At 45.3% G+C, this 121,896-nt stretch overlaps 1 protein-coding gene across 1 annotated transcript; it reads right to left on the bottom strand.

The window, feature by feature from the left end:
• Positions 1-1,001: 1,001 nt before the first annotated feature.
• Positions 1,002-74,342, bottom strand: SPMIP2 (sperm microtubule inner protein 2). The gene is given in 6 exon segments (XM_088475341.1): positions 1,002-1,198; positions 1,200-1,207; positions 2,818-2,980; positions 23,481-23,539; positions 66,659-66,888; positions 74,258-74,342. Coding segments are annotated over 6 exon segments (648 nt in total). The 3' UTR covers positions 1,002-1,095.
• Between the last annotated feature and the right edge of the window lie 47,554 nt (positions 74,343-121,896).

The raw sequence follows: 121,896 nt of genomic DNA, 5'->3' as shown, positions 1-121,896 counted from the left end.
AAGGTCTCCTCAGTAAGTTCAGAAAATGACAGGATTGATAAGAGTAGAAGAAACATTTAACTTTTGACATACATGGCAAAGTCAGCTGGCGAAACAGTGACTTGAAGGCACCACAGAAATGTTAGGATTGGTCAACTTTTCATATGGTTGAGGCACGATGTTTAGGAGGAAAAGCTACATTTTTAGTGAAGGATTTCAGCTTTGAATCAAAATTTCCTCCAGTAGTGCTCAGTCGTGAGTAAGAACTGTCTCTAGTAGCGCATCTGTCTGGTGTACCAGCACTGGGTTTCTGATTGTCTGAGTGTGGTGGCTGGAGCTACCTTGTATAGGGCGGAGGTGAAAGCTGCATTGAAAGAAGCTACCAATTTTTGTACAGTTGTAATCTCCTTTGCACTTGGAATTAATGAACAGATATACTGGATAATTACCCTAGAGTATTCAATTCCTCGCACTGTTGCCCTTTACTTTAACAGATTTTAAATTCAGTATTGTTCATGAAACTAGCAAATTGAGCTTTTGATCACTGAAGTTCCTGCCAAACACACCCCAACACTCCTCCCACTAAGGTCTCTTGCAGCCATACTGGGATGTTTTTGACTTGGGGTGATTCAGCTTCGGACGTAATTGCAAAGCTGCACGCAGGCAGCTTTGCAATTCCGTCCCTGCTAATATGCAATGCACAGAATGGGTCCTGCACACATGTAGATTCCTGATAATCGGGAATCTGCGTTCAGCATTGCACTTGCGTGCAATGCTGAATCAGCCCCTTAATTAACACATGCTATATCAGTGTGTATCTTGCTTTCAATATGCTTAATGACCTCTTGTTAGATACTGAAGGCGTTTACGTTTTACTCCATTATGTAACTCATACATAGATATCCTAATTTACTAAAGATGTGAACTCTAGCCATGTCCTGTCCCCCTCCCCCTCATGTGCCAAGTGCGATATTGGTTCATAGATACATATGAATCATTCATTAGACATAGAGGTAGTTAAGAGATGGTTTATTAGAGAATGCAGCTGGGATAAAATCCCACCTTGAGTATAAGGGAGAAGCCAGTCTCCCCTCTTGTCATTTTGTCCGGAGTGGGCTACCATAATGATAAAGATGAGCGCACTTGCCTACAGAAAGCTGTAATGATGTTTTGTCTGCTCCCAGAGAGACCATGCCACACTTCAGAGTTAACAATCTTCGTTTTCACCCTAGGAAATAGACTAATATAGTTTTAAAGACATTGCACACAATAATATTACAAGGCAGTGAGTGGGAGGGAAACTTGATCTCCCTGGAGTTGTGGGGAATACCTTAAATTGTTTAATAATCTGGCGAGTTTCAGAGAGTAGACAACTATGGTGTAAGTGTGTAATATATACATGCATACTATTTCCTATTTAATGGCATTTATATACATTACAAATCAAAAAGTGTGATTAAAGTGGAAACGAGAGAGGTTGACAACCAAAAACAAGTACTGCACAGCTCGACTGTGTCACCTATCCAGGTCTTTGTAGTATTGCAAACTTGCATATACATTCTTGATTGCAATTAGTACTTTTATGTAAGGCAATTTGCACTTTTTAGTTGTGTTTTTTGCATGTGCATCACACACTTGCATAGAACAAATAAGAATTTGGCGGCAGATAAAAAAAAACCTCTTGGCCCATCTAGTCTGCCCCATTTTTAACCTTTTGGTAACCTCAACTCTATATGATCTTAAGTTTTTTGTAAGGATTTTCTTATGCCTATCCAAAGCATGTTTAAAGTGCTATACTTCTCTTCCTTTAAAGAATGTTTCCCTCTTGTACCTTGTTAGAAACTTTCAAATATATAAAGGGTTTTATCATGTCCTTCTTTTCCCTTCTCTGCTCCACTTCATTTACAAAAAGAAACATGCATAGAATCACAGTAGATACAAAGTTGTTACTGACATACTGTATATCTGAATATTGTTCTGGTCATTACGTAGTTGAGAATTATGTTAGCTACTGGTATTACTGGAAACTCTTCCATGCAAGTTAACAGAATGTTCATGAATAATATAGGCTGGTCATGACAGTGATACGTTTGTGGTATAAAAGATAGACAGTTAAAAGGTCGACAATGTCTAAATAGATGTTAGACAGGCAATAGGTCGACACAGTTAAGGTCAACATGGAAGAAGGTCAACGGGTACAAATGGTTGATCAAAAAGTTGACATGAAAATGGTCGACACTGTTTTTTTTTTTTACTTCACCCTATACCTCCCCTTAGTGCATAACCCTAACCCTTCTTCCTGGTGCCTAACTCTAAAGGTGCATACACACACTATTTTTTGAACGATTATTGATAACGATATCGTTGAAAAAATCGTTCACTTTCTGAGTTAAAATTAACGATTATCTTTCATGCGCGTTCACGTTTGTAGTTCAGTCAGACTGACCAACTGAACGAATTTCATTAAGAGAATATGCAAAAATCGTTTGTAGTTCATAAAAATCGTTCATTACACTTTAAAAAATCTGACAGATAATCTGACAGATAATCGTTCAGAAAATCGTTGGTAACAAAATCGTTGTGTGTGTGTATGCAGCTTAACTGTTAGTGTAGGTGCCTGAACCTAACACTCCGGTAAGTGTCTAACCCTCCCACCTGGTGTCTAATCCTAACAAAACAACAACAAAAAAGTGTTGACCATTTGTGTGTCAGCCTTCGCTGTTGACCCTTTTTTTGCCTGTCTAACATCTGGTGTCTAAACATTGTCGACCTTTTAACTGTCTAACTACAGTCCGGATACCAAGTGATACAATATCATGTGGTCATTAGTCTGTATACCTTTGGTGGGAACGATCGTATTGGACTGGGTGTACTGTCTCGCTCCAGCAGTGATGTCCAGCGCCCTTTAGTATAGAAGTAATCATCATATCTGTCTTGAGTCCATGCTAGTGACGCCCGCGATCCAAATCCCTGTGCATCAAGAATGTGTGGCAGGGGGTGCCTACATTGAATAAAGATTGTACATATACATTTAGAACAAGTACTAAAAAAAAAAAAGAAATATTACAGTAATAACAATGTACCAACAACAAAAATGGAATGGATAGCAATGAAGTGAAATGCCTATGGAAATTGCTTGTATTTAGGTGTCCATCACTCCAAGCGGTGTCAGACAGGCACATCGTGGTGTAATAAAGCATTTATCTCTTCTTTCAAATTTCACACATCCTGCTACTGTGAGTGAAGAGAACCTAGGCTATAGAACAGAGGTTCCCCAACAGTTCAGGTTTTAGATATATCCATGGTTGAGCACAGGTGAGTTAATTAATACCTCAGTCAATTTGATTTAACCAACTGTGCTCAACCATGGATATCTCTAAAACCTGACCTGTTAGAGAGCCTTGAGGACAGTGTTTGGGAACCTCTGCTATAGAGGTTGGGGAGTGCAAGGGCTGGTAATTTAATAGTGAGGGTTACGGCTAGACTTTTAACAGTATGATGTGCTAATCTATTGATGGGAGAGCTATTTAATAAAAAATAAAAAAATAGTACCTATTAATTAAAGATAATGTGATGGGACTATTTTCTTTTTAAATTTTGGGGTGGTTTTTGGAGGAGAGCTATTATGTCCACGGGATGCGTTTAATAAATGTGAACGTTATTAATTTTGTGTGTGAGCTAGATGCAGCGAGAAGGCTTAAAGGGTTCACTTATTGCTAGGTTTTCCACATTATCCAAACTGGGCCCAGACATTCCAGTATCCAGACAGCATCAACTGTTAGTAAAATCTGCAAGACCAGCTGCCAACTGTCCTGATTCTGGTTTACCAATGTTGGGGTACTGCCTCGCTCAGCGAGAGCCTTGTCCCCCATTGCAAGGACAGTTGGAGGTACAGTCAGGTGCATAAATATTGGGACATTGACAGAATTTTCATATTTTGGCCTCTATTCACCACCACAATGGCTTTGAAATGAAACAAACAAGATGTGCTTTAACTGCAGACTTTCAGATTTAATTTGAGGGTGATTACATCCAAATCAGGTGAACGGTGTAGGAATTACAACGGTTTCTATATGTGCCTCCCACTTTTTAAGGGGCCAAAAGTAATGGGACTATCAACTCAAAAGCTATTTCATGGACAGGTGTCGGCTATTCCCTCGTTATTTCATTATCAATTAAGCAGGTAAAAGGTCTGGAGTTGATTCTAGGTGTGACATTTGCATTTGGAATCAGTTGCTGTCGACTCTCAATATGAGATCCAAAGAGCTGTCATCATCAGTGAAGCAAGCCATCATTAGGCTGAAAAATCAAAACAAACCCACCAGAGAGATAGCAAAAACATTAGGTGTTTGCCAAATCAACTGTTTGGAACATTCTTAAAAAGAGAGAACGCATCGGAGAGCTCAGCAACAAGAAAAGACCCGGAAGACCACGGAAAACGACTGTGGTGAAGAAAAACCCCTTCACACCAGTTGGCCAAATCAAGAACACTCTCCAGGAGGTAGGTGTATATGTGTCAAAGTCAACAATCAAGAGAAGACTTCACAAGAGTGAATATAGAGGGTTCACCACAAGATGTAAACCATTGGTGAGCCACAAAAGCAGGAAGACCATATTAGAGTTTGCCAAACAACATCTAAAAAAAGCCATTACAGTTCTGGAACAATATCCTATGGACAGATGAGACAAAGATCAACTTGTACCAGAGTGATGGGAAGTGAAGAGTATGGAGAAGGAAAGGAACTGCTTATGATCCAAAACATACAACCTCATCAGTGAAGCATGGTGGTGGTAGTGTCATGGCGTGGGCATGTATGGCTGCCAATGGAACTGGTTCCCTTGTATTTATTGATGATGTGACTGCTGACAAAAGCAGCAGAATGAATTCTGAAGTGTTTCGGGCAATATTATATGCTCATATTCAGTCAAATGCTTCAGAACTCATTGGACGGCGCTTCACAGTGCAGATGGACAATGACCCGAAGAATACTGCAAAAGCAACCAAAGAGTTTTTTAAGGCTAAAAAGTTGAATGTTATGCAGTGGCCAAGTCAATCCCCTGACCTGAATCCGATTGAGCAGGCATTTCACTTGATGAAGACAAAACTGAAGGGAAAATGCCCCAAGAACAAGCAGGAACTGAAGACATTTGCAGTAGAGGCCTGGCAGAGCATCACCAGGGATGAAACCCAGCGTCTGGTGATGTCTATGCTTTCCAGACTTCAGGCTGTAATTGCCTGCAAAGGATTTGCAACAAAGTATTGAAAAGTGAAAGTTAGATTTAGGATTGTTTAGTTTGTCCCATTACTTTTGGCCCCTTAAAAAGAGGGAGGCACATATAGAAACCGTTGTAATTCCTACACCGTTCACCTGATTTGGATGTAATTACCCTCAAATTAAATCTGAAAGTCTGCAGTTAAATCACATCTTGTTTGTTTCATTTCAAAGCCATTGTGGTGGTGAATAGAGGCCAAAATATGAAAATTCTGTCAATGTCCCAATATTTATGCACCTGACCGTATGTAATGCTTCACACTACACGATCTAAAGGTGAATGCGCAGCCACTACTGCATTAGAGCCAGCCTCTGAATCAGCCCCACAGTCCCCTGTGGGTGCTTCCTGCTGCATCACAACTAGAGCACCATTTCTACATTTGTTTCCTACACGCCTCCATTGGGTTGAGAATGAAAATTGCTGATGTTAGCGGCAATGAGGTTCTGGCCTTTGCAGACATGGTCTGGAATTTAATTTCCCTCTAAGATTAAAACATTTAGTGATGTAAATGTATATTGGAAAAGTTAGTGTAAAATCATGCTATAAAATTGGGTGTTCTTTGTAAATATATATATATTTCCAGGGAGGTAGAATTGTATACGTGCAGAATATACAGTGGATTAATACATTGTTGTTTTATTTATTTATTACCAGTAATTTATATAGTGCACACATCATCCACAGCACTTTACAGAGCATAGGTGTGCCCGGGTGCCCCTTCAGCACTTCACCCGTTGCCTGGTCATAGACTACCCCGCCCCCCTCCCTCTGGGACATACACGTCTCACTTGGACTCACCTGCCCATCCAGGTGAGTAGTCTATGTCCTGTTGGGCGGTGTGGGCAGGGGTTCCCATAACCCTGCGGAGGGGGAAGTGCCAAAGTGGCACCTCCTGTGCCGGCATCTGCGCACGCCTATGTTACAGAGGATATTTCAGTCAGTCACATCAGTCCTTGCCACAGTGGAGGTTACACTCTGTTTTTCCTATCGCATGTGCACACACATATAAACTAGGATTTTTATTTTTTTTCAGGAGACAATTAAGTTTGGATTGTGGGAGGAAACCCACACAAGCACAGGGACCTTGAACCCAGAACCTCAGGCAGTAATGCTAACCATTACACCATCCGTGCTGCCCATGGATGTTATATAGTCACCTGTATGAATAGAGAAGACATGGGACTCCTAGGGCCAAATGTAATAGGGTGAGAGGTTAGAAAATGAGAGAGTTTAGCAGTAAACTCTCACATTATTTAAACTCGCCCAATGTAATAGAGCCTGAGAACATACAAACTCACATGTTTTTAGACTCAAAAACGCTAAAGATTTAAACTCTCATTCAGATGTTTTCCCATTTTGAAGATAAAACTCGACTGGCCCCTTATCTGTAAACAGCTCTCACATTCACATCAGCAAGGAGCCGGACAAAGCACATGGCTCTGTTTTTACTTTGCTTTTTATTATTATTATTATTATTATTTCTTAGTTTTCGTCTTTGTTTTATTTTCCAACATAAAAACAAAGGAAAGGCTACTAACACACATCTCTTTATGTACATTTTTGTAGAAAAGATAGATATTTACGTGGTATAAATGATAAATTTCTATGGAGGAAAGAACAGAAAGTGAGCATGGACACATTCCTTTACATTATGCTACTGAACTACAGTAAAATTAACATTTGTATGATTATGCTAGTTACAACTGCTATAGCGCTAACAGGTGCGCACGGAGGGGGGTTTCTGAGTACCCAGAAACCCCCCTGCTCCCCGATCGCTAAGTGTAGTGCAGACTGCAGTGAGTGCGGCCCGCATTACACACTAAGAAACACACCTCCACTGGTACCGGGTAGTACGCTTGTACTACCCGGCGGTGGTGTGTTTATTTTAGCAGCCAGTGAGAGTTAGGCAGACTCTCATTGGCAACTGCGTCCACAGAGGGAGCTGGCTGAAGCTCACTCGTGAGCTCCGCCTTCCGGCTCCCGCCGCAGCGGGTGACGGGAGAGACGTCATGACGTCTCTCCCATAGTGCAGAGTGTGTAAGTGGTACAGGCACTGATACTGGTACTGCATGGGGGGGGGGCGTACAGGGGCACTGTATAGAGGGGGTCGCTACTGGGGACACTGAATAGGGGGGTGGCCCGTTCTGGGGTCACTGCATAGGGGGACTACTACTGGGGGCACTGCATAGTGGGGACTACTACTGGGGGCAATATATTAGGGGCACTGCAAACGGGGGGGAATACTACTGGGGGCACTATATAAAGGGTACTGCATAGGGGGACTACTACTGCACTATATAAGGGGTACTACTGGGGCCACTGCATAAGTGGGCCTACTACTAGGGGCCACTGCAAAGGGGGGACCACTACTGGGGGGAGGGGTGTCTTTAATAAATCATGCTGGCTGTATTTATTTGCCTGCTGCATTCATGTTTTTTAGTGATAGGGGTGTGTGTGTGTACCCTGTCATAGGCTGAGTGGTATATTTTACTGCAGTGGTTCGAAATCCTGTGTAAGCTGTAAGTATGTATCTGTCTGTCTGTCTTTTTATTTGTGGCTAGATGTCTTTTCATTGGTTTGGTAACCAAGGATTTGGAAACCCCCCTTTCAAGATCCTGCTTTTGCCACTGTCTAAGCTTCATTTAGTTCAGTGCATATTTAGAGTATTCATTCCTAAATTACTTTAAATCTGATTTTTGTTTTTCATTAGACATTTCTACAATTAACAGCAGAGGGCGCTAAAGCACTAACATGTGGAGGATTTCTCCATGCCTGCTAACACCATCATAGGCACTCTCCTAATAGATCCCATCTGCGCTCTGATCCTCACAGACAAGTTAAATTAAACATAAATATTTTTCTTCCACACAAGAGCATTCCATTTATTCCAAGTCACAAAAAAAGGTGAAATACAAACTCTTTTGCAAACTAATTCCTTATATACTGTATGTGCAAGTTTTGCGTAGAACATTAGTCATCAATTTCAGTTTCAACACTACCAATTTGGTGAAGGGACCATTAATTTTATTCTGCGTAAGCCGTGGCAATGCTATAAAGCTCAGAAGAAACTGCTGGATCAGTTACTTATCTTAATGCAATTAATGCCACAATTGATTTGTTTGGTACAGTACTTCTGCTTTTACTAAACACATTAATGTGACACATTTTAATACAGATAACAGGTCAGAGGGCTGTGAGGATATGCACAAGATACTTTTTTTTTTACTTCTTGTAGAACTAAACTGAAAACACATGTACTAGATGTATGGTATTCATAGTAGGAAATGGATATTTTATACTGAATTAAATCTATTTTGCTATCCCGGATTTTGGTGACAAGGAGCGTTTTTTTTTTTTTTTGGTGTGTTCTCCTGGACGCTCGCATAGCTGTGGGTTACCACCCACAGCTTATGCGAGCGTCCATGATGATGGTAGCGATGGTCAAGACCAACGCGACCATCGGGCTTGCGACGAGACCCTGCGGTAGGGTCTCGCTGCCGCAAGCCCTGGAGTGATTTTGGCTCTATCAGAGCCAAAATCACTCCCACTGACATCACTAGTGATGTCAGTGGGGCCGGACCCAGACGGTAGGCGTTCCCATGGGGACGCCTCCGTCTGGGCAGCCTCGCCCCGACACGGCCACCAAAGGGGGCGTGCTGTCACTCACCATCGACAGTACGCCCTCTTTGGTGCAAGACCCCGAGCGACGGCTTCCCCGGCGCTCGCAGGGTCTCGCGCATGCGCATGACGGAGCAGCCTCCATCGTGCGCATGCGCATTTGGGTACCATCGACCCGCTTGCGAGCGTCCTCTAGGACCCAGGAGCAGCCAACTGTGAGCAACACTGCTCAGCTCAGAAAATGTGAAACCAGGATAGGGATGGACATCGGAAGCCCGGCATCAAATGGTTCGAATGGTACGGAACGATTTTATGTTGACCCCTTAACATATAATTGTGCCAACACCCTTGTCACCCGCCCATAGCAACCAATCAGAGCAGCGGTGTGTGCTCACCCCTCACAGCCAGCCATCAGATTGGGAATCGGAAAGCTGCATCCGATGGCTGGCAACCATCATATTCCTGGTATTCGATGGAAAAAATACTTCAATCGAATCGGAAACATCGATGATGGCTAATCATCGGATTCCGCTGTCCATCACTAAACCAGGAGAAGGAAGTAGGTGTCTGCTGCATGACAGGAGCTGTGGAGTGTGCTGCATTGAAAACTTACAACCCTGTGTCACCAGTGCCAACTTCCAGATAGGGTTTTGAGAGAATGAGGCAAGAGCCTAGTGCTGCAGACACACATAAAGCAGGAGCAGTTGTGACCACTATTCAGAGAGAGAGAGATTGAGCTATGCTGCCAGCACATGTGGAAGCCAGTCCAGACAGCTCCATTTAGAAGGAGGAAAAGCTATACTGTATATACAGTGCTTGCATAGTGAGAAAGGCAGCCAGCTGTGTCACGAACTGCAGTACATCTATGGTGAACTCTGAATTCCCAGCACACTACACCCTTCCCAGGCAGTACTCATTTACAACCTAGGCTATTGGTGCATACACAAACTACCTCCTATTACTCAGAAGCAGACAGATATGTACAATATGCCTATGTGTTGAGAGATTGTCAGAGAGTCCCCTCCCCAAGCAGTCCTGGGAAAAGTTGAAAAGTCTAGTACTGAAAGCCTTATTGCAGTGACAATCCACACTCAGGACAGGACTAATTACAGACTGAGGGCCTGATTAATTACAGATCGCTATTGCGATCACAGCTCCGTAATAGCACGAAAATATGCTAATGAATGCTATCACAATGCCAGCATAGAGACTCCCACTACTGCCGAAGCACATGCGGGAGCTATACTAGTTTCAGGGAACAAGAACTTATTTACCTAGTTTTGCAGGAAAAGGAACTAACAGCCTTGGAGATCAGCTACAGTGCACTGTTATACCCCTTTTCCACCTAAATTCCGGGTCTGACCCGGAATTTTGCCGGCGCCGACTCGGGATATTCCCGAGTCAGCGCCGCTCACACCGCAGTCGGGTCTGCATAGACCCGGCTTTTGCGGAGTGAAAGTGGTCGCTTGGAGATGACGTCATCTCCAAGCGCCACTGAAGCCGGACCAATCGGCCGGCTAGCAGCGCACTCCAGGTCATCGTGACCCGGAGTGCGCTGTTCTCACAGCAGGGTTTCACGGGCTACGCCTGTGTTAAACCCTGCTAGTTACCTGGGTTGGATTGCCGGGTCACTCGACCCAGTGATCCAACTCTCTCCCCTTTTACACCAGGGAGCTGCCCGGGTTAACCCTTCAAAAACCCGGGTTTTAGCTCCGGTGTAAAAGGGGTATCATTAATCCAATGAAAATGTTACGAATATGAGGAGTACCTACTAACCAGGTCCACCATCTGGCCAACCGCAGCTGAACTATATTATATTCTAGTGTTCCAAGGTACCTTTGGGAACTGTACATATTTGATTTCTCATAACGTCATAGGGTATACACTTCCATAGAAATAGGTAATTTCATGTGCTTAATAAGGTTGATTAGAATTGTGATTGCATAATGTTGTGTATCACTGTCTCTATTTTGATGGTAACTGTAGAAATGTTATATTGTTAGGTTGTGTGATTTACTAAGAGTGCTCAATACATATGATGAGTAGAAACATGTATTATTTAAATGTACTATGTATTGTAAAGTACCACTCATTGGGGCCTATTCATCATACTTAAAATTTCTCTGGAGGTAATTAGGTAGAACTCATATGGAGTTCTACCTAATTACCGGAGGAATTCATCATTCCTCCTCCCCATAACTATCTATTTCAAAAAGCTGTCATTTTTGTAATAACAGCTTTTCGGGAAATAGATAGTTTTCCCTTCCTGCTCTAACTTGGAATCTGTGCTGCGCATGCGCTGTTACATCTGTAAAACCAGCTCATAAGCAGCACTACCTACAGGTGCAGTAATTTTGTGTGTTCCTCTCCCAACCCCTCCTTTGCCCGTCCCCGCACTTACCTGCCCGCTGCAGCGCCTCCGGCCCTGGTGGCTGTGCTGTCACGTGTTCTCTCAGCAGCACACAGTACAGTTTAGAAAAAAAAAAAGAAACGTTTTTTTTTTCTAAACTTTATTGTGTGCTGCTGGGAGAACACGTCTCAGAACAGCAACTGGAGCCAGAGGACAGAGCAGAGCGCCGGAGGGAGACGCCGGGGGACCTGCACACGCTGACACAGGTAAGTGTTACCTGCTATTCGCCACCTCACAGTGGCGAGTAGTAACTCCATCAAATTCCGAAAATACATAATTTTCGGAATTTGATGAATACCATAATTTCCACATACCCATACTAATGTATGGGAAGTGTGGAAATTAATGCAGGGGGACTTAACCAGGAGATATCGGTAATATCTCCTGTGTTAAGTCTCTTCATGAATACTAAAATAACGTTAATTAAGGAAAATGTCCTTAAAAACATTATTTTAGTGTTGATGAATAGGCCCACTTGCCTGTTCTTAACAAGTTTGTGCAGCTTGATTTCCTCTTTACTGCTTAAACATATTGAGCAAGGAGAAACATGTTCTTAAGTGAGAAATTATCAGCCTCCTTGGGTGAGCCCGTCCTCCTTATTTCTCTGAAGAGATCTGGAAGAACCTGCAAAGTGGGCGGAGACTTCAAACACCAGGTAAAAGAGAACACCATTACAGGAGTTTACCAACTTACCTGCACACCCGCCTGATACCACTCTAATAATTTTGAAATGGGTATAACACATAAACAAACACTTAACAATAGTCAAATAAACAGTTATACAGATAGCGTAAACTGGTAAAGTGTGTGCCCGGCCAAACCTAACGTCTGAACTGTATACCTATACTTGCCTACGCTGAATGTCAGGGAGACACCCTGAAACGGAGGTGATCTCCCTTACCCATTGAAGAGACTAGCAATTTCCCTGACAGTGACACGATGCCAGCAATAGCACATGTACCTCCAAACGGCCACCTATCACATTTGCACCTTACACCCATTATCTGGCTGTGATACAACTGGGAAAATAAAGAAACATCACAGCTGTATATATACAGTATGTAAATCCAAGATGGAAAAAAATGATTTAGAAATATGCAGCATAAGTAACAGCCCAGCTTCCGTTTCAATCATGTTGATTTTCGTCAGGTGCAACAGACAGGTTATACTTACGGATTCCTTTATGGATCTTGGGGGTCATTCAGACCCACTCGCGAGCGGTAGTACGCTCGCAAGTGGGTCGATGTTCCCCACTGCGCATGCGCACGACGGAGGGAGCTCCGTCGTGAGCATGCGCGAGATCCGGCGAGCGAAGGACTTTCCTTCGCTCGGAGTGTCTCATCAAAGGGGGCGTGCTGTCGATGGTGACTGACAGCACCCCCTTTGGGGGGCGTGCCGGGGGCGTGCCTGCCAGACGGAGGCGTTCCCAAGGGAACGCCTACCGTCTGAAGCCGGCCCCACTGACATCACTAGTGATGTCAGTGGGAGTGATTTTGGCTCTGATAGAGCCAAAATCACTCCTGGCCTTGCGGTTGGGAAACCCAACCGCAGGCTTTCACTCGCAGTTCCGATGGTCGCGATGGTCAAGACCATCGCGACCATCTTTTTGCACGCTCGTATATGCTGTGGATGGTGACCCACAGCTATACGAGCGTCCAGGAGGACGCTCCATTTTAATGGAGGTGGGCCCTGATTCAGAGCGAGCTCTCTGGTCAGAGCGTCCGGCTCTGAATCAGGGCCCTTGTACCATGGCTTACTGTATATCGTTTGGATTTTTTTGCATCTCATCTACAGACACCCTCTACATTTTTACTGTGGGATAGGCTTCTGCTGCAATGCAACTCCCCTGAGTGCTCCAGCTGATATGCTGCTGAGACAGGAATTGAAATGAACACACTTCCTGTGAGCCTGGGTTGTGGGGCTGTCTGACTTCTCCTTGAAACGCAGAAAAAAAAGAAAAAAGTTTCCCTCCAGCAAAATGGCTTTAATACTACATTATAATAGAAATCCAGAGGTCTTTGTTACATATAATTGCAAATATATGGTTAAGTGCCAGGCTCCGTCAAGGCTCCTCTATATCAGCGTTCCTAAAGCTACATAATAGCATACTGTTGTGCCACATAATGACAGCACATACATAAATATATTTAAGTTGAAAGCCAACTCACCTAGGTACCCCAGAAACCTCCAAATAGCACTGCAGGAACCAGCACTCACTACCAAAGCTGGTCCCATCCATACCTCTCAGAACAGCAATACAAAATCATGGTTGTTCATATCAGCCTAATGGTTTTTCACAGGTCCTTGTAAAGGGAGAGGTTTAGTCTGAATTACAGAAAGAAGAAAACAGTTTCTCTCGAGCACACTGCAAAAAAAACAGTGAAGTGAACACACTTCCTTTGAGCACGGGTTGTGGGGTTGTCTGACTTCCTTTTGGATCACCCGGATAGTAATTTGAAGAGTCAGATTAATCTCATCATGCTGTTCGGGTGTGCCACTGGGCTGGCCAATGTTTCCCTGTCTTAAACTGCATACACACTTAACGATTTGCTAAATGAACGATTTTAGCAAATGATTTTCGTTCATTTTTTCAAGGGAAAAATGAACTAAAATCGTTCATTTACCAAATGTAATGAACGATTTTTACAAACTACAAACGAATTTAGATACTTACCTTAATGAAAATCGTTCAGTTGGACAGTCAGAATGAACGATGAACTACAAACGTGAACGCGCATGAACGATTATGCATTTTTATTGTCTATGGTCCTGATTCAGAGGCGCTCGCTATTTGCGAGCGCACGCTCTGAATCAGGGCGGATTTTTTTTTTAAAAATCCGCCTCCAGGCCGCTCGCATAGCTGTGGGTGACCACCCACAGCTTGTGTGGGTGGCCTGGCGATGGTCTCGATTATCGCGACCATTGGGCTTGCGACAAGACCCTTGTGGTAGGGTCTCGTCCACCGCAAGCCCCAGTGAACTTGCTCTAATAGAGGGCCGCCAACAAACGGTAGGTGTTCCTTCGGGAACGCCTCCGTTTGTTCCGCCACCCCCCTACCCGCCTACAAAACGGGGCGAGCTGTCGATCAACATCGACAGCCGCCTCGTTTTGCTGCGTGCCCCGACCGTGTGAAGTTCTCGCAGTTGGTCTGAATCAGGCCCTATGTTTTTATTGCTGGCTAATTAGAGCCTAATCTTGGAATGAATTGTTCATATTTGCACTATAGATAGTGCTAATGCTAATGTCTATTTGCTATTGGCTAATTAGAGCCTAATTATTGAACAAATTCAACATATTTTTTGCATATAGGGGGGTATCCAATTAGCTCCGAAAAATTTTCGCCCAAAAAAACCAGGATTTTATCGCCGATGTTTGGGTCTTTTTCGATGATTTTTTTTCATGCTATCCAATTAAATCCCATTTTCTTTGCCTGAAGATGTTCTGTTTTTCTCACGAAAAGACATAGGATCCGCGAATAGTGCGTACCTATGTATTTTCACTGCCGCGATCGGGAGAAAAACAGCCTCTTACCAGGGATTTCCCTGATAAGTGCAAGTCCCTGATAAGTGCAAAATCCCTGATAAGTGCAAGTATCGGTGCTAATTGGATAGCCCGGGCGAGGTAATTAGCCGCGGTAATTTACAGCAGCTAATTGGATACCCCCCATAGTGTCAACAATTGTATTTTGGGACAGTCCCTTGAGAGAGGAATGGAACCTGAAAGCATGTGATCTTGCTGTGAAAGTCTATAGCTAATCTTTATTATTGGTTGTAGCCATTTTGTCCTTAGTTTCCATTTTATTTCACTTATTATCAAGAATGTATTAGCGTAATTGTTGTAGCCTGTCCAGAGGCAAGAGGAGGGAACTTTCAAAAAGATACATTTACTGCAACGTCTAAAACTAGTCCTTATTGGGAGACTGTAGTATTTTATAGCGGGTCATAATAAAAAAAGAACTAGCATAAAGATGTAAAATAGGTTACATGTACTACAGGTAAAGAGAAATCCCTTTGCAGTCATGCCATGCCCATCAACACTGTTAAAATGTTCACTTGGGGATAGTATTGTGTGTGCCACCACAATGTGACTATTTGTTGTGTTGATGGGTCTGTCCCCTGGCATCCCAGGACCTCCTGTAACTGTTATTCCTCCTGCAGGCTGCATAAAGTGGTCTTGCAGGCCTCATGCAGATCACAATCTGCATTTTTGTGTATCAGTGGTCTAAAACATAGCATACTTCCCGACATTCAGATCCCTTCTTGCGGAGGGCATGGCCGGACGATGATGACGGTGATTACATCATTGTGGCCCCGCCCCCTCTTCACACTGTCGAGCTTAATGGCATTGCAAAGCAGGAGGGGGGCCACAATGCCCCCGTCGCCGTTGCCGGCCATCCCCGCTGCGGAGGAGGTCCGGGGGCATGTAGGGGGGTTGCAGGGGGGTGATGGCGGACGGGAGATTTGCCTATTTTTCCGAGGGGGGGGGGTTTGTTCGGTAGCGCAACCCGATAATCGGGAGACTCCCAGCCATCCCGGGAGAGTAGGCATGTATTTTCTTTGACTGTGCAAATTTAGTGTATATAAAAATATACTGGTTGACTTTTCCGTGACATTATAGTGCCTGTACAGTATAGTAGAGCTGGACTGGATGCAAGGACTGTTGTGAGTAATTGAACATTCTCTGTACAGTGCTGTGTAAAAGGTTGGTGCAATGTAAATAAACATTCATAATAATAAAAGTGGGGAACAGTCAATCTGTTGCCAGGGATTTAAGAGTCGATTTCGATTAATTTTGTGCTCCTGATCATGAATATGCCATCCTTATTTTTCAATTGGCTCTATTTTTTGAGATATGCATAGGTCTTTAATATTTATGACAAATTAAATTAAACAATGTTAAAAAGAGTTAAAAAGATATTTTTTTTATTCTGATTAAATTTGAATTGTAAAATGTTACAAAAAGACACAGGATAATTACATACATATGCGTTAGGAAGCTATGAGAACCGTTTTTTGTAGGATTTTCTTTTGTATTCTTGTTGCGGTCAGTCCCTCTGCAGACTCCAACAGTAATCGGCCATCGTGTGACGATCCCACCTTCCTTGATATCTTTCTTCCATTACCTGAATATCCTGGTGGAACTATTTACCCTGTTCTTCACTTACATCTCCTAGATTGGACGGGAAGTGATCTAAATGGCTGTACAAAAAATTTACTTTAATACTCATGTTGGCAGTGGCACCTACTTTCTCAAAACATTTTAGCATGTTGTGGACTAATTCATGATAGTTGTCTGCCTTGTGATTGCCTAACATTTTTTGAATGACAGACACATAACTCAGCCATGCTTCAGATTTGGTTTCAGTCATAGATGTGGTAAAATTTGGATCCTTCACCAGGTTCCGTATCTGTAGGACGTCAAAAACTCCTGCCTTTTTAATTTTTCAATACTAAGAGATGTAAATGTTCGATAAATATGCGTGAAACAATCGCCTGACTTGTCCAATGCTTTTACAAAATGAATCATTAATCCCAGTTTGATATGGAGAGGCGGCAGTATGATTTTTTTTTCCTGTCAATTAAGGGCTCATGAATGATGTTGGCTTCTCCTACAGTTATAACTTCTCATGGAGGCCATACGGTTTGCTGCAAGTGCTTTTGTTTTGCACGACTATCCCATAAACATATGTGACAAGGATACTTAGTATATCCACTTTGCTGCCCAAGAAGAAAGTTTACCATTTTTAAATCGACACAAACAGACCACTGATGCTGAGAATAAGCTATTTTTTCTAAGACTAACTTGATATTTTCATACTGTTCTTTACGTTTTGTTGAATGACCGATAAGAATCAACGCAAATTTATTCCCATTGTGCAGTAGTACGCATTTTAAGCTCCTTTTAGAACTATCCAAAAGGAGCCGGCAGTCTTCTGCTCGATATTCTGGTAAGCCCATCATCTGGAGAAGATCCGGACTATTGTTGCAATACACAAGATTGTTATCTTGGCTAAAGAACGGCAGTATGGCGTGCTCTCTATTTTTATATGACGTTATAGTAACATCCGGCTCAAGACAGAGCTTTTCTTGCAGTTTGGAAGCTAAAAGCTCAGCTCCTTTTTTCAATAACTTCAAGTTACAAATTAAATAGTTTAGTTCCTTTTGAGAATATTTGTTTGGAGTAGAGGAACTTTCTTCAAACTCACTTTCATCTGTGTTGTCACTTGCATTGGATGAAATTAACATTTCCACATCATCACATTCAACTTCGCACAAAGAACTGAATGATGGTATAGGTACATCTTCACTATGTGATATTGGTTGTTTTGCAGAATTCATACATGGGTATTCCCATTTGTGTTTCTTAAATTGATTCATACCCTTCACATTTACAGCACAAAAATAGCAGTCACTCAAGTGATCTTTTGGCTCACACAACATCATAGGTATGCCGAAATGAAGTCGTTTTCTATCACCTTTAGTCCAATTGTGGAGTGATTCCACACAGGTTTTACAAACTTTGTGAGGCACCCAAATCTTGTCTTGCTGGCTTATGCGACATCCAAAATAAGCCTGATATGCTTGTTTTACGAATACAGTTATATTTTTTATCTCTTTTGCAACACTATATTTGCCACAAATATAACAAAAAACATCAGGGTTGTTAGAACACCGTCTGCGGGAAGAACTAATTTTTACGGTGAAAAAGTTTTGTTTCGCACATTCAGTGCTAACTCCCAACAAAAGCCGAGGATGTACTGAATAAAACAAGCCCAAACGGCGGGAAATTGGTTGTGGTGGAACAGAGAGAGGGCCGAACAAAGGAACTGGAGGTGTGCTAACTGCGTCACTCGGTCATCTCCATTACTCCTCTCTATATGCTGGGAGGAGGCGTGGCTGTGGGCTGAGGATGTCCCAGCAGGCTCAGCAGTGCACTGGCCACGCCTCCTCCCAGCGTTATTGAGGAGATTTGAATGTGTTATATGTCTCAAACATGACCACCAGCTACGTTATCACAAATAAAACAAATATTCTTGTTATTGTTGAAAGAGGGTAGTTGTTAAAAAAGCAAAACTAAGTTAATTCTGTTAAGTAAAGCTGGCCTAGACTAGTATTGTACTTCAAATGGAGAAAATAATTGAATTTTATAATTTTTCAATAATTTGAAAACTGGAGCCAATGCAGCCGTAGCAAAGATCTAATGCAAAAATAGGACCTGCGAGTACTCTCAATCCTTGGCAAGAAAAAAAAATATTTTTTTCTTCCCCAGTGTAATATAAAGTTCCTGTATCCTGCTTCTGTGTAAATATACTATCAACTCAAAAATATTTTAGGATCAGTATTATTTTAATAATATATCTTTCTGAGTATCAATCAGTTCAACAACATTGTTAATGTAATGTTAAGTAAACAAGGTGGAGTTAAACCCACAATGCAATATCAGCTCTTCAGTCAACTGTTGAGTGTCTGAAGAGTACTGATGTGATAATTATACTATTACTGCTATGTAAAGTAATGATGAGACCATGTGAATTGAGATCAAGTGCTTGTGAAAGCAAATACAGCCATGGCCAAAAGTTTTGAGAATGACACAAGTATTGGTTTTCACAAAGTTTGCTGCTTCAATGTTTTTAGACCTTTTTGTCAGATGTTACTATGGTATACTGATGTAAAATTACAAGCATTTCATAAGTGGCAAAGGCTTTTATTGACAATTACATTAAGTTTATGCAAAGAGTCAATATTTGCAGCGTTGACCCTTCTTTTTCAAGACCTCTGCAATTTGCCCTGGCATGCTGTCAATCAACTTCTGGGCCACATACTGACTGATGGCCGTCCATTCTTGCCTAATCAATGCTTGGAGTATGTACGAATTTGTGGGTTTTTGTTTGTCCACCCGCCTCTTGAGGATTGACCATAAGTTCTCAATGGGATTAAGGTCTGGGGAGTTTCCTGGCCAAGAACTCAAAATTTTGATGTTTTGTTCCCCGAGCCACTTAGGCTCTGAATACACCTTCATCTAGCTAGACACTAAAATGTGCCTACCTAAGATAGAGGCTATTTCCTGCCTTATGGAACAGGTGGCTGCAAAAGTAGATACAAGGTAGAAGCTAATTTGTGGCCCACCCAAAGCTACATTACTGGTCAACCTCACCACAATCTTGTCACAAACCGGTCCAGCCTTCCCTTCTGCTGGGTCACTTACCGCTCCTGCCGCACTGTGATTCACATTATATCTGCGTCCTCTGTCCTCTCCAGGACTCTTAGATCACATCTCCATCATTATCCCCAGGTCTCTAGGCCGCAATCCACACCAGAGCTGGAGCCTGAGTGTCGCCATGACAGTCCCAGTCAGCTGACCACGATCCAGCCAATCACTAGCCGGACTGAGCCATCCTGAACCACCTGACTTTGCTCAGCCTACCCCAGCCAACCCAGGGGTATAAATCCCAGTCACTGACTCTCAGTAATTGCCAGTACAATGTCTAGCCCAGTCACAACTGGGTGAAGCTAAGCTGTGCTCCTGCTGTACTTTACATTCATATTCTGATGGTGCAGTTTTGCTGTTAACTGCTGTACAGACTACTGAACCAGTCTATATCCTGTGCAAACCATACCTGAGGTTGCACAGTCAGTTCCAGTCCGTTCCTGATTCCTGGACCTGTTCCAGAACTGCTAATTGGTACCATCCTTACCAGTGTTCTGTCCATTCCGAGGGACCTGCTGTCGATCTGAGTGCTTCCAGTTCCTGGATGACAGTGACAACCCAGTACAAGCCTGGTCAATACATTGCCAAGTTCTGCCACTCCAGTATTCCGGATCACAGACATCTAAGGAGTATTCCATTCATCATCTGCAGTATAACCCAGTATTTAGCCTGGAATATCTACTGTCATTATCTCCTCTGTCTGTTTATTCCACTCTGTTACCAACACCGTTTCCCTGGTGGTCTAGTGGTCAGGATTCAGTGCTATAAGCCAAGTTTGAGCAAACCCAAGTGAAGTTAATGATTGGGGCTGAGGCAATCTCCAGCAGAAAGCCTGTGTTCAAATTATGTCACATTACCTAGACGACAGCTGGGATATGTATGAGAAACCCAAATGATCCAGACCTAGAACCTACTGACATAACATTCAAGCTCACATAGTAAAAGAACCAGAGCAAGTTTTCAAGGCATATGATCTTAAACCAGCCACAATGCCAACTCGGCTGAGAGGAAAGTATCGTCAAGCCTGGCATTATCTACCTGCAAACCCCAATGGTGTTGGAGATACTGAAGTGTTGTAGATTCCATGTGGAATCCCTACCTATAATTAGGTGTTATCTTTGAGTCAGGTTGAAAACGTGATGTGGAATATTGTGTTGCACCATTGGGATCTCCACTAACATGCACAGCACCCCCAGTGTTAATATTTGATAAAGTATGTGTCCATTTATATAATTGGGTGAGGGAAGAAGAGACTGACCCTCTCCTTAATTAGATCACTCCTATTAGGCAGCACCAAGTATCTATGGCCTCAGCAACAAGAGGTCACAAACTCATCACAGCTACAGGAGAGAAGTGAAATATACAGGAAGACTGCAATAATATTTACATCCTGTCATTTGTGCCAGAGTTTCCCAAACTCTGCCATTACAGTCCAGGTTTAAGGATATCCATGCTTTAGCCCAGATGAATAAATCAAATTGACCGAGGCACTAATTAAGTCACCTGTGCTCAAGCATTAATATCCTTAAAACCTGGACTGTAATAGTGGAGTGGAGTTTGGAAACATCTGATCTATGAGAAGTAACACAGCCGCTGTTTGAGGACAACCCTGGATATGCTAAATCATTTGCTCTCACTGGCTGTTATGCAGGAAGATCTACATGGCTAACTATCCCCTTGCATCTTCAGTGACTGAATTGGTTTTGTATTATGTACAAGTGTTTTCCTGGCAATCACAATCTTGATCGATGTGCAAAGATAGGAGCCTGAAACAGATGAGGACCCATATGTAATAGTCTTTGAGTTGCTGGAACCGGTGCATTTATAGCGATTTAGCTTATAGATTTAAAGCAGGAATAACGTAAAAGGCAAAACCATCCATATTTTTCACTTTCAATTGTTGGTGCTTTAAATCTATAGTTAAATTGCCTGAATTGCACCAGTTTCTGCAACTCGCAGGCTATTACATATGGGCTCTCTTCAGTGGCGTCACAAGGGGGGTGCGGGCCACATTCCGGGTGTCACCCGCCGAGGGGTGACACCAAGGTGCAGACTGACACTCCCCCACAGTGACAGGATCCGGGTGCTGCACTGTAGTATTAAGTGCAGCACCTGGCTTCTGACACTGTGAGGGAGCCGGCACTGCAACACAATGCAGTCAGCACCCCCTGCAGCGCCTTTTAATAATATTAAAAAAGGGGGACGAGAGGGATCGGGCAACGAGGCCATGCACCCATCCTGCGAGGCCCGCCCCTTCACACGAGACCACTCCCCCTTTTTGGGGCATGCGCGGCTGTGCCACGCTCACAACGTCCCTCCCCACACCGGGTGACACCGCGGGGAGGGATGCCACTGGCTCTCTTCTAGACTAATCTGTGGCTCAGCTTACTGAAAAATGTCATGGTCTGCTGCTATTGGTGGCAGTAAAAATGTCACAACAAGCTTAAATCTTTCTTAGCCCCTGCATCAGAGGTACACAATGTTTGCGCAGTTAATCGATTATTTGCTTCTGCCTAAGTGCCAAATATTCTGAAAATCCCTACGGCACATACATTAACCCGTGTGTAAGCACAAATGCGCTGTTGCTTACGGGACCACTGGCATTGGTAACGGTGAGGCAAAACTATGGGCGTTCCTGGGTGGTGACTGGAAGGTGGCCTGAAGTGTGTGCACAAAAAGGTAATCTCAGGGGCGTGTTATGGGAGTGTCAGAGGCGTATTAGTGAACGCAGCTGCATCTCAGACACAGAGCAGCAGCTACAGATTCGATGTTTAGACCGAGTTCAGGAAGAGACACTGCACTTACCATAGGCTGGTGCAAGTGCACGCGATGATGCGCAGATGGTGGAGCATTCAGAACCACAGCCAGAGTTGTAGCGTCCACCTCTGAATTAGGCCCTAAATCTTCATGACCACTGGGTTCATTATTTTAACCTCTTATGTTTAGTCCTAAAATACTGCTCTGTTTATTGTAAATTAAATGTATAATTCATCATTAAATGCATCTTCTCCACCCCTATATCTTAATTAATTCAGTTCTACAACTGCAGGTTGGGTCTCACAATCTGTACCCAGCTGCCGGACCCCTCCAATACGTGCCATCTTGTCCAACAATTCATACATTTCCCAGTAGAACTGGATGCTCCTGTACAAAGCATCTCCTTTCTGTCACAATTGAGCATCTGTATTGTGGTTTTACATTTTTTATGTAAATTATCTTATTATGTTATCACTCTGCCAGTGATCTTCTAATGTCTTCCTCATCCCATGTATAATCTCATTCCATCTTTGCTGGAAGACTCTTCCTTAGCAGCTTCCTATCTATGGAACTCACTATCCCACCAGCTGAGACTTTCTTCAACTTTTAAAGTTCCAGAAGACTCACTTCTTAAAAGAAATATATTTTCCTTTTGTATGGTCCCTGATTTTCACCAATTCCCTCTAACTAGTTACTCATACCTTCCACACCTACAATTATTATTCATACAACTTTAAGCGATCCCCACAACTCTTAAGCTGCATGCACACACAACGATTTTTTGAACGATTATCGTTAAACGATATCGTTTAACGATAATCGTTAGAAAAAATCGTTCACTTTCTGAGTCAAACGATGAACGATTATCGTTCATGCGTGTTCATGTTTGTAGTTTGTAGTTCAGTCATACTTGTCAACTGAACGATTTTCATTAAGGGAATATGCAAAAATTGTTTGTAGTTCAAAAAAAATCGTTCATTACACTTCAAAAAATATGATAGATAATCTGACAGAAAATTGTTCAGAAAATCGTTGGTAACAAAATTGTTGTGTGTGCATGCAGCTTCAGATTTACCCCATGAACATCTGCCAGTTTCACATTGAACGTAATTTAATCTTCTTGATTTTCACATTTGTTTAAAATGTAATTAATTATAAAGACAGACTTTTAATAACAGTAATAATAACATCCTTAACACAAACATCATCAATATTCTAGACACAAAGCACTTACCAGGGATTTTGATATTGGTGCGTTATTTTATCTGCAGAGGCTTGGCGAAAGTCCCCAATCTGAGGATGAAGAATAAAAATATGACACAGATGTAAACATCGCAGACAGCTTCAGCCAATATGAAAGCTTCATTAACAAACCAATTGCCAGCAAAATCGATAAATTATATAGCATTTATAACAAATAGTAATAGACATGTCATATTTCAATAAACCCCTGCATTTGTAGTGGGTTAGTGAGAATGGACTAAGCACCATTTTATTAAATAAGTCTAATGGTCTGCAATGCTCACAAATATACTGTAACCATCGGACCACCGGACGATTTACCTGGCCCCAATGACCAAGCATGACCTGCTCATCCCCTATCTGCTTCCCTGGTAACCTATAGCAGGCAATCAGATATTTGTTTTCTCCTACAGTGTGATGCATAGTTGAGTGTGGCACAGTCTCACCACGACAATGGTAAGATCTATCCTGTTTTCACATTGTCTTATTCAAATCAACTCCCTCTTTTTTGGTTGTAGAGGAGCCCACATTAGCCCCATAAAGCACCTGTAGTCCAAACCAGCCAGCAAGTTGTTGATTGTCTACTTCAGATAAGGGGCCTGATTCAGTACGGATCGCAACTGTGATTGCGGCTGCGATTACGCACGCAGTCTCACTGCGATGATATGCTAATCCACTGCAATCGTTATGCAGTCGCAGCCTAACATAAGGACACCCACCTTACCTTACACACATCCATAATACTTAGCAAGACTGCAAAACCATCTGTAACATCGAGTACAATTGCAGCCTCATGCACACTTGCACAAGCTCTGACCTTACTCTGGAATTGTAAAAGAGAAAAAGAAGAACTACCATTTCATCTACCATATTGAACATTTCCTATTGATAATTCCATATAAGAGGAACTATCACTTCATCCACTATATTGAACATTTCCTATTGACAGTAAGATAATTCAATAGTGTCATTGTATTTTGTATTCCAATGGAGTGCGCAGAGTAACAGGTTTGTCCATTTTTCTATTTTGTCTTACTCTGCAATTGCTAACCTCATCGCACGCAGTGAGCACACAAGCTGTGTATAGCATTGCAGTGGCTAATCACACCATGCGACACAGTTGAAACGCACTGGCACGCCTGCATTTTGTCAACCACCACCCCCCCCCAGTCACCACCCCCAAACAGTACTTCCTGTCAATCACTCTGCGATGGGTCTGCTCAGTGACTGCGATCGCAGTCCCAATCATAGTGGAGTCTACGTGCACTGCGGTGCTTATGCATGCGCAGTACGCAACAATCATCCGATTGCTTGAGTAATCTCAGTTGCGATCCTTGCTGAATCAGGACCTAGGTGTGCTAGACACACTGGGCCTGATTCAGAGCCGGCTCTGTCGTGCGCATGCGCGAGACCCGGATAGCGACGGGCAATCCCTCGCTCCGGGTCTCACACCAAAGGGGGCGTGCTGTCGATGTTGAGTGACAGCATGCCCCCTTTGGTGGGTGGCCCGGGGGGGTGGCTACCCAGATGGAGGCGTTCCCATGAGAACGCCTACCGTTTGGGAGCGGCCCCACTGACATTACAAGTGATGTCAGTGGGAGAGCTTTCGGCTCTGTTTGAACCGAAAGCTCTCTGGGGCTTGCGGCTACAAGACCTTACCACAAGGGTCTCGTCGCAAGCCCAATGGTCGTGATGGTCTTGACCATCGCGACCATCATCCTGGCCGCACACATTAGCTGTGGGTGGCAACCCACAGCAATGCAAGCGGCCAGGAGGCCGCTCCGTAAAAAAAAAAAAAAACGCCCTAATTCAGAGCGAGCGCTCTGTCAGAGCGTCCGGCTCTGAATCAGGGCCACTATTCTTTTAAAAAAGAAAGTTCACAAAGTTGGCCATATACTTTAAGAGGTCAGACTATAGGCCATATCCAATTAGCTAATTAGCTCGCCCGGGGCTCGCTTGAGGCTATCCAATTAGCCCCGTAGTCGGCCTGACGACGGCACTTATAGGGTTTTTTTTTTCGGGACCTGATGTGTCCGGAAAAAGAATCCACGATAAGTGCAATTTTTTTGCCCCAAAAAAGGCGAGAACACATATGGCCGCGAGCTTATTGCAGCACCTATGTCTTAACGGACAAACTATCCTATTAATTCGCCTGAATTAATAGGATAGGGAGAAAAAAAATCTCGCCGAAAATCAGGGATCTCACAGCTTATCTCAGTTGTATTGCTCATTTAAACAAAATGGTCTTGTCTGCCGCTTAGTATTTTGTTGTTTGGATCGCTCCTCCCCCCCCCCCCCCCTACCTTTTTTCTTTACCTTTTTTGGTACAGGTTGAGTCTCCCATATCCAAATATTCCGGAATACACAAAATTTTTTTAGCATGAATGAGATAGTGAAATCTTTGCTTTCTGATGGTTCAATGTACACAAACTTGTTTAAGGCACGAAATTATAAAAAATATTGTATATAATTACCTTCAGGCTGTGTGTATAAGGTGTATATGAAACATAAATTAATTTAATGTATGTACACATGCTTTGTTTCAGTCACAAAATTATTGAATATATTGTATAAAATGACCTGCAAGCTGTGTGTGTATAAGATGTATATAACACATAAATGCATTCTGTGTTTAGATTTGGGTCCCATTCCCAAGATCTCATTATGGTATGCAAATATTCCATAATACGGAATATTCCGATATCCAAAATACCCCTGGTCCCAAGTATTTTGGTTATGGGAGACTCAACCTGTACTGCTATTCTTATTGTATAGAATATATTAGTGAATACTTTTCAGTTTCTTTGTCCAGTATTTTCCAGATATCACTTTTATTATTTCTAGGCAGTGTCTACTTTTGCATCCCAACAATATTACGGTTTTATTATATTGTAACAGACAGCAGCTTCAATAATTTCTTGCAGCATTATCTATCCATATTGACTAGTTGAACCAAATAACTAATATTGGGCCTGATTCAGAGCCACTCGTAAGCGGCAGCTCGTTCGCTCCGAGCGATGTTTGCCAAACTGCGCATGCGCACGGATCGTTATACGCATGCGCGACCCAGTCAGTGCGGCCGAAATTCATGTGCTTGCAAAATAGCGAATGCCTGATAATTTGAGTGACAGGATGAGGCGTATGTGGGTGGTAACAGGGGAAGGTGCTTGAAAACGGGGAGTGGAGATCCGATCGCAGGTGTGCTTAAAGGTCAAAACGGGCGTTTTATGGGTGTGCATATTTAAAACAACAGCGTCATTGACCACGTCACTGGGTTTTTTTTTAGCCAGAACTGCTCACAAAATTGTGGTAGCAAAAACCAACCACAAGAATAGCGACCAGCTCATACCCTGGTCGATGTACTCGATTAATCTAATAAATAGCGGACATGACGTAGGATGCGAGCGGCCAGGGGGCGTTTTTATCAAATAAACGAGCGCATGTTTTGTTCGCTTGTTCAGACATGGAGGTGGCAACAGACCGCAAGGAGCGTACAGTTCATTTGAATAGCCACCCCCTTTTTCTGAACGAGCGAGCGCTAATTGCGAGCGGCTCTGAATGAGGGCCATTGACTCTTGTTAGTAGCTTTTCATATATATATTTAATAATGTTTAGTGCAAGGTTTTAAGGGATGGAGACTGCTTCCCAGCAGTTGCTTCCCATCTTTTTTTTTTGGTTGAACAAAAATGAGAAATAGTAGTGGTGAGGCTGAGCGGTAAGTGCAGTCATTATTTTGTAGATTTTGTATTTTTCTCAAGCGGACTTCCTTATTGTATCTAACAATATGTTTTCTTTTTCTCATGTATGGTTTTTATTATATGACCTGTTACTACATTGTATTATTGTAATTAATATACCCATATCAATCTGTTACATATGTAGTATCTACTATTTGTAGTGTCTGTAACTGATGCTTATGCCTCAACAAAAATATTTAGAAAAAAAAAAAATTGGTTTCAATTAGCAAAGCCCATCCCACCCCATTTATGTAATCCCAGGAGTTGTACATTGGTCCCCAATTGAAAAAAAAACAAAACACACACATTGGCTCCTATAGGAGAAAAATAAAACACACACATTGGCCCCATAGGAGAAAAATAAAACCCAAATTCAGTGGCCCCACAGGATAACACATTGGCCCCACAGGAAAAAAACACATCTATGATTCATTGCCCTAGACCCCCACTGAAGAATGACCCTAACCTCACCTGCCAGACGTCTTGCTGTATCACTCAGTCTAGTCACTTGCAGAGCCAGAGATGTCACGTAGTGTGGAAGAAGTAAAGAGTGGAGCTCCCTCTCCCAGTACCTCCCTTGCCTGCCTATCACTTCATTACTGTACTGCAGTGCACTGTGTGAGCTGGCCAGTGACTGATGGTGTATGGCTGCATGACCTATGATGCCACGCCCCCACATTGCCATTTATAGGTAATGGCATGTCCCGTGTCTGAGCCGCAAGAAGAGCCCAGCACTGTCCAGGCCAGACCAATTTAGCAACACAGTGGCTGTATGTTTACCTAATCCCGAATTCCTGTGATTGAAACCTCCAATCCTGGAATACAAATCCCAGACTTTGAGGCTAAATCACGGCATCCTGTGATCGGGGTCCCGGGATTGGCTTCCCTAGTTTCAATAACTCTTTATTTTTCAAAAAAAGAGTAACTAGGTTTAGAAGCTGCATGAGTGTGAGGAGAAGGAAACAGCAGGTAAGTACGGGAGGACTCACTGCTGGGTAACTACTGGACATTTCTGTAACAGCTGCTGATATTACTGAGCACTACTACTACACCTGACATCATTATATTATTGCTTGTGGCATATTACTGGTAATTGAGCTGTGCTGGAGATGCCACTTCAGCAGAGATCTTATCAGCAATAACAGCAACCACTATTTAAAGGAAAAATAATCAGAGTCTAATAGGAATAGACTCACTTCACAAATATTGGAAAATGCAGTCTGAAGAGCGGGCAGTTTCCCTGTGAAACGCGTCACTAGAGTTTATGTGTATCCTATCATAAGGCTCTTCAATTGTTAGAATCTGAACCTTAAAGACTTATTACAAGTGGACTTTCTTAAAGGAGTCCTTGGTTTCCTCTATATTTTGGGCATCAAACACTAACAATTGATTGAACTGTTGCCTCAGTGAGTGGGCACGAATCACCCCCTTCCATATTACTGGGAAATGCTAATACAGCTGGCATCACTAGGTACAATTACTGGTGACATATTATTGTACATTACCATAACTGGTAGCATACTATGGAGCACTACCACTACTGATGGCATATGACTGTGTACTTACTTCTATTACTAAAGGTGCATACACATGTAACGATTTTGTAACCAACGATTTTCTGTCAGATTTTCCCTAGCAAAAGTGAATGATTTTTGAAGTGTAATAAACGATTTTTACAACGATGACCGAAACATGTTCCTTCCCTTAATGAAAATCGTTATGTTGGACAGTATGAAATGGACGATGAACGATAACTACAAACTACAAATGGGAGCACGCTTGAACGATTATCGTTCATCGTTATAACTCAGAAACTGAACAATTTTTCAACAATAATGACGTCGTTAACAACAAATCGTTCAAAAAATCGTGTATGTAAATGCACCTTAACAACTAATAAATAAAAATGTATTTGGCATTACATTTACTGCTTACCTGTATTTGTATGTCTGTTTTGCAACCTTTTTTAATCATTCTTTTAGTCTGTAAACATTTTATTTTTTGTATATTCCAATTTAGGAAGTGAAGTCTTTATTGCCCTCTACAGATCCGTAGGGGTAAATCTAATAGAGCGTGCGATGCTGGCATCATGGAGTTTCTGGCGAATCTGCCCAATGTTTTAAAGAGGCAATCATTTACAAGGCAAAAACAACCCCTTAGTCTATTAAGAAGGCTTAATTAACCTTATGAATTGTGGGTGAAGGAAATGCTAAGAGGCTAATTGATGCAGAGTTGTGCTCGTCTTTAATTTAGGTATAGGCTTGTAGCAACCTTTTTTATTACATGGTGGAAGTTACCAGGGCTGTACTACCCAGATAGGTGGTGTACTATAATCAGGGAAATTGACCATTTATAGATTAACTGTGTAATTAACCCATACATCATGATCAGAATGGGGTCGGTAACCTTGACACTGGGCAATACTACCGCTTTTCATATTAATGGGCATTACTACCACTGCGGAACATAGGGTGACCACCCATCTGGGATTGCTCCGCACAGTCTTGGAATCAGCAACACTGTCCTAATACCAGAAGCTGCCCTATCCCGGATGGGTGGCGGCTGGGAACCCTGACCGGCTCTGGTGATGTCACTGAGTGCGTTGTGGTCGGACTGGCCCACGCTGCTGAACTACTCCGCCTCCAGTCCACCCACTGGAGCAGTGCACTGGCCCACCATCTGTTCTGTGTGTGGGACCGAAATAACTCCTACCCTGCACCCAAAGCACACCATCTTTCCCAACTGCAGCCTCTGTCCTCAGCAATCCGAACCCCTCCCTGACAGCCCAAACTCCTGCTGCACTAATTCAAGGTGCATCGCTATCTGGTAATTTATGAAATAGCATATAAGGGTTTCTGATATCTATTTTATTTATTAGTGGAGCATACTTTTGTGTATGTATATATCAATGACGTGCAGTAAGGTCAATGGCTGGGAAGGCACACGTGTATAAAAACACAGTTTTTATATGAAAACTCTGGAGCATGACAGGAAGTATGATTGGGGAGAGAGTATGACAGGGGGGGCTCCGCCTACCCTGACTGCACATCACTGATTTATATATATATATATATATATATATATATATATATATATAACATTACGCATTATACAGAGCTACTTGCTTTTAAGAAAATTAAGTATAAGAGAGTTAAGGATGACTATAAAGATTTGAAAGTGTATAACTGGATTCAGGGAGGTGAGTCCAAGTTTAATTGGAGAGATAATGGGAAACCTAGAAGGAAGAAAGAGGTTTGGGAAATCTGACAGGATATTCTCTGAGGTAGATACTCAGGACCTCATTCAGAGTCGGTCGTAAGCGGCCGCTCGGTTGTACGCATCCGATGTTTCCAAACCACGCATGCGCACGGTTAGTTGTGCGCATGTGCGTACGAGGCTTTGTGATCCAAAATGCTGTAGATCGTACGGCTTACGAGCAGGAAGTGGCTTCCGAGAGTCGATTGACATGAAAGGCCATTTGTGGGTGTTGACGGGGGTGGTGGTCTGAAAACGCAGGCGTGCCTCAACGTTTTTGAGGGTGTTTTAGGGGCGTACAGAATGTATCTGCTACGACCGACATAGAAGGCTGGAAGTAGTAAAACATCAATCTGCGAGCAGGTTCGAGGCCTGGCTGATCGTACAGCTTAAGGTAGGGTAGTAGCACCCGCAAGCCACACAGTACAATCGATAGTATCAAATGTAACTGATGTTAGGAGTGATGTTTCTATTTTGAGCCCCATAATGCAAGCAGCTAATAATCGATTGTTGAAGCTAATAACACTGCTAATTGGCTTGTAATTGATTCAGCTGCGTTTGCATTAGTGAATAATAAAAATAAATAAATTTCATGGGGATGGCTTCTTCTATGCTTTTTTTTTTGTTGTGGGCATCAACACAAGCGGCCGCAACCATCAGAAGAAAAATTAACATACAGCGACTGACAACGATTGACTCGATCGCTAGCTGCTATCACTCATTAGCTAGAGGAGGTGCATTGTTCAAGTATGGGCGTCACTTTGGTTGCGACCGACCGGCCGTGCGATTGCTTCCTTTTTCAGTTTCTCGGTCGTTAGGAGTATGACCGAGCGCCCGCTTACGACCGACTCTGAATGAGGTCCTCATACCTCAGCTAGTGACTCTGACCAAACCCAGTCTCAAACTTTTTTAAAGGGAAATGCAAAGGTCCACAAGGAAAAGGCCCTGTAGACTGGGAGGTGTCAGACATCACAAATAGCAGAAACCCGGCCTAAAGGGGCAGGAAGTAGTTGTTTTCAACCTATCGAATTGTGCACCTAATACAGCTGAAGTATCCTTGCTGGGGTCTTTTGTTTGTGAGGACCTTTAGACAGCGCCCATTCAATCTTGAGATTGAACTTTACCGTTTTCATCGATTACTTAAACTTAGGGATTTTTCTGTGAAACATCCCGTAAACAATGATAATTCAAATAATTTTAACCAAAAAGTGCTTTTGATCCTCCTGGTTTAAATCCATCTAGAGAAACTTTCATTAAACTTGTTAAAAGGGACACAATACCCTTTATGAAGAAACAAAAAAATTCTTATTCAAATTTGATAAAAGAGGAGAATGTGGCCATAATTCTTTGAGAGATAATATGGAGATCATTATCCGCCCTCTGATAAGAGGGGCGGGATCAAGATTCTCATTAAGACAGATTATATATATGAGATAAAAAGGCAGTTAGCTGATGTTAATTGCTATAAACTTCTTACATATGACCCTACATATGTCTATAAGAAAGAGATTGATGCTGTGATTAATCTGGGCTTGAACAACAATTGGATCGATGAGTCTACCTCATATTTCCTTACCCAAACCCATCCGAGAATTCCCATACTCTAGAGCAGGGATGGGGATCCTCAGGCCCGGAGGCTGTATAAGGCCCGCGGGATAATTTGGTCTGGCCCACGGAACATTTTTCTTCTAGCCTCATCAGGCTTGCAGGATGCCTAGAATAGCACCCTGCAGCCAGAATTTATGCAACAGTGCTACCTAGAGCATCCTTAGGACGTTTCAGATGGTCACACCGCTGCCCATACAGCTCCCTGGAGAATCCTTAGCTCTGTCTGTGTGTTTCTATGTTTTATGTGTAAAAGGCACTGCATTGGGGGCATTACTGGGGGCACAGTATAATTGGCACTGCATAGGGGGTACTATATAAGGGGCACTACTGGGGGGATTGTATAAGTGACACTATATATTGGACACTACTGGGGGGATTGCATAAAGGGCACAGGGCCACTACTGGGAGCACTATATAAGGGGCACTGTATAATTGGCACTGCATAGGGGCACTATATCAGGGGCACTATATTTTGTGCATTACTGGGGGCACTACTGGGAGCACTATATAAGGGGCACTACTGGCAGGATTGCAAAGGGGGCACTGTATATTGGGCACCACTGGGGGCACTATATAAGGGTCACTGTATAAGGGGCACTACAGGGGGCACTGCATAAGGGGCACTATATATTGGGCTTTACTGGGGGCACTGCATTAGGGGTACTATATAATATGCATTACAACAGGGAGCATTGCAGAAGGGGCACTACTATTCGGGGCACTGTATAAGGGGCACTACTTCTGGGTCACTGCTACAGGGGGCATTGCATAAGGGGCACTGCTACTGGGGATATTGCATAAGGGGCACTACTACTAGGGGCACTGCATAAGGGGATATACTACTGGGGGCATTAAGGTGCATATGGAATGGTAAGGAATGTTCCCAGAGTGACTAGAAACGGTGGTGTCATGTTGACACTCCCCCATTTTTCAATGACCATGCCCCTTGTGTCATGTGGCCCTGCACATGGGGGGGCACACCATTTTTCATCTTGCCCTGGGCTCCAAATACCCTAGCTCCGCCACTGGCAGTTATTTCCACCTATTCAATTGCTTTTCGCACATCTACCACACTGTGCGAAAACACTGGCACATTATCCAGTCTGATGAAACCATAGGACACCTGTGTCAAGAGAAGACTTTATTCTGCTACAAAAGGAGTAAAAACACCAAAGATGTAGTAGCCAAATCTGATATTGGACCAACACCTGCTTAAAATCCAAAATTATTATTATTTATTTATTACCAAATTAACAGTATTTGGACACGGGTCACTTCTTCACGAATCCCATGACTGGTGTGAGATATGAAATTAGCCATCACTTAAACTGTGACAGGCATTATGTCATTTATGCCATTATTTGCCCATGCCAGTTGGTCTATATTGGCAAAACGATACGTTACCTGAAAGAGAGAATTGCATTACATCGGTCCTCTATTAAAAAAGCGATGATTGTGGTGGATGCCAATACTCCTCAAGTTGCGAAACATTTTGCTTTACATAAACATACTTTAGAAGACCATATAGACCACATATCATCGTTGAGAAGGGGTGGTGACCGAGGCAGACTTCTGTTACAGAGGGAATGCACTTGGATGAATCGACTCTACCCCCTGAGGACTTAATGAAGGATTATCGTTAAGTTGTTTCCTATAGGATTTTGTATATCAGTTTAGTCTCCTAGACGATATGTCCATAATAATGTATACGCCTTGTTATTTGTAATGTTTTTTTCATTATTTGTATTGGTTAATCAGATGGTATACATTTTGCATTTCTGTAAACTGGATTATATATATATATATATATATATATATATACATTACTGTCTTGACTATTCCATCCTGTTTTCTCTCTGACAGTGTCTTTGTCCCACATTTGGCTATGCATTTCTTGTTTAATTCCCCTGGTACCTCTAAGCCCATTGTTCTCGCATTGTTGTCATGCTAATGCCATATAATGAAATCTTTATGGGAAGTAATGGATTGCTTAGCACTGGTCCTAGTGCAGCTCTCGTCTTCCTTTCTTTATACATATACATATATATATATATATATATAATGACAATGCTGCTTTACTTTTTAGCTTTAAACAGATCTCCCTGGTTTACTACTATGGCTAATGTTCTTTAAATGTGCTTTTGTGCTTGGTAATTATTGGTGGTAGAGGTTTACCCTGTTCGCCTACGTATATATTAGATAGGACATTGTTTGTTACGTTGCAGTAGTTGCCGGGATGATGCGTACGCCCGTCACTTCCGGTTTCCATGCTATGATGCCTGGTGAGATTGTTTATTGTTGTCCAGATGACGAGTGACCACTTCCGGTTGTTTACCGGAGGGGAAAAGATAGATCCCCTTCCGTAGATGTACGATGACGTCATCTGCCAGTGTCCAACGTCATTCCCTACCATCCAAGTGGGCATAGAGGGAATATAATCATGTGGTGAGTGAAGCAAGCCACCGTGCCCACAGCGTGGCGAGCGAAGCGAGCCCGCAAGGTGCCAACTTTCTTATTTTCGTGGAAAGTGTGGGCAGAAACCTCCACTTCCGCCCTCACTCACATCACTTCCAGGTACGGCTACTGAAGGGGTTTTCATCGGCAGAGGCATCACGCTCTGGCGATGAGTATTCTTTGAATTTTATAGTACCATATATACTGTTTATTTGTTGTGCCTTGTCATTCAAACATGCAATACATTCAAAGTGACATGCACTTGATTTAAATATTTTTATGGATATTTTGTGGCTATAAATGCTTTTGCATATGGATGTGCTGGCTCTTGAGTATCATTTTGATTTAACCTTTACGTGCTGATGCAATCTGGGACTGTTTGATTGTTCTGTGTGCAGTCTGCTAATGTGCAAAATTATATATATATATATATATATATATATATATATATATATATATATATATAGTGGCAGTAACACCAGAGGTGGCACTGGTGAGCAGCAGATTCTGTGTGGGGCAGGGGAGATCCGCCCAACCAGACTAGAAAGGCATTGTGGGAAGATGCCTAATTGCTGCCGAGGGAACTCAGGCCCTGATTCAGAGCCGGACGCTCTGACAGAGCGCTCGCTCTGAATCAGGGCCGTCCCTCCTACCTTTTGGAGCGGCCTCCTGGCCGCTCGCATAGCTGTGGGTGACCACCCACAGCTATAGCGAGCGGCCAAAATGATGGTCGCGATGGTCAAGACCATCGCGACCATCGGACTTGCGATGAGACCCTTGCGGTAGGGTCTCGCTACCGCAAGCCCTGGAGTGCTTTTGGCTCTGTCAGAGCCAAAAGCACTCCCACTGACATCACTAGTGATGTCAGTGGGGCCGGCCCCAGACGGTAGGCGTTCCCTTTGGTGGGTGTGCTGTCAATCACCATCGACAGCACACCCCCTTCGGTGCGAGACCAATAACGACGGCTTGGCCGTCGTTATTCGGGTCTCGCGCATGCACACGACGGAGTCGCCTCCGTCGTGCGCATGCGCACTTGGGCAACATCGACTCGCTTGCGAGCGCTCAGCGCTCGCAAGCGGGTCTGAATCAGGCCCTCAGTCCAGGGAGGACTGAGGCAGACCAGTCAGACAGAGCTCAGTGCGCTAGCGAGCCAGTGAGGGCCAGGAGGCCTGAGCCTAGACCTGTGAGATACAGGGAAGGCGGTCAAACTCTGGGACTGAGCTATGGTACCTGCAAGGAAGCAGGCCAGACTGTGAGAGGCGGCAGCCAACAAGCTAAGGAAGCTATACCAGGCCAGGGGGCCAGTGTCCAGTCCTGCATGTGGCAGGAAGGACCACCAATCTCAGAGACTGTGAGAGATTTTCATGCAGAGTAGCTGCTTCTGTAGAGAGGGTTCAAGAAGTGAGCTAGTGCCCTAAGAGAGTTCTAGGCTTTATTATTTTCTGTTTGTTTCCTGATTATGCTGGAAGTAAAGCACCACATGCATTTGTTTTACTGGAATGCCATGTGTGGAGTCTGATTCTGCACCTAATCACTGCACCACTGATACCAGTCTACCAAGCTAATTACCCCAAGTTGGCACATATGGTGTAGAATGCGGGCATAAAGATTCTACGCAAAAAGATCTGCAGAGAAAGTGGATTACTGCAGCTAATGGAGATATGGATGTTTACTGCACCTACATAGTGGACTCAACAGTGCAATGCTCATCAGGCTGGTGAGTGAATATAAGTCTGTTGTTGAAACAAAAAAATTGTCTGCAAATGTGCACTATTGCTGCAAGTATATTGTCTGTGAAGAGAAGAGTGTACTTCCTTAGCATTGGAAGGATTAAAAGAAATTGTGTGGTTTATCCTGGTGAATTGCTCATGCTTGTTAAATCAAGGTGTGGTACTAAGAGAGCAGAGGTTCCTATTGAAAGGCTATTGAGACTGCTGGATACATGCTGGTAATTGTAGTGTCACATGAAGAAAAATGTTTTGCTGTGTTAAAAATACTTGTGAAGACAAAGTGTGATACAGTGAACACAAAAACAAGTTGTTCCTGTGTATTTTTTGTGCCAAGAATCATGGGAAACAAAAAGAAATATTCTAAAAAGTTTAATTCTCAATCTAGAGAGATGGAAAATCCGGGCTGGAGTTTGCAGTCTGAATGTGAAGAAAGTCGGTTACATGGAAGGGATTTAAAGCTGTTTGAAATCCTTTGTGGTGAATCCTTTCAAATTGATGGGATAAACAATGTTATTACGTTGAAAGAGACATTTAAAAAGCAGAATAAAGATGTCAGTGTGTGTGGTCAGTGTATGGTGCAAGGTCCGTCCAGCGAGGACTATGTCAGCATGGAAAAAGTTGACTCTCTGTGTGAAGTTTGGCGTGAAACATTATGCGCTATTGTGACCAGATAAGCGACTTGGAGGACAAGTCTACAAAAGAGAAGCTCTTGCATGCGCAAATTGAAAAGACATTACAGAGTGAGTTGTCGTCTTTGAAAATGGCATTTGAGCAGGAAGAAATAAAAAAATGTGAAGTTCTTAAAGAGATAGATCTCAAAATAGCGGTTATGTCTGAACGGCTTGAGAAGGCTAAAATGTTCCAATGTGTTACAAAGTATGAGAATGATCTGCTCCTAACAGAGAATGATGTATTAGAGCAAGATATTGTGTAAATGCAGCAAAAGTGTGTGGTACTTCAGCAGAAGAGTTGAAAGAATGTGTCCAGAGACATCAGAGTGATGTAAAGCGCACGCAAGTGAAAGTGGTGGATCTGACTCTGGTATTAAAAGAAAAAGACTCTTTAATTGTGTCCACTCAAGTAAGCTTAAAGATTGTGAATTGGAGAGAAATTCTCTGGCGGAAAAGTATTGTGAAGTAAAAGTGAAGTATCTCCAGATGCTGCAGACTCGTGCTCAGTGGCAAACTGACCGTGAAGGAAAAGAGATGGAGATGGTCTGTCTTAAAGTCAGCTGTAAGGAGCAAGTACAAACTCTCCATTACAATTTACTTGCAGCTAAAGCAGTTTCAGAATGTCTGACAGAAAGAATTGTATTCCTGGAGGAAAGTCTGCATAAAGCCGCAAAGCAAAGTGAATCTTTGGAGAGAGAGCTTAACCTTGCCCATGGCAGGGCTTGGAAGTTGCAAGAACAGAAGAAGAACCTTGAAAAGTGTCTGCTAAGTACACAGGACCAGTTGCAAAGATTCCAAGCGGAGAGGAATACCAAAGAACTGGAGTTGCAATATGTATTAAAAGTGGCAGCGTCTGAAGTAGTTGTATCAAAGTTTTGAAATTCCCTAAAAGTCTGTCTTGTAAGAGTGGATGAGATTCCTTGCAGTGACTTCCAGTTTACAGTGATAGCTGAGGGTGACACGGGTCCAGATGGCAAAACCGTGTCTGAAGTTGATGATAAAGAATTGACGTATACAGATGGTGATTGCATGACCTGTCAAGCTAAGGTAGAGGATGTACCGAAGCCTAGACCTGTGAGATACAGGGAAGGCTATCAAACTCTAGGACTGAGCTATGGTACCTGCAAGGAGGCAGGCCAGACTGTGAGAGGCGGCAGCCAACAAGCTAAGGAAGCTATACCAGGCCAGGGGGCCAATGACCAGTCCTGCATGTGGCAGGAAGGACCACCAATCTCAGAGACTGTGAGAGACTTTCATGCAGAGTAGCTGCTTCTGTAGAGAGGGTTCAAGAAGTGAGCTAGTGCCCTAAGAGAGGGCTAGGCTATTATTATTTTCTGTTTGTTTCCTGATTATGCTGGAAGTAAAGCACTACGTTCATTTGTTTTACTGGAATGCCATGTGCGGGTTCTGATTCTGCACCTAATCACTGCACCACTGATACTAGTCTACCAACCTAATTACCCCAAGTAAGCAAAAAAATAATATATATATATATATATATATATATATATATATGAAGTTTCAATTATTATATATATATATATATATATATATATATATATATTCTGTAATTGTGTGCGTGCTGTGTTACAGCAGTCACCACTGCAATGTATATTCTGCTATATTAATATACAGTATATCAGAATAGTCATTGTGGCGGTGACTGCTACAATGCTTTTTAAGTATTCTTCCCATACTAGCATTTGGAATCCCCCCTTTAGAAATCATTGGAGTTCATTCCAACTGGACCTTCATTTGTGATTAAAGACAAGTAAGTGACAGCTTGGCCATGAGGGGGCTCTGAGGCTGGCATATAAAAGTACATGACTAAGGGGTCTCAGTGCATATATAGGGGTATGAGAGGCAGGGGCGCCAAGAGGGGGGGGAGAGGGTACAGATTACCCGGGCCCGGGCTTCCTGTGGGGCCCGGCGGGGGCACGGCGGGGGCCCGGGTCCGACGCCACCCCCCCTCCCTCACAGCAGCCCAGCACACAGCGAGTGCTAAGCTGCAGTTGGAGACTGCTCGTGGCTGCTGAGCAGCAGCCACAGCAGTCTCCTATGCCTGTGCGGGGGAGAGATCACACTGATCGCGCCCCCCCTGGCTTTGCGCCGGGCTGAGGGGGCTCAGAGCGCCCCCCTCCCCGGCGCTGCAAATCTTTTTTATTTATTTTTTTTCGGCAAGGGGGCGTGGCCACGCCTCCCGAGATTAGGCCATGCCCCCTATTACCGGGGCCCGCCTTGGCTCTTGGCGGCCCTGATGAGAGGAGCATATTTTTAGTAAGTAAATGGCCTGAAATCAGACAAAATTGTGGTAACCCTAGTACGGTTTTGGCCAAACTCATGGACATGCCTCCTGGTCCCGCCTCCTAGCCTGAAATCTGAAAATGAAAAGGTGGTAACCCCAGCTGTACATATTACTGAGCATCCCTGCTACTGCTGACATACACTGTGCAGCTTTTGCTGTTTGCTGATTAGTAAACCCCCTAATGAAGAACATCAATAAATATAAGTGTATTCAGAACTCCTTCCAGCACAGTGCAGATCACCAATCAAATGCAAGTGAAATATTAGTAAAATATATTCTTGTTCTTCCTCTTTATTAAATTATTTAATTTTTAAAAATCTATTAAAAATGTCATATTCAGGCAGGAGATAGAGGATTTGCATATAAGGACTTGAATATGAATGATGATGCTAACCAATGTGTGCTAGATAACAAGGGCCTAGTTGAATTAATATTTACTTGTCAAACATTAAATGCTGTGTGGTCTAATTTCATGCACATTTAGCACATGAATTAAATGTACCACTAGGAATAGAGCTTTATTTCCCACAAAGCACATTATATTAAAAAATATGTTGCTGTCTTTACTATAACATTTTCAGAATTCTGTCCTGTTACTGTGGGTTATAAATTATATTGCTTTATGCATTTATATGAATGATGCAAACAATACAAGGTCAGGTGTTGTCTAATGAGACCAGATTCCTGGGAGAATACTGCACTGGGCTTGTTTACAAACAACAGCTAGTGTTCTAGTCAGCAGCAGTATCAGTCCTAAGCAGTATCAGTCCTCTGACACTACTGTGCACATACTTGTATAAATTATATACTATTATTGACATCCTTGTCATTTGCAGACATATTAATAGTGGTCAAGGAAAAGACACAGATGCAAACATTATTACAGTAAGTAATTGATCTCTATTGAAACCAGGCTAGAAGGAAAACCATAGTTGGCAACATTTTTAAGTAATTTCCAGGGATTTGTTGCTGATGAGCAGATACATGTTAGTGCGTCCTGCGTGGTACAGTTTCCATGGACACTGATGCACATGATGATATGCTTGCTGAACTTCATTATAATGTTATTTTTTGCATTTAATCGTTTTCAGTAAATAGTACATTATATTAAACATGAAATAAGAACATGTAATGAGAAATTATTGTACTGTATATACAGAAAAGGAGAAAATGCACCATGATGTAATAAAAAAATTGGGACATATCCAGAGACAAATCTCTATAACAAGGGTTTGTCCTGTACATTAGTGACTGACTACTATTATGGGAAACAATTGGACATAACTGTAAGGAGTCAGGATACTGAAGAAGGGATCAGTTACACTTTTTCCCCTGACTGTACATTTATTGCACAAAGGGGACGTTCATGAAAACCTTTGTGTCCTGATCGCAACCAATTACATTCTCTTATTTTTCAAGTGCTGTTTAGAAAATGAAAGTAACACCTGGTTGGTGGGTTGGTGGGTGCGTAGGTAGGTTGGGTGGGTGCTATGTGTAACACCAAATTTTCTATCTGCACCAGTTTTCATTTCTGTTCCCAAAAGTGAATAGAGAAATTTTTAATTGATACATATAGTCAAAAATTCAGTGTTTTATAAATTAGGGGGAGAAAAAAATGTAAGGGCTAATTTATTGGTGTACAATATTCGGGGGTACTCTATAATTTTCTTGAATAACTCGACATTTCTTGTTCCATGTAATAAAGGGAAAGGATGCACTGCAGACTATACAACTATGGGTTTATTATTGAGTGTATAGGAAGAGTGTGTGGTTTCTTATACAAGTTATGGTGTTAGGAACATCGCAAGGGCATCGGAATGTATTTTAAATTTGGGGGCAATATATAATTTAATTTTGGCGGTGCTCCCTCCTTCCCTCCAACTGACCTGTTGATGGGCGCATAGTCGCTGGAGCACCATAGTGGAGCAGCAGGAGGCAGGGACTGCACGGAGGAGGAGGTGTAATGTGCGATCTTTTATCCTAAAGACAGCACATTACACCTCCTCCTCCTCTGTGTAGTGCAGGGTCTGAGCAGCTTATTGCTATAATGCACAGTCTCTGACCGTCCGTGGCCGCTGCTCCACTGGCGCCTTTCAAATGTTATGGGGGTGAGCCGCCCCCCATAACATTTGAAAGCTCCCACGCTCCCATAGATTCCGGAACACGGGGGCTGTTCCGGCATCTATGGGAGCATGTCAGTTTTCAATATTCTATTACATCTAAACCAAGGGCATTTCAACTTTTTTCTTGGAGTGCCATATTGAGAACATTGATTGTAGGGCCAAATTTTTTTTCTCACAGCTCAGAACCCTCTACCTCATGTCCGTACCAGGCCAGAGCTATCCTCATGTCCCTATATACCAGCCCCAAGTCACCTTCATGTCCATATATGCCAGCCCAGAGCTGCTTATACCCCACTCACTGCCTGTCCCTGAGTTACAGGGCCGGATTATGGCTTGTGGGGGCCCCAGGGCAACGTGGGAGCCCCCACAATCCACATGCACCCTTCCTCCCAAGTCATATGAAGCCTGCCCCCCCCTTCCCCCAAGCCACGCAAAGCCTACTGCTCCATCCCTGCCGCTGATTACTCACCTGACCTGAGTGAGCCCAGTAAAGCTGCTCCCTCCCTAGTCCCCTGATCAGTGTCACGTAACACATCACGTCCGTGACGCTGATAAGGGGACTAAGACTAGCTGTACCAGGCTCACTCAGGCCAGGTGAGTAATCAGCCGATGAAGGGACTTTTACTTGGGACAGGAGCTGCTCTGTGCTGTATGCATTAGAATTCAGAGCTGCAGCAGCTGATACCCCATCCGGGAACAGGTGCCACTGGACACCGAATGGGTCCTGCGCACGTACAGATTCCCGATAATCGGGAGTCTGCGATCAGCAATGCACTTGCTGGGACACAAACCCTAAAAACTATTCTTCACATGCACAGCATAAAGTTCTAAGCGACACTAATAAATTAGGGCATTTCTGTTTATTATAGTCATGCTAGAGTTGGGGGCATGCAGCAATTTTAGTAGAAGAAAAACTACTACAAAATGAAATGATCTAAATGTAATAATAATAAGCAAAAAAGTATGTGTGTGTGTGTGTGTGTGTGTGGGACAATGGGTAACTGCTGTGTGTGTGTGTGTGTGTGTGTGTGTGAGGGACAATGGGTAACTGCTATGTGTGTGTGTGTGTGTGTGTGAGGGACAATGGGTAACTGCTGTGTGTGTGTGTGTGTGTGTGTGTGTGTGTGGGGGGGGGGACAATGGGTAACTGCTATGTGTGTGTGTGTGTGTGGGGGGGGGCAATGGGTAACTGCTATGTGTGTGTGTGTGAGGGACAATAGGTAACTGCTATGTGTGTGTGTGTGAGGGACAATAGGTAACTGCTATGTGTGTGTGTGTGAGGTACAATGGGTAACTGCTATGTGTGTCTATGAGGGACAATGTCTGAATACTGTGTGTGTGTGTGCGGGCAGGGGCGTAGAGAGCTAAAAGAGGGGGTGTGGCTTAATCGCGGGAGGCGTGGCCATGCCCCCTTGAAGGAAAAACAAAAATTTTGCGCACCGGAGAGGGGGCGCTGTGAGCCCCTCAGCCCGGCGCACAGCCAGGGGGGGCACGATTAGTGTAATCGCTCCCCCCCTCAGGCATAGATTGCTGTGGCTGCTGCTTAGCAGCTGCGAGCAATCTCCCACTGCATCCCAGCACACGCTGTGTGCTGGACTGCTGCGAGGGAGGGAGGAGGGGGGGCGGTGCTGGACCCGGGCCCCTCTGGAAGCCCAGGCCTGTGTAAATTGTACCGCCCCCCCCCCTCTCGGCGCCCCTGTGTGTGGGTAGGACAATGGGTAACTGCTATGTGTGTGTGTGAGGGACAATGGCCCTCATTCAGAGGGGGTCGCAAGAAGCGATCGCTCTCTCTGAATGAGGGCGGCCGCTTCTTTTTTTTTTAGTGTGGCCTCCTGGTCGCTTGCTAAGCTGTGGGTTAGCGAGCTACCAGGTTGATGGTCGCGATGGTCAAGACCATCGTGGCTTGCGACAAGACCATAAGGTTGGGTCTCTGCAACCGCAAGCCCCAGAGCTTGATGATGTCACTGCGGCCGCCTACAAAACGGCAAGTGTTCCGTAAGAAACGCCTCTGTTTGCGTAGCCACACCCCGCCCCGCCTACAAAATGGGTCGAGCTGTCGATCAACATCGACAGCCGGCCCTTTTGTAGTGAGCTCCGAAGCGAGAGAGTTTCTCTCTCGCTCTGGGGCTTGCGCACGCGCAGGACCAAAACATCGACCCGGTTGCAATCGCGCAGCGCTTGCGACTGGGTCTGAGTGAGGTCCAATGTCTGAATGATGTGTGTGTGTCTGTTTGTCCTTTATGCACGGCCAGAGTTTTGCGCCTACAGTAGCTCCACCAAAATTGGTATGGTGGTGTTTGACCAAGAAAAGGTTTTTGCCTAGGTTTGAACTTTGGCCCTCATTCAGAGCCGTACGCTCTGAGCAGAGCGCACGCTCTGAATGAGGGCCGCCCTCCATGAAAATGGAGCGTCCTCCTGGACGCTCGTATAGCTGTGGGTCACCACCCACAGGCTATACGAGCGTGCAGTTTGATGGCCGCGATGGTCTTGACCATCGCGACCATCGAAACTGCGAGCCGGAGCCTGCGGTTGAGGTTTTTAACCGCAAGCTCCGGAGTGATTTTGGCTCTATCAGAGCCAAAATCACTCCCACTGACATCACTAGTGATATCAGTGGGCCGGCTTCTGACGGGAGGCGTTCCCGTGGGAACGCCCCCGTCAGGGAGGCATGCCCCCGGAACGCCTACCAAAGGGGGCGTGCTGTCAATCAACATCGACAGCACGCCCCCTTTGATCAGACACAACGAGCGAAGGACTTTCCTTCGCTCGTCGCGTCTGGCGCATGCGCACGACGGAGCTCCCTCCGTCGTGCGCATGCTCAGTCCAGAACATCGACCCACTTGCGAGCGGACAGCCGCTCGCGAGTGGGTCTGAATCAGGCCCTTTGTTAGGGCCACACACTGTCACACAATCAGTGCTCGAAGTGGTAATTTTGAAGTGGAGGTATGAAAATTTTAGTTGAAGTTCCCCCCAAAAAAAGTTTTAGACACTTTGATAACGAGATTCGGCCTCTGCTTACATCGCAACCCTTGCACCTCATACTACCTACTTCCCTCTCCAACCGCCTGTACCTTACACTACCTGCAGGCTGCTTCCCTCTCCCACTCTCTGCACCTCACACTACCCGGAAGCTGCTTCCCTCCTCCCTGCACCTCACACTACCTGGAGGCTGCTTCCTTCTACCACTCTCTGCACCTCACACTACCTGGTTGCTGCTTCCCTCTCCCACCCCCTGCACCTCACACTACCTGGAGGCTGCTTCCCTCTCCCACCCTCTGCACCTCACACTACCCGGAGGCGGCTTCCCTCTCCCACTCCCTGCACCTCACACTACCTTCAGGCTGATGGGGATACTACTAGGGGCACTGCGGGGGTACTACTAGGGGCACTGATGGGGGTACTACCAGGGGCACTGATGGGAGGACTACTAGGAGCACTGATGGGAGGACTACTTGGGGGACTGCATAGAGGGGGATTACTACTAGGGGTACTGTTGGGGGGGACTGCTACTCGGGGCACTGCTGGGGCAGACTGCTACTAGGGCACTGGTGGGGGGACTTCTACTGGGGGCACTACATAATGGGGGCTTACTGCTGGGGGCACTGCTGGGGGGGCTACTACTAGGGTCACTGCATAGGGTGGGATTACTACAGGGGGAGGGCTGCTACTGTGGGGATTACTACTGGGGGCACTGCTGGGGGGGAGACTACTACTGGGAGCACTGCATTGGGGGGACCACTACTGGGGGCACTGCATAGGGAGGGTTACTACTGGGGTCACTATATAAGGGGCACTGCATAGGTGGGGGACTACTACTGGGGGCATTGTATCAGGGGAACTATATTGGGGCACTGCATGGGGGGACCACTACTGGGGGCACTGTATAAAAGCTTGTGTAGCTATTAAGGGTGGGGAGGGGGGCATAAGGCTGAAGAAATGCATAGGGTGCCAAAAAACCTTGCACCGGCCCTGCCTGCACCTCACACTGGGCCTAATTCAGACCTGCTCATGAGTGCTGAGCGCTCGCCAGCGGGTCGATGTTGGGCCAGTGCGCATGCGCACGATGGAGGCGGCACCGTCGTGCGCATGCGCGAGACCCGGATAGCGATGGGCAGGCCGTCGCTACGGGTCTCGCTACAAAGGGGGCGTGCTGTCAATGGTGAGTGGCAGCACGCCCCCTTTGGTGGGCGTGCCAGGGGCGTGGCTGCCCAGATGGAGGCGTTCCCATGGGAACGCCTACCATCTGGGGCCTGCCCCACTGACATCACAAGTGATGTCAGTGGGAGTGCTCTCGGCTCTGATAGAGCCGAAAGCACTCCAGGGCTTGCGGAAGGCGAGACCTTACCACAAGGGTCTCGTCGCAAGCCTGATGGTCGCGATGGTCTTGACCATCGCAACCATCAACCTGGCCGCTCGCTATAGCTGTGGGTGGTCACCCACAGCTATACGAGCGGCCAGGAGGCCGCTCTCAAAATGAAGGACGGCCCTGATTCAGAGCGAGCGCTCTGTCAGATCGTCCGGCTCTGAATCAGGGCCACTACCCGGAGGCTGCTTCCCTCTCCCACCCCCTGCAACTGACACTACCCAGAGGCTGCTTCCCTCTAGCTGCACCTCACACTACCTGGAGGCTGCTTCCCTCTCCCACCCCCTGCACCTCACACTACCTGGAGGCTGCTTCCCTCTCCCACCCCCTGCACCTCACACTACCTGGAGGCTGCTTCCCTCTCCTACCCCCTGCACCTCACACTACCTGCAGACTGCTTCCCTCACCCACCCCCTGCATCTCACACTACCCGGAGGCTGCTTCCCTCTCCCACCCCCTGCACCTCACACTACCCGGAGGCTGCTTCCCTCACCCACTCCCTGCACCTCACACTACCTGGAGGCTGGCACCAAATTTAAAGGACCACCAGTGATGTTTATATTTGATTGGCTGCCGGTCCGTGATGGGTTCATGACCGGCACCGGGTTTTTCTTTTTACTGTGGCTGCATCTGTTCTGGCACCGGGACCCATTTCCCGATACTCGATCAAGCCAGCAGTGCACTGCTGAGAGATGTGTCCCCAGTGGGACACATCTCCAGCAGCTGTTTTTTAGCTCCCAGCACTACTGCTAAGCAAGAATTTAGACACAGGCTGAAGTGGCTGTATGGCATATCGCTGTATACCGGCTAACTCTTAAATTACACAGGTTCTGGGGCTGAGGGGCTGGCTTTATACACACACTGTCAAACTCAAATCTCTTCCAAAGTGCTGTGGTATATCACTTTTCCAACAGCCGCAAACATGAAATACAGAGTTAATCAGCCCCCTGTGTTTGTAAACTTTGACATTAAAAGTGTGCATTATTAGAATATCACTCGCTGTCTCATCTTACAGCAGCCGCCCGAGGGTCTTAGCAGAGTGCCTGGCAGGCTTACGAGCACTTTAGAGCTCAATACATTCAGACTGTGGCAGACAGCATAATCAATCCACAATCTTTGATTCTGCCGACCGCCCGTACACATGCAGCAGTAGCCGCGAGAAGGGGGGTGGACACGCCCCCGACCCACCCGCCGGCCGCCGGGCCCTGCGGCCAGAAGCAGATGATGGCCGTTAAGTGTGTATGAACTACCATCATCTGCAGATATAGCTTTGCAGTGTGTACCCAGCATAAAAGTCTTCTCTTTCTTCACCAATACATATTGAACCTTTGACTCAAGGGAGCCACGCTAACAATTATAAGGCAGCAACTATTTGTTTGCATACAAATAGACGTTAGTTGGCATGAGGTAAATTAGTTATATTACCTTGGCCAGCAATACAAGGCTAACTCTTTCCCCCTGCAGGCAACCTTTGATTGTTTGTTCTAGTGCGGACTCCACTCCTACTTGTTTGTGCTGGCTGTAGAGACAGTAGGGGTGTTGGCTGGAGAGACAGAAGAGGTGCTGGCTGGGAAGACAGAAGGGGGTGCTGGCTGGGAAGACAGAAGGGGGTGGTGGCTGGGAAGACAGAAGGGGGTGCTGGCTGGGAAGACAGAAGGGGGTGCTGGCTGGGAAGACAGAAGGGGGTGCTGGCTGGAGAGACAATTTTTTTTTGTGTAGGGATATGGTAGGGGCCCTGCCTATTTTATCAGTCCTGGGCCCCATAATTTCTGATGGCAGCCCTGGCTGCAGGTGTACTTCAGGGTCCAGTCTTCAATCCGGTCAACACCGGGTATCCCAGCTAGTGTAGAATAAGAATATAAATGAATCAGGATATTGCACTTGAGACTTGAGGTCTAATACGCTTGATGCTGGGACTGGTAATGCCCCTGGTTTTATGGACTAGATATGACAATGATACATAATTTCTACCAATATAAAAGTAGAGAAATGCAATGTGGTGTGCCATGCACAATACACAGTTGGAGGGCTAATGAATATAGCTGCAGTGGAAGCTTTAAGGCTTGTGTGATATTGCATAATTCAGAAGTAATCACTTGAAGTATATGTCAGGCTGCATATAATTCTGCTCATCACTTTACTATAGAAATAAACAGGCAGCACTGGAAATAAAGTATTTATATTCTCTCTGGGATCGGTATGACCTATGGGCCTGATTCAGAGCCGCTCGTAAGCGGCCGCTCGTTCGCTCCGAGTGATGTTTGCCCAACTGCGCGTGCGTACGGATCGTTATACGCATGCGCGAACCAGTCAGTGCGGTCGATATTCATGTGCTCGCAAAATAGCGAATGCCTGATAATTTGAGTGACAGAAAGAGGCGTATGTGGGTGGTAACAGGGGAAGGTGCTTGAAAACGGGGAGTGGAGATCCGAACGCAGGCGTGCTTAAAGGTCAAAACGGGCGTTTTATGGGTGTGCATAATTAAAACAGCAGCGTTCTTGACCACGTCACTGGGTTATTTTATAGCCCGAACTGCTCGCAAACTTGTGGTAGCAAAAACCAACCACAAGAATAGCGAGCAGTTCATACGGTGGTCGATGTACTCGATTAATCTAATAAATAGCGGACATGACGTAGGATGTGAGCGGCCAGGGGGCGTAGTTTCCCAAAAAACTACCGCAAGTTTTGTTCGCTCGTTCAGACCTAGAGGCGTGAACAGACCGCAAAGAGCGAACGGTTCATTTGAATAGCCACCCCTATTTTCTGGACGAGCGAGCACTAATTGCGTCCGGCTCTGAATCAGGCCCTGTGTCCGAAGACCGGCAGCAGTGAAGATCCCGATAGGTAAGTATAGTAACTATACCTAACCCTCTCCCCCCCCCCCCTAACCCTACCTTAGGGGTGCCTAACCCTAACCTCCCCCTCTAGTGCCTAACCCTAACCCCCCCGAAAGTGCCTAAACCTAACCCCCCCTTTCCCCGCAGCCTATACCTAACCCTCCCGGGGGTGGCGGTGTGTTTGTTACAGCAGCCAATGTGCATCAGACAGACTCTCATTGGCTGCTGCGTCCATGGAGGGAGCCAGGCTGGAGCTCACTCATGAGCTCCACCTTCCGGCTCCCGTAGTGGGTGATGGTAGAGACGTTATGACGTCTCTTCCATTGTGCGGTGCTGGAGGACAGAGGAGCAGAGGAGCAGAAGCGGGGATTCAGATAAGTGTGTTTTTTTGTTTTGTTTGTGTGTGTGTGTTTGTCTTATATATGTAGGGGGGCCACTACTTGGGACACTGTATAAGGGGCACTGCATGGGGGGGCCACTACTGGGGGCACTGTATAATGGGCACTGTATAAGGGGCACTATAAGGGGCACTGTATAAGGGGCACTGCATAGGGGACCACTACTGGGGGCAGGCCTGTAGAAAGCGCCGCCGGGCCCCGGTAAAGAGGGGGCGTGGCCTAATCACGGCGGTGTGGCCACGCCCCCTCAAAGAAGAAGAAAAATATATATTTTTGCGCCGGGGAGGGGGCGCACATTTCACAGGCTATCTAATATTACCTTGTGCCTCAGTAGTCATCAACATTTAGCAAGATACATTGTTTTATTTACACCACAGATAAATAGTTTATAATATCGGTTTTTAAGTTTGAAATCAAACTTGTAGTGGATATTTAATTATATCATACTTCTAATGCTGTGTGCGTTAAAACATAAGTCCTTTCTATGAAAGCCAATGACAATACATGACCTAGAAACATTAAGGATAAAGAACTTAGTTCTCAATTAAAACAAGTAAACCATGCTTGACAAATTGGTGTCCACTCTGGTTTGCTCATGTTCTATGATAGAGAGTCTTTCCCAATGCATAAGTATTTGATCCAATTAACTGAACTGGTGAAGCAGATTAAAGGTTACAAGATCACACTTGTCTGTTCAAAAATGTTTTAGCTTGCTCTATGGTTTTATTGATTTTAATGACCACGCATATTAATTATCACTGCCAAAATACTAAAGACTAATACCTTACACAGAATTTCAGAATTATGTGCTGGTGAAGAAGAACATGACCTAAAGCCTTCTACTTTTATGCTTCACACAAAGCCTCAGTGACTTCTTATAGTCACCAGGGGGCGGCCTTTGTATATGCAGGCTCTGTGTTATTGGGCTCATTTTCCCAATGGATAGAGCATAACTATTGCCTTAGGGTGTGACTAGACTTGTAAAGGAGCGTAATCCTGGGTCTAATCAGGACTGTCGGTCATTCGCCACTCTCATTCCTTAAATGTTGCAAATGTTGTTCTGTTTTTTTTATCACTACAGGCTAATGGAGCATACACACGGTCAGATTTGTCAGATTTGTCAGATGAACGATTTTACCAAAGTTTTGAACGATTTGAATGATTTTTGACTGCATTAAAATGAATGGAATCGTCCAAGTCTGACTGCAAACACATCAGATGTCAGATATCGTTATCTGACAAACGGGAACTCGCATCGTTCATCGTCCATCGTTCAGGCATGTCAGATATGTCAGATTTTCCTTCAGATATGAACGATTGAACAGCTTTTTAAATCGTTATCGTTCAGATCTGAAGAAAAATCTGACCGTGTGTATGCACCATTATTTTGCCTTCCAAAAGGTCCGCCTTTCAGGTCTGTTTACTGTGGTATATATAATAATAATAATAATAATAATAATAATAATTTTATTTATATAGCGCTTTTATCCTAAAGGACTCAAAGTGCTTTACATTTACAGTACAAAATACAAAATAAGCTTAAACAAGGGACATTAGTGAAATGCTTGGGTGAAGAGATAAGTCTTGAGTCTTTTTGAAGGATTCTAGAGTGGAGGTCTTTCGAACTGTGTGGGGAAGTGAGGGGGTCATTCAGACGCGCTCGCAAGCGGGTCGATGTTGCCCCACTGCGCATGCGCATGACGGAGGGAGCTCCGTCGTGCGCATGCGCGAGACCCAGCTAGCGACGGGCTCTCCGTCGCTTCGGGTCTCGCACCAAAGGGGGCGTGCTGTCGATGTTGATTGACAGCACGCCCCCTTTGGTGGGCGTGCCGGGGGCGTGGCTGCCAGACGGAGGCGTTCCCATCGGAACGCCTACCGTCTGAAGCCGGCCCCACTGACATCACTAGTGATGTCAGTGGGAGTCATTTTGGCTCTGTATGAGCCAAAATCACTCCAGGGCTTGCGGCAGAGAGACCCTACCACAGGGTCTCTGTCGCAAGCCCGATGGTTGCGATGGTCTTGACCATCGCGACCATCATCATGGACGCTCGCATAAGCTGTGGGTGGTAACCCACAGCTATGCGAGCATCCATAAGGCCGCTCCATTTTCATGTAGGAGGGCCCTGATTCAGAGCGAGCGCTCTGGTCAGAGCGTCAAGCTCTGAATCAGGCCCTGAGTTCCAAAAGGTTGGAGCCACAAAACTGAAAGCTCGACCCCCAGATGAATTCCTACACTCACTGCTAACCTCTAGTTCCCAGACTAAGGGCCCCATTTATTAATTATCACAATTGCAAATGCGATCTGGGCATGACATTACCGCCCATGATTGCATTGCAAGATGCGATCCTATTGCCGGAATGTATAATCTGGCACATGCAGGGACAGGGGCTCCGGAGAGCTGACGGGGCTACTGCGCATGCGCAGTTACGCTGACTGCACATGCACGGCCGCCATTGCCAGGGGAGTGTTCTGGAGGAACCCTCTCCCAGCTATATATGCAAAGTTAAGCCCATCGACTACAATGGCTAACGCCATCTAAAGATGCATTCCGGATGTTTGTAATTTTGGCAGCATCGCATCTCCCATAGAAACTTGGGGGATACGGCTGCCATTGGGGATGCCGATACCTGCTGCAGTCCCTCCTTCATGGAGCTGGGGAAAATTTTATATTTGCAGTTAACCTCCGACAACGGGTGTTTTCGGGACTATAGAAACAAATATACAATGATAAATTGGCCCCTTACAGGGCTGGCTCGAGGCATGTTTGACTAGTGCGGTCGAATAGGGGCGCCACCCCATAGAGGACACACCCCTCCCAACCATTCCCGATTTCAGTGGGACAGTTCCGTTTTTTGGGCACTGCCCCGCTGTTCCACCCGCGGGGCAAAGTGTCCAGCGGTCGGGAGGTTGGGTATTGGTGTGGCGCCGCCCCGGAGAAGAGGAGTGGATGCCGCACGCATGCCTAGCTACTGACGTAGTGCTGGGCTCGCACCCCGCCTGACGTTAACTGGAGGCGTGCCATACGGGCACACCCCCAAATAACGTCATTTAGGGGACGTGGCCTATGGGAATTAGGTCACACACCCATTTTCGGTCGGGTAAAGGTGACTAGGTACTGTCTGCACAGGGCACGGCTCCCTCTGGTGCCGGCCCTGACTCCTTAGGGTGCTGTCACACAGTGGCATCATTCTGTACTGATACACTGAAGAGACTTTGGAACGTTTATGCTAAGAAAATGTTACATGCATGCACTTCTGAGCATAAGCACTCCCTTGTTCATCATTCATATACAGCGTCAGACTGGCAAGCAGGTGTACAGGGGAAGTCCACGGTGGTCCCCTTGTCTAAGAGCCTCACCCCTTTTCCTTATGGGCAAGGCCCATACTGTACTCCCTGGGCCATTGAATGAATGAAGGGGCATAGCTAACAGAAAATATTACCTACAGCAACAAAGTTTTCAGACTTCAAAAGAAACAAGAATATCCTGCACAGGATGGCAACAATTATTGAAAATGAGTAAAAAATAACTTATAGTGTAAAGTAAAAACTTGAAGAAGTTTATATTAACTCAAGTTGGTGGTGCTCCCCTGGGTTAACAACAGTACATTTGCATACTGAAAGATAATTGTTCCAAAAAAAGTAATGCAACAAAGACAGAAAGAGCCCTTAGTGGGGGCACTGCTTGAATACGGAGTTTCAGGATATGGCTTGTGTGAGAAAATAAGAAAATTAATGTATTCTAAAATATAACTTTTAATACGTATACTTAAAATGAACGAAGAGAGACTAATTGCAATAATTACCTACAAGTGACGTAGGAATCTTATATCAAATATTAACTAGAAAAATATTTACATACTTAGGCCCTCATTCAGAGCCGTACGCTCTGAGCAGAGCGCACGCTCTGAATGAGGGCCGCCCTCCATGAAAATGGAGCGTCCTCCTGGATGCTCGTATAGCTGTGGGTCACCACCCACAGCCTATACGAGCGTGCATTTTGATGGCCGCGATGGTCGTGACCATCGCGACCATCGAAACTGCAAGCCGGAGCCTGCGGTTGAGGTTTTCAACCGCAAGCTCCGGAGTGATTTTGGCTCTATCAGAGCCAAAATCACTCCCACTGACATCACTAGTGATGTCAGTGGGCCGACTTCTGACGGGAGGCGTCCCCGTGGGAACGCCCCCGTCAGGGAGGCACGCCCCCGGCACGCCCACCAAAGGGGGCGTGCTGTCAGTCAACATCGACAGCACGCCCCCTTTGATCAGTCACAACGAGCGAAGGACTTTCCTTCGCTCGTCGCGTCTGGCGCATGCGCACGACGGAGCTCCCTCCGTCGTGCGCATGCTCAGTGCATAACATCGACCCACTTGCGAGCGGACAGCCGCTCGCGAGTGGGTCTGAATCAGGCCCTTAGTTACAGTGTTGGGCTGGGTGAAAGTATTAGTTAATTCAATCTCAGGGGGTCATTCAGACCCGCTCGCGAGCGCAGGACGCTCGCAAGCGGGTCGATGTTACCCCACTGCGCATGCTCACGACGGAGGGAGCTCCGTCGTGCGCATGCGCGAGACCTGGCTAGCGACGGGCTCTCCGTCGCTCCGGGTCTCGCACCAAAGGGGGCGTGCTGTCGATGTCATCATCATGGTCGCTCGCATAAGCTGTGGGTGGTAACCAACAGCTATGCGAGCAGCCAAGAGGCCGCAACTTAAAAACCAAGCGCCCGCCCTGATTTAGAGCGAGTGCTCGCTTTTTGTGAGCGCCTCTGAATCAGGCCCTCTGTCGCTCACGCGATCACTACTCACACTAGCAGATCTACTCCTCAACCCTGGCATTCCAAATGCACCAGATACCTGCAAAAGTGTTCTCGAACTGCCGAGCAACAGTGGAGAAGATCACACTCTAAGGCAGATTTTCTTCATTTCAAATGTATGCTCTCATCCTATAGTGCTGCATCTCTCCCTCTCTAAACAGTCATACTTCAAGAACCTCATCTCCTCTCAGTCCTCTAATCCCCAGCGTCTCTTCTTCATTTTCAACTCCCTCCTTCGCCCACCCCCTCTTTGTCTCCCCTCCTTGCTCACTGCCCTTGACTTTGCTACCTACTTTACATCTAAAATTGATTCCATATGTCAGGACATCATATTCAGCTAGTCCCCCAGCTCTCCACCTCCTCCTTTCCCAGATCACCCCTCCCCATCAACTTTACCAACTCTAACATCCTTCTCCCCTGTATCTGGAGAGGAAGTCATAGCCCTCATCCGGTCCTCCCCCTTCCACCTCCCCCCTTGATCCTATCCCCTCCCGCCTTTTCCGCTTCATCACTCTCTGCCTGCTCCCATCTTGCCCACCTCATTAACCTCTCCCTCCCATCAGGCAATGTTCCTTCTGCATTCAAGCATGCCCTTGTCTCCCCCATTCTTAAAAAATCTACCCTTGATTCTAACCTTCTTTCTAACTACTGACCCATCTCTCTCCTCCCCTTTGCCTCCAAACTCCTTGAGCGGATTGTCTACAACCGCCTTACCGCTTTTCTTTCCTCCCACTCCCTCCTTGACCCTTTTCAGTCTGGCTTCCATTCTCTCCACTCCACTGAAACTGCCCTCACGAAAGTCAGTAATGACCTCCTTGCTGCCAAATCCCAAGGTCACTACTCTCTTCTTATTCTCCTTGATCTCTCTGCTGCTTTTGACACTGTGGACCACCCTCTACTGCTGCATATCCTTCACTACCTTGGTCTACGTGAAACTGCCCTCTCCTGGCTGTCGTCCTACCTCTCTGACCGATCTTTCTCAGTTTCCTCTCATGACTCCTCTTCCCCCCCACAGCCTCTTACAATAGGTGTTCCCCAAGGTTCTGTTCTTGGTCCTCTCCTATTCTCCCTCTATACTTCCTCTCTAGGTGAACTCATCAGCTCTTTTGACCTCCATTATCATCTCTATGCTGATACTCAAATCTACCTTTCTTCCCCTGATCTCTCCCCCTCTCTTCTGACTCGTTTCTCCAACTGTCTCTCTGCTACCTCTTCCTGGATGTCCCAGCGATTTCTTAAACTAAATATGTCTAAGACAGAGCTGATCATCTTCCCACCCTCCCACATCACCTCACTTCCCACTATTTCTTTATCTAGTGATGAAATAACTATCTCATCTAGTCCCAAGGTGCGCTGTCTTGGAGTTATCCTGGACTCATCTCTCTCCTTCAAACCACATATCCAGAACCTTTCACAGTCCTGTCATTTCCATCTCAAAAATATTTCTAAGATCAGACCCTATCTCACCCAGGATGCTATTAAAACACTCATACACTCACTGGTCATCTCCAGATAGGACTACTGTAACCTCCTCCTATCTGGCCTCCCCAAATCCCATCTCTCTCCTCTTCAGTCTATCCTTAATGCTGCTGCATGGTTTATCTTCCTCTCTAAACGCTCTACATCTGCCTCCCCTCTCCTACAAGGCCTCCACTGGCTCCCCTTCTCTTTTAGAACCCAATTTAAGGTTCTCATGCTTGCTCACAAAGCCCTTACCCAATCTTCTCCCATATACATCTCTGATCTCATCTCCCTTCACGCTCCTCTCCGCTCTCTTTGTTCAACTAATGCATGCCGCCTTTCATGCCAGCTGATTACTTCCTCCCACTCCCGCCTCCAAGATTTTGTCCGCACTGCTCCCTGCCTCTGAAACTCTCTCCCACTCCCCATCAGACTCTCCACCTCTTTGCAATCCTTCAAACGGGCTCTACCCACTACTTCATCAAAGCCTTCCAGCTATCATTCTAACTCCCTGCAACATGCTCCTTCCTCCCCATCTACCCTATCTGTGTCAAACCAGTTTGTCTTCCCCCACCTTTTTAGAATGTAAGCTCACGAGCAGGGCCATCTACCCTCTTGTGCTTCTCCTTACTCACCACTAGGGCACCTAACACTTGGTTGCTTATGCTCTGTTGCTTATCTGGGTGATATGGTTGCTAATGTAGCAATATATATCATTCATGTCCTGTATTGTATTGTTTTGTAAGTCGCTTGTCTACAATTTGTTTATGGACTTTGTAAGTCGCTGCGGAACACTTGCAGCACCATATAAAAGATAATAATAATAATAAATTATATTTTCGGAGCTTGACTGCGGGAGCATTCGCCATCTTCAGATAGTGAATGCTCCTGCTTCGGGATCGGAACCCGCTTCTTCCCTATGGGAAGGAGGTCTGGGTTGCGATGAGGGATTCGTCCGGGGCTCTTGTGAGCATGCGTGACCTGTAGGTCGGGCATGCGCAGTCCCGTCAAAATATTCACTGCTCCGAAAAGGAGCAGTGAAGCCGCTAGCAGGCACAGCTGATTTCCCATCAGCTGTCACCACGCCGAAGCAATGATGAATTTTTCCGGTAGCCACGGCAAGTTAGAATGTTAATTATCGGACCCGATAATTAATATCATGAATAGGGGCCTGATTCTGCAAGGATCGCAAGTAAGAATTCGCTCGCAGTTGGGCGATGTTGCATCTCTGCGCATGCGTGTGTGTCCCAATGCACACAATCCTGTGGCTGGTTAGGGCTGCCACAGTTGTGCGTATGAGGTCGATGGTCTCCAATGTTACCAATGTTTTTTTTTTGCTAGCCTGTGTACTGATTAAGCATAGAGTAAAGGGAGGTGGGCTGGCTTTATGTAGTGCTGGGCGTCTGCATCTTGTGTTGCGATTGCCATGCGTAGGCATTCATTAGCATATTCTCGCAGCAGCCAGGAACGTGCAATCTCTTCTTTGCGATCCTTGCTGAATCAGGCCTTAGGCCCCTTAGTGAGAGAAGATTCAGGACCTCATTCAGAGTCGATCGTTGCGGCCGCACGGTCGTAAGGGAAAAGGGGCCGGATATGCAAATGATGCACTCGCAAGTTGCGTCGTTAAGATCGGATCGTTAGATGGACGACCAAGGGGAGGATGCGGCCGTAAGACAAAAAATACGCCCCTTCTCGTACGCATTACACGTCATCTCCGGGCATATAAGAATTAATCGAGACCATCGGGAACCATCGGAACTGGTCGTAGAGCTTAAGGTTGACCATACCCTCTCTTAAGCTCTACGATCAAGTCAGTGTTAAAACCTCCCATGTCACATGTGCCATGACACTACTTTGTTAATTATGCACTCCCATAAAACGCCGTTTGCATAGTCAGGCACTCCTGCGTTCGGATCTCCACTCCCCCGTTCACAAGCGCCTTCCCCTGTTACCACCCACAAACGCCTCATCCTGTCACTCAAACTAACGACCTGGCCAAGTTCAAGGAGAGAGATATTTCCGATCGTAACAGCTAGTTTGCGCACGCGCATTGCGAATTTTACGCATGCACAGTTTAGCGAACATCGGTTGCGTACGACCGTGCGGCCGCAACGACCGACTTTGAATGACCCCCTCTATGCTTGGAGAGTTTGCATGTAAATCATACAGGTGTAATTATTTTAATCATGTTCATTTAAACAGACAACGCAAAAGAGCATAGGTCATTACCAACACAAAATAATGTACACAATAGGGTATTTTTAAATCACTAGCTGTAGCATGTCAGTATACAATCAATAAGTGTCAATACTTCAGGTACAATCTCCTGTTATCTAGTTGAAGGTATCAATACATTCATCAGTATGCAGCAGGAGTAGCTAGAATATTCAAAATAATAATAATATACTCTAGTAGCTGGCTGACACATTCTGCTGCTCTTGGTCCACATTTAAAAAAGTTTTTAAGTTTGTCTAGCCCAAGTGTGAGACACCACTTCCTGAGACCTCTATATATGAAGGTTTTGCCCATATCATTACACATTTAGCTTCCCAGAGATATCGTGGAATTCACCGTGCCCACAGACAATTCTGGTTGACTACACCATCTGGTTGTTGCTACCATTTTTCAAACAAAAAACAAACACACTCGAAGATGACGTTTAAGGTGTGTGGTTTCATGATACAGTAATGTCCCTTACACAACACTAAATAATGCCCCTTATAACAGGCATGTCAAACTCAAAATACCAACCAGGCCGAATATTCAATGTCTAAGAGTGTGTGGGCCGCAACAAAAAAAAAGTCTTATATGCAATTTTGAAAGGTTTATTATTAATAAAAACCAATGCAGTGCCCCCTGTAGTAGTGCCCCTTATGCAATTCTCCCCTATATTAGAGACCCTTATGCAATGCCCCCTGAAGTTGTGTCCATTATGCAATATCCCCCAGTAGTCCCCATTATGCAGTGCACCCAGTAATGCCCCTTATGTTGAGCCCCCAGTAATGCCCCTTATGCAGAGCCCCAATAATGCCCCTTATGCAGAGCCCCCAGTAGTGCACCTTATGCTAGTGCCACCAGTAATGCCCCTAATAGTGCACCTTATGTTGTGCCCCCATTAACGCCCCTTATGCAGTACCCCAGTAGTGCCCCTTATGCAATGCCCCAGTAATGTCCCTAGTAGTGCCCCTTATGTTGTGCCCCCAGTAATGCCCCTAGTAGTGCCCCTTATGCAGTGCCCCCAGTAGTGCCCCTTATGCAGTGCCCCCAGTAATGCCCCTAGTAGAGCCTGCAGTAATGCCCCTAGTAGTGTACCTTATGGTGTGCCCCTAGTAATGCCCCTAGTAGTGCTCCTTATGCAGTGCCCCAGTAGTGTCCCTTATGCAGTGCCCCAGTAATGTCCCTAGTAGTGCCCCTTATATTGTCCCCCCCAGTAATGCGCCTAGTAGTGCTCCTTATGCAGTGCCCCCAGTAATGCCCCTAGTAGTGCCCCTTATGCAGTGCCACAGTAGTGACCTTATGCTGAGGCCCCAGTAGTGCCCCTTATGCAGTGCCCCAGTAATGTCCCTAGTAGTGCCCCTTATGCAGTGCCCCCAGTAATGGCCCTAGTAGTGCCCCTTATGCAATGCCCCCAGTAATGCCCCTAGTAGTGCACCTTATGCTGTGCCCCAGTAATGTCCCTAGTAGTGCCCCTTATATTGCCACCCCAGTAATGTGCCTAGTAGTGCCCCTTATGCAGTGCCCCCAGTAATGCCCCTAGTAGTGCCCCAGTAATGTCCCTAATAGTGCCCCTTATGTTGTGCCCCTTATGCAGTGCCCCCAGTAATGGCCCTAGTAGTGCCCCTTATGCAATGCCCCCAGTATTGTTCTAGTAGTGAGCCTTATGCTGTTCCCCCAGTAATGCCCCAAGTAGTGCCTCTAGTAGTGTACCTTATGTTGTGCTCCCAGTAATGCCCCTAGTTGTGCCCCATATGCTGTGCTGCCTCCCAGTATAGAACAGGTCCCACTCACCTGTGCAGTACTTACCTTTCTTCACGATGGCCACTGGGCACCGCTCCAGTCCACGCCATCATCACTCCCACCACCCCGCATTGACGCTGCCGCTGACTGGATCTAATTAGATCCAGAGCGGCAGGAGCAGGCTCCTCTCATTGCAGGAGATGAGGGTGATGTCACAACATCACCTGCGTGCTGCATCACTGGGAACACTGGCCTGTGAAGTAATCAGAGGCTTCTTTAGGCTCTGATTGCTTCAGAGACCAGCATTGCAAGTTTTAAATAAAGTAATCACTGCCCGATCAGAGCTGAGCTCCGATCGTGGCAGGGGTGTGACCCGCATATTAGATATATTTGGGCCTACACTGTTGGGCCGCATTAAAATGTTTATTTGGTCCACATGTTTGACATGCCTGATTTATATCAAATTATGCCACACCTTAATGCCCCTATAACACATTATGCCATGCCATAATGCCCCTTACAACACATTATGCCACACAGTAATGCCCTTAACACATTATGCCACACAGTAATGCCACGTATAACATAATGACACACCGTAATGCCCCTTACAACACATTATGCCACACAGTAATGCCCTTTATAACACATTATGCCACACTAAGTAATACCCATAATAGCACATTGTGCCACACAGTAATGCCCCTTACACATTATGCCACACAGTAATGCCCATTACATCCCACCCTGACAGATGTACTTCACTAATCCTCCTCTCCGCTCCTGCCAGTCTGTCACCTCTGCCAGTCTGCACAGTTTCTATGTCCGTGTAGAACCAGATTATTGGGAACAGTTTATAACCTGTAAACTGCATGTATCAAGTTAGTGACACTTATACAGTGCCCCCCCCTGTAGTTGTGCCCCTTATGCAATGCCCCCTGTAGTAGTGCCCATTATTAAATGACCCCTGTAGTAGTGCCCCTTATGCAATGCCCCCTGTAGTAGTGACCCTTATGCAATGCAACCTGTTGCAGTGCCCTTTATGCAGGGCCCCTTGTAGCAGTGCCACTTATGCAATACTCCCTTATGCAGTGCCCCTTATGCAGTGTCCCCTGTAGTTGTGCCCATATGCAGTAGCCCCTGTAGTTGTGCCCATATGCAGTAGCCCCCTGTAGTTATGCCCATATGCAGTGCCTCCTGTAGTTGAGCCCATATGCATTGCCCCCTGTAGTTGTGCCCATATGCAGTGCCCCAGTAGTTGATCCCATATGCAGTGCCCCAGTAGTTGAGCCCATAGGCAGTGCCTCCTGTAGTTGTGCCCATATACATTGCCTCCTGTAGCTGTGCCCATATGCAGTGCCCCCTGTAGTTGTGCCCCTTAAAGTAGTGCCTATGTAGTTGTGCCCCTTAAAGTAGTGCCCCCCCAGTACTTACCTGATCCAGTACTTACCTGACTCCATTCGTCCGTCGTCCCGGCTGTTGCTCCTGCTGCCATGCTGACTGGATCTAACTTGATCCAGCAGGCATGGCCGCACAGGCTCCTCACATCACAGGTGATGTCATGACATCACCCGCACACTGCATCACTGGGAGCGCTGACCTCTGAAGTGATCGGAGGCTTCCTTAGCCTCTGATCACTTAAGAGGCCAGCGTTCACAGTTGCAGTGGCGAAGCAACAGCCCCCAAGCCACCGCAGGGGCTACGGGAGCCGTAGTTATGCCACTGAGGTGCAGGGCCGCCGACAGCCACACCGGGCGCATGTGACAGGGGGCTGAGGTCTGTCTGTGCTGCTCCTCCCCCGTCCGCTCAGTGTACTGTTACTGAACATGGAAGAGGGCTCTGTGCAGCCTCTTGATCACAGCATGTCTTCTCAGTATGTTGGCACACGGCTGCACACCAGAGTTCCCTCCTAAACAACAGTATGGGCTCAGCCATGTTGGGCTCTGTCACCTGACGTTCTTCCTCCACTGAGAGCGCTGCTCCCAGACCTGCTGATCATAGCATCAATTCCCTGGGCCCCTCCCCTATGAATTCCGTTTCCAGACTGGGCTCTGCTGCCATTGCAACGTCACTTCTTTCTGACGTTAAAGCTCAGAGCTGAGCTCCCAGGTACTCAGTATCTGAACGGTCCCAGGGCCTGATTCAGCAAGGGGAATGCAATAGTGATTACACACACAGTTCAACTGCGATGGTATGCTTATCCATTGCGATCTTGGCACAATATTAGAATGCCCACTTTAATTTACACACATCTGTAATGTTTAGCATTGTGATCACAGTCTCGATTGCAATGGCCAGTTCGTGCACTGGCAATAGCAAATACACATGCAGTTCAACTGCGATAGTATGCTAATCCATTGCAATCGCAATGCAATCTCAGCACAACATAAGAACGTCCACTTTACCTTACACACATCTGCAATGTTTAGCAGGACTGCGAAAACATCGATACAATCGAGTGCCATATGAGCCTCACGCACACTTGCACAAGCCCTGACCTTACTCAGAAATGCTAACTTCCACGTACGCTGAGACCTGCAACAGCGATGAAACGCACTGGCACGACTGCATTCGGCCGACCACCCCCCCCCCCCCGTTACCACCCACAAACGGCACTTCCTGTCAATCACTCTGCGATGGGTCTGCGTAGTCATTGCGATCGAAGTCCCGATCCCAATGGCCAGTTTGCGCATGTGCAGTATGCAACAATTGGGTGATTGCGTGCATATTAGCAACTGCGTTCCTTGCTGAATCAGGCCCCCAGTCCGTTACATCCTGTTCCTATATACCATCTTGCAGGGGCGGATTGGGATGGAAAACCAGCCCGGGAAGTTTCTGGAAGCAGCCCTAATGGGGGATGGGTTACACCCTCTCCATATGGCCTGATTCTGAGTCGGACGCAGTTGCAGTCACTACAAACCCCTTGCATTGTGTATAGCCTTATGTCCGAATGTGCAAGGACTAAGACGCCCATCTACAGCATCCACACACACTGCAATCATGCTTTGCGCAGCATCTTCAGACCCTGCCATCGGTGGCACCATCAAAACTTGCACCAGCCCTATGCTAGGTGCAGATCCGTCTGAGTATGGTTTCGAATGTGAGTGATTCGGCTTCTCTGTACACAGCCACTTTCAGCGGCACGCCCGAGACCCATCACTTTAGACGGGAGTGAGGGTGCGAAAAAATAATTAAATTCCCTTGAAAGGAAACTATGGGAGAAAGTACAAACATACAGCATGTGGGTCCCCTTAGGGATATACACTTACTACAGCCTGTATACACCAAATACATAACTCTATATAATACCGCAGCCCCTATATACTGACACACAGCTCTATATACCACAGCCCCTATATACCTACACACAGCTCTATATACCGCAGCCCCTATATACCGACACACAGCTCTATATACCGCAGCCCCTATATACCGACACACAGCTCTATATACCGCAGCCCCTATATACCGACACACAGCTCTATATACCACAGTCCCTATATACCGACACACAGCTCTATATACCACAGCCCCTATATACCGACACACAGCTCTATATACCACAGCCCCTATATACCGACACACAGCTCTATATACCACAGTCCCTATATACCGAAACACAGCTCTATATACCACAGTCCCTATATACCGACACACAGGTCTATATACCACAGTCCCTATATACTGACACACAGCTCTATATACCACAGCCCCTATATACCGACACACAGCTCTATATACCACAGTTCCTATATAATGACACACAGCTCTATATACCACAGTCCCTATATAATGACACACAGCTCTATATACCACAGTCCCTATATAATGACACACAGCTCTATATACCAGTCCCTATATAATGACATACAGCTCTATATAACATCAAAGCCTCCTATATACAGATACAACCCCCTATACACTGAAATACAGTTTTATATATATCACCACAGCCCCTATACACCACCACTCCCTATACACCACCACCCCCTATATAACACCACAGCTCACTATAACACCACATCGACCTAAAAAACACCAGAGCCCCCCATATAACAACAAAGTTCCTCACCTAACATCCCCCTATATAACAACACAGCCCTGTATATATAACAACAGTGACAGTCACCTGCTGGACTCACTCACCAGCCACAGTCATGATGTTGCCAGGCTGCCGACATTGAAGATCAGAGGATCCATTCCCTCTCTGTGCTGCAGCTGCACCTGACTCCTCTGAGACCCCGGGCCCAGTTACTGCCTGGCTCCTCCCCTTCCTGTCACGCTGATCCATTCCCTGCACAGTGCACACATCCTACGTGCTGCAGGGGACGGGGCTGTGTGTCTCCTTGCTTCAATACACAGAGTGGAGCCCCGCCCCCCGCTCACTCAGGACTCAGGAGACAGGTCCAGTTACGCAGATAGCAGCAAGCTCTGCAGAGCAATGCAGCCTGTCGCGGTCCTTACAGTGCGGCCAGTGTTAGTCAGACACTGCGCTTGTTTACATACAGCCCAGCCCTGGACACTGAGTACTAGCGGCCGGCCCTGGGGGAGGGGGGCAGGAGAACATTTGAGTCGGCCCAGCGGGAACTGTCCCGATCTCCCGGCAGCCCAATTCGCCCATGCCATCTTGCACACCAGTCTGGTTTTTACCACTGAGACTTGTTCTTACAGCCACCATCGGTTCCAGACGATGCCTCAAACCATCGGTGTCATCCAATGCTTACAACATTGAACTCATATTAATTGGGTTCTTCAATTCATCAATATCAGTCCCAACCGATCAAGTTCATCAATTCATCAACATCGGACTCTTATTAATTAAGTTCCTCAATTCAACAACATCGGTCCCAACTGATCAAGTTCATCAATTCATCAACATCAGATTTATTTCAAATTAAGTTCCTCAATCCATCAACATCAGTCCCAACCAATCAAGTTCATTAATTAATCAACATCAGACTCTTATCAATTAAGTTCTTCAATTCACCAAAATCGGTCCCAACCGATCAAGTTCATTAATTCATTAATATCGGACTCATATCAATTAAGTTCTTGGATTCTTCAACATTGGTTTCAAACCGATCAAGTTCATCAATTCTTCAACATTGGATTCAAATCCATCATGTTCTTCAAACCATCTACATCGATCTCAAACCAATCCAGCTCTCAATCCAGCTTCATCAGTCCCAATCCGATTCTGCTCATTTATTCAGTATTATCATCTCTAATTCTCATTCCAACATGCTGCATAATAAAGACATTCTATTTCTGTCCTCGCCTTCAGGCCTATCATCCTCTGCAGCTTCTCTATCTCTTCACAGCAATACATTAGGAAGTCTTGGCTCAAGCCGCCCAGTTTTGTTCACACCTCCCAAGTCTCCTTTTCAGCCTACCGTGCCTGTTCCAACCCAAACCAACCCTCAGGCGTGACAGGGAGGATTAATGGATATGTGATAATATGGGGGTGATTGGGGGTTGTGTTAAAAAATTTGTGTAGTGTAGCAGATGTTATAGCAGAATAAATGTACACACCAGAGGATACCCTGAAGTCACTAAACATCCCAGTAACAACCAGTGGTGGTTATTTTAGCTTTAACTTGAATGTACAGCCGTACTCACAGTTATGCATGTAACAGAGTCTCAGCATGGAGCAGAGCATGAGCAGAACATACAGACCACAAGCCGGTGACTGTATGTGGGAAGCAGTGCAGGATGTAAGCAGTGAACAACACTGTGGATGCAATATATTGCAGGGACTCACTGAGTTAAGTGGAACATGTACATGTTCCACTGCAGGGAATTAACACAGTGACAAGGTGGATGACACACATGCGCAGAAGTACAGACTGTGGGCCATCTTGGTTAGGGAATGAAGAATCCCTAAAGGAGCCGATATGACGACTACGCAGAAATGCTCTCCTGATTTCAACAACATGATGTGAGGGGTGATTGATGACAAGAAAATAGTGCTAGACATACCCCCTGTGCACAGTATCCCTCTCTAGATTTCACTGTGTGCATAACCAATACTATTGGAGAAGCTCAGAGAAAAGATGCAGCTGTCAGGGGCAGGGCCTGGCTCCCCATGTTAATAGGCCTGCACCCGTCATAGCAAATTGCCGCAATTTGCAGGTCCATGGGTCTGGAGAGCCACTGTGGTGACTGAAAGGACACTGGGACTGGAAAGCTACTGTGTGGGCTAGAGAGTGACTGTCAGGGCTGGAAAGACACTAGGAGCTGAAGAAAGACACTGGGGACAGGGGAAAGACTATGGACCTCATTCAGAGTCGGTTGCAAGCACTGAGCACTCGCAGCCGGCTCGATGTTTTGGTCCTGAGCACGTGCAGCGGCCGCACTGCGTGTGCGCAAGCCCCGGTGCGAGAGAGAAACTCTCTCGCTCCGGAGCTCACTACAAAAGGGGCGGCTGTCGATGTTGATCGACAGCTCGCCATGGTTTGTAGGCGGGGCAGGGGGTGGTTACACCAATGGAGGCGTTCCTGAAGGAACACTTGCCGTTTTGTGGGCAGCCGCACTGACATCAGCAGTGATGTCAGTGGGGAGTTTCCTGCTCGATCAGAGCAGGAAGCTCCCTGGGGCTTGCGGTTGCCGAGACCCAACCTTAGGGTCTTGACCATCGCGACCATCAACCTGGTCGGTCGCTAAGCTGTGGGTGGTAACCCACAGCTTAGCTAGCGACCAGGAGGCCGCACAAAAAAAAGAAGCGCCCGCCCTCATTCAGAGAGAGAGATCGCTTCTTGTGACCGCCTCTGAATGAGGGCCTATGTTGGAAGAAGAGCCACTGTGCCTGGAGAGACACTGTGGGGGCTGGAAAGAGACTGGTGGGATGAAGGAACACTGCTATATAACAATGACATTGGTTATATTCCTACGCAAACAGACAACTTCCGGGCCCATGTGATCTGTAACGTGAATACTGACTGAAGTCACCATCTATCCAGGGAGGACAAATTCCTTCTGGAAGACTTTCAAATGACTGGCCTGTACCTGCCAGGGATGGGGACCCCTAAAAAGTAGGTGTACCGGGCACCATGATTTTTGTTGCCGGTCCTGGCTATACAGGTATTATTTTATCCAACTTGCACTAGACAGACTTGCACCTTTGAGCGAAATTATGGTGAATAACCTTTAGCATGGCCTAAACTTTCCATAATACCTTTAGTTAGAGCAACTGTAGTGCAGATTGTCTTAAAGATTACAGATGTATACCCAGGCATCTCATAAATGTGCATCAATATTGCAGTACTGATGAGTTGGGAAAATGGTTGGTGAGCATCAGATACTACCACGTACTAGTGTGGTCAGGGAAGAATGAGGGGAGGTTTTTGTTGTGTTATTGTTGCACTGTCCCCTTTCTTTCCTTAAAGCAATTTTGACACATATATTATTTATTCTTAGAGCGGACACATTCTGGTGACAACAGTATAAATGCCCCTGACATTACCTTGATCTGATGGCCACTACAAAGTTGATCTCTGTTGAGCATGCTGAATGCCGACACTCCCCAGCCTATGCCCCCTACATAAGAGTCTTTAGGCAGCGGAGCAGGGGTGCCTGGTGCAGCACGACACAAGTAATCCACTTCACTGGTGCTTTCAGCTGATGCTGCTCCTTCTCCAATGTATCTGGTGCAATCAAAATGCTTAGCCCTGTAATCTCTCACATAGTCAGGACCTACAGAAAACAGATAATGCAATGTGACCACGACACTGAGATATTTACAGTTAGAGATACATTTGACATGAATTGGACATAGCACTTTTATCCACAAAATATGTCAGTAAATAAACTACCATAATTTACTAGGATCCCAAGGTCATAACAGACCTAGGACCTAATTCAGACCCGCTCGCAAGTGCTTGAGCGCTCGCGAGCGGGTCGATGGTGTGCTCTGCGCACGCACAGCGGCCGCACTGAGCGTGCGCAAGTCCCGGAGCGAGAGAGAAATTCTCTTGCTCCGTGGCTCACTACAAAAGGGGTGGCTGTCGATGTTGATCGACAGCTCGCCCCGCTTTGTAGGCATGGTGGGGGGGGTGGCTTCACAAATGGAGGTGTTCCCATGCGAATGCCTGCCATTTGTGGGCGGTCCCACTGACATCACCAGAGCCAGAAGCTCTCTGGGGCTTGCGGCCACGGGACCCTACCACAAGGGTCTCGTCGCAAGCCCCGATGGTCGCGATGGTCAAGACCATCGCGACCATCGGAGCTTGCGACAAAACCCTTTTGGTAGGGTTTCGTGGCTGCAAGCCCCAGAGAGCTTCTGGTTCTGGCTCACGGATAGCTATGCGAGCAGCCAGGAGGCCGCACAGAAAAAAAAAAAAAAACGCCCTGATTCAGAGCGAGCGCTCTTTCAGAGCATCCGGCTCTGAATCAGGGCCCTAGATCGGAAGCCTAGGTAGGATAATGGATGATCCATCTCTGCATGAAACACATGTAAATGACTGGGTATCACAGTGCTATAGACAGGCTAGTAGTGATTGAATATTTAGATATAAATATAACAGCCTGACATTTAATGCTTTATAGAATTGCTCATGCAAACTGATTACTTCCTCCCACTCCCGCCTCCAAGATTTTGCCCGCTCTGCTCCCCACCTTTGGAACTCTCTCCCTCTTCCCATCAGACTCTCCCTCTCTACAATCCATCAAACGGGCTCTCAAGACCCATTACTTCATCAAGCCTTCCAGCTCTCATCCTAACCCGCTACTACATGCTCCTTCCTCCCTGTCTACCCCATCTGTGTCACACCTGTTTGTCTGCCCCTCCACATTACAATGTAAGCTCTTATGAGCAGGGCCCTCTACCCTCTTCTGCTTCCCCTTACTTTACTTTAATCTACTTCTTACTAACCACTAGGGCTTCCCCTTACTTTACTTTAATCTACTTCTTACTAACCTAACACTTGATTGCTTATGCTCTTTTGCTTATCTGGATGTTATGGTCGCTAATGTAGCAATGTATATTATCCTTTCCTCATCCTGTATTGTATTGTACTGTAAGTCACTGGCCAACCTATTTGTTTATGTACTTTGTAAGGCGCTGTGGAACACTTGTGGCACAATATAAATAAATGATAATAATAATAAGTGTAAGGATTTTATTTGTATTATTTACTGATTAGTTGAGTAACCATGTTGAAGTAATGTTTTGTTTTCACACTATACAAAGATGGGCTATAAAACCAGGTAACATCTTCCTGCAGACTCCTTAATGACTGTGAGTACTTTGCAGCTTTGTGACCATATACATTATAGTAATTTTTCTAAGCGCTGGTTAAACAAAAAGAGATTTTTTTATTACTTGGTATAGATGGCCAGTGAATGGTTTACCATCGATGGTCTCACTCATTGGAGTCATTGGTACTTTGCATCAATGACAGTAAACCATTTACGGAAACCCATTGATAGTTTGCATGATTAATGGCCCTCACTAGTGGGGACACGTGACAGTGGACGATCAATCAGAGAAGGAGGGTGGTTAAGTAAAACCAATAATGGTGAAGAAACATCAGACTTGTGATCACAAGTGATGTCAGTGGGAGAGCTTTCAGCTCTGTTAGAGCCGAAAGCTCTCTGGGGCTTGCAGGAAAGAAGACCCTACCACAAGGGTCTCGTCGCAAGCCCGATGGTCGTGATGGTCTTGACCATTGTGACCATCATCATGGCCGCTCACTATAGCTGTGGGTGGTCACCCACAGCTATGCGAGCGGCCAGGAGGCCGTTCGAAAAAACCAGAAGGCCAGGCCTGATTCAGAGTGAGCGCTCTGTCAGAGCGTCCGGCTCTGAATCAGGCCCTCTGTGCGTTACACTGTGTGTATGCACAGAGGGACAGTACCGACTGAGACGCAGGCTACCAGAAATGTATTGGAAATGTGCTGGCCGTTCCTGGGAGGTGGCTTCTCAGACACATGTACAGTAAATGCTGGCGCTCAGGATCCCGGTGGTCAGAATCCCGACGCCGGCATCCAGACACTTGTTGGTGAGTATCCTAACCCTCCTCCTCTCCCTACCCCTAACCCTCCCTCCCTGGTGCCTAAACCTTACCTCCCCTCTAGTGCCTAAGCCTAACCTCTCCCTAAACTAACCTTCCCCCTTAGTGCCTAACCCTAACCTTCCCCCTATCCCCAGTACCTACCGACAGGATGCCGGTGGTCAGGATGCCGCGCTGAGATTCTGACAGGTGTCGGGACTCCGGCGCCAGCATTCCGACTGTCGGGATTTTGACCGGATCCTCATCTTATGGGCGTGTAATGTGAGTGTTGTGAGTGTGTTGCTGAAGTGGTTACATACACAGATGCATAACCGCTCACATTAGAGGCCATACTCAGACAGACAATCTGCACCTTCCAAAGGGCTATAGTTTCGATGGTGCGACCGATGGTAGCATCTAAACACGCACTAAGTGGTATTATAGTATCTGAGGATGCAGAAAGTGGGCGTCTCAGTCCTTGCACTTTGAGACGCATGCTTGTGAAAGACTGGCTGATATTAGCATTAGCATATAGTTGCAGACGCGATTATGGCAACAGATGGTAAATCGGTTACAGCAGCGTGTGTCTCAGGAACAAGTCCCTTATCTAGTAGCTGTCTGGTTGCCAAGAAAATAAAATATTATCTTCTCTTCTAGCCTATGTTACAGCTTGATGATAGTTTCCCCTTGAAGACCCTTGTCAGGGCTTCACTGGATGGACATAGTGAGATTTAACAAGGCCAAGCTGGAAAACCTGGTAACAATATGTCACCTTTGAGGTGTGATGGGAGTCTGACAACTTTTAATTGCAAATCAGCCACTTCACAAATAGCTGCATATTTTGTATACACAACTAGTATAACATAACAGTCGGCGATTTCTATTATATTTATTTGGCCAAGAGCAGAAAGCAATGCTTAGTATACACAAATCACTAGGTGTGCTTCACTTGGCTCATTCGCTGTACTCTAACCTCTGCAAATTTACAATTAATGGTTTCAGTAACATACATTACTGTTTGTATTAGGTTACATATCATTTCTTCTCTAGCAAATGCCTTTTCAAGCCTTTTATGTGGACTATTTACTCTTGTGCACATATAAAAGCAGGTAAATATTAGGTACTTTTTTAATAATTATTTAAAGTGTCTACTGTTGCTTGGTTATGCAGAGATATAATTATATTCCATTTATTTATGGTGCAACATAACTATAAATCAATAGGCATAAAAAGACACAGGTAGAGAGTGCGTGCTCTGGTGCACAAAGGGTGTAGATACAAAGCTCCCTGGGCTTCCTTGGGGGTACAGCTGTATGTTCATGGGGAGCTGGTCACACTTCTCCTAGTCTGCGTCCTCAGCCTGGGTTATGGACAAGAAATGGCTGAATTGGGGTCTGAGAGTCCTCTAAGCAACCCAGTTTGTAATGGGCCATAATAAAGACTTATATAATTTGGTGTTCAAGTTGCATCTATGAGATGGTGTCTTTATGGCATGGTGAATGTTAATCATACAAATTGATTAGCCAATAACAAGACATTCCAATATACCACCATAAATGCATAGTCTTTATTTGAAATGAAACCCTTGTCAGGTGTATGACAGGTATTCTTTAAAACATATGAAGAACTGGCAAATCAGTAAAGGGGCATTATCTATTAGATTCAGTAATATACAGAGAAGTAAAGTAGGAACTTACAGATTTGAGGAGCAGTAAAATATTGTCTAGCGCTGCATTGAGAATAGATAATAGGGGTGAAAGTCTGGCTAGTAAAGACCAGTAATAATAGGCCTTTTATAGTCCATGCAGGAATTGATTGCAGTGTCTTATGTGTGTGTGTGTTCTGCAAATGTGTTTTAGTGTATGTGGAGAACGGGATGTAGTTATATTACCGGCGGCCAGAATGCCGGTCGCCGGAAGCCCAACCCAGGACTAAAGACAGGCGTCAAAATCCTGATGCCTATCTTTATCCCGATGGCGAAATCCCGACAGCAGGCATCCCGAACAAAGGTAAGCAGGCTTGTTAGGTCTTAGTCGCTGGATGGGGGAGGGGCGTGGGACGGTTAGGTTTAGGAACCCTCGGGGGCAGATTAGGGTTAGGCTGCCTGTGGGGAGGGTTAGGCTACGTTGAGGAAGAGTTAGGGTTAGGCACCACCAGGGGGAGGTTAGGGTTAGGCATAAGGGGAGCGGAGGTAAGAGTTAGGCACCACTAAGGGAGGGTTAGTAGGGGAGAGGGGTAGGGTTAGCATACTTACCACGCCTGTCGGGATCTTCATCCATCAGGATGCCGCTGTCGGGATTTCATACCCAACCACAGGACAATTCAATGTCAAGGAAAATACCTACACAACACATAGGCACACGCAGGGGGGGTTTCCGGTTGCCTGGAAACCCCCCTCCCCAGCCCATAACCACAATAGAAATTGTAAAATAATAGAATTTTACTGCATGTTCTTCTCAGAATCAAAAATTAAATAAATAGCACCCCCTGTTGATCTTTTAATATGTGTCAGCCAGTATTAAATATACCTGTGCACCAACTAGGAGATCTGGAAAACATGCAGTTAGGGGTGCAATGCTATAGACCATCAATAGGGTAAATTATTAATATAGTATAATACACTATTCAGTGCATAAGAAGACCAATATGTACATATATGCCCAGGGTAGTGCTAGGTTCTTCTGCTGCACCCCCAGACTCCCAGACTTGCTGCAATGCTCTGGAATGGAGTCCCCATCTGAAATAAAAACATTTAGCTCAGGCAGGATGGCCCTACTGCCACATTTAATGGCTTACTGGGATCGCTGGTCTTGGATATGCTGGAATTATGATGCACATAACCATCTTTAATATGTGTCATACAAAGTGTAAAGTGCTAATTATTCATGGACTGGCCACACTCACTCTAAAATCAAGTATTTGGAAACCCCCCTCTAAAAATCCTGCGTTTGCCACTGCAACAATCTTAAGGGATAGGGTGTATTGTGTTTGTTAGTATTCGTGGTCTGTTCGCCAAGAGAAGGCTGCTATGCCCGACCCTCCATGTGAGACTGTCGCTGGGGCAGTTCTGATTAGTAGAGGTTTGGCATCTGTTCAGACTCAGAGACTTCAGGGTTTCTGGCTGCTGAAAAGCAACAACTGGAAGTTTGGGCACTGAATTAGTACAGCCGACTCAGACAGGTGCTAACTTTTAATCTCTCTGGCACCATTTAACCACTTAACTGACATTTTTTTCCAAAAACCACTCAAAAATTGTCGGGGTTTTTTTATAACTGAATTAGCTCAAGAACATCTTTTTAAAATCTATCCAACACAATTTGACAAAAGAAAATATTTTTTAAACACTGTATACTTTTATGGTATACTGTAATGATGGCCGATGGGTTAAACCATCAATAGAAACCATCGATTGTTTGAGCTCACAGCCACTGATGTTTCCTTAACATCGGTTTGTAAACCATCGATGGTCCCACATCCCTACTGGATCACCCCGCACCCCGCCGCTGGACCCCTTCGCACCCAGCCACGGACACCGCTGGACCCCAGCACCCTGCCATGGAGGCAGCCCCTGCAACGCAAGCTGGATCCCCATGCACCTCCGCCGGACCTCCAGGTATTGTAAATACTTCGTATATATATATATATGTATACACACATGTATATATGTGTATGTATATATATATATATATATATATATATATTCCAGCAAAAAAATGGCACTCGGAGACAGATCTGCAACATCTGTATATTTCAATATATCAACGTTTCGGGGTCAGCACCCCTTCATCAGGACCACATACACTTACACTCATATATATATATATCTATATATATATATATATATATATATATTGCCCAATCACTGTGGCCAGCAGTGATCAGGACACATAGGGAGGCGGAGCTGAGATCAGGAGGAGTGGGCGGGGGTGCCGCTAGGCTGCCCGGGTACATAGCAGCAGGTAACCGTGGCTCCTGCTTCTAGTAGTCAGTGATCACTAGGGTGATCACTGTTCTGTTGCTTCGGAGCTGCAGTGGAAGGCAACTGCGGCTACTGCTTTCCTACTGAAGGGGGTGCAGGTGGCTGTCCGATCACTGCTGGAAGTGCGCTGGGAGGGGGGTGCCGCCGGTGCCTGATCACTGTAGCCAGCAGTGATCGGGACATACAGGAAGGGGAGCCGCAGGTGTAGGGGGACCAGCAGGTCCCTCTGACATAGGTGGCTGGGGGAAGATTAGCTTCCCGCAGCCGCCTAGTGGGCATTTATGACTGGTTGCATCAGATGCGACCATGTCAGGGAAAACCCAGCCTGGTGTGGTCGCATCTGATGTGATCGTGCCAGGAAACTGGTTAAGTACGCATCACCTATCATTAATTCTTAGGTGATTGTTTTTCACTCAGACTCTGCAAAGCCAAATAGTGGAAAAACTGGACAAACATAAAACAGGGATATACAATGTACACCAAATAAATGTAGGGCAGGGAGGTCACTACTCATCAGACACTTTGTATTTTAATTGGAAGAAGACACAGGTGAAACAAAAGGAAATGGAACCCATTGTTTCTAGTGACCCCATACCCACTTGTAATGTTACTGTATTTAGGAACACTGCAGCAGCATTGCAACAGTATTTCTTTATATTAAATGCCTGCCTTTGTGCTTACTGCAATGGAAATGCTTTGGGTAAGCATAGTCAACCTCCAATGACTTTCTAAACAGCAAATAATCCACTATTAACAGCTGCATATGAAATGTATTTGCATTTGACATGTGATTTCACAGGTGTTGATGCTCACGTTAATTGCAAAATAAAAGCCAGTGTGTATAAGGTATAATGTGACAGTAAAAGTAGCTATTTAATAAAAAATCTTTGAAGATGCATGCACTTTTAGTCAATTCATTTTAAGACATGTTGTAATAGACATGCAGTGTATACAAGCGCAAATGTAAAAAAAACCATTGTACTATATAAAAACACAATTATTAAAATATTATTTATTTACCTGACATTCAATTCCTATGTACAATATTAGTAATCCAACAAATTTCCTCCACTTGTGTTGTGTCTATATTTTACCTGTATAAAGCATCCTTTTTCCATTTTCATTAAAGGGGTAGCCGGAGCCTGAGGTAGAGATCTTGCCATCATGTTCTGGTTGCATGATGTGCCACTGGGAAACCAAATGGCATGAGAGGCTCAGTAACACTGCATGAATGAGTGAAGCTGCAGCCTGATCAGCCAGCAGTCATTGAGCAGAGTAATTCTAGCCTCCCTTGGCCAAACAATGTTTCCCCAGCAACAATGTCAGTAAGACAACCAGAAAGATCACATTGCTATAGAGTAAAACATCACAAATGTAATTTTATTGAGCATTTGTATTAAATAAATTTGAAAACAAAAAATGAATACAAAGTTTCATAAATTACATTTGTGGCGCCTCACGCCTCAATTTCTGGGACTTAGGGCCATATTCAATTTGAGGTGAAAAGTCCGTCATTTTGGCCTATTTCAATTATCCCCATTTTCAATTTCAAAGTCTTTGTTAAAAAACGGGGATAACTTTGCTCCATGTAATATATGGCGAAAAAAAGTGCAGAATTGGGGTTTAGGGGTGCAGGATTTAAAAAAATAGCCTGTAGCCCTGGGAGGGTCCCCTAAAAGGAATCTGTGTCAAAAATGTTTTTAAAAAATCCTCAAGACACCCCAAAAAAGGTACTTGAATTTTGGGGTTAAAAAAAATTGGAGGACAAACTTCTAACCTAGCGAAATTGATTCCTGAGGGGTTCCCAAGTATGCGGCAGGTGTTTTCAAGAATGCGGCTGGAAGGGAAAATATGCTTGCACCCATTTTCATGTACCCCAAATTTGATGGAACAAGTTATTTTTCACCCCAAAAAACCCTAAGTGCTATTCTTCACCCCTTCTTCTAAAGCCGCATTTATGCACCTGCCGCGGCTATTAAAAACCCAGACTAGCTTGAGCAGCCCAAATCAGGGGTACCCATAGTGATCCCCCATGTCTGGGCATCTATAGCCACTTAACTGACAACTCTATTTTCTAAAAACCGCTTCAAAATTGTCATTTTTTTTTTTAGTGAATTAGGTGTGGAACATCTATTTTAACTTATTCAAAATGGTTTCATAAAAAAAAAAAAAAAGTTTTTTTTTTTTTAAGATTTAAAAAAAAAAAAGTTTTTTTAAATTCTGGAACATTGGAACCACCATCGAAGCTTCGCAAATATGGGAAACATCGTGGCCATTGCGATGTTCAATTTGAGACCGGATCCAGGCACCAGGTAAGTTATACCCCTTTTACACCAAAATCCCCGGGTCTGACCCGGGATTTGGAACACGTTTCCAACCCGGATCAGACCTGGGGCAAACCCCTTTAACACTGCGGCACCAACCCGGGCTATGTCCGAGTCGGCACCGTTCACACCTGAACCGGGTCAGAACTGACCCGGCTGCCCGACGACATCTTCACAAAGAGGCATACTGGTGTTAACCTGTTAGAAAAAAACTCAGAGATGTCAAAGCAAAATGGCTTAACCCACTAGGACTCTCCTACTTTTTCTGGACATTTTCGTCATTCAGCAATGGCATGAAGAAGATTGCAGTGGCTGCAAGAACAGTTCAATTGCCATACCACCAACTCAAGAAGTAGTGACCAGGTTGAATTCCACCCTTTATATGCTTCAGCAGCAACAAGCCATCCAAACCTATGCAACAAGCTATGACATAGGGAGAGGAGGGGGATTGTTCCTTTGTCCAGCACACTGGAGAATCCCCTCTGTTTTATGCAAGCTACTGAAACCATTTGAAGTAGTAACTAATAAAGTGAGTTCAGACACTGCCAGCTTCAGTCAGATGATTCCCTTAATAAAACTACTAGAAAAGCAGCTAGAGAAACTGAAGTAGGAGATGAAACAAAGTGATTCCACTAAGTATGTTGAATTTGTAGATCAACTTCTTTATTCGCCTTGCCATGACCAAAGAGTTGTCAAGATCTTGCAATTGGATCACTACATTTTAGCAACCATGCTTGATCCTAGGTTTAAGTCATATATAATCTCTTTCTTTCTAACTGACCCAGATCTTAAGGGATGGAAAGAGCTGCTTGCCAGCAAGTTGTCAGCTCAGATGGCACATGACACAACAACGTCTCCTGCTTCAGTTTCTCCTGCAAATGCTGCCAACAGGAATAAACTTACCTTTTTCCAAGAGATTGACTCAGGGTGTGGACGATGAGTCAATTCAGTACACCAAAGTCTAACACCATTTTGTCATCTGGTCAGGCTTATAAGAATTTGACACAATTATAGACACATACGCAAAAGGGGATAAAGGAGGGTTTTGGGAAATGGATTCCTGCACAGAATTCTTTTAAAGATATAACTATTAGTGAGAAAACCAACAGTACAATTGAATGACCACAATTATTGACACCTCTACCGTAATTCAATCTAATACACTAAGTATCAATAAAATGGTGGAGGATTATTTTAATGACAATGTACAAATTAGCATGTCACACAGTCCTTTTGATTACTGGGTGGAAAAAAGGCAATTTGGAGCCCATTGTACAAAGTAGCTTTGTTATACTTAAGATGCCCACCATACTGTGTGTACTCGGAAAGAGTGTTTAGCACAGCCGTGAACCTTGTGAGTGATCTGCATAGGAGGCTACTTTCTCAAAAAGTGGAAAACCTCATGTTCATAAAAATTAACTATAAATTCTATGAGGAAGACCTTTGCTGCCAATTGCAACAATGTACACAGACTTCTGTAAATGTGGATTCCAGCGGAGATGAGCTAATATTGTGTTATAATGATGTTAACCATGATGAGGATGATGAGGATGATAATGACATCTTCGCAGTGTAGAGATGATTAACATTACTGTTATCCATCTTAAACCCATTGGTAACTTGTTTTGTGGGGGCCCAATCAAACCAAGCACTTCAGCCACAATAGTGGCTGCCCCTGTTGCTGAAGTGCTTGGTTGTTAAACTGTGAATGTCCTTTTTAATATACAACATAAAGGTGGATGTGGGAGGCCCCAAGGGCCATTCCATTATGGACAGCTTTTTTTTTCATTGTGGGCTGTTTGGAGGCATTGGTGATAGTCCTTTTTTTGCATAGTCAAACATTTTTATTGGTTATTGCTCTTACACATAACTAATTTGCAACACATTTTTAACCAGAAAAAATGTGGTACCTCACAAAATATAAAACATTTACAGAATTATGGAGCATATTTTGTGGAGAATTCAATTAGACCCGATAATTGTTTGGGCAAATAATACGGGATTTTAACACTTGAATTGTCTTTGGGCATTATGTATGGATATATATTATGGGATGGTTAACCATTTCCTGACCACTCATGTTATTTATATGAAATAAATGTTTGATACAGAATATGTTTGTGTTATTTAGTCTCTCTCTCCTACAGACTACTTTACACTCTCAACCATCTATAGCAGTGATTTTCAACCTTTTTCAACTCGCGGAACACCAAACAAGATTTTAAAATTGCTAAGGCACACAATCAGTCCCTCACAGGAAAAAAGCACACACATTGGCCCCCAAGGGAAATAATACTCACAAATTGGCCCATCACAGGAAAAAGAACAGACATTGGCCACCACAGAAAAAAATAAAACACAATGGCCACACAGAACAAAAACAAACACATTGGGCCCCACAGAAAAAAAAATAAAACCAAATAGTCCCCACAGAAATAAAACAAATACACACACACATTGGCCCCCACAGAGAAAAAAAAACACATTGCCCCCCACAAAAAAAATTTAAATAACCAGCTGAGAAGGTTCACTGTCCCTCATCTGCTGGGGTAGCTCAGTCACACTCAGTGACTGAGCACACAGGCAGAGCTGGGAGCAGTGTGCAGATGGGTGTGCAACACGGCATGCGTGACCTATGTCATGCCGTTGCATGGGCATGTCTGAGCCTCCCTGAAGAGCCCAACACTAGCAGTACACGTAAAGTCAGCTCTGACTGCACTGACCTCGCGGCACACTTGACAACTGCTCGTGGCACACTAGTGTGCCATGGTACAGTGGTTGAAAAACCCTGATTTATAGTGTTAATTATTTATTTATTTATTTATTTTTTCATAATGTTTTTACTTGAGTTTACAATATAATGAAAATAACAAATTGTATAGTCATACAGAATACTTTCAAAATGGGAGGTAACAATAGTTACATTATATTACTAACATCATATAAAAAATGTCAATAAATAAGGATATACCCCACATAATAAACATATTACAAATTATGTAACACATATATTAGCTACACTAATTTGTTAATAAGAGAAAGGGAAAAAAGGAAAGAAAGAAAAGAGATAATAATAATAATAATAATAATAATAATAATAATAATAATCGCCTGTAGCCCAATACCATCTACAACTGGAGCTATTGCTTTAGCCCAGTTGGATAGGAGGGTCATATAGAAATACTCTAGTTTCATACCATAATGTACAACGAAAACAATTATGAATTTGTTGTTTGATTGAGACGCTTAAAGTATCAATAAAAGATTGCCATATAGAAAACTATTTTTCCAGTTGTTTTTCTTTATGTAAGGACGTCTCCACCGAGTCCATCTTGAACAACTGAAAAAGCTTTTCCCTAAACATGTGTATAGAGGGAGGGAAAGGTTGTATTCATTGTAGCAATATACATTTCCTCGCCACTGCCGAGAGAACGAAAAGTAACTTACGACAACCTGGCAAAATTCTTGAGGTAGCTGTAAGAATGACAAAAATGGCCCTTTCTGGGGTTAATGATAAGAAATTCACCAGTTCCGATAAAGCAAATTGTTTAACTTGAAACCAATTTTTTTTTTATAGAGATGCAATTCGAAAAACAATGACAGAGGTATGCATCAGGTCTCGTACATTTAGGGCAAACGGAAAAAAGGGGAAAGTCCAATTAAATTACTATGAGAAGGAGAAAAATATCCTCTACAAAAAAACTTATAAAACATTTCTTGATAGGTTATAGCAGATAAGACTTGAATTGAGTATAAGAGACCATTTAGGATCTTTGATTCACTGAGGTCAGGGAAGTGCTTCAGACAATGTGTTATCCCAGTGTCATAATGACCACTGTAATACGGAATTCTAAGTATTTTCTAAAATGAGATAGCGCCCCTAAATCCAATAGAGGACTGGAGGGCCGTGTCCAACTGGTTCATCCAATCCACAGCGGAAAGAAAAGAAACCACCTTAGAGGTATAATGCTGCGCCTGCAAGAAAGACAAGTTATGAGAGTATAAAAAGGGGAAAAGAGTCTGAGCCTGAGTAAAAGATAATGGGCGTTGTGATGACAAATCTGTAAGCTGACGAACTGTGTTAAGACCATTGGAAGCCCAGGATGTAAAAGGAGAAGAGGTCAAACCTTGTTGAAAGTTGACATTACCCAATAGAGGGAGAAATAAGGAGTCTGAGGTATTTAGGTTCTATTTGTTACGCACAGTGTGCCAGGCTGGCCATGCTGACATTAATAGAGGATTATGTAACACATCCACAGATATATCAAACTTACTTAGATGTAGAAAAACTCTAAATCCATGTTGGGAAGAAAATATTTCTCTATCAAATAATTAGTGTATAACTTGGAATGTGAAGTCCAATCTTTGATGTGTCTGAAAATGGGCGCATAATTATACAGTGCCATACTTGGAAAATGGATTCCCCCCTCTAATTTATTGCAGTAATTGCAAACTAAGTCCAGGTTTCTTTTTCTTCCAAATAAATTGCCGAAAGGCTGCATCAATTCGCTTAACATCTGTTTTAGTAAGAACTACAGGTAAGACCTCCAGGGAGTATAGGAAAAGTAATTAATTTAAGACGATTGGCTCTACTCAAATAAGACAACTGTAAATGTTGCCAGTCATCCAAATCCTTAAGAGCTACATCTAGAATGTTTTTGACATGTATTGTATACAAATCATGGACATTCTTGTGAAGGCGAATTCCCAAATAAGGAATATCAGTTTTTGCCCATTGTAAACCACCCAAACTTAGACTATCTCTATGAAGTGAGGTATTCAGGGCCATTGCGAGTGATTTAGTATGATTTATTGTAAAACCTGAGATTCTACCAAAATCATCTAGTTTAGAAAGAAGAGAGGGCAGGGAAATTTGTGGTTTGGAAATAAAAAGAAGGTCATCAGCAAAGGCTGAGATCTTACCCTCTGTCTGCCCAAAAGTAATACCTTGAAACAAGGACCAGGATTGTAAAACACATAATAAGGGATCAAGTGCCAAATTAAAAAGTTGGGGGGATAAGGGACATCCTTGTCTGGTTCCCCTAAACATTCGAATGGGGTCACTCAGAAGGCTATTTATCAGCAGTTTTGTGTGAGGAGAAGTGTAAAGTATTTAATTATATTTATAAAGGAAGAGCCAAAGTCTCGCAGTTGTAAAAGTGAATAGAGGTAGGGGCCATAAGATTTTGTCTGAGGTCTTTTCGGCATCTAAACTTAATAGCATATTAGAAAAATGGTTTGAAATGGAAGATGAATACAAAGCTGCCACAGCTAAATGAACATTTCAAACTATATGTCTCCCATGGGTAAACCCAGATTGATGCGGGGACAGGAGAGAAGGAATAATAGTTTGTACTCGAGTAGCAAATATTTAAGACAAAATTTTGTAGTCTTGATTTAAGAGGGTGATGGGGCTATAAGAATTTAGAGAATATGGGTCTTTGTTAGGTTTCAGTAAAAGAATTGTGTAAGCATTATTAAAAGTAGGATATTGTAGGCCCCGTTCTTGAATTTGCTAAAAAATATTAGTGAGAGGGGGAATTAAGTCATCTTTTAAGATTTTATAATAGTTGTCATTAAAACCATCGGGGCCTGGTGATTTGTTAAGTCATAGACCATCGATGGCAAAGTCTACCTCATCTTCCATTATGACACTATTAAGAAGCTCCCTCTGTTGGGTCAACAACTCAGGCAAGGCAGCCTCTTGAAAAAAAGATCGAGACAATTTATAGTGTTAATTATTAATATTATATTACATATACTCTCCAGTGTATAAGGAGACCAATGTGTATATACACTATGTAGGCAAAAGTAATTGGACACTACAGCAAATAGATCAATGAGATTTTATTGACATCAGTACTTTGTAGGTCCACCACATGCAGTGATTACTGCAGACACCCTTCTTGGCAAACTGTCCACAAGGTCCTGGACAAAAGGTGGTATGTTTTGCCATTCCGCCTTAAGTACAATGACCAACTGTGACACTGAAGAAGGTTGATCGGCCTAGAATGCACCCGTCATTCCAATTCATCCCAGAGGTTCTCAGTGGGTTTAAGATCTGGACTCTGAGCTGAAAAGTCCATCCAGGTTACCAAATTTTCTGTATATTAGTCCAATGTCGCTCTGGAAACATGACAGGTGACATTGTCGTTCTGATAAAAACATTCATTGTGTCTGTAGAACTGCAAGTACAAAGACCTCCCTAAAAAGTGTTCTTGTAGACACCACCACATAAGTGGTCATTTGCAACTTGTGTACAATGGTATGCAAGGGACCATTTCGCTTGCGAGGGGGTGTCCAATCACTTTTGTCTACTTAGTGTATATGTCAAGAGGCGGTGCTCCTCTACCTCTTTACAAGACTCCCACATTTGCTTCAATGTTCTGCACATCAGGGGATGGATTGTGACATGGTACAGTAACTACATGTAGAAAAAAAAATCAATCAGCTCATGCAGGGTGGCGCTACTGCTGCATCTAATGGCTTAATGTGATCACTGGCCCTGTATACTGTATGTCTGATGTATTACATACACTGCACTTTGCATGAGGCAGACTATAGCTTAAATGCTAATTATGCCCTCTTCATGGACTAGTCATGCTCGCTCTAAAATCAAACATTTGGAAACCTCCCTCTAGAAATCCTGCATTTGGTCCTGAGTACCATTTTAAGAGACTTTAGTGAGTATATGGCAGGATAGGGTGGGCTAGGGGGCGTGTGCCCCAGGCAACAGACTTGAGGGGGTGCCACAGGGCCGTTCCAGGGTCATGAGGAAATAGTGCCGGTGCAGCCGGTGCCTTGCACCGGAGCCGGCCGCAATGAAGGGGCCCGCAGTCAGTGACAAACCAGGTACTATAATGAGTCAGACTGACTCATAATAGTACGCTGGTGGCTGCTGTGGGAGAAGATAGGCAGTCCGGCCGAAGAAGAGGAGGAGGAGGAGGTCCCTCCCCTACCCTCTCCTCACCACACCCCTGGCGCTTCTTCTCTAAGTTGGTGCTACTATGCACTTCTTGCTTTGCCAAGGTGACGTCGGGAGTCTAAAGTCCCCGGCACGAAGACCACCATGGTAGCCAGTGGGATGGGCTGGCAGGCCCCTGCCTGCCAGCCCATCCCAACCCTGCACATCACATCACAGCACAGCACAGCTCTGCCTGCCAATGCAAATAGTAAATTAAATCTTTTCATTTATGTGTATGTATATATACAGTCAGGTCCATAAATATTGGGACATTGACAGAATTTTCATATTTTGTCTTCTATTCATCACCACAATGGCTTTGAAATGAAACAAACAAGATGTGATTTAACTGCAGACTTTCAGATTTAATTTGAGGGTAATTACATCCAAATCAGGTGAACGGTGTAGAAATTACAACAGTTTCTATATGTGCCTCCCACTTTTTAAGGGGCCAAAAGTAATGGGACAAACTAAACAATCCTAAATCTAACTTTCACTTTTTAGAACTTTGTTGCAAATCCTTTGCAGGCAATTACAGCCTGAAGTCTGGAATGCATAGACATCACCAGACGCTGGGTTTCATCCCTGGTGATGCTCTGCCAGGCCTCTACTGCAAATGTTTTCAGTTCCTGCTTGTTCTTGGGGCATTTTCCTTTTAGTTTTGTCTTCATCAAGTGAAATGCATGCTCAATCGGATTCAGGTCAGGGGATTGACTTGGCCATTGCATAACATTCCACTTTTTAGCCTTAAAACACTCTTTGGTTGCTTTTGCAGTATGCTTCAGGTCATTGTCCATCTGCACTGTGAAGCGCCGTCCAATGAGTTCTGAAGCATTTGACTGAATATGAGCATATAATATTGCCCGAAACACTTCAGAATTCATTCTGCTGCTTTTGTCAGCAGTCACATCATCAATAAATACAAGGGAACCAGTTCCATTGGCAGCCATACATGCCCACGCCACGACACTACCACCACCATGCTTCACTGATGAGGTGGTATGTTTTGGATCATGAGCAGTTCCTTTCCTTCTCCATACTCTTCTCTTCCCATCACTCTGGTACAAGTTGATCTTTGTCTCATCTGTCCATAGGATGTTGTTCCAGAACGGTAATGGCTTTTTTAGATGTTGTTTGGCAAACTCTAATCTGGTCTTCCTGTTTTTGTGGCTCACCAATGGTTTACATCTTGTGGTGAACCCTCTATATTCACTCTTGTGAAGTCTTCTCTTGATTGTTGACTTTGACACATATACACCTACCTCCTGGAGAGTGTTCTTGATTTGGCCAACTGTTGTGAAGGGGTTTTTCTTTACCAGGGAAATAATTCTTCTGTCATCCACCACAGTTATTTTCCGTGGTCTTCCGGGTCTTTTGGTGTTGCTGAGCTCTCCAGTGCGTTCTTTCTTTTTAAGAATGTTCCAAACAGTTGATTTGGCCATACCTAATGTTTTTGCTATCTCTCTGATGGGTTTGTTTTGATTTTTCAGCCTAATGATGACTTGCTTCACTGATAGTGACAGCTCTTTGGATCTCATATTGAGAGTTGACAGCAACTGATTCCAAATGCAAATGTCACACCTAGAATCAACTCCAGACCTTTTACCTGCTTAATTGATAATGAAATAACGAGGGAATAGCCCACACCTGTCCATGAAATAGCTTTTGAGTTGATAGTCCCATTACTTTTGGCCCCTTAAAAAGTGGGAGGCACATATTAAAACTTCCTAATTAATTCCTACACCGTTCACCCGATTTGGATGTAATTACCTCAAATTAAATCTGAAAGTCTGCAGATAACGCACATCTTGTTTGTTTCATTTCAAAACCATTGTAGTGGTGAATAGAGGCCAAAATCTGAAAATTCTGTCAATGTCCCAATATTTATGGACCTGACTGTATATATATATATATATATATATATATATATATGTGTGTGTGTGTGTATGTATGTGTGTTTGTATATATGTATGTATTATATATATATATATATACACACACACATATCAAAATCTGGCTGCACTATTTCTTAAAATATGTCAGCAATGGTGTTCCTTCACTGCTGACATTTTTCAATATAGGATTATTTTATGTAGAATATATATATATATATATATATATATATATATTATATATTGCATACCTTCCAACTGTCCCCATTTCAGTGGGACAGTCCCACTTTTTGGACATTGTACCACTGTACCACCTGCAGGCCACAGTCGCACATGTGCTCATCATCCGTATTGTGACGGGGCTGTCCCACAGCTCCTGGAGCTCTGGCCAAGCCCCCAGCATGATGAGAACGGAGACATGATGCAGCCCCACCCCCAAAATGTGTTCACGGGGGGGGACGGGACTGCACATTAAAGACACGGGGGGGCATGCCCCCATATGTCAGTGACCGCGGCCTCTTCTTTGGCTCACAGTTGGTGGGGGCGCCATTTTTAATCTTGCCCTGGGCGCTAAAGACCCTAGTTACACTGCTGGGATAGGGATGGCCATCGACCATTGATGGTAGATGCCCGATGTTATCTAGTTTTGCCATTGATGGTAGAGAACCAATGGTTCTCCATCATTAATAGATGAGTAGGAGCCGATGGTTTTTTTTTCCTAACCAGGACGAAGCTTAGCCCAGCCACCCTGGTTGCCACTATATCTTGCCCTCATTTTTGATTGGCCCATGGCCCACCGGCACCAGCAGCTGTGGCCATTGAGGGGGTGCAATCCATCGATGGAGACAGTTTTTGTGCCATCGATGGTAATCACCGTTGGGTCCATCAATGGTAACCATCGATGGACACCCCACTGATGGCCATCCCTATGGCAGGATTTTTAGAAGCCTGCAGTAAAGCTAATATGGATAGTGCACTCACCTTTGTATCTGTCATGTGACTGGTATTGCAGGAGTGATTTGAATTAGGGCTACTTCATGCTGTGCTCATTTTAAATGCTGCTACAGAGTTTTATCAGTTGCAGTAAATACTTGGGTAGTGGTATAAGTATTTTTTATTTATCAGCAGATTATTTTGTAATGGTTGCCACAGAATGAATGTGTGCCAAATAGCTGTAATTATTTAGTTATGGAGCTTAGAAAGCAATAGATTACAAATGTACTAGAGGGCAGCTCGAAAGCATTCATCCTAGCAGTCTGTAGTGCAGAGTACAGGATCATGTGGACATGTGTCACAGAACTGGAAACAGGAGGTTATGGTAAAACTGAGCTGCTGGCAGTTGATGTAGATAGAACAGCCTGTAACTTCAGGCTCCTTGGCAGGTAATTGTAGCTTAACTGATGTTAGATAGCAGCAAGAGCATGAACTGTAACAGCAGTCAGAAGGCAATCTGAGGTAAGAAACAGGAATTGACAGGGGAACTGGACTGGTAAACAAGTCAATAACTGGTACACAGGACATCAGATGATAGGAATGCAGGAACATCAAATGTGAATTTAATATTCTGACAAATAGGCAGAAGTGGAAATATACTTATAAAGGAAATGGGTCGAAACTAGGATTTTTGTCACCCAGGGCAAGGCCATAATTTGGCGCCCCCTGAAAAAAATACAACACAGAGGACGAAAAGGGTCTGTGTTTTTGTGACACAGTAATGCCCCTTATAACACATTATGCCACACATTAATGACCCTTATAACACATTATGCCACAGTATTGTCCCTTATAACACATTATGCAACACAGTAATGCCCCTTACAGCACATTATGCAACACAGAAATACCCCTTACAACACATTATGCCACAGTAATGCCCCTTATACATTGAGCCACAGTAATGCCCCTAATTCATTAAGCCACAGTAATGCCCCTTATACATTATGCCACAGTAATGCCCCTTATACATTATGCCACAGTAAGGCCCCTTTTACATTATGCCACAGTAAGGCTTCTTTTACATAAGCTACAGTAAGGCCCCATCTCCCTTCTCTTACCTGCCAGGGCCGTGTAGTGGGTGAGCTCGGGGTGGCATGGGACGGGGCTGGCACATGCTGAGGAGCTGTCAGTACTGCCGTCATTGTAATGTGGTGCAGCTCATGAACCAATTGGAGCTCATGGACCGGCAGCCTCTGCTGATTGGCTTGAAACCGTCACCACATTCGACTGACGGTGTCTCTGTGCCCTCTCAAGGCCGGGATGCGGCTCCAAACCCACAAGAGCAGCAACAGCCTCCCAGCAGCCTCTCCCCTACACCCCCTCAAGTCCGGCACCCGGGTCACATGCCCCCTTAGCCGCCCCCCCTAGTTGCGGCCATGAACACAATGATGTGCTGTGCATTAGATAACCCCTTCTCATCCAAATGGCATAATTCAAGATGCTGACAGTTAATTCCTTATTGTCCAAAGCAAATTTTAGAACCTGACATAATGTATTTCATAAGGCACACTGGGCCAAGTAGAGAGCAGTTTACTTATAGGAAGGACCATAGTATGTTGGCTCACTCTGTGCTACCTCTCTGCCAGTGTACTGTAAGTAATGATTCAATTGTATATAGTGGCTTAACTCCCATCTCTCACCCTTCTCACTACTACTGTCCCTGTGTGGCTGTGTTTGGAGCTCCTAATTAAGCTGCTACTGAACTGGATACTGATATGACCCTACCCTCCACAGTAACCTATTGATAACTTTTGTATAAGCTCATAAAAAAATAGCACCATCAGAGCATTAAGCCCTATCTTTAGATAGGGCTTAATTGTATGAGATATGCACAAACTGTGCATGGAAAATACAAATTTACCAGAAAAATTATATATTTATATTTGTAATACCATGGAGGATGTGTATGGGTTTGGTTCTTTTCAGAAGCTCTATGAATCTAGTCATGAAACCCAAAGACATGACTATGCTTTTAGTGGCCAATCTAGACGTACTGTATATGCATGAACGGTCTAGATGCTTTTCCTTTTCAGGGTGCCTTAAGTTAACATTTTACAAAAGTATAAGGAATAGCCCTCTTGCTACGTCAATACAGTGATTGGTATTTTAATATTGTGAATTGTATTTGTGATTGAATCTCTGTATGATCTTTGAAAATGCTATTTAATTTTGCTTCTGATGAGCGACACAGAGACGTGGGGGAAAATATCAGGATTTTTGTAGGATAAGATGGAAATTAATTTCAGTAATAGATACATTTGTTAGTGTTTTACTGAGCAGTAATGTTCCTCTTGCCTTAATCCTTCTGTTGGTTTCAATTTTATTGGTTGACATGGTTGTAAAAACGTAAAGTTCCACTTGAGTACAGCCCTTTTCCTACCAGAGTTTGTAATGAGAGTCCTTGGAGGCTAGTTATGCTTTGTGCTGCATGATACATGAAGGGATTCAAATATCCCTGTTAACTGATACACTGATGAATATAATATATATGAGTATATACATATATATTGCCAGAATTATAATAAAAGATAATAGATTACTACAGTACAGTAGTTGTGTCTGCTATATGTATATCTATATGTGATGAACAGGACGGGATTAAGGTTTCTTGGGGCCTCAGGGCAAAAAAACTTGTGGGTGCCCCTACCAATACAAATTCACGGAAAGCTCCCACATCTCAAAACATATAGACCTCCCATCCCCCAACATTTGCTGGGACTTTTTATAGAACAGGCGAGTTAACACCAGAATTGTAAGATTACACTTCTCTAGATTGGTTTCAACTTCCGGTTCACAATCACATACTGAAACAGAGATGTATACATATTTTTACCCCACTATCCCAGTCCTCCTCCTACTTGTGTTCCCCAATACCTCATTCCCCAATTGCTTGCACCAGATCCCCTCAACTATATACAACCTCAACCTTCTACAAAACAATAGCCCAGCCTGCTCCTATCACCAAGATGTTTAACATATGCAGAAAATAGAGCACACCTGTCAGTATGGTGCACTGGTTCTGAACCAGTTGGTGCTAGACAATAGCTGGGGAATGAAGGCAGGTTCCATTGTACTAGAAATCAAAACATTGATAATTTATTTTCTATAAGGAAATAATAAGCATGGCCTACATTTGACCTACATTTTGCTGAATAGTGTGCTGTAAGAATCTACAGGACGGATTGAGTCTTATGAATAATAAATAGCAGAGTGGATGGTTTGTTTTGTAAATTAAGAGTAAGTTGTATATTTAAACTGAATTTGAAAGAGGCGGTATATATTTTCTGACTTTGCAGACATGCTTTGTATTTGATGGATGGTTGTCTATTTACTACACTTTGTTCTAAAAGGAAATACATACATGATCCTGACTGGAAATAAATAGTTTTGAGTGCATGGATACATCAGGCTTTGACAGTTCATAATCACTGAGAAACTCTCCTATTGTGTTTGCACAGGGCTGACACTCAGAAGACTCCACTACAGCATGTCATCTTAAATTGCTATATTACTGAGAGTCAGTTCCTAGCCATTCTGCTGCCTGAGGCAATGATAAAACTGCGCCTCTTGTAGCCTTATAAAGTAGCCTTTCTGAACAGACCAGCATAATGTATACATTTGTATTAGTGGTATATGCTTGGAGGAGCAGCTAGCGCTGTTTGCACAACAGTAGACTGGGCAGACAACCTCATCTCAGGACTGTCCTGTCTAAACTGGAAAGCTCTGCCACTTTAATCATGACTAGATACAACTCATAAGATAACACAGCAGTTCTGACAGCCAAACAGTGACAGCAAGGAATAAATGTGTTTTTTTGTCTGTGTTCCAGCTCTGTAGTTATCAAAATTGTAGTGAAATGACAAACATAAATCAGGTGAGAAACAGATATCAGACGGCGCTGTCAAAAAGCTGCTGGTTGAAGGAGGATGTCACTCTCCTAGCTAATGTATGGCAAAAAAATATAGAATGAAAGAACCTGCGCTGAAGTCTCTATATGAATAGAGATGCTATATATATTGCTGATGGTCAATGACACAAATTTCTCCACAAATCACAATAAATGGTATATAACATTAAATGCTAATAGATACTGGAAAATAGATAAAAACTGTATAGGCTTGGCTTGATTGATAGTAAAAATATATTCATTTAATAATGCATGTCATAACATGCCATAAGTGTTGCACAAATTCAGCATATATAGATCTAAAATCCAATTGGAAATTGCAGACAGTAGCATATAAAAAATTATATGAAATTCATAAATAAAAGAAATCTCAGTCCAAATGGCCTTGTACTGATACCCAATGGTAGTTCTCAATAGTAGAATCTGGAATAATGTCCAGCTTTGTAAATGTATACTTACCAACTTTGTTGAAGCATATCATATCCTGACGAGTAGGTAGTGAGCCCACAGATGGTGAGGAAATTAAGCAACGTGGAATAGCAGTGACGGGTGCCGGTCCGGAAATCCGCAAAGAGGTTCTCAGTCAGTTAGGGCAACACCTATGGGGTTCTAGATGCATTTCGCTGTGGAGAGCCCACAGCTTCCTCAATAGCATAGTTCCCTTTGTTAGAAGTCATGGGTTTAAATACCTCTATCTTAATGAAAAAGTGCAGCAGCTGTGTTATGGATAATTAACCAACAATCAAGCCGTATACAGAAATATCTCAATCTCCTATTCACACCGGAGACTGGTATTTACATTGTTCATATTATCAATGATTAAAAGATACATAGGATGTAATTAGAGAGGAGGATATACAACCAACACAACTTGCTTAATATAATACATAAACTACAACATATAGAGTAAAACTGTTGCATAAAATAATAGAGGAAACCAAATGTCACGTGATGAATGACGTGGATACCACCCGTTGATAGGTAAGATCGAGTCACGTGGTTTTAGATACAGACACAATGTGACTAAATGCTGCTGATTACAACACAGAAAGAATATGTATATCTCTCTTTATTTTAAGTCTTTTAATCATTGATAATATGAACAATGTATATACCAGTCTCCAGTGTGAATAGGAGATTGAGATATTTCTGTATACGGCTTGATTGTTGGTTAATTATCCATAACACAGCTACTGCACTTTTTCATTAAGATATAGGTATTTAAACCCATGACTTCTAACAAAGGGGACTATGCTATTGAGGAAGCTGTGGACTCTCCACAGTGAAACGTGTCTAGCACCCTATCAGATGTTGCCCTAACTGACTGAGAACCTCTTTGTGGATTTCCGGACCAGTACCCATCTCTGCTATTGTATTCCAGCCACGTTAGTTAATTTCCTCACCATCTGTGGGCTCACTACCTACTCGTCAGGATATGATATGCTTCAACAAAGTTGGTAATTATACATTTACAAAGCTGGACATTATTCTGGATTCTACTATTGAGGACTACCATTGGGTATCAGTACAAGGCCATTTGGACTTAGATTTCTTTTATTTGTGAATTTCATATCATTTTTTATATGCTACTGTTTGCAATTTCCAATTGGATTTTAGATCTATATATGTTGAATTTGTGCATCACTTATGGCATGTTATGACATGCATTATTAAATGAATAATTTTTACTATCAATCAAGCCTATACAATTTTTATCTATTTTCCAGTATCTACCAGCATTTAATGTTATATGCCATTTATTGTGATTTGTGGAGAAATTTGTGTCATTGACCATCAGCAATAGATATAGCATCTCTATTCATATAGAGACTTCAGCGCAGGTTCTTTCATTATATATTTTTTTGAAATGACAAACATGTTTCATGATGTTTTGCAGGTGACTAGTTCTGCTGATACAAACTTCCACGTCACCATTCTGCGCTGCATTTGTAAATTTGCATTTCACAGAATTTATATTTTATGAAAAGAGCCAAGACAATGTCACCCAATTCATTCTGCTGTGTCCTCTATCGAGATCACCACAGCGCTACTGCACATACGTGGCCCACTGACCACATACGTGTGGCGGCCATAGGCCTGATTCTGAGCCACATGCAGTGGCGATGTCAGAGGCAGTGGAGCAATGTTTTTTGTCTATGCATGCATCTCAGTCGCACAGCACAAACATCCCGATTTTGTTTGGATCAAATTTTCGCGGTAGCAGAAATGTAAGTGGTGTTTCTGGACAGTGACTGGGAGGTAACAGGGGGTGTTCCTGGACAGTGACTGGGAGGTAACAGGGGGTGATCCTGGACAGTGACTGGGAGGTAACAGGGGGTGTTCCTGGACAGTGACTGGGAGGTAACAGGGGGTGTTCCTGGACAGTGACTGGGAGGTAACAAGGGGTGTGTCAGGATGCGGCCTGGGATTGGCCGCTACTCACCTCCACGCCGGTGTCCTTGGGCTTAGGTGTTCAGTCGCTGGGAATGGAGGTGAGTGGTGTCTGAGTATTCTCCCCGGGGTCTGCTAGGGCTTTCGTACATGCGTCCTGGTTTCTGGGGTGCTGTGCATGGGCGCAGCCATGTTGGTCCATATCGCCTGACTAGTCTCTCCCTATGTTAGTCCTGTGGTCACTCAGCTGATCCTCTGATCCAATGACCAGCTACCCAGGTGTATTTAAGTCTGACTCCAGGAACAGGTAACTGGTTTTCAACTTCACTGTTCCAGTGACTGTGAGACTCACCAGTGTTGCTCTGTGTTATTTCCTGCAGAATGTTGCTTCAGCCTATTCATAGTTTTCCAGGGTTACCTGTATTAGCTTCTATGCTAATTCTCAGTCTGAGACTTTAGTTCTCTCTCAGAAGTCCAGTGTTTTATGTTATTTTTCCTGTGTGTCTTGTAGTGCGCTGCTAGCTCTACTGCAGCTTCCCTGTGTTACTAAGGTGTCAGGTTTCCTGCTAATTTCTAGTAGTTCTCAGCTGGATCTATAGAAATCCCCAGTACATGCCTGTGTCCACTTCTCTCTGTGTCTCTCTGTGCAAATCACCACCTGAATCTATAGCAGTTCCCAGTACATTTCCCTGTGTTCACAAGCAAGCCTGCAACTTGGTATCTCTTCATTCTCAAGTTCATTTCCAGTGTTCAAGTATTCCGTTCATCACCAGTGTTCAAGTATTTAATCACCAGTGTTCAAGTTTTCTGTTCATCTGTTCAAGTATGTCGTTCATCACTAGTGTTCAAGTACTCCGTTCATCACCAGTGTTCAAGTTTTTAGTTCATATCCAGTGTTCAAGTGTTCAGTGCATCTCCAGTCTTCAAGTATTCTGTGGATCTCCAATGTTCAAGTATTTAGTTCAGCTCCAATATTCAAGTATCCAGCTCATCTTCAATATTCCAGTATTAGTTTATATACTATTCATTTAATCTAGTTCCGGTCTTTATGCCATTCCCAGGTACCTGTCCAGAGGGCAGCAATCTGCCCACTTGGTGCAGCGAAACCCAAATCCTGATTGGAGGGGTCACTGGTGAAGACCACCAAGAGGGTTAGACTCTGCACCTCTGGGCAGGTCTAGCCAAACCTGGGTTTAGCCACAATAGGGAGACCTAGCTGTCACTCACTTTCTTGTTCCCTAGCCACCGTACCCCCTGGCTTCTTCTCTACAGTTTGTGACAGGGTGCTCCTGGACAGTGACTTGGAGGTAATGGGGGTGGTCCTGGACAGTGACTGGGAGGTAACAGGGGGTGTTCCTGGACAGTGACTGGGAGGTAACTGGGGGTGTTCCTGGACAGTGACTGGGAGGTAACTGGGGGTGTTCCTGGACAGTGACTGGGAGGTAACAGGGATGTTCCTGGACAGTGACTGGTCAGTAACAGGGGTGTTCCTGACCAGTGACATGGAGGTAACAGGGGTGTTCCTGGACAGTGATTGGGAGGTAACAGGGGGGTGTTCCCAGACAATGACTGGGAGGTAACAGGAAGTGCTCCTGGACAGTGACTAGGAGGTAATAGGGGGTGTTCCTGGACAGTGACTGGGAGGTAACAGGGGGTGGGTAAAAAGATGCACAGAGATGTGTCATATACGAGTGTCGCAGTCATGTAGCTGAAAGCAGCTGCATAGAGAGACGCTGCTCACATAGGGGGCCATACTCAGAGAAACTGCATCTGCCATAGGTCTGGTGCAAGTTTCAATGTGCGCCTGATGGTGCATCTAAAGATACACCAGACAGTAATGCAGCATCTACAGACACTGCGAGTGGGCATCTCAGTCCTTGCACATTCAGACGCACACATTTACAAGGGCTTTATAGTGGCCTGCATCTCAGTCCTTGCACATTCAGACGCACACATTTACAAGGGCTTTATAGTGGCCTGGAGTCACTGATGCATCTGCAGCAAAAGACATAAGGACAGCTGCGAATCAGAATCAGGCCAAATGTATCAAACTCCACCTGTACTTGTGATTGTTGGGAAGATGTATCAAGCCTTGGGGACCTATTTATCCAAATTAACCAAGCTCCAGAATGCAATGCATTCTGGAGCCTGGCCCTGGTAGCTAACACCATCTGAAGATGGAGTTATCCCATTGTAGTCTATGGGCTACATTTCACAAAAAGTACCATGATAGGGATCCGTAGGATCTCTCCCTGGCACTCACCAGTAGCACCTGCATGGTCAGCAGACTGCACATGAGCAATAGTGTGCCATACTCTCAAAGATGTAGTGAAGTGATCCCTTTACTACTCACACACCGCAGGGATGGGTTTCTTTTGAAGCCACTGTCCCAAAAGTGTTTCTTAATACATTCCCACCAATCATAATTTCTTACTGCCGCGAATAGCAGGCGGGAGACTGAATGTGCTGCCTGCCTTCACTGCATATGCCGGCAATTGCAGGGAACAGACAGGCAGAAGGAGCATTAACTGAAACTGAATGAAACGAGTCTGAAGCAAGAGGTAAGTAGTAACTGTATCATACTTGCCTACACTCCCAGAAATCGCAGGAGGCTCCAGATTTTTCGGGTAGCCCACAGAACGCCAGGAAGAGTAGGCAGATCTCCCTCATCACGTCCACTTCCTATTGAAGTGGGCAGGATGGTGAGATTTTACACCCATTCCACCAGCCAACATTACAACTTTGTTCAGCCAAGACTTAACCTGCACCCCCACCAGCCACAACTCCCACCTGATACTCTTGCTTACAAACGTTCTCAGCCATTTTTAAATCTTAATACTCCACAGCGGTCACTAAACCACAGGAGCATAGTGACTGCATTTCACTTGTTTATATATAAATAAATATATTTTCTTTCAATATCATACGTTGACATTCATTATTATAACAATAGATACATCTACCATTAGCGCGGACCACCTTATACACTTTTTTATTTCATGTTTATAGGGATTGGTTACTCCTTATTTGAGGTCCCACAGCTGCAACAGACACCCTAATATAATAGTGAGCGCAAGGCCAATTAACCTTCCTTGTTGTATCCAGGAATACAGTCTCCCCTGTGCCTCTGGATCACTGAGCTGTGAGTTCAGGTTCTTCAGCCCGAGATATTCCATATGCACAAGGTATCAATATACTGTAAATACATACCCATTCATATTTGCATGGCCGACCTTTCGCACCGGCGAAAAGTCTTTGAAATTGAATACGGGAATAATTAAAATATGTGAAAATGACTTTCCGCAGCCTAATTGAATATGGCCCATAAAGTGTTAAGGTGCATACACACACAACGATTTTTTGAACGATTATCATTAACGATATAGTTTATCGTTCAATCGTTGTAAAAATCGTTCACTTTCTGAGTTAGAACGATGAACGATTATCGTTCATGCGCGTTCACGTTTGTAGTTTGTAGTTCAGTCAGACTGACCAACTGAACGATTTTCATTAAGGGAATATGCATAAATTGTTTGTAGTTCAAAAAAATTGTTCATTACACTTTAAAAAATCTGACAGATAATCTGACAGAAAATCGTTCAAAAAATCGTTGGTCTCAAAATCGTGTGTGTATGCACCTTAATGAAGCATACACACGGTCAGATTTGTCAGATGAACGATTGAACGATCTGAACGATCTGATGAACGATTTGACCAACGATTTGAACTATGAACGATTTTTGACTGCATTAAAATGTATGGAATCGTCCAAATCTGACTGCAAACACATCAGATGTCAGATATTGTTATCTGACCATCGGGAACGCGCATCGTTCATTGTTTAGACATGTCAGATTTTCCTTCAGATATGAACGATTTTTTAAATCGTTATCGTTCAGATCTGAAGAAAAATCTGACCGTGTGTATGCACCAAAACCCTTTAAAAAATCTGACAGAAAATCGTTTAGAAAATCGTTGGTAACAAAATCGTTGTGTGTGTATGCAGCTTTACAAGTTGATAGAGAAGCTACTACAGCTGCATACATACACAACGATTTAGAGACCAACAATTTTTGGAACGATTTTCTGTCAGATATTTTAAAGTGTAATGAACGATTTTTTTGAACTACAAACAATTTTTGCATATTCCCTTAATGAAAATCGTTCAGTTGGTCAGTCTGACTGAACTACAAACTACAAACGTGACCGTGCATGAACGATAATCGTTCATCGTTTTAACTCAGAAAGTGAACGTTTTTGTCAACGATTGAACGATAAATAATATCGTTATCGATAATCGTTCAAAAAATTGTTGTGTGTGTATGCACATTTAAAAATAAGTGTTAAGTGGTGATGCCCCAAAGAGGTCCAGCCAGAGCAGTTCAAGGGGCCCCACGCCCCAAAATTCACCCCAGAACCAGGGCCGCAACTAGGGGGGGGGCTGGAGGTGCATGGTATGCATGTTCTCTCCTTAACTCCAGCTTCCGGCTCTCCCCACGGCCTGGGCACTATGGGAGAAACGTCATGACGTCTCTCTCCCATAGTTCCGAGGAGCAGCGGGGCGGACCGGATGGCGGCGGATGCAGGTGCAAGGTTTAAGGTAAGTATTGTTTTTTTTCTTTTTGTGTGTGTGTGTATAATAAGCGGCACTACAGGGGCATTACAATAAGGGCACTACAGGGGCATTACTATAAGGGCACTACAGGGGCATTACTATAAGGGCATTAAAGGGGCATTACCATATGGGCACTACCGGGGCATTACTATAAGGGCACTACAACAAGGGCCCTGCAGGGGCATTACCATATGGGCACTATAGGGGCATTATTATGGGTGCACTACTATATGGTCATTACCTCTTGTGGCATTACTAAAGGTGCACCGCTGAAGGGGACATTACTATGGGAGATTTACCGGGGTGGGGGGGGGGGGGGGGGGGGTGGGGCGCCAAATTACTGTCTTGCCCCAGGTGACAAAAATCCTAGTTTTGGCCCTGCCATAACTGACTACCTACATAGTACTAAGTGCATGTAGGTCTTACCTGTGGCTTTGTTATACAGACTGTGCAGTCAGTATATGATGGGTACCTAATTAAAAACATCAGAGGCAGGTGGGCGGGGTTCTAGTCCAGATTGAAGGAGTCTAGGCCTTCATGTGTGTATATACACATAATATATTAAATATTTTGTGGAAAGGGGGCCTGGACTGCACACATTTTGGGGTGTGGGGCCCTTTGAACTGCTCTGGCTGGACCTCTTTGGGGCATCACCACTTAACACTTATCACTCTATGGGGTAGATGTATTATAGTGGCATGTTAAGTGCCGCTATAACGCTTCCTGCTTCGCCTCTTTACCGAGGCGAAGCAGGAAGCACTACCGGTGAGATGTGTGAACATCTCACCGGCCGGAGAGGAGGAGCGTTAACGCCTAGTGCTGATGCGATGTGTGTCAGGCCCGGCCGGCTCCAATGAGCATGCGCGGGATCTCGCAAGTATCGCGAGATCCCCGCGTGCAGCCCTGGAGCCGGTAGCCGCCACAGCAGGGACAGTGCTGTCCCTGCTGTGGGTATAGGCTAACGCCAGGCTGTAGCTGTCGATAACGACAGCTACAGCCGGCCGAATGGTCAGACGATCTGACCGTTCGTACATAGCCCAGGCTGTCAGCGCTGCTATCTTGTAGATAGCAGCGCCGATAATGACAGGGGCGCATAGCGCCTCTGTCATTTACCGCCCAGACCCCCGATCATACATCGGGGAGAAACGGTATCAGCGCACTTAACGTGCGCTGATACCGTTTCTGGGCTTCATACATCTACCCCTATGTTTGTTTTTTGTTTATGTTACATATTCACACATTTATTTTATTTTTTTTCTAACACTTTTAACACTAAGCAGCCACTTTCACTTACCTAACACTTCACACTTCACTGTTATTTTATTTTGTGTGGTGCCGTGGGGTGGTTTGGGGGTGCCCCACGCTCCAGACATGAATCCCCATAGTGTTAGGGACTTACCCAATGAGGTTACCTTGACGATGGTGGGTTAGCTCATAACTTTGGCCAAATTTATGCCAAAAACCTTGCATATTATGCATAATTATTAATGGTTGTATGGTGCATCTCGTTTCTCTTTTTTCCTCTATGTTTTCCAACAGATTATTGTCAGGATCTGCAGCTTCTGCATTAATTACTGCCTGTCTGTGTGCAGTGTCAGGTGTATGCTAATGAATTCCCTTGTCTGTGCACAGCTGCACACTGGTCTATCATTAAGGGAGACTTGCTCTGTTTGGTCCTTGTACCTGTTAAATTCCAGCCAGTCCATCACTCCATGCCAGTGATAGAAGTTTTTCCGTACTTCCTGTTCCTGTCTCCTGCTTGTCAGTCGAGTTCCTGAGTCAGTCTAGCTGTGTTTTGTGTCTGCCGTTTACTCCATCCAGGCGGCTCCACTTGCATCCCATCCTCACGTGCTGCTTGTACCATCTGGGCAGCACGGAGCGCTTCCTATCCCAGGAAGCGTCTGTCACCATCCAGTGGCCAGTGTCATCCCGGCAGCACTGGTAGCAGCTCTGTGTTCCAGGTGCGCAACCTCGCACACCGTCGCCAGTGTCATCCCGGCAGCACTGGTAGCAGCTCTGCGTTCCAGGTGTGCAAATTAGCACACTGTCGCTAGTGTCATCCCGGCGGCATTGGTAGAAATTCTGCGTACCAGGTGCGCAATCTAGCACACCGTCGCGAGTTTCATCCTGGTGACACTGGTAGCCACTCTGCGTTCCAGGTGCGCAAATTAGCACACCGTCGCCAGTATCATCCCGGCAGCACTGGTAGCAACTCTGCGTTCAAGGTGCGCTATTAAGCACACAGTCACCAGTGTCATCTCGGCGGCACTGGTAGCAGCCCCACGTTCAGTTGCATACCTCACCTGAGTGTCATCAGCCCAAAAGCTGCAACGGTCCTGGGGCCCCAGGTCACAATCAGCCTTCAAGGCTGCAGCAACTGCCCAAAGGATTCATCACACCATTAGTCCCTTGGCCACAACTATAAAGGCCACAACCAGCACCCAAGGCTGCTCCTACAGCCCACAGGCTGCGTCACACCTCTTGCCCTCGGCACCACTAGTACTATACATTCCAGCCCTCAAAGCTGCCATCAGTTGGCTCTACATTTATACCATTGATTCCCTCCAGGAATCATAACATTTATATAATGTACACCATTTTTAAACTCGTCTCTGTTGACCTTGTAGGGAAAAAACCTCTTAGCCCTACCATGCCTTGCCCTTATTATTAAGCGGCAGACAGTGCATCTCCTGGGACATAACCGAGGTTGGGGCAGGCGGCGGACAGTGCATCTACAGGGACTTAGCTGAGCTCAGGGCAGGCAGCAGACAGTGCATCTCCTGGGACATAGCCAACGTTGAAGCAGGTGGCAGAGAGTCCATCTCCTGGGATGCAGCCAAGGTCAGAGCAGGTGACAGACAGTGCATGTCCAGGGATGTAGCTGAGGTCAGGGCAGGCAACAGACAGTGCACATCCAGGGATGTAGCCGAGGTCGGGGCAGGTGGCAGAGAGTGCATCTCCTGGAATGTAACCAAGGTCGAAGCAGGTGGCAGACAGTGCATCTCCAGGGACGTAGTCAAGGTTGATGCAGATGGCAGACAATGCATCTCATGGGCTGCAGCTGAGGTCAGAGCAGGCAGCAGATAATGTATATCCAAGGATGTAGCCAAGGTCAGAGCAGGCATGCAGACAGTGCATCTTCAGGGACGTAGCCGAGGTCGGGGCAGGTGGCAGACAGTGCATCTCCTGGGACATAGCCAAGGTCAGGGTAGGTGGCAGACAGTGCTTCTCCAGGGTCATAGCCGAGGTCAAGGCAGGCAGTAGACTGCTTCTCTAGGGTCGTAGCCGAGGTCAAGGCAGGCGGCGGACAGTGCATCTCCAGGCATGTAGCCGAGGTCGATGCATGTGGTGGACAATGCATCACCTGGGGCACAGCAGAGGTCGAAGCAGGCGGCAGACCGTGCATTTCCAAAGATGTAGCCAAGGTTGGGGCATGCGGCAGACAGTGCATCTCCAGGGACATAGCCAAGTTTGGAAAAGGCAGCAGACAGTGCATCTCCAGGGACGTAGCCGAGGTCATGGCAGGCAGCACAGAGTGTATCACCTGGGATGTAGCCAAGGTCAGGGCTGTTGGCAGTAGACAGAGTATCTCCAGGGACATAGCTGAGGTCAGGGCAGGTGTCAAACAGTGCATCTCCAGGGACGTAGATAAGGTCGGGGCAGGCAGCAGACAGCGCATCTCCAGGAATGTAGCCAAGGTTGGGGTAGGCAGCGTACACAGCAGGAACAAGATGTTTTTAGGACTGCAGATTTTTCGACTTTTTGTTAGTCCAGCTCTTCGTCTGATGGCATAGTGTCTGCTTCCATTGGCAAAATGTGATAAGTTTCACCCCAATTAGGGCACACAAATTGAATGTTATCAAAAAGCCTCTGGTTCATGATAGTAATTGGTTCTTTGAACACTTCACTATGGGACAAAGGAATTTGCTGATTTTCATCTAGATCCATGGAGTCCTTGTGCAGTGTAACTGGGAAAGCTGTTTTTCCAGTCTCTGTTGCTGCCCAGTTAATTAAAGAGAAGAAGGGGTGTTCTCGCACACTGCCATTTACTCCAAGCAGGAGGGACTGTTCCTTACACAGGAGCTTTGTTATAATGTCCTTTGTTACAGGATCAGTAAGCCCTAAATATGTCTGTTCTTGAGTAAGGATCATTGCGTTTACCACTGAAGCTGACTCACTTAGATATAAAATAACTCCAAATTCGAACCAATCCACACCAGCACTGTATGGTTGGCAAGTTATAATTTCTGGAGCATTATAGCCATTAGTCCCACCAAGTACTTTGACATTGGTTTCTCCATATGCATTCTATAGGGCCAAATACAGTCTGTGATCTTAACATGACCCTCTGTGGTTAGCAAAATGTTCTCCAATTTCAGCAGCTATAAATTTTATTGTGGTTGGGTCGACCAATGAGGTCTTTTTCACAAAATCGAACAGATCCCCTCTGCCAGCCAGTTCCATTACACAGTATAGATAGCTCTCTGTATGGAAGGCTGCATAACCATGGATCATGAAATGCTCTCATGTGACATTTCAAGTACCCGACACTCAACCAAACTGTTCTCATGTTCTTTCTTTAAGATTTTGATTAATGCTCTCTTCTTTAAGATTTAACTGCCACTCTTTCCCTACTAATAGCATCTGTTGCCAGCATCACTTTGCCATAACCTCCCTTTTCCAAGTAGTGAGTGGAAAGGAAATTGTTCCACTATTAAAGGGACAGTGTCTGTGCTTTGGAGGCTGGTGGGCATATTGCAGTTCTCTTCTGCAGTTTGCTGAACTGGTGGGATGCTTGGTTGGCCTCTGCTAATTGCTGTTATGAATTGATTTTTCTTATTCTTTACAAATCCAGCAAACCTGTCCCAGCGTCTCCGTATAGCTGCTTTGCCTGATTTCTTTTTGGTCATCTGTGTAAGGTTTGTCTGGCCTGCCCAATGACTGCATCCCTCACCTGGATCTTCAGCAACATCAAAGTTTTTCCTGTGTCTCGCTCGCCAAAATCTGGGACATCTGCTGCATGCTCTTATGAACTGATCTCTTTTCTTTTTTAGAAGTCCAGCAAACCTGTCCCAGCCCCTCAGTACACCTGCTACAAATGTGTTGTTTATTCTCACCTCTCTTGGCTGGTTGTGCCTGGCCTGCCTTCTTTCCTCTGCGTCTCTCTGCTTTTTTGGCCAGTTTTCCTTGGTTTTTCCATCTCCCTGCTTTGTCTGGAGGTTTTTTCTTTTAATAGTTCGAATGATATGTCAGAAGACAACAATAGGGCTCTTAGGGCCTGATTCAGACCTGTCGCGAGCGCTGAGTGCTCGCAACCGGGTCGATGGTGGCCCAGAGCTCATGTGCACTATGGAGCCGGCTCCGTCATGCGCATGCGTGAGACCCAGATAGCGACGGGCAAGCCGTCGCTCCGAGTCTCGCACCAAAGGGGGCGTGCTGTTGATGTTGAGTGACAGCATGTCCCCTTTGGTGGGCGGGCCGGGGAGTGGCTGCCCAGACGGAGGCGTTCCCATGAGAACTGTTTGAGCCGAAAGCTCTCTGGGGCTTGCGGCAACGAGACCCTACCACAAGGGTCTCGTCGCAAGCCCGATGGTAGCGATGGTCTTGACCATCGCGACCATCTTCCTGGCCGCTCGCTGTAGCTGTGGGGGGTTACTCACAGCTATGCGAGCGGCCGGGAGGCCGCTCCATAAAAAAAAAAAGAAGATGCCCTGATTCAGAGTGAGCGCTCTGTCAGAGCGTCCGGCTCTGAATCAGGGCCTTAGCGAATAAAACAAACTTGCAATATCACAAGATGTGACTGCGCAGTTTGGAGTTTCTGAAAACAGAGCTACAGAGGTTCCAGCCGCTCTACAAGTAGATGTGTGATGTCATCAGTAATTGTGATGTCAGAGGCAGCTGCAGTGTGCAGTTGAGCTTAGTCTTATAAACTTTCTATCGTCAGATGATAGATGTGACCCATAAACTTAAACTAAACTTAACTAAAATAAACACAGGAGACCAAGTTATGCCTTTAAATTAATTGGTCAGCTTTATTTGGTTACAAGGTAGACATGGTGGCAGGAGAAAGAACGGCAACTAACCAGCGTCCACTTGTCTTAGGCCGGAAGTAGATCACAACTTGTGAGGGCCAACTATCCCAGACAAGGGTAGGGTGATCTTAAAACTTGCAAGGGCCAACTATCCCTTTCAGAGCAAGTGATGCGGCCCCAACACCCATGCCAATGCACCATACATCCTGCTCGGTCGAGAGGTGCCGCTGACCCCAATAGGGTGAAATCAGCCTATCAGTGCATTGAAGGGGTGCGCACCGCTATTACTGCTGCAAGATGGACACTTCAATATTGCCGGTCTTTCCCGCCACAGCGGCTCTCAGGAGAGAAGCAGCCCGCCACCATGCTAACAAACCAAACCCTTAAAAACTGCAAAAATATCTTCTAGAAACAAAAAATTACCCTCCTCAGTAAGATGAACTCCATCCCTGCGGAAAAGGTGGGCATCCTGAATCCGAATTAAAGGATGGTGCACCACCAACCCTCCCACTTCCAGCACGTGCCTAGCCACCCATTTGCCTGTCCCAAGCCACACTATTATAGCAATATCGCCATGAAAGCCTGGCGATGATAGGGGACCACACCAAAAGGCAGTTAGGCAATAACCGAACCACCTTTCTCAAGTCACGAACAATCGCATGGCGCAACTCTAAGGAAGTTTGCTGGCCCAAATCATTGCCCCCGAGATGTATAATTAACACTAAAGGGGAACCAAATTCAGCCACTGACCTGTGCAAGTTGCGCAACAAAGCTTCCCAAGAAAATAAATAAAAGAGTGACCAATGAGCCAAATGGGCCTAGCGTACTGGACACCTGCAAATATACAGAAATAAAATAGATAAGCATATATGCAGCATGTAAATCACAAAGGAGGAGTGGGAGGATGGGAGGGGGGGAGGAAGACTTGACCCGAGGTGAAAACCTACAAAAAACCTGCTGGATCTTTTCTATATTTCATTCGTTCACATTAATATTATATTAAGCTAAACGATCAATGTCCAGAGCAGGGCAAAAAACAGGGCAAAATCTCTCGGGACCCCCACCGGAAAGGCAGCGAGTTGGCCAAGGCACTCAAGTCCAAACGAATAAAGTATAACAATTTATGATTCCAGACGAACATAATTTCTGTAGGCATTGGACTTCCATCTTCCGAGAGCCTGGATCTCCTGTGAAGAAAGACCCGAGGAGGCCGCAAAAGTGGCGGCACCCATTCTAAAAGAATGGGTGCCGTAATCCGAAGGGGAAAGCCCGAGGTGCCGTATGCCGCGATGGAAGACCGATCTAAATTGGAATTTAGTCAAAGGACTTCCGTCCTCGTGCATAAGCCAAGCCCCCGGCCGCATTGGCCTGCAAAGAGTATATTGGGAGGCCAAGTGAACCGGACAAATCCCGTCATCAGGACAGGACTTCAGGAAAACCCAGCGACCTCTACCCAACTGATCGGTCTTGGAACGCCGAACACGGCACCACCGCGTATCACGCAGCAAAATGTGACAACGAAGCAGAGGGGGCTGAGCGCGGCGTGAAGACGCTACCAGCTCGCTGATGCGAAAAGCCATGAAAGGCCATCGCAAAAGCGAGGCGGAATAACAGAACCTCGAATTGCGAAGAACAAATGCCCGTCAAACTTTCACCTAGACGCGCTAACAAATCAGGACCAATAGGACGACGCTGGTCATCCGCGGCAGGCCTGACGCGAGACCAACCCCTAAGGGCCCTTTGTATTAAAAAACCCTTAGTTATGTCCCTCCGCCCCGCTAGGCGCAAAAAGAACGAAAATCCCAGCAAGCCTCTGGGCAACATAAGCCCGCGACCTGCCGGAATCGAACAAGAAACAACAAAAGCAACCATATTAGTATCACGAGAGTTACCTGACGAACTCCGTCCTTGCAAAAACTTCTCCCACTGTTGCCAAGATGTCTGGTAGGCCGTCAACGTCCGTGGGGCCATGGACCGGCGTGCGAGATCTTCCATTCTGGTTTGATGATCTGCCAAAAATGAAATGGACAAAGCTCACCTTTTAATGCCGCGTACGGGTCCAATTCACGGAACCTTCGCCAATCCTGTCTGGAGAGCGCATCAGCAATGGAATTATCAGTACCCGGCACATGACGAGCTGTGAACAATATGTTAAACTGCAAAGCGCGCAGAACCAGCCAAGCAAGCAGCCGCAACACTGGCAGCGACGACGATCTTTGGTTATTGATCGCATGTACTACCCCCAGGTTATCGCACCAAAAAACTATGGAACGGTCGCGCAACCGCTGACACCATAGCTCTAATGCCACCACTATGGGAAACAGCTCTAGTAGGAGCAAGTTCTTGGTCAATCCTGCCTGTACCCATTCAGCCGGCCAAACTGAAAAAACACCAATCTCCTCCCAAAAAGGATCCGAAACCTGATGATCCAGCAGCATCCGTGAAGAGCTGCAGGCAAGCATTAGGCTGAGGATCCGCAGGCCAGACGCGCACTCCATTAAAATCGACCAAAAATGCGTTCCAAACCGCCAGGTCCAGCTTTAGTTCAGACGACAGTCGCAGAAAATGGTGCGGGTGACGCAGCCCTACCAAAGCCCTCTGTAGCTTCCGACAGAAAATCTTCCCCATCGGGATAACTCGACACGCGAAGTTAAACAGCCCGAGCAGGGATTGACCTTGACGAAGAGTTACCTTTCCTCCTGCCACCGCTAGGAGTATAGTATCCTGCAAATGACGAATCTTGTCCGGCGGCAGCCGGCAAAGACCCTCCAAGGTATCAATTTCAATACCCAAGAAAACCAGCTTAGTGACTGGCCCTCAGTTTTATTGTGCGCGATAGGTACTCCAAATTCCGAGAAGAGTGCTTGCAATGAAAAAAGGAGACGATTGCAGCGACGCGAACCAGCTGGACCTACGCACAAGAAGTCATCCAAGTAATGGGCTATGCTCGTCTCCCCAGACCCCACCGCGACACACCAATGGAGAAAGGGACTGAAACGCTCGAAGAACGCGCAGGAAATAGAACAGCCCATCGGAAGACATTTTGTCCAGGTAATAGCCATCCGTCAACCGAAACCCCATGAAGCGAAATGATTCAGGATGCAGGGGCAACAATCTGAAGGCGGACTCAATGTCCACTTTCGCCATGAAAGAACCCGGACCCGCTGCGCGAACCAATGCTAACGCAGATTCGAATGACTGGTACTGTACGCGGCAGACCTCAACATCTATGGCGTCGTTAACCGACGTGCCTGACGGATGTGACAGGTGCTGAATTAAACGGTAACTCCCGGGGGCCTTCTTGGGGACAACACCCACCGGGGAAAGGACCAGATCGGGTATCGGAGGCTGCGGGAAAGGTCCAATCATGCGACCCAGCCCGACCTCCTTCATAACCTTATCCTTTAGCACATGAGGTAAATCGCAGGCCGAGCGTAAATTCCTAGGGGACCCGGAACCGACAGGCCGTATTATTGGAAGCGAAAATCCCTCTGCAAAAACACTTACGCAAAAAGGCGGCGTTGTCCCGCACAGGATACCAGTCTAACCATTTTGCCATGGCATCCAGACGAATGGGAGTCGACGCTTTACTTCGAAGTCCCAGCCCCCGACCGTTTGGCAGAGGGTGCTGCAGAGGAGGCCTGAGCTCCCCCTGGACCGCGGGAGCAGTCCTTACTGGGGTGTGCCGCGCCGCAGCGGAGGCACTGGTGTCGAAAGCGACACCTGTTACCAAGGGTACAATTCCCATTGTTGTATGCGTAACACTTCCGCTTGTTTTGCCATCCATTGACTGTCCTTGGTGCCGAGGGGGACGAGGGTTGAACTGGCCGCCCAGGGGACTGATCAACAAGGACGTGTGTAGGCTGAGTCACCTCCATCCACACTTCAACATCTTTACAACTCAATTCCATGACCTTAACCCGATCTTGCTTTCGACGAAACTCTTCGTCGTATTGGCGCCACGCCGTACTGCGTGAGGCCTTGAATAGGCCATGTATCAGGTGTAAATATCTTATCACATTAAGGTACTCGGAAGGCCTGGTTTTGAGATAGCAAGTTGAGAACACGCAGAACCCAGATAACCAATTCGTGTAAGACTTAAAGGCCTCCAGACCAATACCCCCTTTTTCCTTTGCGGTCGCAGCAGCTTTCTTCGCCGTAGCTGTAAGGGTGAACATATCTACGTAGCGCCCTTTTTTGATCCGCTGCTTAACCCTGGTACGCATACCTCGAGTGACAGCTGTATTAGCGCAGTGTACAACATCCTCCGAACCCGCTCCGCGATCTACACTGGTACTACTGCCAGAGGACCGTTCGCTAGAATGCCTGTGACGACGTGAGCGACGTCTGCGAGACCTCCTTGCCCTTTTACGCCTAGCCTTCCGCGAACTATCGCTTGAAGAGGAGGAGGAAATGGAAGTAGACCCGCAGTCAGATGTACTGTCACACTCACCAGAAGCACTGGCAAGGGCATTGGTAACTCCAGCGCCTGCGTTAGCTCCGACTTCCGCCGTCGCGCTTCTGGTCGGGGCTGCGACCACTGTTAACTCCTCCAGACTGTCGTCTGTAAAAGAAGAGACTGAGGCGGCATCGTGCGCATTGTCTGTGTCCGTAGCCTGATTGGGCTGTGGAAGGGAGATGGCAGAGGGAGAGAAAGAAACGGAAGGAGCTGCGGGCATGGGAGCGAGGGGAAGACCGCAAATCCTGCCTAATTGCTGCACCAGAGGGCCAAGCTGCGTCTGCACGGCGGACACCGCTGACGCAGAAGGGCCTCCAGTGTCAGCGTTTCCAGGCTGCTGGGTCAAAAGCGGTGTCAGTGCACCCACCACAGACACCAGCAGTCCGGCTATGGCACCAGCATCCAGCAACGGAGCATTCCCTGGTGTCGCAGGCCCTGCAGGCATAGCAGGCGCCTGAGCAGCTGCCACCCCCGTAGGCCTGGGGGAGCTGGCAACTGCAGACATGGGGGACCCCATGTCTGCATCATCATGAACAGAGGGCAGCAGAAGAGGGGGCGGATTAACCTGCCTGTCACTATGCAGGCGTTGGCTCCGCCCCCTTCGTCTCCGCCCCCCGCCTGTAGGAATATTGGCCTGCGTGCAAGCCGGCGCCATGACAGGCATCCGGCCTGCACGCTTATGTGGCCGCTTCCGCCGCCCTTCCCCCCGGACTTCAGCCGGCTCACTCCGAGCGGCCATTGGGGGAGAAGGGCCGGGCGGTGTAACTGCCCGCTGCTGGCCGCGTGAACGGCCGGAGCGCGCACCCGCTACATGCGCGGGCGCTGTATTATGCCCGGCCGCCGATCCCCGCCTGCCCTGGTCCCCCGTCGCACTAGTACTGGCGACCAGCGGGGAACCAGGGGCAGGCGGAGGCAGCAACCGCGGCGTTTTGCGGGACCGCCGCGTCCGCGTGCGCGGGACCGCAGCGTCGCCAGAGAAGGGGGCCGCTGTACCTGACCCTCCCGAACGCCGGGAGGGTAGGACCTGAGGGGGATAAAGCGCGCCGGGCCCGACACCGTCTGACAGACGGGCGGGTACCGAGCGCGCGCGCTGGGGGCGGCTCATAGTGCAGGGAAGCAAGATAGGACAGGTAAAGAAAGAGAAAGAAAAGTTAGATAAGAAAAGAGAGAGTGTATATAAAGGGAAAGTATAGAGAATAGAGTAGGGAAAGATATAAAGTAGGGAAAGAGAAAGTAGGGATGAATAAAAACGATTATCCCAACAGACAGATCTGTTAATAAAGGAACTGTACTTTCCTGGTCGCAGATCAATTCAAAGAGGCAGATTTTCCACAGTAGATTCACTACACCCTCTCACTCACCCCGCCCCTAACCTAACGTCCTATCACATCTGCCTACTACTGTCAACAAACATTTTTAACTTTATTAACCCCTCTATCCCTGACTAGAAGTTTATGTGCCGTCGGCTCTATTCCTAACCTCCATTATATAAGGTTGCTTAAAATATGGCAGTTTACGTATATGAAAGTTTCATCCTGTCCAAACTGTAAACAGTATAAGATATAGAGAAAGAGTCCTTATTTCCCATATCTAGAATGTACTTGTGCCCACATTAAGACATTCAAATTAATAATTTGTAAGAGAATACATTTTGGAGATTAGACTGTATTGCTGACAGTATATATCCAAATAGAGAAGCATTTAAAAGAGCCTTTTCTCTCAGTTTTAGACAGGGGATTCCAGTCAAAAATACCACTGACTGATTTTTGTGATGCTTCCTGCTATGTATTGCAGAAAAAATACCAGTAACCTAGTAGGCTTCATTTTCATTTTTACAATTTGGAGCCTATTTATCATAAACAGCCCTTTTGTGGGCCATATGACTTTTATGTCAATAAGCTTAAAATGTCTGCCAGGCAGAGATGTGACCTCACAGACCAATAGGAAGCTGTGGAGAGATGATTGGTCTGCACAGTCACAGTTCCATTGTGTCCATTAGTAAAGAGGTTTCACTGATCACTAAGTGCCATTTTTCTTTTTTTGTCACTTTAACAAGGGGAATCTCCTTTTGTTTATAGACCTTCACATTACACTGTTGTTATAAGCAGAGTGGAGGGTGCAACTGAGGTGATTGAAAGTAGGCGCTGACCATATCCCATGATACAGGCCACACCCCCTGTGCAGACCACACCCCCACAACACTAGTCATGCCCCACCACATCACTAGTCACACCCCCCATGCGAAGACACACAATAGGCTCTTTGTACATTTCAGCTCCAGGCCAATGTGGACTTTAATCTTGCACTGGCTGTTTAATATGTTGGCACTATATAAATAAAGGATAGTAATTAATCTTATGTTATAATATTAAAATTGCAAATATATTTCTGAAATACAGCAGTGTAATTCTGAAAACATGCCGTTGCTTTTTTACCATTTTGCGTAAAATATACAGCAATACTTTTACATTCTAACATGAAAACATTTATATGGAATTGTTTTATCAGGTAAGTGCTCTGTGTTGCAAAACTAAACTGTTACTAATTAGCATAAATGTTATTTATATATATGTATATTGTTCACTTAAACATTTAACCAGCATGAATTAGACTTTGATAAATATTTCAGGCCACACATTCACGTATTTATTTGAAAAAGCTTTTTACCTTCTTTTCCAGTTATTGAGGAGGGGATGTTTGATAGACAGAAGAGCACATCTCCTTGTTCTCTGTGAGCGTTGCTAGGCTACAAGCACCTGAGCATCTCATCAGTGGATTTTTGCATAGCAGACTCTGCAGCGCTGGGGAAATAATACGAAGAAGGAGAAGGAGAAGACAAAAGGCATGATTTAGAGTTTAATAAAAAATTGCTTATTTGGCATACATGCACTTACATTTCTACAATAGTATTTTGAGTTGCACACACGGCCATACTGGCCATCTGGCAATTCTGGCAAATGCTAGAAGGGCCAATGGCCTGATGGCTGGTTCAACCACCTGGAGGCCTGGCGGAGCAGCTCCTACTCTCAGATGTATCTGCTCTGATGACATGCTTTCTCTAATTCGTAAGTGGGACTTCATGAGGTCACGTTGCACAGCCACATATTGGGGGAGTCGCTCGAAAAGACAGTGTTGCATGAGGCCATGCTCCCACGGCTCCAGACACACCCTAGTGACTTGTGACCACGCCCCTTTTCCAAATGTGGCCACCATCTTTGTCAATAACATGCAAACACCTCAGATACGCCTCCTGAAAAGCATATGTAACTCAAAATATGATGCATCTCTAAGGGGGATAGTTAACTTTGGGCCTGATTCATTACCGATCACAACTGCGATTATGCACGCTATCAGCCAATTGATCGCAACTGCGATTATGCACGCTTTCAGCCGATTGTTGTGTTCTGTGCATGCGTATGCATCGCAATGCGCGTGATCGAACCGGCCACTGTGATAGGGACTGCGATCGCAATGACCACGCAGACCCATCGCAGAGTGATTGACAGGAAGTGCCGTTTGTGGGAGGTGACGGGGGTGGTCAGCAAAATGCAAGCGTGCCAGGGAGTTTGAACGCGATTGCAGGGGCGTGCATAAATTAGCCACTGCGATGCCTTACGCAGCCTGAGCACTCATAGCATGCGATTAAGGCCCTCATTCAGAGCTGCACGTTAACAGCAGTACGCTCGTTGCGTTCCGATGTTGACTAACCGCGCATGCGTCGGTGTTACACTGCGCATGTGCGTACGGCAGATTGCGAGCTTTTTTTCTCTCGTTCCTAAAATAGCGTACAGGAAGTGACATGTCAAATGTGATTGACAGAACAGGGCGTTTTTGGGTGTTGACGGGGGTGGAGATGGAAAAACGCAGGCGTGGCGAGGCGTTTTTGGGGCGTACATACATTAGCAGATGCGAACGTCAAATGTGTTCGGACCGTCACATACGTCACTGGAACATCCTCTTTCCCTTCAAAATGCTCGCACAGTTTAGGGTCTGGATTACTCGACCACATTGGCGATGGCCTTCTCCTCCGTCCCGGGACTCCATGATGTTGCAGCGATTAATCGCGGGTGGTCACAAAAGCAATTAGTGTTGTATTGAAAACCGGCTTGGTATGTGTTTGGAAAGCAGTTTATTGGGATAGCTCAAAACCGTACGCAGGTGGAAATCATACCTGCTAATGTCAGGATTACACAATCAATTGGCGTACATTTTTTGGGGTTTTTTTTGGCCTCAATTTGTTGTTTATGGCCTATTGTGACAATAATGTCATCATGTTTTAATTAGCTCCCCTTTTTTTTTTTAATGTGGAATTTGCATCGTTATGTGATTTTTTAAACGTTCCTTCAAGAGGCCTTTTTTTTTTAAAAATGAAATGGTTTTTTGTGTCCTTTTTTGCCTTTAGGGCCAGGATTAAATGTAACCCATTTGTACAATAATGTCACAATACAATGTCAGATTTTTATCATAAATTTATTGTTTAAACACAAACCAATTGGCATAATATTTTGTTTTCTTTTTTTCTGGCAAAGATACTTTTTATCAAAAATAAATAATCAATAACTGCTAACATAAACGTACAAAAAAAAATTAAAAACATTTCACAAGAAAGGAGAGGGAAGTTTTGACCAGAAAGGAATATGAGCCAAGCACAGAAGGAGTGTGGGAAAAGTCGCCATTGCTGTCACCGTTTTTTCGCCCGTTTGGATGGGGGAGGGTGGGCGCCAGACCGGGTCCGGGATGCCATCGGGCTGGCCTGTCCAGAGGCAGATGTTGTGGCCTCTGGACTAGGCACAGGGCTAGGCACATTTGGAGGATTGGCTGATGTTGTGCCAGAGGTGGAGGATCCTGATGTTCCGGCAGGAAGGGAGGTCGGCTCCACCATGTGCTGGCGAACGAGCTGCTCCAGGGCATTGGCGATGCGGATGTTGGCCCTGGTATTTTCCGCCAGGGCCTGACCAATGGTCACGTTGGCCGCAGCATTTTGCTCCAGGGCCTCAGCCACCCGTATCAGACTGGCGTCCATCCTCTGCAGAATCTCCGTATGGAAATCCGATTTTAAATTGAGTTCTGTGAGGAGGCCCACTGCCTGCGAGGGGGCACGCCCTGGACTGGCTTCTGCAGGGTCCTCAGCCGGATGTACTGGTTCCTCCCCTGCAGAGCCAGCAGAAATTCTGCGGCCAAGGCTTCCCTCTGGAGCAGACTCATCCGCCTGTGTCTCTGTTGGAAAAATGAGAAAAGAGTCACATTAGAATCTACATATTGGCACAATAGCATTTCAGAGTTGGTGACATCACAATACTTACCTGGGCCAACATGAGGAGCCGCAAAGTCTGGCATGTCCGTATCCATGTTGGACACGCCAAACACCTCCACAGGCTGCACACACCCCTGTGCCAGCTCTTCTAAATCCGTCAACTCCAATGACACAGGGGTGGGACCCCCACCTGTCCCCCTTGCATGCCTAGCCCTGTCCGCGAGTTTTTGCTTTAGGCGATATTTGAAGTCGCCCCATCTGTGGGGAAAAATGGAAGCCATTATCCTTTGGTTTAAAATGGGGTTTGTTTTTAGGGGGGGCAAGGGTTTACTTACCGCCGTTTGGCATCCCGGGCTAGACGGACATAATCACCCACTCTATTGACAGCAACGGCTACCTCTTCCCACATTCTCCACTTCTGGCTTAGACTCATATTCCTGTCTGCCTGTGGCAGGATGTCCACACACTTCTGGATCAAAACCTCCATCTCCTTTCTTGTGAAATGCGGCTGCCTTTTTTTTTTGGCCGCTTTGGCCGGAATACTGGGCCCAGCAGCCTCTTCCATGTCATCCTCCTCACCTATTTGTGTAAATTTACAGAATTCACAAAATCACAACTTGCCTAATCTTATGTTTCAAATTAATTGTTGATAGAAAATGCATGAAAGACTTACCGCCTGACTCTTGGGCATTTTTTCCCTGGTCTGTCGCCATGTCTGAGGTCCAAACAAGAAATACACCAGAATTTGAATGTGTTTTCGTGACGTATTTATACATGCGTCCTTATTTTGCGGCCGCATCATTGATTGTGCGGCCCTATGATCCCTCCTTAATTTGTGCGGGAAACGAAACACTATTTATGGCTTGGTGTGTCTCAAGTCGAGGTGGCGTTTTTGGATTGTTGGAGGTTATCTTGGCTGGAGTTTATTGATTGCGTAGAAAGGAGTTTGCGGTTGGAGATTCGTTTGTTGGTTAGATTTGCGTTTTTTTTTTCCGTTATCTTTGTTGGTTTATATTTTTGGGACCTCGTTTCTTGATTTGGTAAGTTTTGTGAAGTCTAACTTTTGTTCAATTGTTGTTTCATTGTGTTTCGTATATTTTGTAATTTTTGGATCCCTAATTTCTTCTATTTTAGATTTTGTTTATTTTCGACCCCAAAGACCTTTTGATTTTGCATCTTAGATATTTGCTCTTGGTAAGTCCATTTTTTATCTTGTATTTGCAAACTAATTAGCGCATTTTTAGTAGTTACTCTTGTGACTTGTATTAGCAAACTAATTAGCGCATTTTTAGTAGTTACTCTTGTGACTTGTATTAGCGAACTAATTAGCGCATTTTTAGTAGTTACTCTTGTGACTTGTATTAGCGAACTAATTAGCGCATTTTTAGTAGTTACTCTTGTGACTTGTATTAGCGAACTAATTAGCGCATTTTTAGTAGTTACTCTTGTGACTTGTATTAGCGAACTAATTAGCGCATTTTTAGTAGTTACTCTTGTGACTTGTATTAGCGAACTAATTAGCGCATTTTAAACAGCTTAATAATCATTCTAACTTTTTGGTGGTTTATCTTTCGCTTTTTGAGCCAACATTTCGACCCATTTTGATGTACTGTGTTAAATGTCGCTTTGCGGTTTTGCTAAATGGGTGTTTGGCATATTTTAACTTTGGTCTAGCACAAAATTTATAAACAAAAATGCACAGAGTGAAATGTGTCAAGTAATTTTGTTGTTTATTTTCAGTTTGGACGTATCATGACAATACCCCGGCATGTAAGCAGCAATGGATGGTATCATCAAGCTAAGTTGTTTTAATATAGTTTTGGGGTGGGTCAAAAGCCTTACTTTGAAATCTTTGAATTTCAGGTTGATCTGGGGCGGATTGTTCTGGCCATGCTCCCGGAAGCCGACCAACCTCAATCTCATCCCAGGCGTAGGCATCGTAGGCATGCAAGGCCCCAGATTTTTCGAACATGTGTCACCCTTTTTGGAATGCCCGATGATGAGGTTTTAAGACGCTACCGTCTACCTCCCAAAATCATCATAGACACTCTCTCATTAATAGAAAGTGATCTTGAGCGGCAAATTGACAGTCCAACAGCAATACCACCACTGACGCAATTTATGGCGGTGTTACATTTCTGTGCCTCAGGATCGTTTCAAACAACGGTGGGAATAGTGGCGGGCATCTCCCAATCCTCCTTTTCCCGGATCCTGAGGGCAGTGATGGAGGCACTTTTCAAGCACCTCCATCATTTTATTCAAATGCCTTTGGATATGGGTGCCCTTAGTGTGGCCAAGGCCAATTTTTACCAAATAGCTGGCTTCCCACACATCATAGGGGTTGTGGATGGTACTCACATACCACTTCAGCCTCCAGCACGGCTGGAGGCAATATTTAGAAACAGGAAACACTATCACTCCCTGAATGTAATGGTGGTATGTGATGCCTCCCTCCAGATCCTGTCCCTGAATGCTAAATTACCAGGAAGTGCACATGACTCCTTCGTCATCCGGCAATCAGGGATATGGCAGAAATTAACCAACCTACAAGCTGGTGATGCGTGGCTTCTGGGTAAGTGGAGACCTTTAGTACATAACAATGTTAAGCTTGATACACAGTGTTCCTGATGTTGTTTCTTATTTTTCACAGGAGACAGTGGATACCCTTGCATGTCCTGGCTGCTCACTCCTTATTTGGCTCCCACACCAGGCCCACAAAGTGAGTATAATTCCGCACTTACAGCCACCAGGCAAGTGGTGGAGCACTGTATCGGCCTTTTAAAAGGCCGTTTCAGATGCCTCCACCGCTCTGGTGGCGAGCTCATGTATTTGCCGGATATGGTGTCGAAAATTGTGGTCCTGTGTGGGATATTTCACAACATCGCCATAAGGAGTGGTGTCCCAATGCAGCCAGAGGATGCCTTACCTGAGGATGGCCCCCCCGAGGTTGGTCGGAGGTGAGTATGTGGGGGGGCCATACGCGATGATGTGGTGGCCAGATTTTTTAGGTAAGTTTGACCAAAACTACAGTGTTTATACCTAATGTGTTTGTGTTTGTTTGCGAACATCTAATTTATTTGGATTTTTTTCACCATCTTCTGTTTGTTCACATAATCTTTGGCATTCCAACGCTCACTACTTCCTGCTACCCTTACCAAACCTGGATCTGGTGATTTGGGGCATATATTCTGGAACCCATATCGCAACGCCATGTTTATGGAATCATGTTGGCATGGTCCTTCGTCAACCAGTTCTTGATTGTTTTTTTAATTTAAATATTTTATTTGTATGTGTTGTATTTGAGTTTATCACTGTGTTTTTTTTTGAGGGAGTGACCACTTTGATTTCTCATTTATGTTGTGAATAAATGTTTGGAGAGTGAAATGGTCTTCCTTTTTTTGGACGTTAACAGCAAGTGTAACCAGGTTAACACACCTTACATTTGACTAAGGGGTAATCCAGTACTGACACCAGTTGATGTAAACTGAAATATGTTTTCAGGTTCCCAACCCACACCAAAAGGAAGCCTGTCCAAACCTTTGGATTTGGAAGATTGGCCTAAGCAGCTTGCACACCAACTAGGAACCTGTAAAATGTAGAAATATCTAATTGACACTACACCCAAAAAGGGAAATGACATTGTTACTGTTCTGTGTTTCTTGTGGCTGATTTACATACAAATACAAAACACAATCTAACTTTTAAAAAAGGGAAATCCTTGCAGGAACAGTCAACTTATGTCAGGGTTTTTTTTTTATTTTTTGGAAAAAAAGAATGAGCCAGAACATATATTCGAAATCAACAATTTATTTAGAAAACTTAAAAAAACAAAAAAAACTACTGGCGAAGGATGCCAGACAGCCGGTCAAGGCCCACAAGAACGCCAATGACATGTTGGCGCATCTGGCCAACACATTCGACCACCTCTTGCCGACGCCTCTGTTCCTCTGTGTGTGAGAAAAGTGTGTGGATTAATAAAACAGTAGGGAAGCCACATTAACAAAAAAAAACACAACGAAATCACTCCTAAACCTAAAAAAAAGAAACCAAAACAAAAAGGGGGTGCTGCCAAAAATACCAGGCCTATGTACAAATTCCCATAGGTGTGATATGTGTATGTTGAAACCAGCAGGAAGAGGTAAAGGCAAACTGCTAAATCACCAAAAGTAAACCCAAAAATCACGAATAAAGGCACGACACATGATTACATACAAACAGTTTGTGCTTAAAAAAAATGCGAAAGAAAAACATACCGGGAGCCAATACGGGAGCTCTGGAAGTCCCTCCATGTTCTTTCTCGGAGGAGCCTTCATTCCCCAAAGAACGGGGAGGGGTAATGACGGACTCCGGGGACGGGGTAATTGTAAGAGGGGTGGGTGGAGGAGAGGGGGAAGTGGGACGGAGGGGAATGAGGCCCGACAGTTCCGGGAGAGGGTCTGGGATGGCTGGGGAGGAGTGGGGTATAGGGGAAATATTTGGGGTGGAGTGTTGGCTGGGGGTTGGGGATAGTGGCCGGGAACGCCGTCTGGCCGGACGGTGACGGCGTAGTCTTGGCTGTCCACCTAAAATATGTCAAACAAATTGAGGTTAGTTTCTGGCCAAATCCGGGGCCCAAATAAAAAAAAAAAAACCAACAACAAAAAACATGCAAATAGGAGTAGAATGAAAAAAACAGAAATAGAGGGAAAACATGCACACGCAGATATGAGGACAAATAATAAATAGGACAGACAGGAAAACATGCACACGCAGATATGAGGACAAATAATAAATAGGACAGACAGGAAAACATGCACACGCAGTTTGCCCCACAAACACAAACATGAAAACCACAATACATAACACTTACTTTCCAGTATCTGCATGCGAAAGAATGCCAGCAAGCGGGGCGTTCGCCGTTGCAGGTCTGACCACCTGCGCTCCAGCTGCCCGATGTTGCGGCGTGAGCCTAAGGACCGCAGGCGGGACCGTGCCTCCGCATACGCGGAGCGCTTCTGCCGGTTGGTGATGGGTGGAGGCTGGCTGGTGATACGGCGATCCATCACCTCCGTAAGCACCAGCAGCTCGCGCCTGGTGAATGCGGAGGCTCTCATGATGGCAATGGAGTTTTTCATACAAAACATTTTTGATAAAGTGTGCAAAAAAATTCTGATTGGCTAATGTATTTTGGAAATTAACAGGAGCAATTTTATTGGTTAGTGTATGAGTCATGTGTTCAACAGGGCCAGAAATCTCTGGAGAGTTATGATAGGCCTGATGCAGTGACATGCGTTTGCAAATTTAAATAAAGAAATGAACCCCGGAAAATATGCGAGGATCCACAGCAATAGAACAATTGTTTAATTGTGGTTCACATGTTTTTTGAACAATACAAGCGAATGTTCCATCCGTACGTATTCTGCGGGTAAACACAAACACGGACAAGAGTAAAGTTTCTTGCATTGTGTTGAAAAAAAAAAAACAATTAAGCTAATTGATACATTGATTGGCATGATACGATTGAGGGAGGTAGGCAGAATAAAGGAGCAGGTAATCGACATCTGACAAGGCCACTTCCGGTTTCACTTGTGCGTGCGTTCCCTTCAAGCCATTTCGGGGATGTACGCTCGCTATTTCGCACGCTCGTTAGTTAGAGGAGGGGTCGCCTGAGTTTAGGGAGGAATTTTAGATGCGAACGAAAATACGAGCGAGCCATTGAATTTAAATAATTTTGTACGTACGCCTAACGTACGTGCGCCCGCTTGCGAGTGGGTCTGAATGAGGGCCTAAGTTAGCAATTTCTGAATAAGGTCAGAGCTTGTGCAAGTGTGCGTGAGGCTGCGATGGTACTTGATTGTACTGATGGTTTTGCTGTCTTGCTAAACATTACTGATGTTTGCAAGGTAAAGGCCTTCAGTTATGCTGCGACGGCATAGCGATCGTAATGGATTAGCATACTATCGCAGTTGAACTGTGTAATCGCTATTTCAATCGCAGCAGTATCGTTAGTGAATCAGGCCCTTTGTTATCCAAACACATGAATGCCTTGACCTGTCTCTCAATCTGTTACGAATCCCAGTGCCTACTCCATGTGAGACAACAAGAACCTGGCTAGCGAGATCCTCACCAATAACACCGGTGCTTAGGCAGCCGCCTGGACTTATGCTTGGGGTAGTAGTGGCTCACATGGAGGTACAAGAGGATTCAATAGATGAAATGAACAGTTGGAACAGATGCAGGTGATGGTAAGGCTTTGAGGAAAAAAAGAGTGGATATTTGACCAATGGTATGACTTGAAGTGGTTTAAAGTAGCACAGCAGCCGATAATGTGACAATAGTATCGATGGTGCGGCAATTGCTGGTGGTGAAATTGAGAAAGTCTAGACAATGACCTCGGAAGCCGATGGTGCGGCAAACCTACCAATGGTGCAGAAATTGTGCAGATGGTGCGGCAATTGTACCGATGGTGCAGCAATAGTGCTGTTGGTACAGCAATTGTGCCGATGGTGTGGCAATAGCCGTTAGTAAACAGTCTAGTCTTTGGAAATGGCTTTGGAAGCCACTGATGCCGCAAATGTGCCAATGGTGCGGCAATTTTACAGATGGTGCGGCAATAGTGCCGATGAGGCAGCAATTGTGCCGATAGCAGTTAGTAAACAGTCTAGGTTTTGGCAATGGCTTTGGGAGCTGATGATGTGGCTATAGTGCCGATGCTGCGACAGTACTGCCGATGGTGCAGTAATAGCCGTTAGAAAACAATGTAGGTTTCGACTGTGGCTTGGGAGCCGTATGAAGGCTGATGAGCTGATGACAGCACGGGGGCTGCTTGGTGCGGTTAGGAAGCCGTATGGAAGCTGATGCGCCGATGGCAGAATGGGGACTTCTTGGTGTGTCTAGGAAGCCGTAAGGAAGTTGATGAGCCGATGGCAGCACGGGGACTTCTTGGTGTGTCTAGGAAGCTGTATGGAAGTTGATGAGCCGATGGCAGCACGGGGGCTGCTTGGTGCGGCTAGGAAGCCGTATGGAAGCTGATGAGCCGATGGCAGCATGGTGGCTGCTTGGTGCGGCTGGAAAGCCGTATGGAAGTTGATGAGCTGTATCACGAGGAGAAACAAACAAACTAACCATGCAGCAACGCTGATGAAACTCACAGACACGCTATAGTCGGCACAGCTGCAATAGTCCAGTGAGTATAAATAGGCTGAAGTCCCAATCAGGTTTGCACTGTGGAATACATGACTTCCTGAGGCATGCCGATCGCCTGGCAACAGGAACAACTGAATAACCCCGTCCTGTCTGGGCAACCTGTTAGAAGGATTCAAGTTGTGACCGCGACTTGTAACACCATCAAGTTTACATATAAACTTACCTCAAAGTATGCCCTCAAGATGTAAACATTCAATGTACATCAAAGTTTTTTATAGGACACAAGGGATTTACAGCCAACTCTAAATCAGTCCTCAAGTCTATAAAATATATAGTAAATTCAGTTATTCTGCAGAGTTTCACTTTTCAGAAGAACATATCTCACTAATGAATTGCTCCAGGAACAATTATTGTGGTTAAGTGTGGAAGCAGTGTACTCATTTTTTACCCTTATATGATGAGCAGATGTATCCTACAGTATATCCAGGGTTGCCAGGTCATCATTGTCATCACCATTGTTTATTTGTAAGGCACTCACAAACTGATACAAATCATGCAAAATACAGTCTCACATAGTTGATTATCGGGGGCCGAATGGACCCCGATAGTTAACATTCCATCTAACCACAAGCGCCAAAGCAATTCATCATTGCTCCAGCTGTCTCCCCGAGTTTTTTCACTGCTCCTTTCATTGTAGGTCACACATGCACTCAAGAGCCTCGGCGTCCAACGGAAGGGACCGAACACTGGTGGAGGGTATCGATTGGATAACTTATTGCGACCCGGGACTCCTTCCCATAGGGAAAGAGCAGGTAGCGGGATCACTCGCCATCTGAAGAATGGCGAAAATATTGTGTTTTCGGAGCTGATGAATTCCAGTCCCCATATTAGTGTATGAGGACAGCGGGCCATTCCAGTAAGCAGGAGATATCTGTGATATCTCCTGCTTTACCTTCTTAATGAATGGCCCGAACACTTAATTTGTACAATAGCAGGTGAAAATTAAGTGATGATGAATAGAGCCCATAAACACAGAACAAGTACATTCAAGGTTGATGAAGGAGATGCAGGTGTTAGGCAAAGGGTTGAAAGAGACCTGCTTCCAAAAAGCATACATACTAGAGGTCTGCAATGTCAAAAGGGAGAATACATATGTTTAGAATTTTGACTAGACAATGCCGCTTTGCCCATGACCAGTAATGAAAAGTGTAAGTAACTTTAGTATGTAAACATTTTAAAGGGAGGGGCACATAAAAAAATTCACTGCCACAAGATCGCTAAAACTGTGCCCAGATCACATACCATGGATCAGTGATGTGCGGTCAGATGAGGCAGAGCCTTTCCTGCCATACTTAGGTATACTCCACAGTTTTTACTCTAAAAAATATAAGTAAAATTGTAAAGAAAATATTACAAATATCTTCTTTGTATTAATCTAATAATTTTTATAGTCAAAACTCTGTAGTAAAATGTGTATGGCAGGTGAGGCACTGCCTCCCCTGTCTACCTTTTCCGCACATCCCTGATCAAAACACACCAAATTTACAGCACTATAAATTGCTGCACCTTTGTATAATGTCCAAATGAACCCTCAGGTTCATATATTTATCTGTAAATCTGGCTCTGATACTAGTCAGTGCCTCCCCAGCCATTTTGTGTAACACCCTACTGTGTAGTGTGGGGATTTTTCACTGTAAAGTTGTTTCTGTTACTTCTTCTTTCCTATGCCATAGCCAGGAGCGGGCTGGGCCGGGGGGCAGGGTGCCACCTGCCCCCCGGGCCGGTACAACTGTGCAGCATTAGGGCCGGCCGGTCCTCTGCTGGGCTGCCTGTCTGGCTGGCTCAGATCAGCCAGCAGGACGGCCACCGCAGGGTAATGGGCACCGTTGTTTGGACTGTGCCTTTGGTGGTGATGGAGGCGGCTGCAGATGCGGCGGATGCTGCAATGGTGGTCTCTTTACTCCCCATGCACGATGTCCCCCGAAGCATCCTCCCAGTGGTCCTCTTCAGGGGCTGGCCCTTTTTCTGCCTGTGGCTGTCAGGTTCTCCTTCCGGTCTCCTCGGCGGGTCTTCTTCTTTATGGGTGTCCCTCTGGTCAGCGGCAGCGTGAAATCCTTTGCGATGGTAGCTCTTCCCTCTGGTCCTGGCAGCAGGCTCCTTAGTGCACGTCTCCTGGTCCGCAGGCGCTCCTTGGGGCAGCCGGCAGCCGATGGGGTCCTTCTGCTCTCCCAGCAGTTACCGGAGGCAGCAGATCAGTCTCAGCAGGGTCCAGTAGACAGGCCTCCTCTTCTGGTCTCTGGCAGGCTGGCAGATGAGACACCATGGAGAAGGTGTCAGTGTCCCAGCTCCTGATGACAGAGGAGGGCAGCACGCAGTGTCTTCTGGTGAGGTCCGTCTCCCCACGGTCCGCAGTCAGGCAGGTTAGTGTCCCTCCGGTGTTAAGCTCATCTCTTTACTGGGTGGCAAGTCCAGCATTCACCCTCCGGCTCCATCCAGCGTGTCAATTGTCCACTGGCCCCACCAGTGTGCAGCTTCTTATACTGCAGTTCGCTCTTTAGCACGCATACAGGGTCCAGCCCGGCTCTCCTGAGTGGAACAGGGGCATTGGTGACAGACCGCCCTGGGGGTTACCACACAGGCTACCAATGGGTGAGGGTAGTCTTTCCCGGGCTAGATGGGTTGCTGGCCAAGGACAAACTCTCCCCTGGACTGCACATGCTCTATAGACACCAGGGAGTGAGGAAGAGCAGGGGTCAGTTAATGTTCTGCACAGC

Source organism: Taudactylus pleione, unplaced genomic scaffold, assembly GCF_031769625.1.
Source record: "Taudactylus pleione unplaced genomic scaffold, aTauple2 ptg000170l, whole genome shotgun sequence".
Taxonomy (NCBI): Eukaryota; Metazoa; Chordata; class Amphibia; order Anura; family Myobatrachidae; genus Taudactylus; species Taudactylus pleione.
This window is presented reverse-complemented; position numbering and strand designations above follow the sequence as displayed.